Source organism: Mytilus californianus, unplaced genomic scaffold (assembly GCF_021869535.1).
Source record: "Mytilus californianus isolate M0D057914Y unplaced genomic scaffold, xbMytCali1.0.p SCAF_6, whole genome shotgun sequence".
NCBI classification, from domain to species: domain Eukaryota; kingdom Metazoa; phylum Mollusca; class Bivalvia; order Mytilida; family Mytilidae; genus Mytilus; species Mytilus californianus.
In genome coordinates this window covers 3,105,581-3,249,759 of record NW_026262712.1, presented here as the reverse complement: position 1 = coordinate 3,249,759, position 144,179 = coordinate 3,105,581, and positions in this window count along the sequence as shown.

Below are 144,179 nucleotides of genomic sequence, written 5' to 3'. Positions count from 1 at the left end.
GTCTGAAACTATCTCAGCAATGTCATTTCAAGCAAAACAGATTCCATTTCAATATTGTGCATCCATTTCTGGTACTGATAGTGGCGAAACATTATTTATTTTTCTTCTTCAAAGTTCAAGTTAACATACGAGTTCGAGTTATGATTTAGCTGTAGTCATACGATTACGACATCTTTATTTGCGAAATAATGTTGTAAATTTATCAGCTTTTGCCTAAAACGGTTATAAAGTTCTGAATGATCTTTATGAATACAGATTATACATGTATATGACACTGATGTCTGTGAATTTGCAATGGTATTACATAGGCATTTATAATAAAGTATTCAAGTATGACGTAAGTAAATTTTTTAGTTTTTATTTCCCCAAAACTATCAATTTCAAGTTTTTAATTTTTAATCAACGTTCGAGTTATGCTTGTCTTAGAATTAAATTAGAATAATGTTAGAGTTAAATGTCTTTTCAAATAAAAGTTTGAGTGCGAGATCGCGAGGATTTTTGAGTATCAGTTCGAGATAGGACGACATCTAAAATTGAGACAGTGCATTGATCCAAATATTCGTGACCTTCAATTTTAACGCTGTATATTTCAGAAGAAAAACATTAGAATAAGGATGTTGTGGGCTGATTTCTGTTCGGATTTTAACCCTTACCATGCGGTGACCGTCATATGACGGGCTTACTCAAATTACCGTAATTTGGCTCCAATGGCTCTCCATACTTTAATAGGTCAGCTGCATATTTCGAGATTGATGCATGTTCCCTCAACCTTAGGCTGTTTATTGTCATGTTTCTCGTGTTTAAGGTGCATTTATATTTATGAGCTCAAATACGAACATGGAAAATTGAAATCGGATAAAAGTGGTTTTTCTGGAGGGGTGGGCTTCCCTTCGGTGTCTGAAAAAGGCAGTTCAGAGGCCTAAAACTTTCAAAAATAGTGTAAACCCGCGGGAATATAACTACTGATCTTGTTTATTATTGAAATCCACTTAAGGAACGACTACTTCCGGTTACAAATCCAGTTGAAGCCAAAAATCGGGAAAAATCGAGAAATTCAGGATTTTTGATGCAAATGACCTTCTTTAGACTTCTGTAACAAGATCAGTTTGACTCTGACCTCAGCTTTGCTGTGATTAAAGTGTTCACTGGGATCCATTCTGAATGCAGACTACAGTAAGATACATCTATCAGCATCCCTCGGTCCCCCTGGTCAAGAAAATGGACAAAAAATCGTCAAAATTAACGCTTTTTGCACCAGATAACCAATTTTGGGGCAAATTCCCGCCCACAAATCCCCCGCCACCTCGCATCAGACATCCCGCCCCGTGATCAATATCTTAGATTTAAAGGAATCAATATGCATCAGCAGCAGTGTAAAGCGCATTTGCATGTTATTTGCATATTTTTGCAAATAAACGAAAATAAGACATTTTTTGAAAACAATTCAGCATGGTAAGAGTTAAGATTAAAAAAAAATCGTTAATGATTATCAATACTTTGTTAACATCAGAACTTATACATGTAATAAGGTGATTTCCATGACGATATAACAATAAAGTTTCGAATTTAAAGGCTAGAGGGGCTGGATGAGTTTTTTGAGAATAGATTATAAAAGCAATAAAAAAAGAAAAAAAAAAAGAAAAAAATGAGTGAAAAAAGAAGAGAATAATGGGGAGCTAACTATAAAAAGATTGCTGAGCAAAAAAATAAGGCTATTTTGCCGGCTCTAGGTAAGCGATGGACATTTTTTTAACAGATATCAGACATATAATACAATGTCTCTGTAGATATGCAATTAAAAAACTGACTATTATTTAAAAAGCAAATATAATTTAATCATTTTTGATTTTGAAGCTATGCGATTGATTTTGTTAAATTGTACAATGTTTTATAAGTGAGAGGTTTAGCTAGCTATAAAACCAGGTTTAATCCACTATTTTATACATAAGGAAATGCCAGTACCAAATCAGGAATGTGACAGTTGTTTTCCATTCGTTTGATGTGTTTGAGCTTTTGATTTGATAAGGGATTTTCCGTTTTGAATTTTCCTTGGGTAGAGTTCGATATTTTTGTTATTTTACTTTTTATCAAATTCATATGCAATGAGATTTTAAACTTTTATTGTTGTACAACAAACTGTACTTAAACAATCTGAGATTTTGTTCTTATGCTTAGCGTTACATGTAGCATTAGGCTGTGACAGATTTTAGAAATAATTTCAACTAAATGAATGGTCAATATTTTATTTTTTATTTCTTTTTACAAATTCTTATTTTCACTTTGACTCATAAACGTTTTTAAACGATTATATGTATCTCAAATATTGTTACTATTATCTTATTTTTAAAACTGTACAAAGAACCGGCAACTAATTAACTATATTACAGGCACCTGCAAAATAGCCATTGCTATAGAAATATGCTATATTGTCGGCTTTAATTAAGATATTTTAATCAGGGTTACAAAATAGCATTATTTCTATTTCGCCGGCGCCGGCAAAATAGCCACTGCCTTGCCAAAAGTAAAATCACAAAAATACCGAACTCCGAGGAAAATTCAAAACGGAAAGTCCCTAATCAAATGGCAAAATCAAAAGCTCAAACACATCAAACGAATGGATAACAACTGTCATATTCCTGACTTGGAACAGGCATTTTCTAATGTGGAAAATGGTGCATTAAACCTGGTTTTATAGCTAGTTAAACCTCTCACTTGTATGACAGTCTCATAAAATTCCATTATATTGACAATGATGTGTGAACAAAACAAACAGACATAATAGGTAAAAATGTCAAAATAGGGGTACAACAGTAAACAATGTGTTATAATCTTAATCACTATGAAACCAAACAAATATGTAACAAATAAACACAAAAAGGCATATAGACAAAGCACATAAAGAAAAATGAAAGACAAGAATAAAATTTGTTTACCATAGAACAATAACACAATGACGGGATGTATCGAAAAACATATATAGCAGGTAGCAAACCAACGACAACCATCTACTACGAACACTCAGAAAAATTCTTGATGTACCGAGCCACGTCAAATGAATAACACCAAAAATAGATTAAACAGTAAAAGAAATATTCAAAAAGACAAATAAAAGAACCATATAACACGTTATAAAGATGATAATCAACGTCAGTACCCAGAATCTATACTTCAAGACCATCGTGTATTATATGTGAAGTTGATACGGAATATTTATCAACAAGGTCTTGGTACCTTCCGATGAACTTTTTTAGAAAAAGGACGAGACGTTCTTTGACATACCCCTGGTTCATCAACTTTCTGCTCAGACACTGGTGACGTTTCACAAAGTCTGAGTAGCAGCTGCAAGCTCTTGAATACCGGAAAAAATAATCAATAGAGAAAATTGGCCAAAAAATACAAAATTGAAGACCCCTTTTTAGGCCATAAGTATTCAAAAAACTTTTCAAATACTAATATAATTAAAGCCAAACTCGCGGATTGGATGGTATACCTCATTCCACTTGTCTGTCCGTTGGTCCGTCTGTTTGTGCTTCCGTCTGTTCGTCCGAAATTATTGTTGCATATTATTTCGCTTCTATATCATGGGAAAACTTGATTTATTTAAAAGTTGTAATTAGCTTTGAACTAGCTTTCAATAACTGTGAATACTCTCAGATCGGAATTGTGTGTATTGTCTTTTTTTTTGCAGTCTTCACGAAATCTCTTTTATATGATTCGGATGCTCTAGAATCTTTTCTTTGCTTCATTATTTCTTCCATTTTGCCTGCAAACGGCCACGGAAAACATTTTATTCAGTCCAAAAATGAGACAGCATGCAAATCATCATTTGTTTTTTTAGCTCACCTGGCCCGAAGGGCCGATCGAGCTTTTCTAATCACTTGGCGTCCGTCGTCCGTCGTCGTCGTCGTCGTTGTCGTTAACTTTTTACAGTTTGAACTTCTTCTAGAGGACCACTGAATGAAATAAAACCAAACATGGCATGAATCCTTGGTATAACATAGGACCCTATGGACAAAACATACAAATGTCTTCTTTTAAAGAACCACTGAATGGAATGAAACCAAACATGGCATGAATGTTCATTATGAGATGCTGACTAAGTGTTGTTACTGGAAGCCAATCCATCTTCTAAGATGGCCGCCATCGGGGGACTTAGTTTAACATAGGACCCTATGGGAAATACAAACAAATGTCTTCCTTTAGAGAACCACTGAATAGAATGAAATAAAACATGGCATGGATGTTCCTTATGAGGTGTTGACCAAGTGTTGTAACTTTGTAGTCGATCACTCATCCGAGATGGACGCCAGCGGGGACTTAGTTTAACATAGGACCCTATGGGAAATACATACATATGTTTTCCTGAAAGAACCACTGAATGGAATGAAACCAAACATGGCATGAATGTTCCAAATGAGATGCTGGCCAAGTGTTGTTACTTTGTAGCCAATCAATCATCCAAGATGGCTGCCAGCGTAGAACATAGTTTAACATAGGACCCTTAGTGAACAATACATACAAATGCCTTCTTTTAGAGAACCACTTAATGAAATGAAACCAAACATGGCATGAATGTTCCTTATGAGGTGCTGACCAAGTGTTGTTACTTTGTATCCAATCAATCATCAAGATGGCTGCCAGCGGGGAACTTAGTTTAACAAAGGACCCTATGTGAAATACATACAAAAGTCTTGTTTTGAAGAACCACTTAATGGAATGAAACCAAACATGATATGACTGTTACTTATGAGGTGCTGACCAAGTGTTGTTACATGTACTTTTAAGCCGATCCATTATCCAAGATTGCCACCAGAGGTGGACTAAGTTAACATAGGACCCTATAGGAAATACATACAAATGTCTTTTTTTAGAGAATCACTAAATGGAATGAAATAAAACATGGCATGACTGTTCCTTATGAGGTGCTGACCAAGTGTTGTAACTTTGTAGGCGATCCATCATCCAAGATTGCCGCCAGCGGTTGACTTCGTTTAACAAAGGACGACATGGACAATACATACAAATGTCTTCTTCTAGAGAACCACTGAATGGAATGAAACCAAACATTGCATGAATATTCCTCATGAGGTGCTAATCAAGTGTTGTTACTTTGTAGCTGATCCATCATCCAAGATGGTCGCCAGCGGGGGACTTGGTTTAACATAGGACCCTATGGACAAAACATACAAATGTCTTCTTTTAGAGAACCACTGAATGGAATGAAACCAAACTAGGCATGAATGTTCCTTATGAGGTGCTGACAAGTGTTGTTACTTTGTAGTAAATCCATCAACCAAGATGGCTGCCAACGGGGGACTTAGTTTAACAAAGGCTCCTATGGGAAATATACACAAATGTCTTCCTCTAGAAAACGGCTTAATTGATTGAAACCAAACATGGTATGAATGTTTCTTTTGAGGTGCTGACCACGTGTTGGTACTTTGTAGCTGATTTGTCATCCAAGATGGCTGCCAGCAGGGGGAGTAAGTTTAACATAGGACCCTATGGGAAATACATACAAATGCTTCTTCTAGAGGAGCAATGAATGGAATGAGCAAAATTGTCAATCGACATCTTGTTTGAGCTTTTGTCATTATAAAGTTATTTTCTACAATTTCAATGAATTTATTGGTAATTTCTATAAATTTTAAAAAGTCTTCTGCTTTTGATTAAATTATGGGGTCAATCTTAAACCAAATTTGGGCTCGATCATTATTAGGGTATCTGTTATGATTTTAATCTATTTTTACATGATTTCCAAAACCAAAGTAGAATCAGGTGAGCGACACAGGCTCTTGAGAGCCTTTAATTTTATTGTTTCATTCTATCTTATAAATACATTGACCTTTGACGACGGCGTTCAGTTGACCAATAAAAATTTGGATTCCGTTTCTTACGTCGTGATATCGTGTGAGATGTCATGTGCTTAAGTAAAAGAAATGTGTACGTTTAGAAAGTTATGCACACAAAATATATTTAAAAAGACTGAGAAATAATTTTTGGTGAATGGTACAAGGTATATATATGCTTCTAATTGTATTTCCCCAAAAAGTTAAGACCGTGCAAGTCTTTGGACTTGCATTTTCAAATATGCAGATCACAAGTTAACAACAGGGAACATCAAAATAAATAACAACAAGCTAAAAAAAAAAAAACATAAATATGTCCAGTCCTGTTAATTTGTTATATCATAGAAGTATTATATTAACTTTCATCTTCTTTCCATGCTTATATGTTGGAGTAAAATGGAAAAGGAGTTGAACAGCTTGATAATTAAAATAAGATTGTGGGCATACTGAAATGTATTTCTATACATATGCATTATATAACTATTTTAATGTAAATGGAAAGGAGCATTTTCAACCTCTGTTTTATGCATGTTTAACATTTAAAACAAAAATATATAAAGGAAACAACTTACATGGCTTATTGATATCTTAGTCATTTTTTTATGGAAAGCTTCAGGAAAAGCAATTAATTTTCTGAATTTATATACCAAATAAAACCCATATGCCCTAGCTAATTTTGGCCTAAAAAACTTTCCATTTTATATTTTAGGGTATACTAAATACATCAAAGGAGTAATGTGACTAATATATATACTTCTTTACTTTTGAACCTTTTCACTTTCAAACCATATAAATAAGTATTATAAGTGACATATAATGTGATATTTCATAATGAAACAGATAAAACAAAAACAAAAATATAAAATGCAAAAAGAAAGTCTTTCATTTCAATATGAAACTTTGAGACAACCCAGAATATACCAGATTCTAATATTTTCCAAAATTGGTCAACAAATAATCTGTTTTAACCTAACATATATGCATCAAACTGAAGGTATGTGAAATGCCAGTCAAACCTATTATTTACCTTTATACTAATCAAATCATATCTTATATAAATATAAATGAAAGGCGATGTTGGGTAAACATCAGTTAGACAAGCAACCCAACAGCACACAAAGCCCATAAAATATTCTGTTGTCACCCAGAGAGAGATCATTAAGACATGATGCAACTCGTATGCATTATATAGATGTTTACTGGGTGTAATTCAATGCAGAACAATTTGTTCTATTTTCCTTACCAAATGCAATGAAGAAAAAAAAAATTGGTACTTGACAATTGGCTGTCATTATTTTATCACTCCAATCTGACCAGTCTGACAATTTTAATTTTGTGCAGAACCGAAGATGATAGTATCTTAATTATTTGCAGAAATGACAAAAAAGAATATTCCCAGACTCAGTATTATCTGGGACCTGGTATATATTATATATAAGGTCTCAGGAGTCGGACAGAATTGGTATTTAAGGAAATCATAAACATACTGAATAAGTGTATTATTGAATCCTAATAATGTCCTAAAATACATTTCAAAGACAGTAAATGTCCGGTATTTCTTTGTCTCCGTCTGATGGATGTTTGAGGGGTTGTTTTTTTTTTGGAGGGGGATTGAAAGAAAGAGGTAAACTCTGTTTTTTTAAAGCGAGCATAATGAAAAATCTAACTGTTGTTTAAGAAATTTTAATTCAAAATGTTTGAAGTGAGTTCATATAATAAATTCTGAAAGTATCTCGTGTGAAATTATGAAAAATGTAACTATAAATAAATGACCACATTTCGATAAGAATGTGAAAGTTGACATTTTATATTTTAGACTTTTAGAAAAATCCTAAAATAGTTTCTTTGATATTTTATTCCTGACAAATCAGGTGCTTTTTGACACTGATATATGAATAAGATCTGCTTTTTACGCTATTTGAGTATTCATTGTTGTGTTTAGAAACGTCACCTATTTATATAAATAACTCGGGAAAGGCGATTTGAATTCGAGTCAAGGTCAACAATGGCTGCAGATGATGTTGGATGCTAACAAAATATTATGATCATCGTGAGACGTGGAACTAACTGGCTTACACTTTTCCTGTACACGACGATTGCAATAATTAAAATATCATTTGTCTGTTCTATTTGTTGATGGTATTTTAACGGAAAATACGAGAATATGAATCTTTATACAGAGGTCTCCGATAAAAAGCAGTGGCCAGTGCTAAAAAAACTCTGTTTTTGACGAATTGACTTAATTTTTCAATAGTTTTCCGCAAATGAAATGTATATTTTTCATTAAACATCGTATAAAATACGAGTGAACATTTGTTGTAATATGTTCTTCTCGATTTATAATCAATGATCGTTCGCCAGCTACAGAAAAAGTATCAACACGTCGGTTTACGAAATGAAAACGAAAAAGAAGCACTTTCATTGAAATCAATTCGGAGGATTACGGTCGCGTGCAATTCTAATATTGTCATAGAAACGCACAATTCAGTTCAGTCCGGTAAAGAAAGTGTTAAGAATGACCCAAATATTAAAATTGATGGCCAAACTATTTTTTGTAAAGTACATTTTTTTTTTGAATAAACCATGAGGATATAATACAGATCAACATTTTTATCACCATGGTCTTGTTGCCATGGAAACAAGGCTGTCCTCGGATTATATGGGCATGTTTGTGTATTTCAGCAAGTGACCTATTATTGAAAGAAATTTAGACAAATTAGTACATTTACTCCCACTGCAGTTGTTGTGTTTAGGCCGAAAAAAAATCATCAAATACACATATTGATAAAATTTTGAACAAATACTTGATTTTATACCATTTTGAACATCTTATTTACTCCAAAAGCAGGAATTCCCAAATATATCATATGAAAAATGAACTAAAGGTTGTTTTTCTTATTGAATTTACCCAAAAATATTTTTGGGGCAATAACCCTGAAGGTCATCTACATAGAGATTTTATTGATACTTTTATATTTAATGGTTGTATTACTCATGTTAGTCAGAGCTTTACCAAAATATTATTCAATATTCAAAATTCAAAGAAAATGTATCAGTTTTAATCATTTGAAAACAATTTTAAACACAATAGCATAGCTCATCTCCTTTAATAATATATGTCTATAGGAATAAAGTACAGACTAAAACCCTTGGACTGATTGTAGTTAGTTATGTCCCTTTTTGGACTCTTCGGTAATAAGAGAGTATAGATGGCAGACAACTAAAATATAGTTTAACCGTTATGAGTGTAGAATGCTCTTTCTTTAGGAAATTTACATCAATCAATTGTGATTTAGAACTACCCTTAAACTCGAACAGTTTTAATCAGCAGACTAAAACACAACTTTTTGCGGAGCTAGGGCTTACACAGTGTGACTCCAATCCTCATGATAAAACTAACATTTGTCAAAACCATTTAAATTTAATTCATCAAATACCAGCACACAGGAGTAGAAAACAGTAGTGTGACGTTTCAAAATTAATAAATGCACACAAGAAACAAAGAAGGAGCAAAAGAACGGCTATTTCTGCAGACAGAAAAATTGGGGTAGACCATGTTCCCATCATTTACAGAAATACAGGATATGTTTTGCCGGTTGGAACAGGTAGGTAAAAATATGTAAAACTGATAAAAAAATGATAAAGTTTCATGAAATTTGTATGCTATTTACTGAAAAAAGTTAAGAAATAAATGTCAATGAGACCTGAATCCAAAACCAAGACATGCAGGAGGGTATGGATGGGGGTCCTTCATGTCTGTATTTTTTTTATTTTTTAGGCCATTTTTGTCTATTCTTTATACTATTTGCCCATTATTCTCTTTTCTTTATATTCTAGCACTTCATTATTCTCTATTCTTTATTTTTATGGTTCATTTTTCTCTAATTCTTTATATTTTTTGCCCATTATTATCTATTCTCTAAACCCCCATCCACACCCTCATGCAGAATTCACAATATGGACATTGGGCAAGTATACTTGCTCTGTTCAACAAGCTCTTGTTAAGTCATTACATAGAATTATAACAAGGATGACAAATAATCTGACACAAATGCTACATTATCAGGCTAAAACTAATGAAAAGACATGGAATCTTTTCTCTATATTGTCAAATCATCCATTTGATATTGGGGGAGGGGTCAGATGCACAAAAAATATTTTCAATCAATTCGAGGAAAAATATACCTTTATATTGCTGTATCAATATTAATTTTCATCTTTTATGCACAACATTTTGTAAATAGATATTTATTATCAAGCTGCCATTGACAATATTATTTTATTGATGACTGATTGCTTCCCCCTTAATATAAAATGATAGTCCCCTAATTTGGGACATGTACATACATCGGACAGGAATATTTTGCTTTTTTAATACTCAACCTTCTTCAATTTATCAGTATCAGAAGCAAAAAAAAAAAAAAAAAAAGGGGACAAGCATTTCATTCAATTAAACCGTAAATATTCCATGTTTATATATATATATTTTTTGGAATATATGGCTCAAAGGTTCACTAAATTTATTCTGTCTACGTAGCGTTAATCTTCCTACTCCAAAATCTTGTGCTGAAAATTCCCACCTTTAAAATGTAAGTCAAAAATATATATATGTTTACCTTTTTACATGGTGTTGGATTGCTGTCTTTTTAACATGTACCCTACATTTTCTATTATTCATACCTACATTGCCATTTGCTCTTAATTTATACCCATGAAATCCATTTTTGAGCTAAGGCCAAATAAAAGTATATGTGTGGTTCCAGTTACATCATGAAAAAAATAGGGTCAGTAGGTCACATTCCACAAAATGGGATCGTTCTAAAATTATTTTTCAGAAATGGAAAAAAAAATTGTAGGGTCGGGGGGTTTAAACTAGGGTCGGTCGGGTAACAGGAACCACACATAAACGTTTATTTGGCCTAATATAAAAATAAGAAAATGATTGCCAATGGTGACAGGGTTATAAAAATATATGATATACTATTTCGCCTAATTTTTTATGATTTGCCATGTTTGCTGTCGAGTTCAAATGTCAAGCTCAAAAAGCATTGACTATTTCACTCAGTGCTAAACATACCCAAAATAGTCTAAATGATGTTCATGATTTGAATGTAAAGCAATATAGGTCACTATATGGACTTCAAAAATGAGCAAAACCCATGCCATATAACGGTAGTCAACTATAACTACTAATTGTGAAACAATTCAATCGAGAAAAACCAACGTCCTACACATATACAAAATGTGGCAAGGTTATAGAAATATATGATATAGAATTTCGCGTAGAGTTTTTGATTTGCCATGTTTGCTGTCGAGTTCAAAGGAGTAGGTCCGGTAAGGGCCGATTTTGGCCTCAAAATTTCAGGTTCATCTGATGAAAGATTTTGGACACTTTTTAAACACTTAAGTGTCTACTTCAGTCGATTCAATTAGTTTATGTGAAAGATTTGAACTGATTTAGTCATTAAAGACGCTCAAATTCAAGCTTAAATATGAAAAATCTATCAAATAATATGCCATAATATGTCACTTTTCAAATGGTTTTTGTCAAAAATGAAAGTGGCCGCATCCGTGTTCATTCTCAACCTTTATATATGGTATGTATTATCATCAATTACAACTTACATTTAAATCTTAAGAATGAACACAAATGCGGCCACTTCCATTTCAGACGGAAACCGTCTACAAATTAACAAAAATGCTAAAATTTCGAAGATTTCAGTAATTTAGCATGACTTAATGATGCTAGTACCCGATACATGTGCATTGTATTGTAAAAAACAGCCCATAGTTATGTAACAGAAGTATTATTCTTTCCAATAAATAGCTAAAAATTTACATTTTTACAATTTTGTAAAACTGCTATATTTTGGGGCCAAAAAGGGGTCTTACTGGGCCTACTCCTTTCAAGCTCAAAAAGCATTGACTATTTCACTCAGTGCTACATGTAAGCATACCTATTTCCCAATTCAACACAAAAAAAATGATACTAAAATAGTAATCAGTACAAAATATTGTAAACTCTTGCAGACTTATACGTACAGTTTTAATGGATATTTCTGAACAACACTGTAAATAAATTTTATGAAATTGACACTGAAGTATCTAGATTTCCTTTCAATTTTCCTGTAATAAGATGTTCGTTCAAGCCTTGTTCATGGTCTGCTTGTATAGTTTTCCATTTCTACTTTTTTACTTAAACTGAGTCAACATGTAAAATTTTTTTGTATTAATTGTGAAAGAAAAAAACAATGAAATAAGTAACAATATAAAAAAAAGAAAACAAAGACTACAGCTGGGAATAAATAAAAAAGAACTAAAATATTTTACCTTTAACGTTTTCTTCCTAGACCTACAAAACTCGAATAGATGGCATCATCGATCATCATTTGTAATTTGTGTGAGTGCTTGAAAGTTCATGTGTAACTTGTAGTTGGTTATTTAACAAAATAACCAACTATTCCAATTGATTATGTTCTTATAACTATAGCTTAGGTAATCTTATTTAAAATATGACATTTAGTATCCTAAATCTAACTGTGTCTTCAATTTGACACTTTTATGTACTATATATTCAATGTATTTTCAACTTGTTTCTTTGTGGTTAAAGCGCTGACAATATAAGGGAACATATAATTTAGTAAACTCATATGCCATATATATTCTAGTAGGTTATCAAAAAATGAAAATGTATAGTTAATTTAAAACATTTAATTTGTAAAAATTTTTTTTTCAGTGTACTGAACCAGCTGATGAATTTGACCCAGATAATGAAAGGAAAAGTGGAGGATTGTCATCAAAAGTAAGTAGAAAACAAAATGTACACTTCAATCAGGACATTTACTGCAGTTTTATATTTCAAAATGATCATCATGATAACACTACTAGTCCTATAAAGTCTACAGGAGACAATCATATTAATGAATACAGAAGATGTTAGGACTATACATTAACGAGACAGCGAGACTGAGGTCAACATGTGGTTAAAAAGAATGGACCACAATGCATTTTTTAAGATAAGGTTATAAACCAAAAAGGGAATACATGCACAAATAAGGAATTGCTTTAATATACATTACTTTATGCGTGAATTTTGAAGAAAACTGTATTTTAAGCTTTGCAGATATATTTTTTTATTGTCAGGAAGCGACATATATCAGAGCTAGTCAATTAGTACTTGACAGTCAGATAAAAGTTTATTGTCTACATATACAAAAACTTAGTTCAATTAAGGCACTACTTTTTTGTATATTTATGAAATACATCAACACTTTCAATTTATGTCAGACCATTTGAAATGATGAATACTGAATTCTATTGATTTATCTATTATGCTCACTGAATGATCATTTCAGTAGCATATAGGTATGGCTTTGTTAATCCAAAACAAATGCTTTCCTAATGAAGTCTTGGGATTCTCTTGCTTAAATTAAACTTGTAATTGAAGATAAAGGGAAGAAAAAAAAGCCTAGTAATGTTGGGGTCAATAGGTTGAATTTCAAGCTTGCTGTTGCTTAAGATAGAATCGAATGAGTTTCCCTTTTTAATTAGCTGGGGTGTCTAAATGTTTAACGAAAGTTTTCTTAAATTTCTGTAGAAGACTTCTGATTCAGTGAACTTTCAAAATTCAACTTTAAAACTGGGGGTCATGGACCTTGTTTTTTCGTTAAAATACACTGAAATTAGCATTGGGTTATATAGGAGAAACTTAATTTTTCCTTCTTTAGGAAACATTAAACGACATAATTGGTTAAAATTCAATGAGAGAATTGTTTTTCTTCTATCTTCTGAAATGTCAAATAAAAGTAATTGTTACAGGCTTTATTTTTTTTGAAACACAAATTTTCCTATCAAATTCAATATAATAATCTGCTCTTGATTTAAAAAGGATATTTAAAAAAAAATTCACTAGTTTTGAGATCTTCATACATTGTCATATGCTAGGATATATACAAATGTATATATGGTGTTATATAAAAATCTAAAGATGTGGTATAAATGCCAATGAGACAAGATTCACCAGAGACCAAATGCCGTAGAAGCTATCAGCTACAGGTCACCGTACGGTCTTCAACAATGAGCAAAACCTATACCACATAGTCAGCTATAAAATACCATGAGAGCCATTTCATTGTGATTGAAGATGCCGAAAATGAAGAAAAAATGGTAAAAACTAAATTTTTTAGTTAAATCGAAAATTACGAAACATTTTTTTTCATGGCTTGTTTTCAACAAAATTTCGATATAGGTATAAATTGCTTTTAACAATTGATTCTCAATTCAAATATTTGGTAAAAAGTTAGATTTTTTGAAAGAAATCATAAAATCATAAATTTTGAGAAACAAGTTTTTGTGTTTGGATTTTAATTTTAATACATGAACATTTCTTCTCCAGACTGAAACATTGTTATCAGATGAAGAGACTTCTGAAGCCAACACAAAACAATCTCAAGGTAGTTTCTTCAATCCAGAGGATTTTCCGCAGGAAACAGACAGTCAAAATGACAATGAAGAAAATAATAATCCCCTGAAATCTTTAAATGCTTTCCTTGCTAGTGGGAATATTAGTCCTGTTCAGAGAATGTGTGTTTCATTTTCAAATGCTGGTGACCGCACAAGACGACATAACATCGCCAAAAGCAAAATCATGTTTATCTGTAAATTGTTCTGAATATAATTTGCCAAGAAGAAGAAAATGAGCTTTATAAAAACCTAGTTTCAACAGAAACAGTGGTTGATGAGGATCTTGAAGAAGCAATTATTAAACAAGCATATGAAAATTCTGACACTTGGACATTAAAAAGACGAATATTATCAGTCATTGCCAAAAAGAAATCGTACAATTTCGTTAAAAAAATCTCATTCGAAGTGTATCCTATTACAGATACAAAATAGCAAAACGACATGGTCTCAAATATGGAGTGGGTTGATCAGTACCTTTTGACTCAAAGTATAGGCAAACAGTTGAGCCCGCAAAAATTGAAAGCTTCGTTGACTGTATTACCTCCTCTGAAGTTATAAAGAACATGCCATTTGGAGAGAAGAAGATAAAACTCACCAGGAAAAATTATACCAACTCCAAATGTGATACATTGTATAGCCCCAGCAGCTATCATGAGGCAGTTTGATCAGTGTTGTGAAGAAAATGACATTGAAAAATTAGGTAGTTGTTTTTCAATAATGTGCATTTAAGGAATTGCTTTTGTTCCTGGCATTAAAATTGTAATTTTCTATACAACTTATAAGATGGTATAAAATTATTCTAAAACATAGATAATGTAAGAATACAAATTTCGTGTCATTCTGTACAATATGTTTTAGTTGATTTAATGTCAAATGTTTAATGTCCGTTTTCCTTCATCAATATAAGGTAGATCTTGTGTCTTTTTCTGAGCATTCCTTCTTGGCATGTTGCAAAAATACTTTTTTGGTTTAATAATATTTTACCACGTATAATTTAATAAACAACGGAAACATCTAAAACTTGAAATTTAGAGATTATCCAATCAAAATTAGGTGTTGGAAAGTGAATTTAGTTTTTTTTTTAAATATCCTTTTTAAATCAAGAGCAGATTATTATATTGAATTTGATAGGAAAATTTGTGTATAAAATTATTCTAAAACATAGATAATGTAAGAATACAAATTTCGTGTCATTCTGTACAATATGTTTTAGTTGCTTTAATGTCAAAAAGCATAAATTACAATTTCAACATGATCCAACACCTAACTGCAAATATACATACACATTTACCAAAGTCAATGATGAGTTTAATGTAGGTCACAATGACTTCTTTGTATCTGCATGCTGACCTTTTTCTCATAAATGATATTCAAACAAGTTTAGATGACTCTATTGCTTATAGGTATGTAGGTTTGCATTTATTTTAAGAATTATGACTCAATCCGTCCTGAAAAAAGGACCCAAAGGACAGTGTTTTTACTAGTTTTTGATAAATATGTATGTACTTTTTATTAGATTTATATACTGTTTTTTTTTCCTTCACAGTACATTTAATTTGACTTATTCATAAATATATAATGTTTTACAGGTCACAGTACTGTGTACAGAATAATGCAAGTCTGTTCAGCTTCAGGTCAGAAATCCATGGAAGGTTTAGACTTTTTGTGGTAATGGGTGGTAGAACTTTTGAGGACTAACTTTGGGTTTTGAATTAGCTATGTAATGAAGAAATGGACCAAATGATCACAGATCTTTTTGAATTCAAGCAGTACTTGAAGCACGATTTTAAGGTAAACACATTCTTAACCTCTTGTCTCTTTTGATATTCATGACAAGACAATACAGCATTATCATTAACCCACTCTCTAGACATTTTTTTATGCACCCTAGGCAACAAGGGTATTCAGTTTTACACTTTTCCATCTGTATGTCCCTAAATTGGTTTCCATTCCCTAACTTTAGTTTGCCTCAACCAATTATTATGGAACTTATGCATAATGCTTATTATCACCACACACAGATCAAGTTTAAATTTGGGTGGTGCAACTTTCACCGCTCTTGAATTATGTGCCTTGAGAAATGGAAAAAATTGCTTTATTTGCCGTTTTAGCACTCTAACTTTAATTTGCATTAACCAAATGTAATGAAACAAATACACAATGCTAATGACCACAAACACAGACAAAGTTTACATTTTAGTGGTGGTGGCTTTCACCTTTCTTGAGTTATGTCTCTTTAAAAATGGAAGAATTTGCCATTGATTAAAAAAGCAGGGGCATTTGTATCTCGTGTACACATTCTCCTTTTATTGAAAGTATGCCTTGAAAAATTGTTAAGGATATTTGCAGTTCATAATTTAGATTTTTGGTTCAATATGATTATCTTCTGGAATTATCTTTAACAATGAATTAATTCTCCGTTTCAGCCGTAGATTTGATGAAATTTCTCTAAAAAAAAGAAAGACAACTTTCTTCTGATGAAAAAAAATCCTCCCTCCCTCATCCATATTTAAAAAAAATGCCTGAGAACCTAGGCACTTTTTTTGTATGGCATAAATTATCAACCATCTAATTGACAGTAGATGTTCTCAATCAAAAGTTTAAAAACTAACCTCTGCTATTTTTGAATGCTAGAAATTAATTTAAAATCATTTTTATAAGGATTTTCAACTAAAATTAGAATTCGAAAGGTTAATTATCATCCAAGTATGCATGAACAATTTGGTATTATGTCGATGTTAAGCAATCAAAACTCAATAAATCAATCAGAATAGATGACCTCAAAATTTATATATCACACACTCCATTTAATCTTAAACCAAACCAGTTTGAAAAAACTGTTAAAAATGTAATCATCTGACATGAAGGAAATTTTATAAAGCCTGAAATATGAAAGTTTTCTTTTGTCATCAGATTATATGAAAACACTATTTTTTGCAATCAATCATTTTCAAAAATTAAGGATTAAAAACAGCAGATTTAAAATTGCCAAATGTTTTATTTTCTTTAGATACACCTTGAAGAGAAGTCTGATACAAAAGAACATTGCATGACCTTCTCCCTGAATGACAAAGATCCTCATTTTAAAAATGAATGCTGTGATCATCAACATTTAAGTGGTTGTCCTGAGTGATTGCAGCTGTCAGGTCTGCTGGAGGAAATAATGAAAAGGGTTCAATTACTGAAAATATTGAAGATCTGTATGATGAAATATTGTTCAAAGCTTCCAATGCAATTGACAATATTGTGGAATGGAAAAAACACTTTGTCTGATAAAAAAATCAGCTACATGCAAAAAATCACATCATTTTTTCGCTTGATAGATTTAAAGCAATTGTCATGTTAGATTGAGCAATGAAATTCCTGCCGCGAAAATTCAGAGAGGGACAAACACTGGTTTGGTAAATGTGGGGTCAATTGGCACATATGGTATCATATTGATAAATGGTGAAAGTGGTCTACAAACATATGTTCATCTGTTCCCAAGTCCAGTTACTCAGGATGCCTTACCACAGCATCAATTTCATGTGATATTGTTTCTGATTTATCATTTGTCAAGCAAGAAGTAGAAGACATGAGCTTTTGGTGATACACTGCTAGGTGTTATAAGAGCTCACTCACACCGGCAATGATCTATGCCAATCTTGGACCTATATTATCGTCCTATAATTTCTCAGAAGCCCGGGATGTAAAAGGGGCCTGTGACAGGAAAGCATCTCATATCAAGGCTAAAATTAAAAGATATAGAAATAAGGGACATAATGTGTTGGATGCAAATGACACGAAAAAGGTAATGTATTTTGCTTTATCAGTTGTGTATTAAAAGAAGATTGTACAGTAGGGTAAAATGCCAGTTAGACAGCAACTCAACAATACAAAAACTAAAATGTGGAAGTACAACATTAATGCTGAGTTTTAAGCATCATCATAAAGAAAAAATAGTCTTTTGGAACAATGTGCAAACTCAATCCTTAAATCATCATTACACATAATGTATAGTCAAAACTGCTATAAAGGTCACCTCACTTAAGGGAAAATCTGTCTGGTAGGCCACCTGATTCTCTGCCTGCTGTAGTAATATCTAGGCATTTTGAACCTCATTTAAAAGGACACCTCAATTATAAGGTTATTTTTTTTTCCAGAGGGTGAACTTTATTTAGAGGTTTGATTCAATGACTGTACCAAAAATCACCTATAAACCTGCAGACATTACTTTGTGTGAGTCTTGTTTTGTTTTATATCGACTTTTTATTTAAAAAAGAAAGGGATATTTTAGATCCAGATGAAATGATCTATCTCCCTATACTTCTATGATGCAAGATTTCTACCTTCTGCAAGTTTTTGTCAAAACAAGACTGTTCTATCTCCACACTTCGCATAGCTTATTCCTTTAGTTTGACACCAGAAGTTCAGAGAAAATATTGCTAAAGTGTTGTATCTCCACTATTTTTCACATAATTTCTTAAAAAACCAAACACAAACTCTATACACTAATTTACCAAATGACAGACATGGATAACACTTCATTTAGTGACTGGGGTATTAATTAAAACCATATAGAGGTCAACATAAGAGAAAGTCGAGTTATATATAGAAGCTGTCTAGTTTCATAAATTTAACATCTAATATTGCAAACATTCAACCACTCTAGCCAATGTAAGTAAAAAACGAATTTATATTTCAAGCAATAGATTCAAGAACGAACAAGAACATGCAGAATTACAAATGTAAAATTGTTGAAATTGATGGAAATATCCTGAAACCATCTGTCAAGCAAATTCCTTCTATTTCAACATTTAGTGATTTTACTTATTCTCAACATGGATTGACAGTTTGGAAAGCATACTGGATTGGAAAAGGTAACTAATATTGATAAAAATTATGTTCTCAGTCTGTTGATTCTACCATCAACAAAAACAAGTCACAAGGATTTAAACAACTAAAGATTACTTTACAGCCTTCGACAATGTGCAAAATGGAAACCATATAGTAGGTATAAAAGGACTGAGGATTACAACATGTGAAACAATTCAAAACAGAGAAGAACTTTATATTAAATAAACAATTGTGACTGACAGCAACATTAACAACAACAACAAACAACCGATTACAGGCTCCTAGCTTCACGTATATATATATATATAATGTGTATGAGTTTGATATGTTTGTAAGTGCTCAATCCTTAGGCAAAACAAAATAAGAATTAGTAAAGATCTTCCTCCTTAAGAAAAATAGAGTAGATAGGTAGGAATTCATTTTAATTTTGTTCAACATTTTTACCTCGAGTTTATGGGAAAACCTGCGATTCTGTCATGATTCACAACCTTAGGTGACAATAAAAAGTTAAGTGTAGGCATTTTGGAGCATAAAAAGGAAAATAGTTGTTAAGGTAAGGAAACACCTTTAAATTGATATCTTTTAAAGTCTAAATTGAAAACAACGTTCAAACCTATGGTTGCGTTGGATAAAAACCGCAATTTTTATACGTGTGCATGCAAAACAAATTTCTTGTTAGAGGGGTCTAAAAACAGCACAAAAAACATTTACAAAAGACCAATGTGAAAAAGTATATTTTAACAAAACGCATTTGACTAACAGGTCGAACAACAAATGTTTTTAAGGTGGTACCCAACACCTTGACTAATATTAATTTGGCTCGTTTAATTTTCATAAAATTTTGACAAAATGTTTACTTTGACCCTTTGACAAAAATATAAAAATTTCAAAAAAATTTGAAGCAACCACTTTATCAGAAATATTTCATTGGTTATATATCAGTTTGACAAACACTAATTTTGATCATTGAGAAGCTTAATATTTCCTTAACAATACAACGTGATTAAAACGTTTAGCTGATTTTTACAGAGTTATCTCCCTGTAGTGTTAAGTACCACCTTAAGCCCTGCTGACTGCCATTGGCGATTGCCAAATAAACGGATCACCGATGTAATAAATGGATCTTAATTATAAATTTAATACTAAACAGAAAACAATAAACTTGCGGAAAAGATGGTATACCCCAAACAAAAGGTGCAAAGGTTTTTGTACACCATATCCGGATTTTGACAACTAATGTCTCTTCAGTGATGTTAGGAATCGAAACGGTATTTGGAAAGCCATACAATTTACCTCAATTTAGGATAGACTCTTGAATTTTGAGGAGTCAAAATAGGATGAACGGATCATATAAACCCCAAGGCAAATACAATACAAGCCCAAACGAAAAAATATAAACAAGTCTAAATTGAAAACAACGTTCAAACCAATGATTGCGTTGGATAAAAACCGCAATTTTTATACCTGTGCATGAAAAACAAATTTCTTGTTAGAGGTGTCTAAAAACAGCACAAACAACATTTTCCAAAAGACCAAAAAAGTGAAAAAGTATATTTTAACAAAACGCATTTGACTAACAGGTCGAACAACAAATGTTCATAAGGTGGTACCCAACACCTTGACTAATATTAATTTGGCTCGTTTAATTTTCATAAAATTTTGACAAAATGTTTACTTTGACCCTTTGACAAAAATATAAAAATTTCAAAAAAATTTGAGGCAACCACTTTATCAGAAAAATTTCATTGGTTATATAGCAGTTTGACAAACACTAATTTTGATCATTGAGAAGCTTAATATTTCCTTAACAATAAAACGTGATTAAAACGTTTAGCTGATTTTTACAGAGTAATCTCCCTGTAGTGTTAGGTACCACCTTAAGCCCTGCTGACTGCCATTGGCGATTGCCAAATAAACGGATCACCGATGTTATAAATGGATCTTAATTATAAATTTAATACTAAACAGAAAACAATAAACTTGCAGAAAAGATGGTATACTGCAAACAAAAGGTGCAAAGGATTTTGTACACCATATCCGGATTTCAACAATTAATGTCTCTTCAGTGATGTTAGGAATCGAAACGGTATTTGGAAAGCCATACAATTTATCTCAATTTAGGATAGACTCTTGAATTTTGAGAAGTCAAAATAGGATGAACGGATCATATAAACCCGAAGGCAAATACAATACAAGCCCAAACGAAAAAATATAAACAAGTGTAAATTGAAAACAACGATCAAACCTATGATTGCGTTGGATAAAAACCGCCATTTTTATACGTTTGCATGCAATACAAATTTCTTGTTAGATAGGTCTAAAAACAGCAGAAACAACATTTTCCAAAAGACCAAAAAAGTGAAAAAGTATATTTTAACAAAACGCATTTGACTAACAGGTCGAACAACAAATTTTCATAAGGTGGTACCCAACACCTTGACTAATATTAATTTGATCGTTTAATTTTCATAAAATTTTGACAAAATGTTTACTTTGACCCTTTGACAAAAATATAAAAATTTCAAAAAAATTTGAGGCAACCACTTTATCAGAAAAATTTCATTGGTTATATAGCAGTTTGACAAACACTAATTTTGATCATTGAGAAGCTTAATATTTCCTTTACAATACAACGTGATTAAAACATTTAGGTGATTTTTACAGAGTAATCTCCCTGTAGTGTTAGGTACCACCTTAAGCCCTGCTGACTGCCATTGGCGATTGCCAAATAAACGGATCACCGATGTAATAAATGGATCTTAATTATAAATTTAATACTAAACAGAAAACAATAAACTTGCGGAAAAAATGGTATACCACAAACAAAAGGTGCAAAGGATTTTGTAAACCATATCCGGATTTCAACAATTAATGTCTCTTCAGTGATGTTAGGAATCGAAACGGTGTTTGGAAAGCCATACAATTTACCTCAATTTAGGATAGACTCTTGAATTTTGAGGAGTCAAAATAGGATGAACGGATCATATAAACCCGAGGACAAATACAATACAAGCCCAAACGAAAAAATATATACAAGTCTAAATTGAAAACAACGTTCAAACCTATGATTGCGTTGGATAAAAACCGCAATTTTTATACGTGTGCATGCAAAACAAATTTCTTGTTAGAGGGGTCTAAAAACAGCACAAACAACATTTTCCAAAGACCAAAAATGTGAAAAAGTATATTTTAACAAAACGCATTTGACTAACAGATCGAACAACAAATGATTTTAAGGTGGTACCCAACACCTTGACTAATATTAATTTGGCTCGTTTAATTTTCATAAAATTTTGACAAAATGTTTACTTTGACCCTTTGACAAAAATATAAAAATTTCAAAAAAATTTGAAGCAACCACTTTATCAGAAAAATTTCATTGGTTATATATCAGTTTGACAAACACTAATTTTGATCATTGAGAAGCTTAATATTTCCTTAACAATACAACGTGATTAAAACGTTTAGCTGATTTTTAGAGTTATCTCCCTGTGGTGTTAAGTACCACCTTAAGCCCTGCTGACTGCCATTGGCGATTGCCAAATAAACGGATCACCGATGTAATAAATGGATCTTAATTATAAATTTAATACTAAACAGAAAACAATAAACTTGCGGAAAAGATGGTATACCCCAAACAAAAGGTGCAAAGGTTTATGTACACCATATCCGGATTTTGACAATTAATGTCTCTTCAGTGATGTTAGGAATCGAAACGGTATTTGGAAAGCCATACAATTTACCTCAATTTAGGATAGACTCTTGAATTTTGAGGAGTCAAAATAGGATGAACGGATCATATAAACCCCAAGGCAAATACAATACAAGCCCAAACGAAAAAATATAAACAAGTCTAAATTGAAAACAACGTTCAAACCAATGATTGCGTTGGATAAAAACCGCAATTTTTATACCTGTGCATGCAAAACAAATTTCTTGTTAGAGGAGTCTAAAAACAGCAAAAACAACATTTTCCAAAAGACCAAAAAAGTGAAAAAGTATATTTTAACAAAACGCATTTGACTAACAGGTCGAACAACAAATGTTCATAAGGTGGTACCCAACACCTTGACTAATATTAATTTGGCTCGTTTAATTTTCATAAAATTTAAACAAAATGTTTACTTTGACCCTTTGACAAAAATATAAAAATTTCAAAAAAATTTGAAGCAACCACTTTATCAGAAAAATTTCATTGGTTATATAGCAGTTTGACAAACACTAATTTTGATCATTGAGAAGCTTAATATTTCCTTAACAATAAAACGTGATTAAAACGTTTAGCTGATTTTTACAGAGTAATCTCCCTGTAGTGTTAGGAACCACCTTAAGCCCTGCTGACTGCCATTGGCGATTGCCAAATAAACGGATCACCGATGTAATAAATGGATCTTAATTATAAATTTAATACTAAACAGAAAACAATAAACTTGCAGAAAAGATGGTATACTGCAAACAAAAGGTGCAAAGGTTTTTGTACACCATATCCGGATTTCAACAATTAATGTCTCTTCAGTGATGTTAGGAATCGAAACGGTATTTGGAAAGCCATACAATTTATCTCAATTTAGGATAGACTCTTGAATTTTGAGAAGTCAAAATAGGATGAACGGATCATATAAACCCGAAGGCAAATACAATACAAGCCCAAACGAAAAAATATAAACAAGTGTAAATTGAAAACAACGTTCAAACCTATGATTGCGTTGGATAAAAACCGCAATTTTTATACGTGTGCATGCAAAACAAATTTCTTGTTAGAAGGGTCTAAAAACAGCACAAACAACATTTTCCAAAAGACCAAAAAAGTGAAAAAGTATATTTTAACAAAACGCATTTGACTAACAGGTCGAACAACAAATTTTCATTAGGTGGTACCCAACACCTTGACTAATATTAATTTGGCTCGTTTAATTTTCATAAAATTTTGACAAAATGTTTACTTTGACCCTTTGATAAAATTATAAAAATTTCAAAAAAATTTGAACCAACCACTTTATCAGAAAAATTTCATTGGTTATATAGCAGTTTGACAAACACTAATTTTGATCTTGAGAAGCTTAATATTTCCTTTACAATACAACGTGATTAAAACATTTAGGTGATTTTTACAGAGTAATCTCCCTGTAGTGTTAGGTACCACCTTAAGCCCTGCTGACTGCCATTGGCGATTGCCAAATAAACGGATCACCGATGTAATACATGGATCTTAATTATAAATTTAATACTAAACAGAAAACAATAAACTTGCGGAAAAAATGGTATACCACAAACAAAAGGTGCAAAGGATTTTGTAAACCATATCCGGATTTCAACAATTAATGTCTCTTCAGTGATGTTAGGAATCGAAACGGTGTTTGGAAAGCCATACAATTTACCTCAATTTAGGATAGACTCTTGAATTTTTTGGAGTCAAAATAGGATGAACGGATCATATAAACCCGAAGACAAATACAATACAAGCCCAAACGAAAAAATATATACAAGTCTAAATTGAAAACAACGTTCAAACCTATGATTGCGTTGGATAAAAACCGCAATTTTTATACATGTGCATGCATGCAAAACAAGTTTCTTGTTAGAGGGGTCTAAAAACAGCACAAACAACATTTCCCAAAAGACCAAAAATGTGAAAAAGTATATTTTAACAAAACGCATTTGACTAAAAGGTCGAACAACAAATGTTCAATAAGGTGGTATCCAACGCCTTGACTAATATTAATTTGGCTCGTTTAATTTTCATAAAATTTTGACAAAATGTTTACTTTGACCCTTTGACAAAAATATAAAAATTTCAAAAAAATTTGAACCAACCACTTTATCAGAAATATTTCATTGGTAATAAAGCAGTTTGACAAACACTAATTTTGATCATTGAGAAGCTTAATATTTCCTTAACAATACATCGTGATTAAAACGTTTAGCTGATTTTTACAGAGTAATCTCCCTGTAGTGTTAGGTACCACCTTAAGCCCTGCTGACTGCCATTGGCGATTGCCAAATAAACGGATCACCGATGTAATAAATGGATCTTGATTATAAATTTAATACTAAACAGAAAACAATAATCTTGCGTAAAAGATGGTATACCGCAAACAAAAGGTGCAAAGGTTTTTGTAAACCATATCCGGATTTCAACAATTAATGTCTCTTCAGTGATGTTAGGAATCGAAACGATATTTGGAAAGCCATACAATTTACCTCAATTTAGGATAGACTCTTGAATTTTGAGAAGTCAAAATAGGATAAACGGATCATATAAACCCGAAGGCAATTACAATACAAGCCCAAACGAAAAAATATATACAAGTCTAAATTGAAAACAACGTTCAAACCTATGATTGCGTTGGATAAAAACCGCAATTTTTATACGTGTGCATGCAAAACAAATTTCTTGTAAGAGGGGTCTAAAAACAGCACAAACAACATTTTCCAAAAGACCAAAAATGTGAAAAAGTATATTTTAACAAAACGCATTTGACTAACTGGTCGAACAACAAATGTTCATAAGGTGGTACCCAACACCTTGACTAATATTAATTTGGCTCGTTTAATTAAGTCTCCCAAACGAAGTTTGGGAAGACTTATTGTTTTTGCTCAGTTCTTATTATTATTATTATTATTATTCTTCCTCTTCCTCTTCCGCCGCTTTTAAATTTGAACTTGTCCGCACCCGTTCTCCAAAACCGCTTGTCAGATTAACTTAGGGTTTCACAATATGTTAGACTAACATGTCTAGTGGTGCAATCAGGGTTTTGTTTGTGCAATGGGGTTTATAAAGGGGTACTTTGAGGGGCAAAAAGAAAAGAGGGTTTTACTATAGAACCCTATGGGATTTTATTTTTTTAAATTTTCAAATGATTATAAATTGCAAACCGTTTGTGATAGACACAATCTTTTTAATTGAAAATGTTCTAAATGATAAAACCCATTTAATGAAATACAGGGTTAGTCCCCAGGGGTCATCCCCACCCCCTGCCATTTAAGAAAGTTCTAATACCTTGTAAGTGGTCAAGATCCCCACCCCTAAACCAAATATATTCTGGGTTGTCATGCTAAGATGGTTTGAATGATATACAGGGTTAGTCCCCAGGGGTCATCCCGACCCCCTGCCATTTGAGAAAGTTCTAATATCTTGTAAATGGTCGAGATCCCCACTCCTAAACCATATATATTCTGGTTTGTCATGCTAAGATGGTTTGAATGATATACAGGGTTAGTCCCCAGGGGTCATCCCGACCCCCTGCCATTTGAGAAAGTTCTAATATCTTGTAAATGGTCGAGATCCCCACCCCTAAACCATGTATATTCTGGTTTGTCATGCTAAGATGGTTTGAATGATATACAGGGTTAGTCCCCAGGGGTCATCCCGCCCCCCTGTCATTTGAGAAAGTTCTAATATCTTGTAAATGGTCGAGATCCCCACCCCTAAACCATATATATTCTGGTTTGTCATGATAAAGCAGATCAAATGAAATACAGGGTTAGTCCTCATGGGTCACCCCCACCCCCTGCCATTTAAGAAAGTTCTTATTTAAGTGGTTAAGATCCCCACCCCTAAACCATATATATTCTGGTTTGTCATGCTATGATGGTTTGAATGATATATAGGGTTAGTCCCCAGGGGTCATCCCGACCCCCTGCCATTTGAGAAAGTTCTAATATCTTTTAAATGGTTGAGATCCTTACCCCTAAACCATATATATTCTGGTTTGTCATGATAAAGCACATCAAATGAAATACAGGGTTAGTCCCCAGGGGTCACCCCCACCCCCTGCCATTTAAGAAAGTTCTAATATCTTGTAAGTGGTCAAGATCCTCACCCCTAAACCATATATATTCTGGTTTGTCATGCGAAGATGGTTTGAATGATATACAGGGTTAGTCCCCAGGGATCACCCCCAGCCCCTTCTATTTAAGAAAGTTCTAATATCTTGTAAGTGGTCAAGATCCCCACCCCTAAACCATATATATTCTGGTTTGTCATACCAAGATGGTTTGAATGATATACAGGGTTAGTCCCCAGGGGTCACCCCACCCCCTGCTATTTAAGAAAGTTCTAATATCTTGTAAGTGGTCAAGATCCCCACCCCTAAACCATATATATTCTGGTTTGTCATACCAAGATGGTTTGAATGATATACAGGGTTAGTCCCCAGGGGTCATCCCGACCTCCTGCCATTTGAGAAAGTTGTAATATCTTGTAAATGGTCGAGATCCCCACCCCTAAACCATATATATTCCTGTACATCATGTCTCGAACATTTGAATGACGTATACGGTCAGTCCCCACTGGGTTCCCCCCACCCCCAATGTTCTAATATCTTGTAAATGGTCGAGATCCCCACCCCTAAACCATATATATATTCTGGTTTGTCATGCCAAGATGATATGAATGATATACAGGGTTAGTCCCCAGGCATCACTAATGCATTAACTTTACTGGACCAAACCAATTTTCACTGGACTTTGTCCAATGTCAGGCGACACTGGGAATTACGAATTATGGGAGCTTCGTTTGGGAGACTTCGTAACAGCATCCTGTTACAATCATTTCTTGTTTTCATAAAATTTTGACAAAATGTTTACTTTGACCCTTTGACAAAAATATAAAAATTTCAAAAAAATTTGAACCAACCACTTTATCAGAAAAACTTCATTGGTTATATAGCAGTTTGACAAATACTAATTTTGATCATTGAGAAGCTTAATATTTCCTTAACAATACAACGTGATTAAAACGTTTAGCTGATTTTTACAGAGTAATCTCCCTGTAGTGTTAGGTACCACCTTAAGCCCTGCTGACTGCCATTGGCGATTGCCAAATAAACGGATCACCGATGTAATAAATGGATCTTAATTATAAATTTAATACTAAACAGAAAACAATAAACTTGCGGAAAAGATGGTATACCGCAAACAAAAGGTGCAAAGGTTTTTGTACACCATATCCGGATTTCAACAATTAATGTCTCTTCAGTGATGTTAGGAATCGAAACGGTATTTGGAAAGCCATACAATTTACCTCAAATTAGGATAGACTCTTGAATTTTGAGGAGTCAAAATAGGATGAACGGATCATATAAACCCGAAGGCAAATACAATACAAGCCCAAACGAAAAAATATAAACAAGTCTAAATTGAAAACAACGTTCAAACCTATGATTGCGTTGGATAAAAACCGGAATTTTTATACGTGTGCATGCAAAAAAAAATTCTTGTTAGAAGGGTCTAAAAACATCTGAAACAACATTTTCCAAAAGACCAAAAATGTGAAAAAGTATATCTTAACAAAACACATTTGACTAACAGGTCGAACAACAAATGTTCATAAGGTGGTACCCAACACCTTGACTAATATTAATTTGGCTCGTTTAATTTTCATAAAATTTTGACAAAATGTTTACTTTGACCCTTTAATAAAATTATAAAAATTTCAAAAAAATTTGAACCAACTACTTTATCAGAAAAATTTCTTAAGTTATATAGCAGTTTGACAAACACTAATTTTGATCTTGAGAAGCTTAATATTTCCTTTACAATACAACGTGATTAAAACGTTTAGCTTATTTTTACAGAGTAATCTCCCTGTAGTGTTAGGTACCACCTTAAGCCCTGCTGACTGCCATTGGCGATTGCCAAATAAACGGATCACCGATGTAATAAATGGATCTTAATTATAAATTTAATACTAAACAGAAAACAATAAACTTGCGGAAAAGATGGTATACCGCAAACAAAAGGTGCAAAGGTTTTTGTACACCATATCCGGATTTCAACAAGTTATGTCTCTTCAGTGATGTTAAGAATCGAAACGGTATTTGGAAAGCCATACAATTTACCTCAAATTAGGATAGACTCTTGAATTTTGAGGAGTCAAAATAGGATGAACGGATCATATAAACCCGAAGGCAAATACAATACAAGCCCAAAGGAAAAAATATAAACAAGTCTAAATTGAAAACAACGTTCAAACCTATGATTGCGTCTGATAAAAACCGCAATTTTTATACGTGTGCATGAAAAACAAATTTCTTGTTAGAGGAGTCTAAAAACAGCACAAACAACATTTTCCCAAAGACCAAAAATGACAAAAAGTATATTTTAACAAAACGTATTTGACTAACAAATGTAACAGGTCGAACAACAAATGTTCATAAGGTGGTACCCAACACCTTGACTAATATTAATTTGGCTCGTTTAATTTTCATAAAATTTTGACAAAATGTTTACTTTGACCCTTTGACAAAAATATAAAAATTTGAAACAAATTTGAACCAACCACTTTATCAGAAAAAATTCGTTGTCTATATAGCAGTTTAACAAACACTAATTTTGATCATTGAGAAGCTTAATATTTCTTTAACAATACAACGTGATTAAAACGTTTAGCTGATTTTTACAAAATAATCTCCCTGTAGTGTTAGGTACCACCTTAAGCCCTGCTAACTGCCATTGGCGATTGCCAAATAAACGGATCACTGATGTAATAAATGGACCTTAATTAGAAATTTAATACTAAACAGAAAACAATAAACTTGCGGAAAAGACGGTATACCGCAAACAAAAGGTGCAAAGGTTTTTGTACACCATATCCGGATTTCAACAATTAATGTCTCTTCAGTGATGTTAGGAATCGAAACATTATTTGGAAAGCCATACAATTTACCTCAATTTAGGATAGACCCTTGAATTTTGACGAGTCAAAATAGGATGAACGGATCATATAAACCCGAAGGCAAATATAATACAAGCCCAAACGAAAAAAATGTAAACAAGTCTAAATTGAAAACAACGTTCAAACCTATGACTCCGATGGATAAAAAGTGCAATTTTTATACGTGTGCATGTAAAACAAGTTTCTTGTTAGAGGGGTCTAAAAACAGCACAAACAACATTTTCCAAAAGACCAAAAATGTGAAAAAGTATATTTTAACAAAACACATTTGACTAACAGGTCGAACAACAAATGTTCTCAAACCCTGCTGACTGCCATTTGCGATTGCCAAATAAACGGATCACCGATGTAATAAATGGATCTTAATTATAAATTTAATACTAAACAGAAAACAATAAACTTGCGGAAAAGATGGTATACCGCAAACAAAAGGTGCAAAGTTTTTTGTACACCATATCCGGATTTCGACAATTAATGTCTCTTCAGTGATGTTAGGAACCGAAACGGTATTTGGAAAGCCATACAATTTACCTTAATTTAGGATAGACTCTTGAATTTTGAGGAGTCAAAATAGGATGAACGGATCATATAAACCCCAAGGCAAATACAATACAAGCCCAAACGAAAAAATATAAACAAGTCTAAATTGTAAACAACGTTTAAACCTATTATTGCGTTGGATAAAAACCGCAATTATATATAGATATATATATGTTTGTAAATGAACAAGAATATTTCATTGTTTGTTTTTTTGCAGGCTAGCTGATAAAATGAAGTCAAATCCATGGCTGTACAAAGAAAATGTCAGTGTATTTGAAAGTTACTGATTTCTCTAAAAACTTCACTTTTACTGATGTTAAAGTCAGTTATACCAAAGCCAGACAGAGCTTATGAATGTTGTGTTGCTCTGTTGATGGGTGTGTCAAAAGTTTTATCAAGCATAAAAATATGGAAAACCATCTTTTAATTGGAAACTTTAAATTCAAGTTGAAAAATGAGCCTACTCTTGACATGACAAAAAATACTTAACAAAAGTCAAAATTAATGTCGAGAAAACCTATTCTTTGTCATCTGATGCTGTTGCATCTAAAGAAAATATTTCCGAGGGTTGGTCTTTAAAGACCAGAAAACTACCAACTTTATTTAGCAAGGAACAAAAACTGTATTTAGATGAAAAATTCAACATAGGAGAAACAACCGGAAAAAAGAAGATCCTATTTCTGTAGCACAAGAAATGAGAACAACGAAAGTTAAGAACAAAAGAAGATTCAAAATGAGTATGTTGAGCAAATAGCTAGTTACTTTTCAAGATTTTCGAGGAAGCAAGTCGAGGATAACATGCCTGCCGCGATAGAAGAACATTTGTCTAGTGTCCCGTATGAAAAACATGACACGTACTCCAGTCGGACAGTAGCCGTACTGTAGCCGTACTGAGAACTGTACTTATAATATTCATTTGGACTTTTCTTTGAATTGCTTACAATAGATACCCCGGCTGGACTTTCAGCGAAATTAGCCGTAAACCGGCTCGAAATATTTAAATTAGCAGGAGTCCGGTTCATAAAGTCCAGCTGGACTTTAATAAAAGTATGTCTGAAAAAAAATCCAGCCGGCATTTCTTGCAAAAATATGGACTCCATAAAGTTCAGCTGGACTTTACAAAGTCCGGCTGAACTTTAAAAAGTCCAGCTGAACTCTATAAAGTTCAGCTGGACTTCAAAAAGTCCGGCTTGACTTTTAAAGATGATCTCAGCATGGGTGAATCCAGCTATTTTCAAAAGGGGGGAGGGGGGGAGGGGCCCAACCATATGTCCCAATTCAAATGCGTTGATCGTCAAAATAATGGGGGTTCCAACCCCCGGAACCCTCCCCCTGGATCCGCCACTGCTCAGCTTTTCTTCAGATGGTTGATTCTTCTGATTTAATTTGCATCATGCATCCCTTGCTATAATCTGAAAATACAAAAAAAAAAAACCAGATGACATTATGCATATATACTGGTTATTTCTTTTTCTTTTTTGTACTGTCTTACTGGCAAAACCAAGAAATGGGGAATTGAGAAGCTAAATGATAACTTCTAAAAATTTGTGGTTATTAAATAGCCTAAATAATTTTTTAAGTGGCTAAAAATAAAATAAAGTTGGCTTTGAAAATTAGAAATCAAAAAACTTTCAAAACAACTCAAATAATAACCATTCCTTAATACAGAGGGAATAAATAATATAACAATACATTTTTTTACACAACAATTCAAAACAGGAAGTGACAGTGACATAACAGACAAGATGAAAATTATTTGCATGAATATAAAAATTTGATGTAGGTTTTTTATTCTTTTCACTCTTCAAAAATAAGAACTAATTAAGCTATTTATAATATTGTAATTATTTTATTAATTTGTTAAATAAAAAGAGCATATCAGATAATATCACCAAAATGGTGGAATTCAATCTATTGTACTTACCAGAATTATGCAATCCAAAACACATGCAAACAGCAATCTTCCTAAATTATCATTGATGCCAGTCAGAAGGATCCATCTTCTCTATTTAATGTGAAAAGAACTACTTCCAAACATTTGCTTTACATCCAATGATATAACATTCTCATTTTGTTCAAGAAAGAAGACACATCTTCCTGTTTATTCCAAATTCAAATGTTGTTGTATTGCAATACATGAGGTTGTTTAACATGTTAAGGAGTTGTTTTAAATGTTCCTCTTACGACTAATTGCATGTGCTTAATTTTGAATATGTGATATATTAAAAAAAGAAAATCAATTATTAATTTGTTTAATTATGAATTTTTTAATAAAAGTGATAGTAATTGCAGAAATATATATTTCGAAATGTGTTCTCCCACATATGACCTCAATCTCTGTGGAGATAGTACTTCCTGTGACCTGTCCAGATTGAGGTTAATTGAAAACAGATGGCACATTTCTACAAGACTAACTGCTATTAAATCACTGTTATATGGCTCAAGTTTCTAATTGATGTTAAAGAATGAATGATGATTATTAATTTTATGCATTCATCTAATAAAATATAAATATACTAGAAAATGTATAAATTTGACCTGTAACAGATGTTGCTAGTGGTTTTTTTTTTTATGAAAAAAGTAGAAATAATTAAATAATTGTTGTATATTAAACAATTTTTTATTAACTTGGGTATAATTCAATCAAAAGTCACCAAAATTAAATTTTAACTTTCCATCAACAGTCTATGTTAAATATTTCATAATGGAATTGAAAATCTAGGGAAAGTATCACATCTTATATTTTGAACTAAAAGTATATTGCAAACAAATGTTTTATCATTATTATTACTTGCAAACTTTCATTTTTAACTGTTTTACATTTTGAAAGAATTGTTCCTTTCAAAGATCAGAATCTATTATGGCAAACTTTTTATTTCTGTAAGGGTAGATTTGGCTGATGAAAATTTTCTAAGTCTAAATTCCTGCTCATAAATGAATGTAAAATTTTCTAAGACAAAAATCCTGCTGATCATTCTCCAGAAAGGAATAAATTTCCTCAAAAGTCCAGCCGTGTTTATTTACTTGTAAGCATTACAAAAAGTGCGGTTGGACTTTTAAGAAAATACCGGCTGGCAAATATCTCAAGTATAAGAAAAAGTACGTGTACGGCTCATGTCAGACTGGACTTTTCAAAGTCAGACTGGAATACGTCTCAAGTCCAACTGGAGTCCAGTTGAACTCCTGTTGAAATTTTCATACGGGATTAGAGAAGAGATTTTGACAAAACTTAATGATTAGTTTTTTAAATTTAAATCTGTTCTACCATTTATAGGGATCACCATGGATATACAGAATAACTACATTGTCTCGAAATATAAAATTTGTTTGTACAAGGCTTGGAAACAGGTAGATTGAATGGCTTTGTCTAGTATTTCTATCCTGTTTTGAGACTAAAACAAATAAATTTAGTTTTTCGAGAGAATGTATGGTTATTTTTTTTTTATACTGTAAGTCCTAAAACATACAATCTTTTGGGTAAAAACCATCAATTTTGAATTTGAGGTGGACAATGAAAATATACACGTATTCATTATCAGCATCATAAATAAAACACTTATAAAATTTACTGTCTTTATGTACTATTGATTACAGTTAAAGCAACATTTTAAAAGTTTTAATTTAAGTCAGATTTCTGTTGTTAAGGAGTTATTTTTAATGAATTTTTTTCAAATTTTAATTCAAAGATGGGGAAATACCATCCTTTTAATGATTTGTTGTGATCCCTGAACATGCAGTATCCAAAAATTTAAGCCATTTTATGTTTAACTCATCTGCTCTAGAGGCCCATGTTGTCACCATGTAGGCTAAGTTCATCATGTTCATAATAATGAATGAAATATTAAAATAAAAGAGCTTATTATATTATTTTGTGAATTTAGAAAAAATACCTTCCAAAACACTAGTTTCTTATTGATTCTGTGGCATGCATTGTACTTGACACAAATACAGCATAATTAAAAATATGTTTGTTTGCCCTGAAGAAACTTTTCTTGTTAGATAAGTAGAAAATTTATTTAACTTCATTTTGTTTAATTTTTAATGTCTTATCTGTAATATGCTTACATGATTTTCAGCTTGATGTTTAGCAAAAAAACACCAAACATCTTGTTTTGTGATTGTAAAAGCTGTCCATAGACATATATTCAGTATCTATAGAATACAAAATAAATTAAATCTGAAAATTTGAATATAAATGTTCAAAAAGGACATTTTTTGGCTAGAAGGGAAACAAACAAAATTTTGATTTCTGTCTGATACCATGTAATTCTCCATTAAACCATTTTCTAACTCACAATTTCATCTTCTCAGAACCCAAAATGCATCTTAGGGAAATAATATAGAAGGTTCTTTTTGTTGAATACTCATTTTCACCAGTAAGATGAAAGCATGACTGCTATAAGTCTTTTTAATTATTTGTGAATTTTCAATTGTAAATTTTTTAACAAAAAAAGACTAAATGTTTCCCAACTGTATGATAATGATATTTGGAAAATTGTACAAATAATGTTCATTTTCTGCTAATTATGTATCAAATAGCAAAATTGATGAAATATTGGTCATCATGTATCTGCAGTAAATACTCCATCCACCAATAAAAAGTGACTTCTAGAAAAAAGACAATAGTGCTGAAAGTATCGTTAAACATCAGATATCAATGAATTTGCAGTAAATAAAATTGATGAATTTGAATTCCTTTTCCAGTTGAGTCATTTCTGGTGGTAAAATTATGAAGAGTAACTATACTGATTTATCATAGTATGGCTGTGTGAACCCTTTGCTATTTATCTCATCAAGTGGTGATCACTAAAAATTGCACAGTTCTAGTGTGCTGATCTTTAATGAAGTACATAGGTGATCCGTCACATTCAGGGGTAATAGAAATTTATATTTCAATCATGTCTTTCAGCTGTTTGCTATTCGATTAGAGGAGTATAGGTAGTAATTTACTGATATGATACTCTTTTACCATACAAAGGTGGCTTCATAAATCATTATTGACTCTACTCTACTCTACTCTACTCTAATTTACTTTCTCTAATCTACTCTACTCTACTCTACTCTACTTACTCGACTCGACTCGACTCGACTCGACTCGACTCGTCGACTCGACTCGACTCGACTCGACTCGACTCGACTCGACTCGACTCGACTCGACTCGACTCGACTCGACTCGACTCGACTCGACTCGACTCGACTCGACTCTGTTCTGTTCTGTTCTGTTTTCTTCTCTTCTCTTCTCTTCTCTTCTCTTCTCTTCTCTTCTCTTCTCTTCTCTTCTCTTTTCAATTTTCAATTTCAAAAAGAAAATCAACTACATGCAAAAGTCTGATACAAAAGTATTTATGTTTCTTTTTAAAATGAATTGTGTGCAATATTACACCCCCTAACCCCCGCCCCCTGTTCCTCTTTGCTATATTGGCATAGATCCAGGGTGGGCTACCTCAAGTTATCATTGGAAGTTAAAGGAATTTTCCCTTGCAAAGACCAAATTTAATTTACTGCTTGACTGAATACGATTTAGACAAAAATTTGTGTCAGGGTTTGAATTTGGACGAAAAAATCTTCTGAAATCAGTTATTTTGAATGTTATTGACATCAATATTTCAAGGCATATAGCATGTATTTCCTCTTTGTATACCAATATGACAACTTGTCTGTCTCTAACAGATTTGGGGCATTGTTTTCCACCAAAATTATACCCCTTAAGCGCAGCAATATGTCTCTACAGGACTTTCCTCCCATAGATTTTGTATTTTTTAACATTTTTCTAAGTCACGTGACTTTTGGAGAGATACCACGTGACTTAAAAAAAAGACAAATTATCTTCAAATTTAATTTTCTGAAACATTCGGTCAATTATCTTTCATATGAGTCCAATTAATATGGCCAGTGCATAGCCTTTTGTGCGAATGCAATTGAACTTTGATAGTGTCTTTTCGATAAGTAAAAAATGCCTGAAAGGGAAAGGGTTAATGAAAAATATACATTTTGTTTGCATAAAACTATGGAAAAATTAAGTCAATTCGTCCAAAACGGAGTTTTTTAGCACTGCTTCTTAGCGGGGATATCTTTATGGATTCATATTGGCGTATATTCCGTTAAAATACCATCATCAAATTAAACAGACGCATGTCATTTTAATCATTGCATACGTCGTGTATAGGAAAAGTATATACCGGTTAGTTCAACGTCTCACGATGATCATAATATTTTGTCAGCGTACAACATCATCTGCAGCCATTGTTGACCTTGACTAGATTTCAAATCGGCTCTCCCGAGTTATTTATGTAAATAGTCTACGTTGCTAAACACAACTATAAATAGTGTAAAAAGCAGGTCTTATTCATATTTCAGTGTCAAAGAGCACCCGATGTGTTAGAATATAAAAGAAACTGGCTCTGGATTTTCTAAATGTCTAAAATGTAAATGTCAACTTACACATTATTATCATTGAAATGGTGGTCATTTATTTATAGTTACATTTTTCACAATTCCACACTAGATACTTTCAGGACTCATTATCTGAACTCACTCCAAACATTTTGACTTTTCCATTTAGAATCAAAACAGTCAAATTTTCATTATGCATCTTTGAAAAAAATACCTCCCCCCCCCCCCCCCCCCCCCCCCCCCTGGCCCAAATTCAATAATCCACTTATTCATTATGTTGATGATTTCCTAAAATACCAATTCTATCCGACACGTCGGACCTAATATATATCTTGTCCCAGATGACACTGAGTTTAGAAAATTAATTTTTTGTCAATTCTGTAAATAATTTAGACACTTACATCTTTGATTCTGCACAAAATTAACATTGTCAGACTGGTCAGATTTGAGTGATAAAAGTATGACAGCCAATTGTCAAGTACAAATATTTTTTTTCATTGCATTTGGTACGGGAAACAGAACACATTATTCTGCATTTAATTACAGGTTGCACTTCTGTTAATATAGACAATGCAATTTCCCATAGTAACTCCTTTTACAGCTAAAACTGTACCACTTTTACTATGAAGTTTCGTATAAAATTATATCCTAGAATGGAAAGTTCATATGCATTTTTTTTTTCAAAGGTCAAAATATAGGGCTGTGCGGCATCTTTTCGACATTTATATGCCCCGAACTTCTTAGAGTTTAACCTTGTACTAAAATTCTGTACTACCCCCTCCTTTCACTTTGGGTCTTCCTCGGATTTCAATTTCACCACTAAGCATGTCTATTTATTCTGGTAAGATATGAAACATAGAGATCATATCTGGGAACCAGTAGGTAAACAAAACAAAATATCTATGAATATTAAATATCTCTCCAAAAAAGGCGTGGTTTGCGAAACAGCTGTATTTACAAAGTGCAACCTATACTAACATTTATTCAAAAATAAAAATCTTGAAAAACAATTTTTCTGACGACAATAGTTTTTTATCAGAATCATAGACTAAAAGAAATCACTGCATATGCTTTTCTTTTACAGTACATGTTATACTCTCACCCCTGTTTCAATTTTTAAAGAATTTGAAAACAAGACTTTATTCAATGTCAGCTTACCCTATGTGCATGTTTTCTGCCATAAAATGCCTAGAACTTGTATGAAACTATTCTGATAACAAATTGAAAGCATTTCAGAATACTGTAAATGTACAGTTTAGTAGTAAATCATTACAACATTCAAGATTATATAAAGTATCAAATCCTGCCTCTGTCTCCAGTCCACATCTTACTGTATGCCTATCTATCAATAAAATTTCACAATTTCTGCCTCAAATGGTCAGTGTAGAAATCTTGTCCCAATAATATTATCTCTTAGTATATATCTAACATAATTTGGCCAATACATGACTAGAAGTGTTTAAACAAAGCCATATTTGCCAAAATTGTATGCATGAAACTACCAGTCTGATATATGAATTCACTAAAAGTTTTATAGAACTGACTGCTAGAACCTGTTTTTGTATAAATTCAAAGCACAGTTATTGTATTTCTATACAAAAGACCTTTAACATGATAAAATCATATCCTTTACAGGCTAAATTATCTGTTTTATGACCCAGGGGTTAGGGATTTTCTCTGTTTTTTGCCCCTGGGGACTCAAATTTGCAAAATAATTCTGCTGTTTCTGTGAATATGGAATAATCAGTACATCTTTAGGACAGAACACACTATTGTTAGTTTTATTGAGTTTTTTTTGTATCTCTATCTTATATTTTTTATGCCGCAGTCACAAGAAAGCACATTCAGGTGTTACAGCTTACTTTTGGGTTTTCGACAGGACAAAAACACCCCAACAACAATATTCATCAAGGATCTTTGAGTTTCAATGACTTTGAAGAGTAACCATAAGCACTGCTTAACAATTTAAATTACAAATGTGCATATATTATTAATTTACTTTGCATACAGGGCTTTAGGTTAACTGTGCACATTGTAAACTGTGAATTTATGCTGAGTCATCATAGTAAAGGCCCTGGATTTTCTCAATCTTCATGAAATATTTATAAAACTTTATATTTGAGTTAATTTCATTAAGACTCTGAAGATAAACGAGATTTCTGAAATTCTACATGTTGTCTTTTTTCACCCAATATAAGTTGCACTTCTGTAAAGACTGACAATGAATGTAATTTTCCATAGGAACTCCTTTTACGGCTAAAACTGTACCACTTTTTTTCGAAGGTCAAAATATAGTGCTGTGCATCATATTTTCAACATTTATATGCCCCGAACTTCTTACAGTTTAAACTTATACTAAAATTATGTACTACCCCTCCCTTCATTTTGGGTTTTCCTCAAAATTCAATTTCACCGCTAATCATGTCTATTTTTACTGGTAAGATTCCAAAGTTATGTCTCTACGATATGAAACATAGAGATCATATCTGGGAACCAGTAGGTAAATAAAACAAAATATCTATGAATATTATATATCTCCCCAAAAGAGGCGTGGTTTGCGAAACAGCTGTAAAAGTGCAACCTACATCCAGAAAACACCAATGTAATTCATACGAGGTGCATCGCGTCTTAGTCATCTCTCTCTAGGTGACAACTGAATATTTTATGGGCTTTTTGTGCTTGTCTAACTGATGTATACCCAACATCTCTTTCATTCATATTTTCATAAGATAAAATTTAATTAGTATAAAGGTAAAAAAAATTAAGTATGATTGGCATTTCACATACCTTTCAGTTTGTTGCACATATGTTAAAACAGATTATTTGTTAACCAGTGTGGAAAATATATGAATCTGGTATATTCTGGGTTGTCTCATAGTTTCATATTGAAATAAAAGTCTTTCTTTTTACATTTTATATTATTATTTTTCTTTTATCTGTTTCATTATGAAATATCACATTATATCACTTATAATACTAATTAATATAGTTTGAAAGTTAAAAGGCTCAATAGTACAGAAGTATATATTAGTATAGGATTCGTAAAACCTGGCCAATATTATCTTAAATGCGAAGTGCATAAACTTTCTATTAATTATAATATCTATCTTGATTTTTTAATCTACCCTAGTACTATCCTGAACATATTTCACAAATAATGAAAACCTCTTTTTCACCCGTAGTGATAAAAGGGTTGCGTTTTGTTTTCTTTGTCATATTTATTGACCAATTTATTATTTTGTATACTATATCATGTTGCTCTTGTTGCACGTAATGTGTGCCTGAGTGTATTAATAATAAAACACAGTAACATTGCTCCTTTGATGTATTTAGTATACCCTAAAATGTTAAAAATGTTTTTAGGCAAAGATTAGCTAGGGCATATTGGTTTTCCTGAAGCTTTCCATAAAAAAACGACTAAGATATAAATAAGTCTAAATTGAAAACAACGTTCAAACCTATGTTTTCGTTGGATAAAAACCGCAACTTTTATACGTGTGCATGCAAATCAAATTTCTTTGTAGAGGGGTCTAAATACAACATAAACAACATTTTGAAAAGACAAAAAGAGTGAAAAGTATATTTTAACAAAACGCATTTGACTAGCAGGTCGAACAACGGATGTTCTTAAACCCTGCTGACTGTCATGACGATTGCTAAATACACGGATCACCAGATGTAATAAAATGGATCTTAAAATTATTAATTTAATACCAAACAAAAAACAATAAACATGCGGAAAAGATTGTATACCGCAAACATGAGGTGCACAAACTTGTACACCATATCCGGATTTCGATAATTAATGTCTCTTCAGTGATGTTAGGAATCGAAACGGTATTTGGAAGGCCATATAATTTACCTCAATTTAGGATTGACTCTTGAATTTTGAAGAGTCGAAATAGGATGAACGGATTATATATATATATATATATATATAATATAAGATATGATAATATATTTTTGTCCCCGTCGCAACGCGTTACCAGGGACATAGAAATACCGTGCGTCCGTCCGTCCGTCCAGTCTTGTTAGCGCTCTCACATGTACAATTTTTGCCAGATTTTTATAAATCTTATATCATAGGTTTATATAAGCAATGTCTCGGACAAATTCGAAAATCAGTGTCGATCAATAATGTTTTAAAGTGTTATGCCCCTTGAAAACATTAATTATGTGGAAAATTGCATCGTTAGAGCTCTTATTTGTGCAATTCATGCCAGATTTTTATGAAACTTATATTGTAGGTTTATATTAGCAATGTCTCGGACGAGTTCGAAATTAGTGCCGATCATTTGTTTTTAAAAGAGTTCTGTCCCTTACTTATATGAATTATTGGGAATATTGCAATGTTAGTGCTCTCATGTGTACAATTCTTGTCAGATTTTTATGAGACTTATATCATAGGTTTAAAACAGAAATGTCTAGGACAAGTTTGAAAATCAGTGCCGATCATTTATTCTTAAGAGTTATGCCCTTAGAAATATTAATTTTATGAAAATTTTTATTGTAAGCACTCTTACAAGTACAATTTTTGCCAGATTTTTATTAAATTCATATCAAAGGTTATACCAGCAATGTCATGGACAATTTCGAAAATAATTGCTGATCAAATAATTTTAATGAGTTATGCCCCTTGGAAATATTAAATATATCAGAAATTGCTCTTAAGTCTTCAACTCTCTAAGATAATTTTAGAAAGTTTTAAAAAACAAAAACAAAATTTATATTTTTAGTTATTGACCGTGAACAGATAAATTATGTGCAACGGGGGGACATTGGAACTTTGTTCTTTTTATTAGCAATCAATCATGGTGCCCAAAATTTGAGTTATACAATCAAATAAATTACAAATTAAAGCAAAGTAAATTATTAGAATGATTAGAGTGATTAAAGTACATTTAAACAAAAACATGCATACACATTTAAACCAAAGTAACATATAAACAATGTCATTGTCAAACATTAAGTTTGATATCAAAAATTTTGGTTGGAAACATGTGATGTTGTTTTGGGACTAGCTTCGTCAATTGTTCAAAGTAAAATGACAATGATAAAGGTAAGTGTACAGCACCTGAGATCACCCCCAGTTTTTGGTGGGGTTCTTGTTGCTTAGTCTTTAGTTTTCTATGTTGTGTCATCTGTACTATTATTTGTCTGTTTGTCTTTTTATTTTTGGCCATGGCGTCGTCAGTTTGTTTTCGATCTATGAGTTTGACTGTCCCTCTGGTATCTTTCGTCCCTCTTTTAATACATAGAAGTGAACAACTTTCTTTTAAACATCGAACCATTGAACATGTTGAACTATATTCTTAATAATAATAACAATAATATTAAAAAAAAAAATCAAGCATATAAGAGAATTCAGTAACAAAACTAAAGCTGGTTAAAAGTTTAAGAAATCTAACGTAACAATATCGCAATGTAACCATAGACACAACAGTTTTGTTACGGTCATAATTAATCGGTTCCTAATCCAACCTATCATTCCGGTACCCAACGTAAGCTAGCAATATACAGTTAGGAAAAAAAAATAGAAATTATACCATCATAAATTTTACCACCCCCTTTACCTTGCTTTCTTACAAATTAAGCTTACTGTTTATGTCATATATGTGCACATGTATGTAATCAGTATCTTCCATAGAGTTGATATCTAGTAGTTGAAATGGTAAAATATAATTTCTTTTTGTTGTATCCATGGCAACAACCTTCATGTATTTGCCAAAATTTGGCCAAAAGTGGAATTTCAATCCCTTGGGGTGATAACTTTCTTGAAACTGTTTTACATATATCTATCAACAGATCAAATAAAAATCATGTCTTTCGTCTCATGTTTTTGTAAAATTGCGTCAAAAAGTTCCTTGAAAAAAAAAATGGTTTGTAAACATTACAAAAATTTCTGGACGTATGGCCAGTCTGGCTATGAAAATAGGACAATCAAACAGAAAATAGCACATAAATCATCTAAAAAATAATCTTGGTGTCTCTATGAACACCATGAAGGCTAAATTAGTCATCAGCTGTCTAAACATGAATTTTATTGCACAATAACTTTCATATTTGAAAAGTCCACCAGGGCCAAAATGTGAAACTATACAGTCCTAACTGCGTATTGCTACCTTACAATAACTTTGTTGTTATTGTTAAGTTTCAGCGTAATTGTAGCCAGTGCCATGATTTTATGCAACCAACATCCAAAAATGTCCTTTAACCAAAAATGTGTCAATGGTTATATTGAATCACTAGACACAACAATTTTCTGGATAAGGGGTTGTGACCAAAGTTATCCATGCTCAAAACTGTTAGATGAATTATGAAAAGTATGACCAAAACTGACATTACAACATAAATATTTTCTATAAATAAGTTAGAGATCATAGCTTCATAATTCAGAATGTGATTTACCAAAAAAAAAAAATAAGTTATTCTGTATCAATTAACTTTGATCACAACTATTTCTTCCTAAAACCGTAGTATTTTGGCAAATTAAAAAAAATCAAAATATGCGGGCTATTTTTTATCCTTCGTGAAACTTCTCCTTTGCATGCATTTTACGGCGAAGATGTCTGTTGGCACTTTTTTAAAATTCGTATGAAATGAAAAGCCAATAAATGTTAAAACTCAATGCAAATTGCATTTTTATTGTTTTTTGTAGGTCAGGAGTTTGGAAGTCGATGTATATATGGTGACCCTCATTTGCCTTGTGCCTCTCCTTTTGTTTGTAACTATGATAATTGTATGTGTCGAAATCAGACATCCTATTATTTTGATGTAAAAGACCAACGTTGTAAACCAAAAGGTAAGTAGATAATATTCCCCCCTCCAACCCCTCCCCCGATTTATTTCAGAAGCACCCTAACATTTTTTTCATTCTGGCTTTTCTCTTTCAGTTTGATAGAAGTTTTCACAAAATAATAAAAAGGTAAAAAAAATAAAAAAGATAAAAAAAAACCAAAAACTTGACTTTCGCTAGCCAAAGACTACGATCCGAATCATTAATCTAAACCCTTTGCTGTTTAGGAAGTATACCACTAATTCATGGCCCCATTGCTTTCAATTTCAAGCAGGCACAACCCTTTTGTCTTAATTTCAAATAAAGTGGCAAGCATTGCATGTCCTTATAGAGTCTTGTACTGAAAAAATCAACAGACCTTTAATTGCATATAAGAGAGAACAGGTTGCCGGAACTTCGGATGTACCAAAACAGGTACCTCAGATCTGTAAAATATGGCTGCGTCCAGCATGTCCAGTGTTCTCAAATTTTTGAGTAAAGACTTATCAATCAACAAACCTCGGGTGACTTCGCTTCTTTCCATGTTAGATGGAAGTACGGAATCAGCCGAGTTGTGACAAATGAAGACTTATGGCACAATATGTATGTCGCAATACACCAGTTTCACATAAGCGACTTATCAACCCTGACCTTGAAATCATTGCGCGTTTATGTTTAAATCCCGCGATAAATAACGTTTCAAACGTGACAGGGTGCTATCTGATTTACCACCATTACAAACACAATTCAATTTTTTATATTCTTTTCATGGTTAGAAAATACATTAAAAAACACAATTTCAAACTCAATCCCAATTTTATATTCTACTTTTAGAAATTTACCTGTGATAAAATAAACGTCACGAAAAATACGTCTCTTTTTGTGGAGTTGATACATTCGTGTGACGCACAGTTTAGAATTATATTGTGGTGTCCTGGTGTACTGTCGTAAATTCATGGGAGGTGTCCATTGTTATTCTGTGGTTTACATATTGTAATGTACTATTATATTATTTATTTATCTATTTCTCTGTCCTGAGTGTTCTTTCGTTTTTTGCACTGTATTCCTGTCACGTAATGTTGTCATTATAGCGGTATTTTTAACATTGCCATGTAAGCGGGAGGTTTTGCTAGCCATAAAACCAGATTCAACCCACCATTTTTTTCTTAAAATGTCCTGTACCTCATCAGGTATATGGCAGTTGTTATCAAATAGTCCGTTTCTATGTATGTTGGCCTTTGTTTTTGTAGCAGTTCAGTGTTTCTGTTGTTCCGTTGTTTTCCTCTTATAGTTGATGTGTTTCCCTCGGTTTTGGTTTGTGACCCGGATTTGTTTTTCGCTTAATCGATTTATGACTATTGAACAGCGGTATACTACTGTTGCATTTATTTACACTAATATTTGGCAACACAATAATAAACCAATTGAACCAAAAATACACATCACTCTCTTGTGATGTGTGCCGGAGGCAGGTAGACAGAGGATACCACTACACTATATTTTTGTCACGGCAAACGTAGCTATTTGAGAAGTTGTCACTGACATCATAGATATAATAGAATTTAATTAAATGAAATTTAAATTCGTTTATTGAATTAACATATACGTGTACTGAGACTCGACAAATCAAGTCGTCCTTTACTCTTATTTTTATGCTAATTTGAGCATGGGAGAGTTGAGCCGTAAAACTCCGTACATTTTAACAGCCACTTTTACCTTGAAACCAAACGGAGAGGACGTTGAAAAATTTAGAGAAATATTACATAAAGATAAGTATAGTTTGGAATTAGTTTATTTAAGAACACATATTTTTTAATTCAATTTGGATTAAAAGATTTCATTTTTGTTTTTGATAAACAATTAAATTAACTTCACTTCGTCTAATTAAATATGCGGCCAGGTGGTAATTTTTAAATGAATAATTTATACACGAATTGCCTAAATATGTTTAATTACACATTTTTTTTTATTGTTGATGCAGAATGTTAAAGTACACCTGCTTATGCGTAAAGACAGGTAGGTGTGTGTTTACAGGCTCATTTATTAATAAATAGCATATTTACATATGTCACATTTCCGATGTACGGGTGATAATTATATTTAGATAAGAGACAATTTGAGGAACTCGAACGTTAGTATCGATAGATTTTCAAATAATTTAATTGATAGATAGGAATAAATACGAATCGAATACTGAATTCGTTGTATTGAAACTGTTTAAAAAAAAATAAAATAAAATTAAGAGACGGAATTATGATTGCGTAATGTTAGTAAGTACTTGAATTGTTAACCTATTTTGTTCATACAAATGCCTAGAATTGGTCGACGAAAAAGAAGAAAAGGGCGCGCACGAGTGCCCGTAGTTGAGGCGCAGCCACAAGAGAGACAACGCGGAAGGAGAAACCATGATGTCGCTGCACCGGCAAATCTAGATCCGGGAATTCAAGAATTTGGGGCAGTTGTGGGTGAGATACAAGCACCTGTTCCTCTACAAATCCAGGCTTCTATGCCAATTCAAAGACAACCTGCCATTCAAGGACCCATAGCACCAGCACTGAACGTACAAGCGCCAATTGCGCAAGTTGAGATACCAGCTCCTGTGCCTATGCCTAATCAAAATGGTGAGATAAATAATGATCCTATGCTTATACCTAATGAGTCAGAATGTGATGTTTAAGTATCTCAAAACTTGAAAGAAAAAATATGGTATAGAGAATTTATTGATTTGTCATTACTTCTTTATCAAAATTTTTATCAGTCAAATTGACAGACTTCAAAATGTTTTAGGTTTAATATGATAACACAGTCGGTTTTCTTGTAATCACATCAAACAAAAATAGCGAAGTTAAATCTATTCAAAATATTGAGTCATGGACTGATGCATTTATTAATTATATGAAGACATTTATTCAACGTTTTCCAAATTTAGCTAGTGAATTGACTACTTATATGTCAATTGTTAGAGGTACACATGTGTGTTTTGAGAAGATTTATCGTTATGACCAGCAATTTAGGTTAAGAATGGCAAACAATCATACAAGATCTTGGTCTTACTTTAGTGGCATTTTATGGTACACTGTCATAACTAATAGGGAACCGGAATGTAATACAATTCAACAGACAAAGTGTACTTTACTCCGATCAATGTTACAGAATTAAATAAACTCCTTTTCAACTATCCAAAATGAACACGATGCAATGATCTTATATAAGGGATTTTCTGAAGGTTTTAGGTTAAATTATTTTGGACCACGATATAGGATTGAATAAAAAAAATTACGATCGGTCATCCAAAATCCTGAGGTCGCGTGGGAAAAAGTCATGAGTGAAGTAAAAAATGGGCGCATAGCTGGTCCATTTTTGACCAGACCTATATCTAATTTAAGGTGTTCACCTATGGGTGTAATTCCTAAGAAAAATGGTGGATTTAGATTGATTACGCACTTATCTTTTCCGCCAAATTCTAGTGTAAACAACTATATTGATGAAAAGTTCAATATCGTAAAGTATTCGTCTTTTGGCAATGCTATTGATATGATTAAAAGATTGGGTTCAAATGTTGAAATTGGTAAAAAAGTAAAAAAGACATTAAGTCCTCCTCCAGATTACTAAAAATCTATCCAAGGGATTTTGATCTATTAGGGTTTAAACTTAATCAATTTTATTTCATAGATAAATCATTGCCTATGGGATATTCAGAATCAAGTTGTTTTTTTGAGAAATTTTCAACTTTTATTCAGTGGGCTGTCATTAATGAGTCTAATTCAGATAATCTTGATCATTTTTTTAATGATTTTTTATTTCCCGGTAAAAGCAATACTCAGGATTGTAAAAATCTGATGAATAGTTTCGATACAGTGTGTTGTCGTCTTGGAGTCCCAATTGCTCATGACAAAACAGAAGACCCAACAACAAACATAGTTTTTTAGGCTTGCTTATAGATACAGAAAAAATGTTAATACAAATTCCGGACGACAAAGAATTGGAGTTAAAGTAAAAAATTAAATGGATATTGGGTAGGAAAAAGATAACTTTAAGGGACCTGCAATCTTTGTGTGGGTCATTAACTTTTTGTGGAAAAGCTCTACCTGCAGGCATAGCATTTAGCAGACGAATTTATTTGGCAAGTAGTCACGCAAAGAAACTACATCATTATGTCAGAATCACAGAAGGCAAGTATCAGGACTTATTGCCATTGGTATTGGAATTATTTTTAGACAAATTTAACGGTATAAGTTACATGCTTGACACTGATTGGACTTCAAATTCAGTTTTACAACTATTTACTGAAAGCGCTGGTTGTTCAATAAAAGGGTGTTGCTGTTATTTCCAAGGTAAATGGGCTTTTCTTAAATGGCCTGTAGAATGGTCTTGTACTGATGTTCTCAGGGACATATCAAATATAGAAATGCTACCTATTGCACTATATGTTTACTTATAGGGTTATTTATTTCATAAAAAGAAAATTTTTATCTAATTCGGATAATTATGCCGTGGTTGAAAATTTAAATAAGAAGACATCAAAATCTTTGCGAATAATGAATCTTGTTAGACATATAGTATACCGGTCGTTATTAGGCAATTTTCACATAAAAGCACAGTTCATTCCTGGTTATACGAATATAATTGCAGATTGTATTTCTCGGAGGAATTTTGGAACATTTTAGACCAGAAGTAGCAAAATTATTGGACGCATCGAACTCATGGAAAACTAATAACAATGACTTCATTTGTTTCATTTAGATTAGCAGAAGGTTTAGGAAATACATGGCCGCCCAGTATTTCGCATTTATCAAATTATGTTGCTATTTATCAAAATTAGGGTATGACCCTGCAACGGTTAAGGTATACAAGGTTTGAGCTATTATTTACGAATAAACGAGCTCACAGATTTGACTTCGTCGTCTATTATACAAAAGATGTTGAAAGGAATGGACAAATTATACGGTGAAGTAGATAGTAGCAAACCTATAACTATAGAAATATTAATGCGACTAATAAACTCGTTGCAATTTGTATGTTCTTCAGTATATGAATGTACGTTATTCAGATCAATGTTTTCTTTAGCATTCTTTGCATTTTTGAGAATCGGTGAAATTACAATTAATAGAAATACGCAGCATGTCATTTACAATGTTAATGTCAATGTTTCACAACATTCACAATCTGCATATATCACAATTCCTTTTTCAAAAACAGATCAAAAAGGTTTATCTACAACATTAACAGTTGAAAGTTTTAATCAAGCAGATATTTGCCCAGTGAGATTATTATTAAACTTTATTTCAATCAGACACAAAAACAATGGACCACTTTTTTGTCATTTTAACAAAACCGGTGTAACACGTAATCAATTTTCTAAAGTACTGTGTAAGACCATGAAATTTATTGATTGTAATCAAAATGAGTACAACACGCATTCATTTCGAATAGGTGCAGCTACACATTTTGCTCTGAACGGTCATACTGATGAAGAAAGTATGACTTTAGGTCGATGGAAATCTACAACCTTTAAACGTTATATAAGAATTGAGCTAACAAAATGAATTATATTATCAGCTTGTCTTAGTAATGAAATATGGATTATTCGTTCTTCAAAAATATGCAGTGCTCGTGATCACTCGGAGAACAGACTTTCAGGTAGTAATTTAGGTCTCTTAAAAAGTAACAATTGTTTTTTGCTCTGGGCAGGCAAATCTGGTATGAAATGGGACGATGTTGTTGGTACCGTTCATAGCGTAATTAATTTGTACAACAAAATTCCACAAGCGTTTATATTGCATTGAGCTGGGAATTATATTGGAAATGTACCATGTGGTGCTCTACTTTATAACTTAAAATTTGCAAAAGCAATTTTGTCTGGTATGCTCCCAAAATGCTCACTTATATGGTCAAGCATTCTTCCACGGCGTTCATGGCGTTATTCAAATGCTGACCATGCCATGGAAGTTACAAGAAAAAAGAATAAACAGGGGAGTGAGGTCTTAACGCGCGTCTGGCGTATATACAAAATTTAATCCTGGTATATATGATGAGTTTATTTACAACCACTGGGTCGATGCCACTACTGGTGGAGTTTTAATTCCCCAAGGGTATCACCAGCCCAGTAGTCAGCACTTCTGTGCTGACATGAATTATCATTGATATGGTCGTATTTATAAATTAACTGTTTACAAAACTTTTTAATTTTTGAAATACTAAGGCTTTTCTACATTAGGATAAGATTACCTTAGCTGTATTTGGCAAAACTTTTATGAATTTGGGGTCCTCAATGCTCTTCAACTTCGTACTTTATTTGGCCTTTACTTTTTTTTGGATTCGAGTGTCATTGATGAGTCTTTTGTAGACGAAACGCGCGTCTGGCGTATATACAAAATTTATTCCTGGGATATGTGATGAGTTTATTTATATACTTAAATATGGAGGATACGTGATTAAATATCAAGATTTTGACGACCGTCATCCAGTGCTATATTCTGACGACGGAGTACATCTATCATTTATTGGAAATGATGTTTTCTTGAATCAAATACAATCTGCATTAGAAACATTCATAACATTGCTCATGGATTTGAATATAATTGAATTGTCATGGGTTAATTTTGTGGCGGATTATCATTCTTTACTGATAGTCCGAATAATAATTTTGGCGAAATTTACTTCATTTTATGCAGACTATATGTGCCTGTCCCAAGTTGGGAGCCGGTAGTTTAGTCTGACACTAAAATTTAGTGGTTGTTGTTTTATGTCTGTCATATTTATTTTTGTAAATTGTTTTGTTATAAATCAGGCAGTTAGTTTTATAGTTGGGATTGTTTCAAATTTTTCTTCTTCGGGTCTTTTATAGCTGACTATTATGACTATAGGGTATGGGTTTTCTAATTATTGAAGGCCGTCACTGACCTATAAATACTTTGATTGAACTGTGATCGATATTTTTTTCATTTAACATACCACATCTTCTTATTTTTATAATAGTCATCATTCAAGGCCAATAACTTTTATAGAAGTGGCCTTACAATTTAGGCTTTGTTGAATTCTGCTAAATTAATCTTGTTTCGTCTATCATTTCTACTGTTTATAATTTCTCTTTATCTTCTATAGTTCTTGCCCTACACATGAAAAGGAAAGGATAAAAATCAGTATTTAATGATCATGACATCTTGCATCAATAATAATTTTGCTGTTTAATGTATATTAATGTGTTTTTAATAAAGAGCTGCGCCATGAGTGCATGATATGCCTGTTGCCCTTTTAGCTTGTCTTTATGCTTTAAATGAATGTTAACGACCAACTAGAAATACTGTGAGCACTGCTCAAATAGAACCCCCCCCCCCCCCCCCCCCCCCCCCCCATTTTTTCCCAGAAAAAAAGACATGCACATACAGCACAGTGGTGTCCATTGACACAAAAGATGAATAATTTGGCTCGATTTAGGCTATCTCAAGTGTATTTAGGTTGTGGCCTTGATTTTTGAACAAATAAAATTTTAGAACCGTCCAAAGTGTGAAAATAAATAGTTTTCAACGACTTTTCAACAAATGAAGTTCCATAACTCTGCAATTTATAAAAAAAAAATATATAAAAAAATGAAAAGGGAGTTTACGCCAATAGCAATAAATAGATAACAATTCTCCAAAGTTTCATGAGAATTGGTGAAGGCATTTTTGAGTTATTGTCTAAAGTCCCAATACTAAAAAAACTAAAATCATAAATTTTTAAAAATTGAAAGGGAAATTATGTTGATATATATAAACCATACAATTCACCAAAGTTTCATGAAAAATGCTCAAACCATTTTTGAGTTATAGTTAGAAAACTGGAAAATCCCCCCTTTATAAAAATCGAAAGGGAGCTCACGTCAATAGATAAAAACAATTCACCAAAGTTTTATAAAAATTTTATGATTAATGTATTTTAATCACATTGATAAAATTCAAAGACTATTGAAGACACTATTTGATTTGCTTGAAATCAAAATATGGAATTAAGTGCCTGCTAAAATTCAGGGGCAAAACTGACTAACTTCTAGACTATCAGACACTAGACTATAGAAAAGGAATTTAGTTTTTGCTTTTCTTTTTCAGCTTTTTTTTTGTTAGCTATGTCATTAATATCCACTGAACTAAGCCAATTTAAATTTTCCATAATTTTTTTTCCATTCTCTCTTATTAATTAACATTACAAAGATAAGACAAGGAGAATCTGACAATGCCAAGGCAAAAAAAAAAGATGCAGAAAAGAAAAACAAAACACTAGATTAAAAAACTTAAAACTAAGCAACACCAACACCATAAAAGACTGGGGATGAATGCATGTGCTCACTGAGAGTAAGCAGATCCTGCTCCACTATATTTATGCTTTAAAACTTAAACATCAGAGATCAACTAAACCTTACCTTTTTTTTAATACTTGATTTAGATCTTGTCATATATAGCATAGACACCACCTATTTTTGAGGACCATATGTCTATTGTGAGCGTATGTGTTTGTACATGGGAGATTGATTTGACTTTAAAATCAAAGAGGTATTGCCATATCCAAGTATTCATTGCAATATACAATGCATTAGGGCCATTTCAAAAGGTATGTTAATTAACATGAGTAATTTTAGATTCACAGCTCCATGTGTACATTTTGAGAATCTTACAAAACTGTAAATTCAGCCATTATTGTTACTTTTTTTATGTGAATACTGCGACTGGGAGTTGTATCGCATTCTTGTATATCTGTATGCAGATTTTCCTGAAATTACAATTATATAAATTATCTCGCATCTTTGTCCGTTTTTCTAATCTTTTAATAATAAATGCATGCAATAATTTCTGAAATTTACAGTATTCAGGCTTTTAAATTCTATAAACAGTTGCCCAAATTATTAATGTCAGGCTGTTAAATTTCTTGTTGATTTGTTTTACATTTGTCATTTCGAGGCCTTTTATAGCTTTCTAGATGGTATGGATTTTGCTCATTATTGATGGACGTACTGTTATCTATATCGAATTTGTATACATCATTTGGTCTTATTGTGGGGATAAGCCTACTGCAGAAGGCCAAAAATGGAAGTTTGCTAGAATTTCAGTGTATCCCAAACTTTGTCTGACCGACAAATGTCAGACAAAAAGTCATTTGGTCAGACAGAAATTTTCAGATTTTTTTAGTTGAAAATATAGACGAAAAGGTCAAATTTCTTTTTCGATCAGACAAACTCTAAAACAGTTTGGCACCGACTGGAATTTGACGAATTATTAATATTTATCCAAAACTTTAAATAAAAGATTTTCATAACCATGATAACCAAAACCAAAAGTATGTTGGATTTAAAGATGTAAATTGTTTGTTACATGCTATTTCATTTTGATTAGTGAAGTCCTGGTGACCTGAGGCAATTTATAAACATGACCTTTAGACCTAAAGGGGTTACCTACTGGAGTTTTAAGACTGTTCATCTTTCCGACTTTCGGATCATTTGTTGATTTTTCATGAACATGTCTATGTGCCATTCTAATTTAAAATGTGCATTAAAAAAACTTTACAATAGAAAAGTGCGGGGTATTTACTCATTTGGGGAACTATTCCAATTTGGTGGGTTTTCTCCACCATCGTTGCCAACGACGTTGGCACATTAACAAAAGATCATGTCTGACACACTCTGTGGTTGATTACAGTAACATGTTAGTGTGTGTGCATACCAGAATTTTAATTTTCTATGCCTTCTTTTTATATAATTTTCCACTTTTTGGGTACTCAATACTTACGTCGAGTGCTGTTGTTGTTACAATATTCTACTGTACAGTTTAATTTTTACAAGTGCGATCGAGGAATGCAGGGGAAGGAAACTTAGCATATATGTTTACTTTAAAGACCAAAATACGCCGTGTGGAGGAGATTTATATACCGACAACAATACATACACTTTTAAATATAACTAATAGAACATAAATATTTAACTATGCAGTCAGTATTCCGATATGTAGATATGTCTCTGTGACTCATTTCATAAAAAATCGTACGAGTGAAAATACTCGCAAGTCGTGATCATTTCAGTATTTTTTTTATAAATCGAAAGATAGTTTGTCAAATGAGCCCCTGGTTCATAGACCCTGCGCAGCGTTAAATACCAGTTAAAAGTGGACTTGAGCTTCCAAGAGCTTATTTTATCGTAAAAATGTCTGTGACTGTGAAGAAATTATTTATCACAAAAAAAAAATTTCCAGCTCCGATTAATTTACCATCACTCTGACTAAAGAAAGTAAGTAAGTCACAGTTTCTTATATCAGGTATTTTGAATTCTGGTTGATAGTTGTCTCATTACCAATCATACTACATATTTTGAATTCTGGTTGATAGTTGTCTCATTACCAATCATACTACATATTTTGAATTCTGGTTGATAGTTGTCTCATTACCAATCATACTACATATTTTGAATTCTGGTTGATAGTTGTCTCATTACCAATCATACTACATATTTTGAATTCTGGTTGATAGTTGTCTCATTACCAATCATACTACATATTTTGAATTCTGGTTGATAGTTGTCTCATTACCAATCATACTACATATTTTGAATTCTGGTTGATAGTTGTCTCATTACCAATCATACTACATTTCCTTATTTTTTTATAAGAAAGCTTTATTCAGATTCGTTATATTGATGAATGTGTGAACATGCAGCATGCTTGTAAATAAATGTTAAAATACAGCACAAAAGATGCAGAATATATCAAAATCAAAATCGAAGAAAAACTGACAACGCCATGTCAAAAACTAATAAAAACGTCCAAATGACAAATAGTCTATAAAACACAACTATAGCATACAAAAATATATAATTTGGTAAGATTTGCATGCAATTAGGCCTATAGCTCTATTTTCTTGTAGATCTCATAACGCAATTTGAGTAAACATGGGTGTCTTGTATTATATGATAAGAACTTGTTTCAACATTTGCTTTTTAATTAGTTTGTCTATTTTCATGCAAACCCAGTTTCTTGAATACAAAATGACCGATACTCCAACCTTACGATTAAAAGTCAGATTATGTGTGTGTATGTTTATTAGAAAATTCAACATTCAACGAGACACGTTCTAATCAGGTAGAATCCAATATACCAATTTATTATTTGCAAATTCAGTTCTACAACCATTTTATCTGTCCATGACTTACCTGCTGTATACTGCTAACTTTTATTGTATATTGCCAAACCCCAACATCGTGAATATGCCATGCATGTGCGGGGTGTTGGCTATGTTTGGTACGCGATACAGGGTGGCGGCTTCGAAGCGGAGACTAAAAGACCCAGGTAAATGAAAGTGAAGAGTTTTGTTGCTGAGAATTTTAAGTACTAGATTCATATTTGAGAATTTGAATATAGCATCTCGTTTCCTTTAGATAACTTGTGGGCTATTGCTGACTATAATGATTACCCCATTATAAGTATTCGGAAAACATGAAGATAATGAGCAATTAATGGACATGAAAGCACTTCACAAAGTATAAGTCTTGGTAAACGTACAGCAAGTCACTGGACAAAAGTTCAAATAAATATTAGTTTACAATTGTTTGAAGATATGAGAGAAAAATCTAATTAAATTCTTTTTTATTTGATAAATTTATTTTATAGTAAAGGCTTCGCCTTCATATATTTTTTTATCAATTATTTATAAAAAAAAGGTGATATTTTTGACACCATGGAGCCATGTGAATTTTTTATCGTTACTTTTTGCTGTACGTTTTTTTTTGGTTAATTCCAGCAAACACAAAGTTGGTGATAAAATCAATTTGTTTGTCTTTCGTAAGAAAACACGCGTCACAATGTAATTTTATAGGGAAAAAAAGAAAATGGAAGAAGTTCAATATTGATCCTTCAAGAGACAAGTGAATGTGTGAGATATTCATTCCTTATTGTAAAATATCGATTGTTGGTTGCTTAACGTTCAGTGAAAAATATTTTATGTATGTTCAGGACGAGAATAAATTAACAAAATAAACAATAAATACGACAGGTAGGTCTTGTAATTGAAGCCGTCCGGGATAAAGTCGGAAAAATTTCGACTGCCACTGAGTGACAGAAATTTGGCCTTGCAACAGGCCATCTACGGACCCCTCAAAGAATTGCAAGGGTTCTTTATGTGCAGAGAGGGTGACACTCTCGCTGCACGAGGCATCGGATTCAACGTTCCAATTTTGACCAGACGTGGCTGAGTATACTTGATATATCCCGCACAGCCAAATGAACGTCCCAATTCTGCAAGGGTTTTACTGCCGGTCGGAAGAAGACCTATATCGACCATATTTCTATTCCCAAGTCACCCATGCATGGGGGCTCCTATTGTTATTTTTTTTTTTTTTGTTACTATTTTTTTTTTATTTAATACCCGATTGTAAAATATAATGTTTCATGGCATACATGACGTTACTCTAGTTCTCTAACGAATTCACTTCTTGTTCCATTGAATATAAAGAAAACAATAAAAAAATATATTTTTTTCTTGAACTACTCTATATAAAGCAATTTATTTAACAAAATTTATTCTTAAGAAGTCAACTATGATCAAATGATTGTTAAGAAAATCAAAGTGGCTTGGTACATAAATGGCTTCGTGGCTTAAAAAACAATTTCCTAAACTGAAAAAATTAATATACATGTTATAAATAGAAAACTTTCTCTTATGTATAAACAATTATAAACAAATTATTCTTGACTTTTTGTCCACTTACCAAAAAGGTATGGCCAATTTAGGGTACGTCTAAACACTGCTCATGACCTCCTGAGGCTCATGCCCTCCTGTCGGCAAAAAGCTCTACAAAGCTTCTGTTTGTAATGTTCATGAAACCCCGACTTAAAATAAAATTTTCTATTCTATTCTATTCTATTGAGTGCACTCAGGACATAAAAAGTGCACTCAGGACTCTGTATAGTCATCGTATATGCACACAGAATGAATGTAACTATGTATTCGTTGCATGCTGTTTATTTTAGTGGTACATTTTGGTAGATTTTGAAAACGAACTTAAATACATATTGCTTATTTTTATAAAATAATGAGGGCACGTGTCACTGATTACACAACTACTCAGCCGTGAATTATCAAATTAACTAAATTGATTGGATTATCCTTAATTATTGCTTATAAATATCATGTTATCATCATAACAGAAGTGTTTTGAATAAATTTAAATTGAATTATACATGTACGCTATATTTAAGTTGTTTCGGAATTATTTCGTGTTATTAAATTTACTGTATGCGTAGTGCACTTTTACGATTATGGAGAAAATTAATACAATTTCTCCTAATGATAGAGGCCTGTTATCTATTTCAAGAGATATTTCTTGTACCACACTGCACAGAGTGTGATACAAAAATGTGATACATGTACGAAATCTGTGTTAATTTTAATTGTCTATAAAAATACCCAAATAGGATAAATGACAGAAACTGAGAGGAAAACCGAGATAAATTTGTTTTACAGAATTTATTTTCACATTGAAATTCCTCAAAGGTTTGTTATACTGGACAAGAACAATAAAATAAGATCTTGCTTCATGAAAATTAAGCTGAAATGTTGGTGACAAATTCCTTCTACAGATTTTCCTTTTCAAACTAGTTAGAGGAATTTATCACTGGACAAGAAAGAGTTAATTTTCAATTGGGGAATAAATCTTACTAAATGAAATTTGAAATTAGATCATACGTTTTTTTCACAAATAGACTATTGCAATAAACATAAAAGCTTTTAAAAAAAATTATTTCAGAATTTCAATCCTCCAAGAAATGTATTATTCGACAAGAATGAGTTTTAATGGCGAAATATTTCTTAAAATAGAATTTACATATGTAAGCTGTCTATAAATAATGTTAAACTCTATCATGTACGGAAAAAAAACGGATTATAGACTATGCAAAAAGTAGTCTATGTGACAAAAATAGTGTTTCTTTTTGTAGATTTAAAACTTTGAACACAATATTTCCTATTGAAATTGGTAGATGGCAAAATATTCAGAGAAAACATCGTATTTGTCCTTTATGTAATTCCGCTGATATTGACGACGAGTATCATTATGTTTTAGAATGTTCTGCAATAGATGAAAGTAGACAAACGCTGTTAAAACGGGGTTTTGATCCCAAAGAACGCCACATTTTGCTATGAATTAGATCTATATTTTTTTTATCATTTTCAAATGAAATAAATTGAATGAAAATTTTCCCGACTATGTGAAGATTTCTTATATTCTTCAATTATTACAAATAACACGAAAAGTATATTTAAAGTTTTTGCAAAAAAAAATATATCTTTATTATTTTCCCAATGTTAAAACTTTTTTGTTTGTTTGCCAAACTTACTTGTATGTGTTTATTACAATCACCAATCAATCATAATTATTAAATATTTAACGACGTAATCAACATGATAATTGGTATTGAATATGATCATCGGTCATGCATGACATATCCCAAATAACGGCGCGTGTCGATAAAAACTTAAATAACTTCTTAAATATTGAATTGGTTTGATCAAAACAAAAATCATAAGATCAAAAATTAAATTATCTATCAAATGCATACCCTCAACTCTCACTTACACATCTATTACATGTCCTGAGTGCACTTTTTAAGTCCGGAGTGCACTCAGGAAGTCCTGAGCGGTTTTTAGACGTACCGGTCGATTTCACCTTTATTTGTTTCGCTCACATGTTCAAATGTAGAAAATTGATGAATTTAACAATTTATTAATATCAAGGATTTATATAATCCTACTATACAAATCCTTGTTAATATACACTCACATATTTGCTTCTGTAGAAAAGAAAGTTCTTCTTTCTGCATTTTCAATTTGGTTCATGTTCAGCAATACATGATACAAATGGTACATATCCAATGTTAAGGCATATATATTTGAAGCTGTTCCAAATTTTGTACATTATAGGTACATGTATCAGATCGCATTTTTTTTCAATCGTCTTATATAAATAGTTAAAGTTATCTCAGGTCTAGTTATCAAGTATGAAATAAATCCACTGGAGAGTACCCCTTTAAAACAGAAATCTGCGTTTACTCAATGCGTTATTACAGAAGTTTTTTTTATAGTGTTTTTTTTATGATTTTATTTGTATTATCTTTTTGTGAAAATTTTGAGTGGTTAAATATGAAATTGACACAGATACTACATTTAACAGAAGAAAATCTGTGTAATGTCATCAATGGCAATATATATTAAGTATTACACTTGGACAGGATGTTCCCCAGTAAATTAAGGTATTCCAAGTAAGTTATACACATCCCAGGGTACACGCTACTGTCATATATGGAAAATTACTGCTTTACCTGTAATCAGGCATGCAACTAATCAGTTGACTGACCATGCCACTACAATTTAAAAAAGTTTGTCGTTAGATTAAATGAAAGTATTTTATTTTAAATAAAAATTCTAGAACTAAAAAGGATTTACTTTATCATAATTATGAAATAAAATAATCTAACTTGAAAACAAATCGAAATATTTCCCAAAGATTAACATGATTAAGAGAAATTATTATATATTCCGGGAATAATAGAAAACTGTTTTATAAAGGGCACAGGCACTCGTCAGAAAGAAAATTCCTATATACCTTAATATAACACGTGATATATTAAGGTATATAGGATTTTTTTTTCTGAGACGGGTGCCTGTGATAAAGGGTCCCATCAATGATTTGTATACTATAGAAATCCTTGGTCTCATGAAATGGATCTCACACAGACATGCATAATTAAGATCTCAACATTTATTGATTCTTTGATTTCTTGAGAAAAAAAAAATCAGGAGGGAAGTTTAGCTTTGATTGAAAAATACAACATTGAAATTTGGAAAAAGTTTATGGTTGATCTTAAAAGATATTTGAATCGATCAAGATGGAAACAAATTCTTTGTCCCAAATGAAAAAAAAAATCAACGTCCCCCCCCTTTTTTTAGCCACACACACGCACAAGATGAATAGTGGGGCTCAAGTAGGGGCACAAGGTCACATTTTAAAACTGCCTCAAGTCACCCAGTCTCGTAAAGCAAATTTTTTGTCGTTCATCGTGAAGTGGCCATTTTAATTCCTGTTCGTCCATGCACACTCTCCCTTTTAAAGGAATTGTATATTTATGTCACCCGATCGACAATCTCGGGTGACATATTGCTTTTCCTCTGTTTCTTTTTCCCTATTATTATTATTATGTCACCCTGACGGAGGTCGGGTGACATATTGTTATTGTTCCATTCTTTTTTTTTAAATTTATTATGGCACCCTTAACGGAGTTAGGGTAACATATTGTTATTGTTCGTTTCTTTTTTCTTATTATGGCACCCTCAACGGAGTTGGGGTGACATATTGTTATTCTACGTTTCTTTTTTTCTTATATTTATTATTTTTCTTCCACGTTTTTTGTCCAGCTGATATCTTGGAACTTTATGAACCAATGGTCATGGAACTATACCATAATGTTACCCAGCATGTGCAGATGTGCAAACAGGGTATGGCATATTCAAGATGGCGGCCGTTGTCATGGAAACTGACAAAATGTGAAAAAAAATCTTTCATTTTAAGACCCAAGTGGCTGAAACTTTAAGGAAGTGTTACCTGATATGCCCACATGTGCATGCAATAGTAAGAAGTTCCAAAATGGCTGCCATTGTCATGAAAACAGGGCGAAAGTTTAATATTGAACCTATGGTAAAACACGTTAAAGCTGCATTTCTTACAAGAATATTGGATCAAATCTAATAAAACTTTATGTTTATGTAAGATGGCATGTCCAAAAGTTGCACCTGTCTTTGGAATTTTGGAAATGGTAACCGTTACCATAAAAACAGCAAAAATTTCAAAATTTTTAAAATGCTCCAAAATTTATGAATTTAAATAGCTATGTTAATAGACATCTGTAGATGCGCTCTTTGACTTTGGAATTTTCAAAATGGCTGCTGCCGTCCTGGCAAAAGGGGAAGGGATGCCCGTTATTGCTAGCAATTACAAATCTAGTTTTTATTATGACACCCTCAACGGAGTTGGGATGACGTATTGTTATTCTACGTTTCTTTTTTTATGGCACCCTCAACGGAGTTGGGGTGACGTATTGTTATTCTACGTTCCTTTTTATGGCACCCTCAACGGAGTTGGGGTGACGTATTGTTATTCTACTTTTCTTTTTTTTTTTTTCTTATTATGTCACCCGATCGACAATGTCGGGTGACATATTGCTTTTCCTCTGTTTCTTTGTTATTATTATTATTCTTCCAATGATTTTTGTCCGGCAGTTTTTTTGGAGCCAAAGGAACCAATCTTTATGATAGTTCACTATAATGAGGAACACAAAATTTCGGGTTGCAGTAGGTCTTAAGAACATAAAAAATGGCTGCCGTTACCATGGAAACGGAACAAATGTGAAAAAATCCAGTTTTTGGTTTTGTTGAACTATTTGGATATGCTTAAACTTAGAATCATTATATTTTGATACAATGTAGGTGCCAACTATATACTGGTGTTGGATGATTTTGGCAATCATTGGAACTACTATGTTGCCATGGAAACTACATCAAAAATTTCAAAAAAATCAAAATGCTCCAAACTTTATGAAACTTCACAGTAATGATGAGCAACATTGGAAGATGTGGCATTTGGAGTTAGAATTTCCAAAATGGCTGCTGTTACCATGGAAACAATGCAAAAAGGTCAAAATGCTCCAAAAAAATCAGGGTTTGTTGAATAATTTTGGTATGCTTTAACTTAAAATCATCAAATTTTTATACAATATAGTTGTCCATTATATACAGGTTTTGAATGATTTTGACAATCATTGGAACTATTATGTTACCATGGATACAGGAGCAAAAATTTCAGAATGCTTCAAACTTAATGAAACTTCACAATAATGTTGACTGTCATGTGTGGAAGTGGCAATTGGCGTTTGAATTTCCAAAATGGCTGCAATTATCATGGAAACAAGGCAAAAAAGGAAAAATTATGCGTTTAATTTGTAAATCCGCTAAATGTTCTAAAAAATTACAGAAAGATGTATAGCCATCAGTATATATGTGCATTCACTGTTTGAAATTTTAAAACTGGCTGCAATCTAGTGGCAATGGGGGAAGGGTGACATCCGCTATTGCTTGCAATGGCAAATCTAGTTTTTATTATTCTTCTTCCACACATTTTGTCCGTCGTGTTTCTCGGAATTTAATGGACCAATGTTGATGGAACTTTACTATAATGAGGACCCCCATGTAAAATTGTGCACCTTGGTATGGAATGGTCCAAGATGGCCGCCGTTTCCATGGAAACATCAAAAAATGCGAAGTGTCCCAAATGGAAAGAAACACCACAGGAATGGTAACTGGCATGTGCTGATTTGCAGTTTGACTTCGGAATTTTCAAAATGGCTGCCGTTACCATCGAAACAGCTAAAACATCAAAAATTCTAACTCTTCCGTTATAAGACCCAACTGGATGAAACTTAATGAAAATGTTACCCAGTATGCCAAGTTGCCAAGACAATATTTGGATACTCCAAAATGGCCGCCGTTGTCATGGAAACTGGGGGCAAGTTTAACATTGACCCTATGGGAAAATGCATAAAATCAGCATTTCCTTAAAGAGTATTTCACCGAAGTCAATGAAACTGTATTGATATATAACATGACATGTGGCAATGAGATGTCTGCTTTTAGAATTTTGGAATTATCCACTGTAACCATGGTTGCAGCAAAAATGTCCAAAATTTCAAAAAAAATCAAAATGCTGCAAACTGGATGAAAACTTACAGAAATGGTAACTGTAATAGGCAGAGTTGCATTTCGGAGTTTTGGGGACTTTATGTTTTTGTCCCGTTTCTTATTATTTAGTCGCCAAAACGGAGTTTTGGGGACTTTATGTTTTTGTCCCGTTTCTTATTAGTAAGTCACCAAAACGGAGTTTTGGGGACTTTATGTTTTTGTCCCGTTTCTTATTATTATGTCACCCGATCGACAATGTCGGGTGACATATTGCTTTTCCTCTGTTTCTTTTTCCCTATTATTATTATTATTATTTTTCTTCCACCTAATTTTGACTGCCCGCTTTCTCAGAGCCAAAGCTACCAATCCGAATGATGGTTCACTATAACAAGGAACCCTGACTTTCCAGTTGCAGTGCAACTTTGGAACTAAAAGATGGCTGTCATCACCATGGAAACTGAAAAATGGTGAAAAAATATAATTTTGGAGTTCGGTGAATTATTTGAGAATGCTTAAGCTTAAAATCTTTAGATTTTAATACAATGTAGGTGCCCACTATATACTGGTTTGGGATGATTTTGGCAATCATTGGAACTGCTATGTTGCCATGGATACTACACCAAAAATTTCAAAAATATCGAAATGCTCCAAATTTAAGAAAACTTTACAGTAACAATGAAACATTGGTAGATAAAGAATTTGGCGTTGGAATATCGAAAATGTCTGCCGTAAACCATGAAAACAATGCAAAACAGTCAAAATGCTCAAAAAACCTTAAAGTGGCATTTACTTTCTTAATATGGTAGGTCAAATCCATTGAGATTTTGATGGTATGTTCCCTCCAATGTACCAATGTGGTATCTGCCAATAAATTTTTGGAATGGTCTCTGTAACCATAGGAACCATCTAAAATGTCAAAAATTTCAAAAATTTCAAAATGTACCAAAATTGATGAAACTTAATATGATTGTTGACTGGCAAGTCTGGATGAGACTTTTGACTTTGGAATTTCCAAAATGGCCACCGTTGCCATGGAAACTGCGAAAATGTGAAAAATTTCAAAATGCTCCAAACTTACTTAAACTTTACAGAAATGTAACTGGCATACATATATCTGGCTTTCGACTTTGGAATTTTCAAAATGACTGCCGTAACCGTGGCAATGGGGGTGGGTGACATCCGCTATTGCTTGCAATAGCAATTCTAGTAATGTCACCCGATCGACAATGTCGGGTGACATATTGCTTTTCCTCTGTTTCTTTTTCCCTATCATTATTATTATTATTATTATTATTATTTTTCTTCCACCTAATTTTGACCGCCAGTTTTTGTCAGAGCCAGAGGTACCAATCTAAATGGTGGTGCACTATAACAAGGAACCCTGACTTTCGAGTTGCAGTGCAACTTTGGAACTAAAAAATGGCTGCCGTTACCATGGAAACCGAAAAAAGATGAAAAAATAAAATTATAGAGTTTGGTGGATTATTTGGATATGCATAAACTTAGAATCATGAAATTGTAATACAATGTAGGTGCCCACTATATACGGGTTTTGGATGATTTTGGCAATCACTGGAACTACTATGTTGCCATGGAAACTACACCAATAATTTAAAAAATATCAAAATGCTCAAAATTTAATGAAACTTCACAGTAATAATGAGCAACATTGGTAGATGTGGAATTTGGCGATGGAATTTCAAAAATGTCTGCCGTTACCATGGAAACAATGCAAAACAGGTCAAAATGATTCAAAAACCTAAAAGTGGCATTTACTTTCTTAAAATGGTATGTCAAATTCATTGAAATTTTAATGGTATGTTCCCTCCCATGTACCAATGTAGCACAGGTCTGTCATTAAATTTTGGGAATGGTCTCTGTTACCATGGAAACCAGCAAAAATGTCAAAAATTTCCAAAAATTACAAAATGCTCCAAACTTAATGAAACTTAATATGCTTCTTAACTGGCAAGTCTTGATGAAACTTTTGACTTTGGAATTTCCAAAATGGCCACCGTTGCCATAGAAACTGCAAAAATGTCAAAAATTTTTAAATGATTAAAAATGCTCTAAATGTTCTAAAAATTTACAGATCCATGTATAGCCATGCATATATAAGCATCCCGGTTTAGAATTTTGAAATGGCTGCCACTTAGTGGCAATGGGGGGAAGGGTGACATCCGCTATTGCTTACAATGGCAAATCTAGTTATTATTATTATTATTATTCTTAACCCTAATTTGTCCGACCATTTTCTTGCAAGCCTTAAGTGATGGAAACTTTATATTTGGTATGATGTTGGGGTAGAATCCCTAGGGGTGCATTCACTATTTTTTTATTTCAAATGGGGGTCAACTTGGCACTATTTGGGGGCCGGAACATGGGTGGGGTCATTTTTCGACTGTTGATTCGCTACTGGTAGAACCTTTAAGTTTTGTGTAATACAAGAGACCGGTGTCCATTCCAAATTTTTTATTTCAGCCCGGGGTCATCTTGCCATTATTTTAGGGGGTCAATTTTCATGGAACATTCTAGAACAATGGTCATGTCATTAGTCATGTGATAGTGTTGAATTATTCCTATGTACTTTTTATGTTATATAATGATAGACTATTACAGGTAGCACCATATGCAGCTGTAATTCGACTTTGGAATTTTTAAAATGGCCGCCGTTACCATGGAAACTGCAAAAATGTGAATTTTTTTTAAAACGCTTCAAATTTAATGAAATTTTACAGAGATGTTTACGAGTGTATGTAGATTTGGAATTTGACTTTGGAATTTCCAAAATGGCCGCCGTTGCCATGGAAACATCAAAAATGCGAAAAATCTAGTTTTTGTCCAATCTTTATGAAACTTGACAGTAATGTGACCTGTCATGTGTAGATGTGCCATCCGACTTCGGAATTTTCAAAATGGCTGCCGTTACCATGGAAACTGCAAAAATGTCAAAAAATTCAAAATGCTTCAAACTTAATGAAACTTTACACAAATGTTGACTGTCTTATGTAGATGTGGCATTTGACTTTGTAATTTCCAAAATGGCCACCGTAAACATGGAAACACGAATGCCTAAATTTGAAAATTGGTCCAATTTTTATGAAACTTGTATGTAGTTTGACCTGTCATGTGTAGATGTGCTATCCGACTTTGAAATTTCAAAATGGCTGCCGTTACAATGGAAACAGCAGAACAATGGTTGGGGACCGTTTTGGCGACTTTTGTGTTAGCATCCTAACACAGGATTACTTGTTATTATTATTATTCTTCCAATGATTTTTGTCCGGCAGTTTTTTTGGAGCCAATGGAACCAATATTAATGATAGTTCACTATAATGAGGAACACAAAATTTCAGGTTGCAGTAGGTCTTAGGAACATAAAAATGGCTGCCGTTACCATGGAAACGGAACAAATGTGAAAAAGTCCAGTTTTTGGTTTTGGTGAACTGTTTGGATATGCTTAAACTTAGAATCATTATATTTTAATACAATGTAGATGCCCACTATATACTGGTGTTGGATGATTTTTGCAATCATTGGAACTACTATATTGCCATGGAAACTACACCAAAAATTTCAAAAATATCAAAATGCTCCAAACTTAATGAAACTTCACAGTAACGATGAGCAACATTGGAAGATGTGGCATTTGGAGTTAGAATTTCCAAAATGGCTGCTGTTACCATGGAAACAATGCAAAAAGGTCAAAATGCTCCAAAAACTTCAGGGTTTGGTGAATAATTTTGGTATGCTTTAACTTAAAATCATCAATTTTTTATACAATATAGTTGTCCATTATATACAGGTTTTGAATGATTTTGACAATCATTGGAACTACTATGTTACCATGGATACAGGAGCAAAAATTTCAAAAATTTCAGAATGCTTCAAACTTAATGAAACTTCACAATAATGTTGACTGTCATGTGTGAAAGCGGCGATTGGCGTTGGAATTTCCAAAATGGCTGCCGTTACCATGGTAACAAGGCAAAAAAGGAAAAATTATGCGTAAAATTTATAAATCCGCTAATTGTTCTAAAAAATTTACAGAAAGATGTATAGCCATCAGTATATATGTGCATTCACTGTTTAAAATTTTTAAACTGGCTGCAATCTAGTGGCAATGGGGGAAGGGTGACATCCGCTATTGCTTGCAATGGCAAATCTAGTTATTATTATTATTATTATTAACCCTAATTTGTCCGACCATTTTCTTCCAAACCTTCAATGATGAAAACTTTATATTTAGTATGATGATTGGGTAGTATCCCTAGGGGTGCTTTCACTATTTTTTATTTCAAATGGGGGTCAACTTGGCACTATTTGGGGGCCGGAACATGGGTGGGGTCATTTTTCGACTATTGATTCGCTACTGGTAGAACCTTTAAGTTTTGTGTAATACAAGAGACCGATGTCCAGGTGTCCATTCCACATTTTTTATTTCAGCCCGGGGTCATCTTGGCATTATTTTAGGGGGTCAATTTTCATGGAACATTCTAGAACAATAGTCATGTGATTAGTCATGTGATAGTGTTGAATTATTCCTATGTACTTTTTATGTTATATAATGATAGATGATTATAGGTAGCACCATATGTAGCTGTAATTCGACTTTGGAATTTTTAAAATGGCCGCCGTTACCATGGAAACTGTAAAAATGTGAAATTTTTAAAATGCTTCAAATTTAATGAAATTTTACAGAGATGTTAACGAGTGTATGTAGATTTGGAATTTGACTTTGGAATTTCCAAAATGGCCGCCGTTGCCATGGAAACAACAAAAATGAGAAAAATCTAGATTTGGTCCAATCTTTATGAAACTTGACAGTAATGTGACCTGTCATGTGAAGATGTGCATCCGACTTTGGAATTTTCACAATGGCTGCCGTTACCATGGAAACTATAAGAATGTCAAAAAATTCAAAATGCTTCAAACTTAATGAAACTTTACACAAATGTTGACTGTCTTATGTAGATGTGGCATTTGACTTTGTAATTTCCAAAATGGCCACCGTAAACATGGAAACACGAATACCTAAATTTGAAAATTGGTCCAATTTTTATGAAACTTGTAAGTAATTTGACCTGTCATGTGTAGATGTGCTATCCGACTTTGAAATTTCAAAATGGCTGCCGTTACCATAGAAACAGCAGAACAATGGTTGGGGGCCGTTTTGGCGACTTTTGTGTTAGCATCCTAACACAGGATTACTTGTTATTATTATTATTATTATTATTCTTAACCCTAATTTGTCCGACCATTTTCTTCCAAGCCTTAAATGATAAAAACTTGATATTTGGTATGATGTTGGGGTAGTATCCCTAGGGGTGCATTCGCTATTTTGTATTTCAAATGGGGGTTATATTGGCACTATTTGGGGGCCGGAACATGGGTGGGGTAATTTTTCAACTATGGATTCGCTACTGGTAGAACCTTTAAGTTTTGTGTAATACAAGAGACCGATGTCTAGGTGTCCATTCCACATTTTTTATTTCAGCCAGGGGTCATCTTGGCATTATTTTAGGGGGTGAATTTTCATGGAACATTCTAGAACAATAGTCATGTGATAGTCATGTGATAGTGTTGAATTATTCATATGTACTTTATATATTATATAATGATAGATTATTACAGGTAGCACCATATGTAGCTGTAATTCGACATTGGAATTTTTTAAAATGGCCGCCGTTACCATGGAAACTGCAAAAATGTGAAATTTTTTTAAAATGCTTCAAATTTGATGAAATTTTACAGAGATGTTAACGAGTATATGTAGATTTGGAATTTGACTTTGGAATTTCCAAAATAGCCGCCGTTGCCATGGAAACAACAAAAATGCTAAAAATCTAGATTTGAAGCAATCTTTATGAAACTTGACAATAATGTGACCTGTCATGTGTAGATGTGCCATCCGACTTTGGAATTTTCAAAATGGATGCCGTTGCCATGGAAACTGCAAAAATGTCAAAAAATTCAAAATGCTTCAAACTTAATGAAACTTTACACAAATGTTGACTGTCTTATCTAGATGTGGCATTTGACTTTGGAATTTCCAAAATGGTCGCCGTAACCATGGAAACATGAATGCCTAAATTTGAAAATTGGTCCAATTTTTATGTAACTTGTAAGTAATGTGACCTGTCATGTGTAGATGTGCTATCCGACATTGAAATTTCAAAATGGCTACCGTTACAATGGAAACAGCAGAACAGTGGTTGGGGACCGTTTTGGCGACTTTTGTGTTAGCATCCTAACACAGGATTACTGTTATTATTATTATTATTATTATTATTCTTAACCCTAATTTGTCCGACCATTATTTTGCAAGCCTTAAATGATGGAAACTTTATATTTGGTATGATGATGGGGTAGTATTCCTAGGGGTGCATTCACTATTTTTTATTTCAAATGGGGGTCAATTTGGCACTATTTGGGGGCCAGAACATGGGTGGGGTCTTTTTTCGACTATTGATTCGCTACTGGTAGAACCTTTAAGTTTGTGTAATACAAGAGACCGATGTCCAGGTTTCCATTCCACATTTTTTTATTTCAGCCCGGGGTCGTCTTGGCATTATTTTAGGGGGTCAATTTTCATGGAACATTCTAGGACAATAGTCATGCGATTAGTCATGTGATAGTGTTGAATTATTCCTATGTACTTTTTATGTTATATAATGATAGATTATTACAGGTAGCACCATATATAGCTGTAATTCGACTTTGAATTTCCAAAATGGTCGCCGTTGCCATGGAAACAACAAAAATGCGAAAAATCTAGATTTGGTCCAATTTTTATGAAACATGACAGTAATGTGACCTGTCATGTGTAGATGTGCCATCCGACTTTGGAATTTTCAAAATGGCTGCTGTTACCATGGAAAGTGCAAAAATGTCAAAAAATTCAAAATGCTTCAAACTTAATGAAACTTTACACAAATGTTGACTGTCTTATGTAGATTTGGCATTTGACTTTGGAATTTCCAAAATGGCCACCGTAACCATGGAAATACGAATGCCTAAATTTGAAAATTGGTCCAATTTTTATGAAACTTGAAGTTATGTGACCTGTCATGTGTAGATGTGCTATCCGACTTTGAAATTTCAAAATGGCTGCCGTTACCATGGAAACAGGGCGAAAGTTTAACATTGACCCTATGGGAAAATACGTTAAAGCTGCATTTCTTACAAGAATATTGGATCAAATCTAATAAAACTTTAATGAAATTTTACAGAGATGTTGACGAGTGTATGTAGATTTGGAATTTGACTTTGGAATTTCCAAAACGACCGCCGTTGCCATGGAATCAACAAAAATGCAAAAATCTAGATTTGGTCCAATCTTTATGAAACTTGACAGTGATTTGACCTGTCATGTGTAGATGTGCCATCCGACTTTGGAATTTTCAAAAAATGGCTGCCGTTACCATGGAAACTGCAAAAACGTAAAAAAATTCAAAATGTTTCAAACTCTATGAAACTTTACACAAATGTTGACTGTCTTATGTAGATGTGGCATTTGAATTTGGAATTCCAAAATAGCCACCGTAACCATGGCAACACGAATGGCTAAATTTGAAATTTGGTCCAATTTTTATAAAACTTGTAAGTAATGTGACCTGTCACGTGTAGATGTGATATCCGACTTTGAAATTTCAGAATGACTGCCGTTACCATGGAAACAGCAGAACAATGGTTGGGGGCCGTTTTGGCGACTTTTGTGTTAGCATCCTAACACAGGATTACTTGTTTTTATTATTCTTCCACTTTTTTTGTCCAGCTGATATTTTGGAATTGTATGAACCAATGGTCATGGAATTATACCATGATGTTACCCAGCATGTGCAGATTTGCAAAGAGGGTATGGCATATTCAAGATGGCGGCCGTTGTCATGGAAACTGACAAAATGTAAAAAAAATTCAAAATTCTAAATCTTTCATTATAAGACCCAAGTGGATGAAACTTTATGGAAGTGTTACCTGATATGCCCAGATGTGCGTTCAATATTAAGAAGTTCCAAAATGGCTGCCATTGTCATGGAAACAGGGCGAAAGTTTAACATTGACCCTATGGGAAAATACGTTAAAGCTGCATTTCTTACAAGAATATTGGATCAAATCTAATAAAACTTTATGGGTATGTAACATGGCATGTCCGAAAGTGGCACATGTCTTTGGAATTTTGGAAATGGTTACTGTTACCATAGAAACAGCAAAAAAATTTAATTTGAAAATGCTCCAAAATTTATGAATTTTAACCACTATGTTATTCGACATCTGTAGATGCGCTCTTTGACTTTTGAATTTTCAAAATGGCTGCCGCTCGCCTGGCAATAGGGGAAGGGTGCCATCCGTTATTGCTAGCAATTACAAATCTAGTTATTTTTCTTCCACACATTTTGTCCGCGCGAGTTCTTGGAATCCAATGGACCAATGTTGATTGAACTCTACTATAATGAGGACCCCATGGCTGCAGTTACCATGGAAACAGCTAAAATATCAAAAGTTCTAACACTTTCGTTATAAGACCCAACTGGATGAAACTTAGTGAAAATGTTACCCAGTATGCCAAGATGTCAAGACGATATTTGGATAGTCAAAAAATGGCCGCCGTTGTCAAAGAAACTGGGGGCAAGTGTTACATTGACCATATGGGAAAATGCATAAAATCAGCATTTTTTAATAGAGTATTTCACCAAAGTCAATGAAACTGTATTGATATATAACATGACATGTGGCAATGAGATGTCTGCTTTTAGAATTTTGGAATTATCCACTGTAACCATGAAAACAGCAAAAATGTCCAAAATTATAAAAAAAAAAAACAAAATGCTGCAAACTGAATGAAACTTTACAGAAATGGTAACTGGAATGGGCAGAGTTGCATTTCGAAGTTGGAATTTTCAAAATGGCCGCCGTAACCATGGAATCAGCGAAAATGTCCAACATTTCAAAATGCTCCAAACTTAATTAAACTTAACAAAAATGATAATTTGCATGTGTAGATGCACTCTTTGACTTTGGAATTTTCTAAATGACTGCCGCTCGCCTGGCAATGGGGAAAGGGTGCCATCCGTTATTGCTAGCAATTACAAATCTGGTTTATTTTTATTTTTCTTCCACACTTTTTTGTCCGCGCTAGTTCTTGGAATTGAAAGGACCAATGTTGATGAAACTATGCTATGATTTAAAGCACTATGTGAAGTTGTGCATCTGACTATGGAACTGTCCAAGATGGCCGCCGTTTCCATGGAAACGGCAAAAATGTAAAAAAAAATCCAAAATCCAAATCTTTCATTATCAGACTCAATTGGATAAAACTTTATGAAAATGTTAACTGGTATGCCTAGATAAAAATTTTGTATTTAGAAATTCCAAAATGGCCGCCATTGTCATGAAAACAGGGCGAAATTTTAACATTGGCCCTATGGGAAAAAACATTAAAGCTGCTTTTTCTTAAAGAATATAATATTAAACCCATAGAAACTTTATGGGTAGGTAACATATAATGAATAAAAGTGGAATCTGTCTTTGGAATTTTGAAAATCGCTACCGTTACCATGGAAACTACAAAAAATTCAAAATGCACCAAACTTAATGAAACTTTACAGTAATGTTAACTGGCATGTGCAGAGTTGAAATCTGATTTTGGCATTTTCAAAATGGCCGCCGTTACCATGGAAACGGCCAAAATGCAAAAATTTTCAAAATACTCAAAACTGACTAAAAATTTACTGTTACCAGTATTGATAACTGACATGTATTGATGCTACGTTCGACTTTGAAATGTTCAAAATGGCTGCCGTAATCCTGGCAATGGGGGACGAGGGTGCCATACGTTATTGCTAGCAATTACAAATCTAGTTATTTTTCTTCCACACTTATTGTCCGCGCTAGTTCTCAAGATTGAACGGACCAATGTTGATGGAACTCAACTATAATGAGGACCCCCATGTGAAGTTGTGCACCTTGCTATGGAATGGCAAAAGATGGCCGCCGTTTCCATGGAAACAGCAGAAATGCGGAAAAAATCAAAGAAACTTCATAGAAATGGCAACTGGCATGTGCTGATTTGCAGTTTGACTTCGGAATTTTCAGAATGGCCGCCGTTACCATATAAACCGCAAAAATGTCCAAAATTTCAAAATGCTCCAAACTTCATGAAACTTTACAAAAATGTTAATTTGCATGTGTAGATGCACTCTTCGACTATGGAATTTTAAAAATGGCTGCCGTTACCCTGGCAATGGTGAAGGGTATCATCCGTTATTGCTAGCAATTACAAATCTAGTTATGGCACCCTCAACGGAGTTGGGGTGACATATTGTCATTCCATGTTCCTTTTTTTTTCATTTTATTTTTCTTCCACACTTTTTTGTCCGCGCTAGTTCTCGGAATTGAATGGACCAATGTTGATGAAACTATGCTATAATGTAAAGCAGCATGTGAACTTGTGCATCTGACTATGGAATTGTCCAAGATGGCCACCGTTTCCATGGAAACGGCAAAAATGTAAAAAAAATCCAAAATCCAAATCTTTCATTATAAGACTCAGCTGGATGAAACTTTATGAAAATGTTAACTGGTATGCCTAGATAAAAATTTTGTATTTTGAAATTCCAAAATGGCCGCCATTGTCAAGGAAACAGGGCGAAAGTTTAACATTGGCCCTGTGGGAAAACATACAAAAGCTGCATTTTCTTAAAGAATATAAAATTAAACCCATAGAAACTTTATGGGTATGTAACATGTAATTGGTCAAAGTGGAATCTGTCTTTGGAATTTCAAAAATGGCTACCGTTACCATGGAAACTACAAAAATTTCAAAATGCACCAAACTTTATGAAACTTTACAGAAATGTTAACTGGCATGTGCAGAGTTGATGTATGATTTTGGAATTTTCAAAATGGACGCCGTTACCATGGAAACATTCAAAATGTCAAAAATTCTCAAAATGCTTCAAACTATACGAAAATTTACAGTAAGGATAACTGCCATGTGTAGATATGATCTTCTACTTTGGAATTATCAAAATGGCTGCCGTTATCCTGGCAATGGTGAAACGAAGGTGCCATCCGTTATTGCTAGCAATTACAAATCTAGTTATGGCACCCTCAACGGAGTTGGGGTGACATATTGTTATTCTACGTTTCTTTTTTTCTTAATTTTATTATTTTTCTTGCACTTTTTTTGTCCAGCTTATATCTTGGAACTCTATGAACCAAAGTTAATAGAACTATACCATAATGTTAACCAGCATGTGCAGATTTGCAATCGGGGTATGGCATCAACAAGATGGCTGCCATTGCCATGGAAACTGCTAAAATGTGAAAAAAATTGCAAATTCTAAATCTTTCACTTTAAGACATAACTGGATGAAACTTTATGGAAATGTTAGTAGGCATGCCTAGATGTGCAGACAGTATTTAGAAATTCCAAAATGGCCACCATTGTCATGGAAACAGGGCGAAAGTTTAACATTGACCCTATGGGAAAATACATTAAAGCTGCTTTTTCTTGAAGAATATAACATCAATCCCAATGAAACTTTATAGATATGTAACATGGCATGAACCAATGTGGCATCTGCCTTTGAAATTTGGAAATGGTCACCGTAACCATGGAAACATAAAAATTTTCAAATTCTTCAAACTTCCTGAAACTTTACAAAAATGTTAATTAGCATGTGAACATGCGCTGTTCGACTTTGGAATTTTCAAAATGGCTGCCGTTGCCCTGTCAATGGGGGAAGGGTGCCATCCGTTATTGCTAGCAATTACAAATATAGTTATGTCACTCTGACGGAGCTCGGGTGACATATTGTTATTGTACGATTCTTTTTTTTCTTATTATGTCACCCTGACGGAGGTCGGGTGACATATTGTTATTGTACGATTCTTCTTTTTATTATGGCACCCTCAACGGAGTTGGGGTGACATACTGTTATTCTACGTTTCTTTTTTTTTTCTTATTATGGCACCCTCAACGGAGTTGGGGTGACATACTGTTATTCTACGTTTCTTTTTTTTCTTATTTTTCTTCCACACATTTTGTCCGCGCGAGTTCTTGGAATCCAATGGACCAATGTTGATGGAACTCTACTATAATGAGGACCCCCATGTAAAGTTGTGCACCTTGCTATGGAATGGTAAAAAATGGCCGCCGTTTCCATGGAGACAGCAAAAATGCCAAAAAAATCAAAGTGTTCCAAACTGGAAGAAACTCCACAGGAATGTTGACTGGCATGTGCTGATTTGCAGTTTGACTTCGGAATTTTCAAAATGGCTGCCGTTACCATGGAAACAGCTAAAATATCAAAAATTCTAACTCTTTCGTTATAAGACCCAACTGCATGAAACTTCATGAAAATGTTACCCAGTATGCTAAGATGTCTAGACAATATTTGGATAGTCCAAAATGGCCGCCGTTGTCATGAAAACAAGGGGCAAGTTTTACATTGACCCTATGGGAAAATACATAAAATCAGCATTTTCTTAAAGAGTATTTCACCAAAGTCAATGAAACTGTATTGATATGTAACATGACATGTGGCAATGAGATGTCTGCTTTTAGAATTTTGGAATTATCCACTGTAACCATGGAAAATGCAAAAATGTCCAAAATTTCAAAAAAAAAAATCAAAATGCAGCAAACTGGATGAAACTTTACAGAAATGGTAACTGACATAGGCAGAGTTGCATTTTGCAGCTGGAATTTTCCAAATGGCCGCCGTAACCATGGAAACGGCCAAAATGTCAAAAGTTTTAAAATGCTCCAAACTTAATGAAACTTTATAAAAATGATAATTTGCATGTGTAGATGCACTCTTTGACTTTGGAATTTGCTAAGTGACTGCCGCTCACCTGGCAATGGGGGAAGGGTGCCATCCGCTATTGCTTGCAATGGCAAATCTAGTTATTTTTCTTGCACAAATTTTGTTCGCACGAGTTCTTGGAATCCAATGGACAAATGTTGATGGAACTCTACTATAATGAGGACCCCCATGTAAAGTTGTGCACCTTGCTATGGAATGGTAAAAAATGGCCGCCGTTTCCATGGAAACAGCAAAAATGCCAAAAAAATCAAAGTGTTCCAAACTGGAAGAAACTCCACAGGAATGTTAACTGGCATGTGCTGATTTGCAGTTTGACTTTGGAATTTTCAAAATGGCTGCCGTTACCATGGAAACAGCTAAAATATAAAAAATTCTAACTCTTTGGTTATAAGACCCAACTGGATGAAACTTCATGAAAATGTTACCCAGTATGCTAAGATGTCTAGACAATATTTGGATAGTCCAAAATGGCCGCCGTTGTCATGGAAACATGGGGCAAGTTTTACATTGACCCTATGGGAAAAGACATAAAATCAGCATTTTCTTAAAGAGTATTTCATCAAAGTCAATGAAACTGTATTGATATATAACATGACATGTGGCAATGAGATGTCTGCTTTTAGAATTTTGGAATTATCCACTGTAACCATGGAAACAGCAAAAATGTCCAAAATTTCAAAAAAAATCAAAATGCTGCAAACTGGATGAAACTTTACAGAAATGGTAACTGACATAGGCAGAGTTGCATTTTGCAGCTGGAATTTTCAAAATGGCCGCCGTAACCATGGAAACGGCCAAAATGTCAAAAGTTTAAAAATGCTCCAAACTTAATGAAACTTTATAAAAATGATAATTTGCATGTGTAGATGCACTCTTTGACTTTGGAATTCGCTAAGTGACTGCCGCTCACCTGGTAATGGGGGAAGGGTGCCATCCGCTATTGCTTGCAATGGCAAATCTAGTTATTTTTCTTGCACAAATTTTGTCCGCACGAGTTCTTGGAATCCAATGGACCAATGTTGATGGAACTCTACAAAATGAGGACCCCCATGTAAAGTTGTGCACCTTGCTATGGAATGGTAAAAAATGGCCGCCGTTTCCATGGAAACAGCAAAAATGCCAAAACAATCAAAGTGTTCCAAACTGGAAGAAGCTCCACAGGAATGGTAACTGGCATGTGCTGATTTGCAGTTTGACTTCGGAATTTTCAAAATGGCTGCCTTTACCATGGAAACATCTAAAATATCAAAAATTCTAACTCTTTCGTTATAAGACCCAACTGAATGAAACTTAATGAAAATGTTACCCAGTATGCCAAGATGCCAAGACGATATTTTGATATTCCAAAATGGCCGCCGTTGTCATGGAAACTGGGGGCCAGTTTAACATTGACCCTATGGGAAAATGCATAAAATCAGCATTTTCTTAAAGAGTATTTCACCAAAGTCAATGAAACTGTATTGATATATAACATGACATGTGGCAATGAGATGTCTGCTTTTAGAATTTTGGAATTATCCACTGTAACCATGGAAACAGCAAAAATGTCCAAAATTTCAAAAAAAATCAAAATGCTGCAAACTGGATGACACTTTACAGAAATGGTAACTCGCTTTGGCAGAGTTGCATTTTGAAGTTGGAATTTTCAAAATTGCCGCCGTAACCATGGAAACAGCAAAAATGTCCAAAATTTCAAATTGCTCCAAACTTAATGAAACTTTACAAAAATGATAATTTGCATGTGTAGATGCACTCTAAGACTTTGGAATTTTCTAAATGGCTGCCGCTCGCCTGGCAATGGGGGAAGGGTGCCATCTGCTATTGTTTGCAATGCCAAATCTAGTTATTTTTATTATTATTCCAAACATTTTGTCCATACTATTTCTCGGAATCGTATGGACCAATGATAATGGAACTATACAATAATGTTAACCACCATTGCCAGAAGTGTAGTGAGAATTGGCACTTCCAAGATGGCCACTGTTACCATGTTAACAGTAAAAGAGTGAAAAAATGAGATTTTAGTTTTTAGTGGATAATTTGAGTATGCCTGAACATTGGATCATCAAATTTTTACACATTTTAGCTGTCCTCTATATACATGTTTTGGACGATTTTGGGAATCCTCAGATCTACAATGTTGCCATGGAAACTGATCAAAAATATCAAAATTTTTAAAATTCTTTAAAAATGTATGTTACTTTACAGAACAGTTGACTGGCAAATCTAAATGTGGCATTTCACTTTTAAATTTCCAAAATGGCTGCCGTTACCATCGAAACAAGGCAAAAAAATCAAAATGCTCAAGACTTCATAAAACTTTACAAAAATGTTAAACACCATACATAAATGTAGCTTTTGACTTTTGAATTTTCAAAATGGCCGTCGTTGCCATGGAAACAGCACAATTGTTGAAAATTGAAAAACGTACATTACGCTATGAAAACCGACAGAAAGATCTGTTGTAATGCATATATCTGCATTCACTGATGGAAAATTTCGAAATGCCTGTCGTTTAGTGGCAATTGGGGAACCAGGGTGACATCTGCTATTGCTTGCAATGGCAATTCTAGTTATGGCACCCTCAACGGAGTTGGGGTGACATACTGTTATTCTACGTTTCTTTTTTTTCTTATTATTTTTCTTGCACACATTTGTCCGCGCGAGTTCTTGGAATCCAATGGACCAATGTTGGTGGAACTCTACTATAATAAGAACCCCCATGTAAAGTTGTGCACCTTGCTATGGAATGGTAAAAAATGGCCGCCGTTTCCATGGAAACAGCAAAAATGCCAAAAAATCAAAGTGTTCTAATCTGGAAGAAACTCCACAGGAATGGTAACTGGCTATGCTAATTTGCAGTTTGACTTCGGAATTTTCAATATGGCTGCCGTTACCATGGAAACAGCTAAAATATCAAAAATTCTAACTCTTCCGTTATAAGACCCAACTGGATGAAACTAATTGAAAATGTTACCCAGTATGCCAAGATGCCAAGACAATATTTGGATACTCCAAAATGGCCGCCGTTGTCATGGAAACTGGGGACAAGTTTTACATTGACACTATGGGAAAATGCATAAAATCAGCATTTTCTTAAAGAGTATTTTACCAAAGTCAATGAAACTGTATTGATATATAACATGACATGTGGCAATGAGATGTCTGTTTTTAGAATTTTGGAATTATCTACTGTAACCATGGAAACAGCAAAAATGTCCAAAATTTCAAAAAAAATCAAAATGCTGCAAACTGGATGAAACTTTACAGAAATGGTAACTGGCATGGGCAGAGTTGCATTTTAAAGTTGGAATTTTCAAAATGGCCGCCGTAACCATGGAAACAGCAAAAATGTCCAAAATTTCAAAATGTTCCAAATTTAAGGAAACTTTACAAAAATGATAATTTGCATGTGTAGATGCACTCTTTGACTTTGAAATTTTCTAAATGGCTGCCGCTCGCCTGGCAATGGGGAAAGGACGCCATCTGTTATTGCAAGCAATTACAAATCTAGTTATGTCGCCAAAACGGAGTTTTGGGGACTTTATGTTTTTGTCCCGTTTCTTATTATTATTATTATGGCACCCTCAACGGAGTTGGGGTGACATACTGTTATTCTACGTTTCTTTTTTTTCTTATTATTTTTCTCGCACAAATTTTGTCCGCGCGAGTTCTTGCAATCCAACGGACCAATGTTGATGGAACTCTACTATAATGAGGACCCCCATGTAAAGTTGTGCACCTTGCTATGAAATGGTAAAAAATGGCTGCCGTTTCCATGGAAACGGCAAAAATGCCAAAAAAATCAAAGTGTTCCAAACTGAAAGAAACTCCACTAGAATGTTAACTGGCATGTGCTGATATGCAGTTTGACTTTGGAATTTTCAATTTGGCTGCCGTTACCATGGTTACAGCTAAAATATCAAAAATTCTAACTCTTCCGTTATAAGACCCAACTGGATGGAACTTAATGAAAATGTTACCCAGTATGCCAAGATGCCAAGACAATATTTGGATACTCCAAAATGGCCGCTGTTGTCATGGAAACTGGGGGCAAGTTTAACATTGACCCTATGGGAAAATGCATAAAATCAGCATGTTCTTAAAGAGTATTTCACCAAAGTCAATGAAACTGTATTGATATATAACATGACATGTGGCAATGAGATGTCTGCTTTTAGAATTTTGAAATTATCCACTGTAACCATGGCAGCAGCATAAATGTTAAAAATTACAAAAAAAATCAAAATGCTGCAAACTGGATGAAACTTTACAGAAAAGGTAACTGGCTTAAGCAGAGTTGCATTTTGAAGTTGGATTTTTCAAAATGGCCGCCGTAACCATTGAAACAGCAAAAATGTCCAAAATTTCAAAATGCTCCAAACTTAATGAAACTTTACAAAAAGGATAATTTGCATGTGTAAATGCACTCTTTGACTGTGGAATTTTCTAAATGGCTGCCACTCACCTGGCAACGGGGCAAGGGTGCCATCCGCTATTGCTTGCAATTGCAAATCTAGTTATTATTATTATTATTATTATTATTCTTAACCCTAATTTGTCCGATCATTTTCATGCAAGCCTTAAACGATGAAAACTTTATATTTGGTATGATGTTGGGGTAGTATCCCTAGGGGTACATTCACTATTTTTTATTTCAAATGGGGGTCAACTTGGCACTATTTGGGGGCCGGAACATGGGTAGGGTCATTTTTCGAATATGGATTCGCTACTGGTAGAACCTGTAAGTTTTGTGTAATACAAGAGGCCGATGTCCAGGTGTCCATTCCACATTTTTTTTTTTCAGCCCGGGGTCATCTTGGCATTATTTTAGGGGGTCAATTTTCATGGAACATTCTAGAACAATAGTCATGTGATTAGTCATGTGATAGTGTTGAATTATTTCTATGTACTTTTTATGTTATATAATGATAGATTATTACAGGTAGCACCATATGTAGCTGTAATTCGACTTTGGAATTTTTAAAATGGTCGCCGTTACCATGGAAACTGCAAAAATGTGAATTTTTTTTAAAATGCTTCAAATTTAATGAAATTTTACAGAGATGTTAACTAGTGTATGTTAATTTGGAATTTGACTTTGGAACTTCCAAAATGGCCGCCGTTGCCGTGGAAACAACAAAAAAGCGAAAAATCAAGATTTGGTCCAATCTTTATGAAACTTGACAGTAATGTGACCTGTCATGTGTAGATGTGCCATCCGACTTTGGAATTTTCAAAATGGCTGCCGTTACCATGGAAACTGCAAAAATGTCAAAAAATTCAAAATGCTTCAAACTTAATGAAACTTTACACAAATGTTGACTGTCTTATGTAGATGTGGCATTTGACTTTTGAATTTCCAAAATGGCCACCGTAACCATGGAAACACGAATGCCTAAATTTGAAAATTGGTCAAATTTTTATGAAACTTGTAAGTAATGTGACCTGTCACGTGTAAATGGGATATCAGACTTTGAAATTTCAAAATGGCTGCCGTTATCATGGAAACAGCAGAACAATGGTTGGGGCCGTTTTGGCGACTTTTGTGTTAGCATCCTAACACAGGATTACTTGTTATTATTATTTTTCTTCCACTTACTTTTGTCCGGGAGTTTTCCGTGAGCCAATGGAACTAATCTCAATGATTGTTCACTATAACAAGGAACACTAACTTTAAAGTTGCAGTGCAACTTTGGAACTAAAAAATGGCTGCCGTTACCATGGAAACAGCAAAAATGTGAAAAAAAAATCAAAATTGTAAATCCATTAACTCTTTTATTATAACAACTGGATGAAACTTTATGGGATTTATGATTGGCATCCCTAGATGTCTTGACCATATTTAGAAATTCTAAATGGCCGCCATTACCATGGAAACTGGGGAAACATTTACCATAACACCCTATGAGAAATTCTTAAAGAAGCATATACTCACTTATAATGGTAGGTCAAATTCCGTAATTCTTTCGTGGTATGTTCCTTGTCATGTGCCAATGTAGCATCTGTCTTTAAAATTTTGGAATCGGTCTCTGTTACCATGGAAACAGCAGCAATACAAAAATGTCCAAAAATTGCAAAATGCTCCAAACTTGATAAAACTTTACAGAAATGTTAACTGGGATGTGCAGAGTTGTTATTTGACTTCAGAATTTTTTTAAATGGCTGCCGTTTCAATGGAAACAGCAAATGTCAAAAATTTCAAAATGCTCCAAATATTCTGAAAATTTACAGAAAGACGTATAGCCATGCATATATGCGACTTTGGAACTAAAAGATGGCTGTCGTTACCATGGAAACCGAAAAAAAGATCAAAAAATAAAATTTTAGGGTTTAAGGAATTTTTTGGGTATGCTTAAACTTAAATTTTAATTTTAATACAATGTAGTTGTCCACTATAAACAGGTTTTGGATGATTTTAACAATGATCGGAACTACTATGTTTCCATGGAAACTACAGCAAAAATTTCAAAAATTTCAAATTGCTTCAAACTTGATGAACCTTCACAGTAATGATGAGCAACATTTGTAGATGTGGTATTTGACGTTGGAATTTAAAAAACGGCTGCCGTTACCATGGAAACAATGCAAAAAGGTCAAAATGCTCTAGAACAATTCTAAAAACCTTTAAGTAGCATTTCCTCTCTTAATATGGTAGGTCAAACCCAGTGAAACTTAACTGGTATGTTCCCTCTCATGTACCAATAGGGTACCTGTCAATAAAATTTTGGAATTGGTCACTGTTACCATGGAAACAGCAAAAATGTCTAAAATTTCAAAATGCTCCAAAGTTACCGAGACTTATTTTGTATGTTAACTGGCAAGTGTAGATGACACTTTTGACTTTGGAAATTCCAAAATGGCCGCCGTTGCCATGGAAACAGCATATATGTGTAAAATTTCTAAATGCTCCAAATGTTCTGAAAATTTACAGAAAGATGTATAGTCAAGCATATATGTGAACTGTTGATTGTTTGAAATTTTTGAAATGGCTGCCGCTTAGTGGCAAAAAGGGGGGAGGGGGTGTAGGGTGTAGGGTGACATCAAGAATTTCAAAATGCTTCAAACTTAAAAACTTAAGCAACATTCCAGCAGCGGCTGCATACGGAGTATATATCTCCCAATTGATACGATATTCCCGGGCTTGTGTTTCCTATCATGATTTCCTTGATAGAGGATTGCTGCTCACAAGGAAGCTATTAAGCCAAGAGTTCCAAATGGTGAAGTTAAAGTCATCCCTTCGTAAATTTTACGGGCGCCATCACGAGTTGGTTGACCGTTATGGAATAACCGTTTCACATATGATATCGGATATGTTCCTTATGTCGTAACTACAATACCCTTCCCTTTTCACGAATGTGACTTACCGAATTAGACTATTTACCGAATTTGTAATAACATAAGCAACACGACGGGTGCCACATGTGGAGCAGGATCTGCTTACCCTTCCGGAGCACCTGAGATCACCCCCAGTTTTTGGTGGGGTAAGTGTTGCTTAGTCTTAAGTTTTCTATGGTGTGTCATCTGTACTATCATTTGTCTGTTTGTCTTTTTAATTTTGGCCATGGCGTTGTCATTTTGTTTTCGATCTATGAGTTTGACTGTCCCTCTGGTATCTTTCGTTCCTCTTTTATATGATTGTTAACTGGCAGGTATAGATGAAATTTTTGACTTTGGAATTTTCAAAATGGCCACCGTTGCCATGGAAACTGCAAAATCGTCAAAAGATTGAAAATGATCCAAAATGCTTTAAATGTTCTGAAAATATACAGAAAGATGTATAGCAATGCATATATATACATTCACTGTTTAAATTTTTTAAAATGGCTGCCGCTTAGTGGCAATGGGGAAGGGTGACATCCGCTATTACTTGCAATAGCAATTCTAGTTATAATTTCTTGTCGTTTTACGACCCTCTTTGTGATCAACTTAAAACACATCGTTGTGCTAAATGTACCGGGACCGAGACCGGGACTTGCTATACATGTAATATAAAGTCATAGTACTCAGGTTCACAGTCATATATTTGCCTGTCTTGTAATTATGTTACTCTGCCCAGCAACGGGCATCGTGATAAGCAAATAAAATATCGTGTAGCAGTAAAATTCACAATTGTATATTGATTGTTTACATATACATGTATATGTGAAGCAAAATTTTGTCCTATGAAATATAGTCCCCTCAAGACAATATTTGATTATTATTTCATGACTTTGTATTATGAAATTTTGTCCCTTTCTGTGAAATAATGTCCAGAGAAGGAAAAATTTCCATATGCAATTTTGTACATATACAGACAATATTTCATAGATGAATAATATATTATAGTATAAAATTTTGTGTTGTTAAAGGGAGGTTATTCAAGGTTATATATTGTGTAAATTGAGACAATATTTCATAGATGGGTTGTCATGAAATTCTGTATGATGAAAGGGAGGTTATAAACAGTTAATATTTTAGATAATGATATCATTAAACATATATGGTGTTTAATTTGATTGATATTCATAACAAACAAACCTGCATAATTAATTTATACAGCATTTTACATGTTTTATGGGTATACATATACTTTTCATGAAAAATAGTGAGAATTTTTCAGAAACGCTCTTTATGAATTTCATGGCAGAGGATTTCTCAGTGAAGACATAATTAGATTAAGAAATTTTTCATGGCAAGTATTTTACAGTGAAATATTGTCATGGACAGAATTTCACAGTAAAATATTGTCATGGACAGTATTTCATAGTGAAATATTGTCTAGAAAGAGGAGACAAAACTTCATGGACAAGGACAATTGTCCTGGACAGTATTTCATAATGAAAAAGTGTCCGCGGACAATATTTTATATGAAATTTAGTCCGACGGACAATTTTTCATGGGGGACAACATTTTAAGTTACATATATAGCTAATAAACCGTAAATAACTGCAAGATAATGAATAATGTGCAAGTTTGATAATTGTCTCACCTCTGCTAATTGATGTACCTGCAATTCACCTTTAGATTCATTTGTGAGACCACCAACACTATTTATATAGATCTCAAAGATAGAGATCTCCGTTACTCAGAACTTCATATCTGATCCGATCAATTTATTGATTCCATTCCCCAATTACTAGTGATCCATTTGCAGTGAACGGTGACAATCTAAAGGTGGCACGGTAGTATTTCCTGGCCCATAGGGATAATAATAGCCTTTTTAGAATTTTCACCACTTTCTAACACTGTCCAAAATTCTACATACACAATTAACTGAAGTACTTTCATTATAATATTCAGAAATGAATTTGAATATGTATCATGACCGTTTACCTTTTTGCTATCTTTAAAACCTAAGGGCACTAGTGCTTTTATGTCTTTTATTATGCAGTGAATACAAAATTTAAAAAAAATTTAAAAAAATCATTTTCACCTGTATGTAAAATTACAAATGTATTTCATATTTTTCTACACCTGATTCATCCCTCAGTTTGGAAAAGTATGTTCAGTTGATGCTGTATTTTTTGTCCAATCACACTATTCAGATACATTGACTTTATAAGTAGGGTACACAAAAGAGCAACATAAATTCCGAAATGCAAATATTACCGTGCAACCTTAACAAAGACATCACAAACTTGAAACCAGTCATGACACCTATGATGCACAGACTTCTTACTAGGAAACATATTACAATAAAGAATACTAGTCTGCACTTATTTCTTAACAAAAAAAAAAAAAAAAAAAAAAGATTATACCCCTACCCCAGCTAGCAGGTTTTCACTTTTTATTCATCTTACCATTTTTACTAAAGGAGTGAACAAAACCCAAATATATGATGTTTCAAATCAACACAGAAGTAAAACATGGTGATTCAGGAGGAATTATTGGGTTGTCAACTCTCTTTCTAGTTAATCTGACTGAAAGAAACAGTTTAAGAACCAAATCATGAAAACTGATAGTAAAGTCCATTTCACATTTTACAGCATGCCTCACAAGTTAGGACCTCTTAACCACTTACTGGTTCCAAAAAAGCTCATACTGGTGTCATGTTACCACAGAACTACAAATTAAACCTGAAGAAAACTAGTATAGTTGTACTTGGGTGGAAAAAAATAAGAAATTAATCACTTTATTTATTTCGGTGAGAATTATAGGATGTACAGGCAACTAAAATATGTCGCGTCTCAAATTCCAGTTGTTGCACATGTGTCAGACACTGCAAAAAGTTAAAGCGAGCATTTATAATTAAAAATGTATTGCAAGTTACATAAAAATTATGAAGTTCTACTTTCTAGGTAAATATTTACATTATTAACCACAGATCAGGCAAAATTTGCTGAATCTGCAATTTTCATTCCCAGGGGTGGAATTTAAGGGCTGTTTTTCTTCTAGTTGCCCTTAATCAACTTTTTATTGATAAACTTACAAATTGAATACTAGGTAAAAAAATGCCTTTATTGATTTAGTGTAAACATATATATCCTAGTAAAGGTGGCACGGTAGTATTTCCTGGCCCATAGGGATAATGATAGCCTTTTTAGAATTTTCACCACTTTCTAACACTGCCCAAAATTCTACATACACAGTTAACTGAAGTAATTTCATTATAATATTCAGAAATGAATTTGAATATGTATCATGACCGTTTACTTTTTTTACTATCTTTAAAAACCTAAGGCCACTATGCTTTTATGTCTTTTATCATGCAGTGAATACAAAATTTTAAAAAATTCTCAAAAATTCATTTTCACCTGTATGTAAAATTATTTCATATTTTTCTACACCTGATTCATCCCTCAGTTGATACTGTATTTTTTGTCCAATCAAACTATTCAGATACATTGACCTAAGTAGGGTAAACAAAAGAGCAACCTAAATTCCGGAATGCAAATAATACCGTGCCACCGAAAAGGTATACTGTTGATTTTGCATGATAACATATATGTCGACTCACTACTCCGGACTCACAAGCACTTGTTTCTATCCATGGGAAGGTTGATACTCGACCTTTTCCATAGACAGAAACAAGTGCCTGTGTCCGGACTACTTGCAAACAGACAACAATTTAGTTCACTGATTGAGATTGGGCTGAAGGATTTTTTATGGATTGGCCATTTTTTTCAAGAATTATTTTCATTTTTGTACATCCTTTTATCCTATCTTATGCAAGGTTATTCATTTTCGGCTCTTACCAGGCCAGGTTATTCCTTTTAAAAATCCCCCCTTTTTTCCAAATGGTTGCCCACTTACACCTACATGACATAAAAACATATTCATATGAAGATATGGTATCATTGTGTGACAACTCTTCACCAGAGACCAAAGACATAGAAGTTAACAACTACATAATACATATAGGTCATCATACAGCCTTCAACAATGAGTTAAAAACCCATACTGCATAGTAAACTATAAAAGGCTCCACAAAAGTTAAAGGACATCTGACATTAGGGCAGAAATGCTCCGAATGTTGAAATTTACATACTGTCCATTTGCATCAAACTGTCAGCTGACTAATAGGAATTGTTGCCCCTAAATGAAGATTTTTACCAATTTTATTTCATCATATTTGTCTTTTTATCTTGAAAACTATTATATAAATAGAAACTGTTAAATCTTAATAGGAGTTCCCTTCAATGATGAATTTTACCCATTATTTGCATATTTTGCAAAAACTTAGAAACTTTAAATCTTGGGTCTACTCCTTATAGGAGTTATTGCCCTTCAATTATGTTTTTTTGTTTTGCCTGCGACAAACGTTGCAGAATGTGAGACGTAAATGTTTCATAACAAGTGAAAATTGGATATCGCTTGATATCAACTCAAGTTCTGTATTTTCAATATCATGAATATACCAATAAGCAAGCCTTTGGCGAGTTTATTATTACTATTTAAATTAAATAACGAAAGTTGACATCAAGCGATATCCAATTCTCAAAAGTTGTTCAATCTATTTCTCTGATGGTCAACACTTTTAATGTGTTAAAAAATAAAAATTCTGCGAATCCTTAATCTAGTCTTTTGCACATAACCATGATAACAGTATGGCGTCATATTTCCTTTTCCTGCGTCAAAATTTAACATCAGACATTTTAAAACTTTTTGTACGCTTCAGAATTTAATAACATTTGACAAAAAAGAAGATTTCCAGGTGAAAATTGTGAGTGTTTTATATATTATTGGAGAAATCACAAGTCTGTTGCCATGGACGAAATGTACATCGTCTTAACCTTTGAAAGTTTATATCAATGACCTAACGAATAGCCAATGGGAATGTCGTAATATCGTCTCATGATGCTAGATAAGACAATTAAATTAATGCCGTTTTCATATCACTTTTTCGTATCACACTCCATGCAGTAATAATTTTTTTTGATTTTTCTAAGGTAGAAAAATAAGAAAAAGTAATATTCTGATATGTATTTGCATTCAATTTGTTTTAGATTTAATCTTTTTACCAAAAAACCCATAACTTAAGGAGTATATTGTGAAAGGTGACAAACAATATTATTTGGTAAATGCAACGTCTACATGTCTATCAGGTAGGGTTCACCTGACCTCAGCTTCATTTCATGGATCAGTGATCACGGATAAAGTTACGTGTTCAAGTCCTTATCTCAGATACTATAAGCAATAGGTCAAAATATGGGGTGTATGAAATCATTGTTAGGTGTACATGTCTGTCTGGCAGGTTTCATATGACCTTGACCTCATTTTCATGGTTCATTGGTCTTGGTTTGTCATTTTATCAGATATTATAAGCAATAGGTCAACTATATTTGATGCATGGAATCAAAAATTAAATTTTAAGTAAAGCAGGCGAGATATTTCAGCATGTGAACGCTTTTTGGTCCAGGGACACAGTTATCGTCCTTTGGTTTTCATTTTCTACAAATAGAGTCCCTAGTGTGGACAGTATAACTTCCAAATTTATTTCTTAATATTTTTTATGCATAAAATATAGTAAGTAGGGGGATGAAATTACATTTGAAAAAAATTGGGGCATGACTCAGACTTCTTGTATCATGTCACCTTAGCCTAGAAATTACTAAAAAGAAACAAATATTTATTTCCATTAGCTTCTGTATGCATTTTTATATGTAGATATGAGTTACAGCCTAAATTGACCCTAAATAATTTTCAGTCTTACATGGCCTAGGACCTTGTTTTACTCATGTGGTACATGCTATTTGTAACTTTTCTTTCCATTCAAAATCCAAAAGTAAGTAAGTAAGTAAGTAAATAGTTTATTACAGTGTCACAATCCAATATTATACATAATATTATACATCAGATAAAAGCAGCATAAACAAATGTTAAATTCCTGCCTTAAAAGACACATTAGACACTCTTGCCTCATGCCCATTAAATGCATAAATAATTTAAAAATCATTTTTCAAAATTAAAAATTATTAAAAGTACAAAACAATTACTTTTAAGATCAACATTTTTCCACTAAAAAGTAAAAGTGATTTAAAAGTAACATGCTAATAAATAATTAAATAATTAAAAATTTAAACTCTTTAGAAGTTATAAATTTTTCTTTCTCATTAAATATATATATATAGAAGTATTATTTATAGCAAAATACTTCACAAATTGAAATTTGGTGGAAAAAAATACAATTTTGTATAAGCCTACTCCCCCCCCCTTTTCAATTGAAAATCTCTATTTACAGGCACAGGTTCATATATATTTGACTTTTGAAGAATTGTGATAAATCTGAGACAGCAAATGAGTGTTCAGCTGCTTTAAACACATGCAAAATTATATATTAAGGCATTTAAAAAGCATTTTTTTAAATATATAAATTATGTATTAAAGCCCAAATCTTGATAGTTGAAATTATTCGATTTAATCTTAAAAAAATAAAATCCTAATGTTTAAACATTTAAGAATGACTATATAGTCTTAATGTATATGCTATTGCCATGAAACTAAGTAAACTGTCTTATAATTCTCTTATCTTAGTTCATACCAAGTTTGATTAAAATTGGTAAAGTCTTTGTACTCTATTAGGTCCTGGAACACACTTACCGTCCTTTGATTTTTGTTGTCCTGAAATGGAGTCCCTAGTGGTTAACAGTGTATAACTTGCAGATTATTTTCATACTCCTTCCTAATTTATTTCTTTATATCTTATTGATAAAATAGTAAGTAAGGGGATGAAATTACAGCGGCCAATTTTGTAGGTTAAGTAGTGATTTGGCATAGTTTGAAAAGGAAAAACAAATAGTATGTTTGAAGTTGTCAAACTGAATTATAGACCCCCTAAACATAAAATTATCGATATTTTAAGTTATAGCTAATAGACTTTTCTATAATTTTGATATGATCTGCCCGAAAAATAGTACACTACACTGTAAAATTCTTTTTCAAATTTGCCTTTTTGGTCTAAAAGAAATGCTGTGTTCTCAGGCCTGTTACTTGTTTCTTTGGCAATGAGCAAGACTAGGTCTACAAATGAGTCAACATTGCCAAAATTGTCAGTTGTCTACTCAGTAGTAATAATATATAATAGATAATTTTTACCCTTTTTATGTTTAGGACAAGAACTATAGAAGATAAAGAAAACTATAAACAGTAGAAATGATCGGCAAAACAAGATTTACAGAAGACAACAAGGCCTAAATTGTAAGGCCACTTATAAAAGTTATTGCCCTTGAATGATGATTATTTTAAAAATAAGAAGATGTGGTATGGTAAATGAGAAAACTATCCACCAGATTTCAATGAAGTGGATGTAAGCAATTATAAGCCAATGACAGCTTCAATAATGAGAAAACCCATCCCTTATAAGTCAGCCAATATAGGCCCCAACATGAAAAAAATAAAACAATCCAAACTATGAAACTAACTGCCTAATTTATATAACAAAACAATTTACAAATAACAAATATAACAGACATGAACCAACAACAACTACTGAACTTCAGGCTCCTGACTTGGGACAGGCACATTACGAATATGGCAGGGTTAATATAATAACAATAAGAAGATGTGGCATGATTGCCAATGAGACAACTATCCACCAGAGACCAAATGACATAGAAACAACAACTACGGTTCTCCGTACGGCCTTTGATAATGAGCAAATCCCACACCATATAGTTAGCTATAAAAGGCCACGACATGACAAATGTAAAACAATTCAAAAGAAAAAGCTAACAGCCTGATTTATGTACAAAACAATAAACAAAAAATAAATATGATATACAGCAACAAAGGACAACTACTGAATTACAGGCACATACAAAATGTGGTAGGGTTTAACATGCTTGCTGGTGCCAATTTCCTTCCAAACCCTCCCTCTAAATTGGGATGTTGTATAATAGTACAACATAAGAACAAACTACATTGTATAAAAATCAGTCGAAAAGGCTGCAAAGCAGAACTACAAGCTTACAAAAACAGACCGGACGTGGCAGGAAATTTATACATGCCTATAACAGAAAAGACACAAAGTACAGATCTGTTATTACTCACAGTTACTGACAGCTAGTTCAAAGCCAATAACAATTAATAAAAAAAAATCATGTCTTTGAGCCCTCAACATTACCCTAACCTGGTCCAGAGGTTCTACCACAACACAACATAAGAACGAACGGTAAAAACTTGTAAGTGGCTTGACTAGAAATATCACTGCAAGGCACAAAAACAACTAATATTAAACCGTGGAACCAAAGCACTGAGAGTACTCGCAAGTAAGAATATCAATGAAAGTTTCTCAAAATGTTCATAAACATGATAAAATAAAGTTTTGTATTGCTTTTTTTCTTCTTTTATGACATTTTTTTTATTTTGTGTATTTATAGGTCAGACATCTTGGTTTTCATGATCGTCAACAGGTCAATACTGAAGAGGAAACTTAAAGTTGATATTTTTCTACATTGTGTGCTAATTACATTAATGTGAAATGGAATGTGTGGTTTCCTACAAAAAGAAATAGGAAATTTCAACAAAATGGCTGTAAACAAAATGGAGTACTATCATAGATGCACAAGAACACAATTGTGTAAATGCAACAACATAAATATTCATTGAAAGAAGGAAGAAATGTAGAAAAAAATTGTATTTTGTTGTCGAAATGAACACCTGCTTTATCCACCCATTTACATTCTCCCTCATATCAAATATACAGAGGAAGATCTATGAAGAACAAATTGCAAAAATGTTTTCTCTAAGAATTGAAGAAAAATGTCTAGTGGATGGAATAAGTTATGCACTGAACTCTTATATAATGGATTGAATAAGTGTACACAGCAGCTGAAACAGAAGAAAATTTAAATTAACATGAAAAGTGTTTATTTTATTTAATCTGCAAATATGAACACAATATTAAGAACAACAAAAATGGTATGATATTCAAATTGGTTGCTTATTAATGTATTGCAATGAAACAATAACAAAGAAAACAAAAAAACAAAGAGCTTTGCTAAAAAAATATTTTTTGAATCAAAATTAAAGTCATATAAAGTATGTACAATACCTAGACCTAAACAGTCAGACTGACACTGTATGGTTTTTGTATGTCATGTTACTCATCAGTCAAAAATTTATTAAAATTTTGAATATCTTTAATTTGTATCATTTATTCAGTCTAGCAAAAATTATATTCAAACTGTTTGTATTGTTAAGAAATTTCCATAGAGGAAAAATAAGGGAACACATTTCCTGAGTGGAAATTTGATGTTCAGAAATTTCCATAGAGGAAATTTGGAGATCAATATTTTCCTAAGAGGAAATTTGCTGTCTTGAATTTTCCTTCAAGGAAAAATGTTTGTCAAAAATTTCCTTAAAGGAAATGGTAGTTGACAAAATTTCCTCACAGGAAAAAGAATTTCCTCAAAGGAAATGGTAGTTGACAAAATGTCCTCACAGGAAAAAGAATTTCCTCAAAGGAAAATGTGATGCAGCAAATTTCCTCACAGGAAATAAAATTTCCTCGAAGGAAAAATTTATGCAGCAAATTTCCTAAGGGAAATCTTTTTCCTTTGAAGAAAAATCTTTTTATATCAGGGAAATTTGAAAACAATTTTTCTTCTAAGGAAATTTGTTAAAAAAAAAAAGGGGCATAACATTTTCAACAGTGGTGCTAGAGCCAAATTTTTTGAGGACAAATATAAGGGAACCAATACCAACCAAGTTATCAACTTCATTTTGACCTTATTAAGGTGACAACTTTTGCAACTCCGCGGAATTGCAAACTTGTCCCGAAGACTGTTAAATACTAAAAAAAAAATAAAAATAAAATTTTTTTGAATCTGCTATTCGAGTCCCTGTTGGGGCTAACGGTTGATAAGCAGTGACGATGCAGACATGGAAAAACAATCACCTGATTAAGTGTTTGCGTTTACATTTGTCGGATTATTAGAAAAAAAATGGATTCATTCTTGTTGTTTAACACCGTATTGGAAATTGTACTATGACCTATAGATGGTTGATTCACAAAGTATTAGAAATCGTACTCTGACCTATGGATGTCTTGTTGATTCACACCGTATTGGAAATCGTACTATGACCTATGGATGTCTTGTTGATTCACACCGTTTTGGAAATCGTACTATGACCTATGAATGTCTTATTGATTCACACCGTATTGGAAATCGTACTATGACCTATGGATGTCTTGTTGATTCACACCGTATTGGAAATCGTACTATGACCTATGGAGGTCTTGTTGATTCAGACTGTATTGGAAATCGTACTATGACCTATGGAGGTCTTGTTGAGTTACACCGTATTGGAAATCGTACTATGACCTATGGATGTCTTGTTGAGTTACACCGTATTGGAAATCGTACTATGACCTATGTAGGTCTTGTTGATTCACACCGTATTGGAAATCGTACTATGACCTATGGAGGTCTTGTTGATTCAGACTGTATTGGAAATCGTACTATGACCTATGGATGTCTTGTTGAGTTACACCGTATTGGAAATCGTACTTTGACCTATGGATGTCTTGTTGAGTTACAACGTATTGGAAATGGTACTATGACCTATGAATGTCTTGTTGAGTTACACCGTATTGGAAATCGTACTATGACCTATGGATGTCTTGTTGAGTTACACCATATTGGAAATCGTACTATGACCTATGGATGTCTTGTTGATTCACAACGTATTGGAAATCGTACTATGACCTATGGAGGTCTTGTTGATTCAGACTGTATTGGAAATCGTGCTATGACCTATGGATGTCTTGTTGAGTTACACCGTACTGGAAATCGTACTATGACCTATGGATGTCTTGTTGAGTTACACCGTATTGGAAATGGTACTATGACCTATGAATGTCTTGTTGAATTACACCGTATTGGAAATCGTACTATGACCTATGGATGTCTTGTTGAGTTACACCATATTGGAAATCGTACTATGACCTATGGATGTCTTGTTGATTCACAACGTATTGGAAATCGTACTATGACCTATGGAGGTCTTGTTGATTCAGACTGTATTGGAAATCGTGCTATGACCTATGGAGGTCTTGTTGAGTTACACCGTATTGGAAATCGTACTATGACCTATGGATGTCTTGTTGAGTTACACCGTATTGGAAATCGTACTATGACCTATGTAGGTCTTGTTGATTCACACCGTATTGGAAATCGTACTATGACCTATGGAGGTCTTGTTGATTCCCACCGTATTGGAAATCGTACTCTGATCTATGGATGTCTTGTTGATTCACACCGTATTGGAAATCGTACTATGACCTATGGGTGTCTTGTTGAGTTACACCGTATTGGAAATCGTACTATGACCTATGGATGTCTTGTTGAGTTACACCGTATTGGAAATGGTACTATGACCTATGAATGTCTTGTTGAGTTACACCGTATTGGAAATCGTACTATGACCAATGGATGTCTTGTTGAGTTACACCATATTGGAAATCGTACTATGACCTATGGATGTCTTGTTGATTCACAACGTATTGGAAATCGTACTATGACCTATGGAGGTCTTGTTGATTCAGACTGAATTGGAAATCGTGCTATGACCTATGGATGTCTTGTTGAGTTACACCGTATTGGAAATCGTACTATGACCTATGGATGTCTTGTTGATTCACACCGTATTGGAAATCGTACTATGACCTATGGATGTCTTGTTGATTCACACCGTATTGGATATCGTACTATGACCTATGGATATCTTGTTGAGTTACACCGTATTGGAAATCGTACTATGACCTATGGATGTCTTGTTGATTCACAACGTATTGGAAATCGTACTATGACCTATGGAGGTCTTGTTGATTCAGACCGTTTTGGAAATCGTACTATGACCTATGGAGGTCTTGTTGAGTTACACCGTATTGGAAATCGTACTATGATCTATGGATGTCTTGTTGAGTTACACCGTATTGGAAATCGTACTATGACCTATGGATGTCTTGTTGAGTTACACCGTATTGGAAATTGTACTATGACCTATGGATGTCTTGTTGAGTTACACCGTATTGGAAATCGTACTATGACCTATGAATGTCTTGTTGAGTTACATCGTATTGGAAATCGTACTATGACCTATGGATGTCTTGTTGAGTTACACCGTATTGGAAATCGTACTATGACCTATGGATGTCTTGTTGATTCACAACGTATTGGAAATCGTACTATGACCTATGGAGGTCTTGTTGATTCAGACTGTATTGGAAATCGTGATATGACCTATGGATGTCTTGTTGATTCACACCGTATTGGAAATCGTACTCTGACCTATGGATGTCTTGTTGATTCACACCGTATTGGAAATCGTACTATGACCTATGGATGTCTTGTTGATTCACGCCGTATTGGATATCGTACTATGACCTATGGATGTCTTGTTGAGTTACACCGTATTGGAAATCGTACTATGACCTGTGGATGTCTTGTTGATTCACAACGTATTGGAAATCGTACTATGACATATGGAGGTCTTGTTGATTCACACCGTATTGGAAATCGTACTATGACCTATGGATGTCTTGTTGAGTTACACCGTATTGGAAATCGTACTATAACCTATGGATGTCTTGTTGATTCACAACGTATTGGAAATCGTACTATGACCTATGGAGGTCTTTTTGATTCAGACCGTTTTGGAAATCGTACTATGACCTATGGAGGTCTTGTTGAGTTACACCGTATTGGAAATCGTACTATGACCTATGGATGTCTTGTTGAGATACACCGTATTGGAAATCGTACTATGACCTATGGATGTCTTGTTGAGTTACACCGTATTGGAAATCGTACTATGACCTATGGATGTCTTGTTGAGTTACACCGTATTGGAAATCGTACTATGACCTATGGATGTCTTGTTGAGTTACACCGTATTGGAAATCGTACTATGACCTATGAATGTCTTGTTGAGTTACACCGTATTGGAAATCGTACTATGACCTATGGATGTCTTGTTGATTCACAACGTATTGGAAATCGTACTATGACCTATGGAGGTCTTGTTGATTCAGATCGATTGGAAATCGTGATATGACCTATGGATGTCTTGTTGATTCACACCGTATTGGAAATCGTACTCTGACCTATGGATGTCTTGTTGATTCACACCGTATTGGAAATCGTACTATGACCTATGGATGTCTTGTTGATTCACACCGTATTGGATATCGTACCATGACCTATGGATGTCTTGTTGAGTTACACCGTATTGGAAATCGTACTATGACCTGTGGATGTCTTGTTGATTCACAACGTATTGGAAATCGTACTATGACCTATAGATGTCTTGTTGATTCACACCGTATTGGAAATCGTACTATGACCTATGGATGTCTTGTTGAGTTACATCGTATTGGAAATCGTACTATGACCTATGGAGGTCTTGTTGATTCAGACTGTATTGGAAATCGTACTCTGACCTATGGATGTCTTGTTGAGTTACACAGTATTGGAAATCGTACTATGACCTATGGATGTCTTGTTGATTCACACCGTATTGGAAATCGTGCTATGACCTATATGAATGTGCGTTTTCCGTGTTCAATGTACATTTCGATTTTTGTGCCCTCCATGATTTTTATAATTATATATACCCTTTTCATTTACACTATCAAGTTTATATCAAATTTTCTCATTTTTTAAAGGTGAACAGTCACGTGATTTAATCGGGAGGAGGTAGTATTATATTTTATCCTGATTCTTAATTATACCCCACGCAACGAGTTGTGGAGGGTATGATGTTTTTGATCCGTCCGTCCGTCCGTCTGTCCGTCTGTCCGTCCGTCAGTCCGTCAGTCCTATTTCTTGTCATCGCATCTCCTCTCAAACCACACAACAGAATTTCATGAAACCTTTTCAGATAATAAGGACATACTATGTAGATGTGCATATCGACAGGAAATTACGATTCAATTTTTTTTCCAGGAGTTACGCCCCTTTAAACTTATTTGCCCAATATACTACTGCAACCTTTTGTCATCGCAACTCCTTTCAAACCACACAACAGAATTTCATGAAACTGTGTAGATAATAAGGACATACTATGTATATTTGCATATTTACAGGAAATTATGATTCAATTTCTTTTTCTGATACAATTTTTTTTCTTACACTTATTTTATTTCTCCAATGACAATGTGGGGACGTGGGGTATGTGGGCGCGCTCGCTAAGGTTCTTTATTTAAAAACCAGACTAAAGGATGAAAAAAATTAACAATTTTCGGAATATTCCATATAAAATTGTAAAAAATATTCTACTTTTCTGTGGTAAAAATGTCATGAACCAAGAGAAAAACAAACATAGCACCATCCGTTAACATGTTGAATATGATAAGTTACTTCCCAAGTGACTTGTATTTTTCATTAACCGTATTATAAAAATTCATTTCTTTCTTGCTTCATGCATTTACAGCAACATTTTTAAATGTAACTTGCCAGTGATTACTAACTTTTATATCTAGAGTAATGAGTATCATTTCACCTTATAATTGAGCCGTTGGGCGTGGTTATACCTGATTATAAAAGAAAAGAATGTCCAACTTTAATTTGATCGGTCAAATGGGATAAAATTTCAAGCAAATATTTGCAATCTTGACACCCCTCGGTGTGTTTTACGGCAAGAAAAACTTAAAACATGCATTATCTATAACTTAATTGTCGAGAGTGGAGAAATGTCGTATAACACGAGATGCGGAGATGGAATCTGATTCCATTATATTGTTTTTAAGTAATTAAAATGTAACTGTTGAGAATTTAGAAGATATCGTTTTGCACGAGATTCGGTGGTAATAACTGTTTCTCTAATATTTTGTAGACGACATGTAGACAAACTTCATCTTTCTTTTCAATGATCTGCAAAGAGATGTGTTCTTCACGTCATCAGGTATGGTCGCCTTTTTTCATGACTTCACAAAAGGAGATTCAGAGGAATGCAAGAAAATTTAAGCAGTATATTTTACCCTTCCTGCGCACCTGAGATCACCCCCAGTTTTTGTTGGGTTTCGTATTGCTAAGTCTTTAGTTTTCCATGTTGTGTTTTGTGTACTGTTGTTTGTCTGTTTTTCTTTTAACTTTTTTAGTCATGGCGTGGTCAGTTTATTTTCGACTTATTTGTTTGAATGTCCCTTTGGAATCTTTCGCCTCTATTTAACTTCATAATTGAATTTTGACCAACAAAGAACTGAGATCAAACTAACCACACGTAACAAAAGGGAAGAGGGAAGAGGGAATTTAATATAATATTCGATCCAAATTTAAATAAAAAAAATATGATGATGCTCGTTATTAGTTATTTAAACCCAAAAGAAAATTTATACGAATGCATTATTTATATGTATTTTTTCATGTGTTTGTTCAGGGTTGGTTTTGTTGGCCATTGTCCCATATTGACATAAAGGGATTTTCAATAAATTAAGTAATGTTGAATTTCAGATTTTGTTGACATTGCAAAAGGAAAGCCCACATCAATGTCTGCTATAAAATATGTCAAGAATGCAGATTCTTGGAGAGCTAATGATGGAAATTACGGGGCAAGTAATACACAATGTGCATACCCACATATAAATGTGTCTCCTAGGTGGTGGAAGGTTAATCTACTAGCTTTTTACGAGATTCATCGGGTAATCATGTATAGTAACCATTTAGGTAAGTACAGAACATGTATTTACTTTATTAGAGACATTATAATTTACTTAAGGGAGTAGACCTGGGTCTATCAATGTAAGTAAAGACGATTAATTTACTTTATTAGAGACATCTATAAGTTATAATTTACTTAAGGGAGTAGACCTGGGTTAAAGGAGACACCTCTTTATTAGAGACAACTATAAGTTATACTTTACTTTAGGGAGTAGACTACGGTTAAAGGAGACACCTCTTTATTAGAGACAACTATAACTTATACTTTACTTTAGGGAGTAGACTATGGTTAAAGGAGACACCTCTTTATTAGAGACATTTATAATGGGTCTATCAATGTAAGTAAAGAAGATGTATTAACTTCCATATTTGCCACTGGACGTTAAGCAACCAACAATCCCAAGGCCAAATTTCTGTCCCTATCCAATATACCCTCATTTTCCAGTGGAGGTCGACATTTTCCCGACCTTATCCCGGACGACCTCAATTACAACACCTACCTATTGTATTTACTGTTAATGTGTCCTCGTCCTGAACATGCATGAAATATTTGCCACTGGACGTTAAGCAAACCAACAATCAATCAATCTTTAGTAAAGATATCCATAAATTATACTTTACTTAAAGGGTAGACCTGGGTTTATCAATGTAAGTGAAGAAGATGTATTAACCTTATTAAAGACATCTATAAGTTATACTTTACTTAAGGGAGTAGACTTGGGTTAAAGGAGGCCACTCTTTATTAGAGACATCTATAATGGGTCTATCAGTGTAAGTAAAGAAGATGTATTAACTTCCATATTTGCCACTGGACGTTAAGCAACCAACAATCAATCAATCTTTAATAGAGACATCCATAAGTTTTACTTTACTTAAGGGAATAGACCTGGGTCAATCAATGTATTGACCTATATTGGTTTACTTTTATAAATTTTGACTTAGATGGAGAGTTGTTTCATTGGCACTCATACCACATCTTCTTATAACTAGATAAAGAAGATGTATTAACTTTATTAGAGACATCTATATGTTAGACTTTATTTAAGGGAGTAGACCTGAGTTAAAGGAGACAACTCTTTATTAGAGACATCTATATGTTAGACTTTATTTAAGGGAGTAGACCTGAGTTAAAGGAGACAACTCTTTATTAGAGACATCTATATGTTAGACTTTATCTAAGGGAGTAGACCTGAGTTAAAGGAGACAACTCTTTATTAGAGACATCTATATGTTAGACTTTATTTAAGGGAGTAGACCTGAGTTAAAGGAGACAACTCTTTATTAGAGACATCTATATGTTAGACTTTATTTAAGGGAGTAGACCTGAGTTAAAGGAGACACCTCTTTATTAGAGACATCTATATGTTAGACTTTATTTAAGGGAGTAGACCTGAGTTAAAGGAGACAACTCTTTATTAGAGACATCTATATGTTAGACTTTATTTAAGGGAGTAGACCTGAGTTAAAGGAGACAACTCTTTATTAGAGACATCTATAAAAGAGGGGCAAAAGAAACCAAAGTGACATTCATACTCATAAATCGGAAATAAACTGACAACACCACGGTTAAAAAAGAAACCAAAGTGACATTCAAACTCATAAATCGGAAATAAACTGACAACACCACGGTTAAAAAAGAAAAAGACAAACAGACAAACAATAGTACACTAAACACATCATAGAAAACTAAAGACTAAGCAACACGAACCCCACCAAAAACTGAGGGTGATCTCAGGTGCTCCGGAAAGGTAAGCAGATCCTGCTCGACATGTGGCACCCGTCGTGTTGCTCATGTTAGTACAAACCCAGTAAATAGTCTTGATTCGGTAGGTCACATTCGTGAAAAGGGAACGGGATTGTAGTTACGACATTTGGAACATATCTGCTATTATCTGTGAAACGGATATTCCTGAACGGTCAACCAACTCGTGATCGGGTCCGTAAAATTCTTATTTATTTTCCTCCTAACAAATCAGGTGTTTTCTTTACGCTGGAATATGAACAAGACCTGCTTTTTACGCTATTTATTGTTGTGTTTAGAAACGTAATCTGTTTATATAAACAACTCGGGAGAACGATTCCAAATCGAATCAAAGTCAACAATGGCTGCAGATGGATGTTGAACACTGACAAAACATTCTGATCATCGTGAGATGTGGAACGTACTGAAATATACTTTTCCTTTACACGACGTTTGGAATAATTAAAATCAATTGTGTCTGTTTTGTTTGATGATGGTATTTTTACGGAAATACGCGAATATGAATCTTTAAAAAAGAGACTTCTCCGCTAAAAAGATCCGTTTTTGACGAATTGACTTAATTCTTCCATAGATTTATACTTTACGTAAGGGAGTATACCTGAATTAAGTGAGATAACTCTTTAGAGACATCCATACGTTATACTTGTCTTTAGGAGGGAGACATGAATTAAGTGAGATAACTCTTTAGGAGGGAGTATACCTGAATGAAGGGAGATAACTCTTTAGAGACATTCATACGTTATACTTTTCTTCAGGAGGGAGACATCAATTAAGTGAGATATCTCTTTAGTAGTTTAGAAGGGAGTACACCTGAATTAAGGGAAACAACTCTTTAGAGACATCAATACGTTAAACTTTACACAAGGAGGGAGAAATGAATTAAGAGAGATAACTCTTTATAGACATCAATACGTTATACTTGACTTATGGGAGTATACCTGAATTAAGGGAGACAACTCTTCAGATACATCCATACGTTATACTTTACTTAAGGGAGTATACCTAAATTAAGGGAGACAACTCTTTAGAGACACCCATACGTTATACTTTACCTGAGTGAGTATACCTGAATTAAGGGAGATAACTCCTTTACGACATCCATACTTTATACTTTTCTTAAGGAGGGAGACACGAAATAAGTGAGTTAACTATTTAGAAGGGAGTATACCTGAATTAAGGTAGACAACTCTCTAAAGACATCCATACGTTATACTTTACCTGAGTGAGTATACATGAATTCAGGGAGACAACTCTTTAGAGACATCCACCCGTTATACTTTACCTGAGTGAGTATACCAAAATTAAGGGAGACAACTCTTGAGAGACATTCATACGTTATACTTTACCTGAGTGAGTATACCTGATTAAAGGGAGACAACTCTTTTGAGACACCCATACGTTATACTTTACCTGAGTGAGTATACATGAATTAAGGGAGACAACTCTTTAGAGACATCCATACGTTATACTTTACCTGAGTGAGTATACCTGAATTCAGGGAGACAACTCTTTAGAGACACCCATACGTTATACTTTACCTGAGTGAGTATACATGAATTAAGGGAGACAACTCTTTAGAGACATCCATACGTTATACTTTACCTAAGTGAGTATAACAAAATTAAGGGAGACAACTCTTGAGAGACATTCATACGTTATACTTTACCTGAGTGAGTATACCTGAATTAAGGGAGACAACTCTTTAGAGACACCCATACATTATACTTTACCTGAGTGAGTATACATGAATTAAGGGAGACAACTCTTTAGAGACATCCATACGTTATACTTTACCTGAGTGGGTATACCAAAATTAAGGGAGACAACTCTTGAGAGACATTCATACGTTATACTTTACCTAAGTGAGTATACCTAAATTAAGGGAGACAACTCTTGAGAGACATTCATACGTTATACTTTACCTGAGTGGGTATACCAAAATTAAGGGAGACAACTCTTGAGAGACATCCATACGTTATACTTTACCTAAGTGAGTATACCAAAATTAAGGGAGACAACTCTTGAGAGACATTCATACGTTATACTTTACCTGAGTGAGTATACCTGAATTAAGGGAGACAACTCTTTAGAGACACCCATACGTTATACTTTACCTGAGTGAGTATACATGAATTAAGGGAGACAACTCTTTAGAGACATCCATACGTTATACTTTACCTAAGTGAGTATACCAAAATTAAGGGAGACAACTCTTGAGAGACATTCATACGTTATACTTTACCTGAGTGAGTATACCAAAAGTGGAATTACTAAAAAAAATACTAAGTTACATTGAAATGAATTATCAAGAAAATAAAATAACTGAAAGCTCTAAGCGTCTCTCAAATGAATTAATGTTCATGAAAAACTAAATTGAATCTCGTTATTTACACATTTACTGTCTTTGTATTATTCACTTAGTCCATTTCCTTATCTTCTCCATGGCAACCATCTTAGCTTTGCGACATGTTTAAATTTCACAGTCTGTATTGTCCTCATCACTATTCAAACTAACTTCAAGTGGGTAAAGTTTTGTGATCGGACGTGATGTTAGTCCATTTTTTGGTTCGTATGACGGCAGATCTTGCTTGTCTGTCTCCTCCTACATTGAGTTTTTTCAACAACGGCTAGAGTCCATTTGATCCTCGGCGAATCTTCATAGATTTGTACCACGTCTCCAATGCTGATCAGTTGTTCATTGTTCTCTGTATTACGATGATATTCTCGTAGAAATGTTAAGTACTCATGTTTCCATTTACACCACACAACTTTGAATAATCTGTGATTTCATTTTAAACAGTTTATTTATAGATTTATGTGTCATATCATTTAGTGGATGTTCTAATTCCTGATTCGCAGGGTAAGGTAGTGATGTAATCCTACGTCCACAAAGCAAGTGCGACGGAGTGAGCGGTTCATCTAACGAGTATGTTAATACGTATGTTAAAGGTCTGTCGTTGAGTATAGTTTCAACTTCCGTAACGATGGTATTGAGCGATTCAACGTTAATCAGAGAACGTCCTGACACTTTCTTGATACAGACCTTTGTAAGTCCTATCAACCTCTTCCAAAAGCCACCATACCATGGCGCTCTCTTTGGTATAAATTTCCATGTAGTGCCGAAGTTGTTGAGTTTTTCTATAATGGATTGTGAATGTGTTAGTTTCTCAATCTGCTTGGCGGCTGCGATGTATGTTGTAGCGTTGTGAGAAATAATAGTTGTTGGCAATGATTTTCTACTGGCGAATCTTCGAAATGCTAATCAGAATGTCTCTTCAGATAAATTCGTCACTACTTCCAAATGTACAGTACGGGTGTTTGCGCAAATAAATAGACAAATATATACTTTACTGGTGTGTCATCTGTGGTTTTTACATTCAAGGCACCATTAAAATATAATCCGGTTACTGTAAACGGTGGTGCTTCTGTAAGTCGGTCCTTTGATAAAGGTGGCGGATCTGGAGCCGAATACGGTCGACTAGCAACTTTATTGCAGATCACGCATTTATGCATAATGCTCTTAATAACTTGTCGTATCGATGGTATCTAATAGGTTTGGCGGAGTAATGTTACGGTACTCGATAATCCTGAATACAAATGAGTCACATGTGCGTCCAATATTATAAGTTGCGTCAATTTTTCCTTTGCGGGTATCAATAGCGGGAATTTTGTATCTTCTTCAAACGGTGCAGCGAATCAATTTGTCATTACCTATGTACAATTTGAGCTGTTTGACAAGGTTGTATTTTTCCCCCTTCCCTGTTTGAAGTTCTGAATAGTGTTTTTTCTGAGTGTAATGTATCCACGTTATAGATGCGTTTTGTATTTCGATTGTGTTTAACGTACCTGTTTGTATAGATCGTATTCTACAGTTTGTAATAAATCTTCTCACGTAAGCGGTAATTCGTAGAAGTTTCTTGAATGAGTTGAATTTATTCACATCGATGACATTTCCGATCCCTTGTGTTGTAAAGGCGCTCTCTGTAGCTTGTATAGTATCAACGATGTCTTCTTGTTGTGCAATAGTGGATAATATTTGTGCTTCAACTCTGTTCCATTCTGACCAAGTATCTTCTACTGTGAGCCAATCCGGGCTATGTATCCACAGTTTGTTGTTTTGAATCTTATCTGCTGGCATCCATCTTGACAGTACATCAGCAGGATTTGACTCACTTGGACAGTTTCTCCAAGTTAACTCTTCTGTTAGTTCTGTAATTTCTTTTACGCGGTTTGAAATGAATGGTTTAAAACATTTTTTTGAACTTAATCAGTTTAAAACTATCTGGCTATCACTCCATAGAACTGTACGGGTTATTTGCATGTTGTCCCTGATGTGTGATAATAGTCTGCTTCCAATAACGACAGCCATCAGATCCAGTCTAGGTATTGTCAGTTGTTTAAGAGGTGCTACTCCTTTCTTTGCTATTATGGGGGAACTCTTTCCGTTAGCGACAATGTATGCACATGCGCCGTAGGCTTTCATACTGGAGTCCGTAAATATATGTATAACGTTGTCCTTGTTTGAGTTCGAACTTTGATCAAAGTAATGTCGGGGTACAACGGTCTTTGTGGCTTCCTGGATATCCTTTCTGATATTCATCCATTCTGTGATCGTTGAGTCAGGTAGTAATTCGTCCCAGTTAAAGTTTTTCTCCCATATGTTTTGCATTAACATTTTACTGCGGACGGTTATAGGGCTAAGTATTCCTAGCGGGTCATAAATTCTTGATGATTGTTTTAGTACTTTGAGTTTTGTTATTAGTTCTAATGTATCTAGATTAGGCGTAACGAATACTAATGTGTCACTGGCTGTATCCCAACGTAATACCAAGATTATTAATTAGTTGATCTTTGTCCATAACGTTTTTGGATCTTGCTGATACTTGTAATAGTTGACTGTTCGAGGCCCATGAGCGCAAGTTAAATCTTTCATCTGCAAATAAACTACGAACGAGTTTAAAGTATTCCAACAGCTCTTCTTAGATTAAAAGCTTGATACAATGTTATCTACATACAAATCTTTGGTAAGTTTTTCTGTGAATTCGAAAGGATGGTTATTCAAGTGCTTCGATAATACGGCGATCAATAGAAATGGCGAACTTGTTATGGAATAACCGTTTCACAGATGATATCGGATATGTTCCTTATGTCGCAACTACAATACCCTTCCTTTTTCACGAATGTGACCTACCGAATCAGACTCTTTACCGGATTTGTTATAACATAAGCAACACGACGGGTGCCACATGTGGAGCAGGATAGGCTTACCCTTCCGGAGCACCTGAGATCACTCCAGTTTTTGGTGGGGTTCGTGTTGCTTAGTCTTTAGTTTTCTATGTTGTGTCATCTGTACTATTATTTGTCTGTTTGGCTTTTTATTTTTTCCCATGGCGTTGTCAGTTTGTTTTCGATCTATGAGTTTGACTGTCCCTCTGGTATCTTTCGTCCCTCTTTTGTAGCACCGAATAATATTGACTTGAATCTGTATGTTATCAAATCGCTGTTTTGGTCTGTTGGTTTACTCAACCAGAAAAACCTAATTACGTCCCGGTCCTAAATGTCCAGTCCAACATTTAGAAACACCTTTTCGATGTCTGTAGATACTGCGTACTTATTTGTGCGGAATCTGAGAAAGATTGCGGTGACTTCATTTAATTTTGGCAGTACATTTAGTTAGCAGTCATTCAAGCTAGCACTATCTGGTGTCTGTTCGCAACTACAATCATATACGATCCTGATTGGCGTTATCACTGAATCCTTCTTCACTAGGTGATGTGGTATGTAATGAAGTTTGATATCTGGTTTGGTTTTTTTATTACCAACTCTCTCAATGAACCCTCGCTTTTCCTGATCGTCAATTATTTATGTCCAGTGGTAAACATCTCATGCATATTCCGGAAGAGAACACAATCAATTAATATAATAGGTAGGTCCTACGATAGTCAAATGATCAAACATGAATTAAAAGGTAATAATTTGATATATTTCAACAAAATAAATGAATGGAACAAAACGAGTCAGACGTTATTTCTATCTCTATCTATGATAAATGACTATAAATAAATGATAGTTGACCGTCTGACCTTTTTTTCTATAAGGAAAAATTTACCTATATTATGAGCTGTTTAATTTTCTCATGCATTCTTAAACTGAATGTTGAATTGGCAAAGCATATATAGCTATACATTTTCAATAATATTGTATTATTGGATGATGAGTGTGTATATAAAGATCATTTCTGAGGTGAAGTTAGACGATTTCAAAAAGGTCCGGCGATATGGGTAGGCTGGGTTGAAGTCGGACAATTTGAAATATCACTGCAACTCAGGATCAATTGGAAATGGACAGAAATTTCAACAGGTCACCTAGGGACTCCTGAAAGAATTGTCGCAAGGGTTCTTTAACATACAAAGGGCCTGGCACTTTCTTAACATCATCTATAGGCATTGAATTATTGAAATCCGAGAATAACAATTTTTTTTATGGATTTTTATGTTGGCAGACTGTTTATTTTTTACACAGGGTAACTTTAAAAAGAATTATATACATGTACCTATAAATTAATTTTCACTGAAATCCCAGCACAAAAAGATATTTCTCAAAATTAGTACAAAAACTTTAGATTTTACTTTGAAACAGGACTCAATTTTGAAAACATATTTTACATGATATATAGCATTTTTACTAAATCCTATCGCAAATAGAAATTCCTCAAAAGTTTTGATTTTTGCCAGGAACAAATTTATTATTCCATAAAAAACAATATAATAGTATGCATAAATTTGGATAAACCTCTCAATTCGACTAAATCCTACAGTTTATTACATTGGAACTGATAATCTACAAAAAATGTGCACAAACGGCAGGTTTTGTTCAGGAAATGTCAACAAATGCCATGATAGACCATTTCAAGTAAACTGCAACTGCAAGTTGAAAATGCTAAATTGTAGAAAAGTATTAATTTGACAGAGTATCAGTTCCAAGCATTGCTTAGCCACGTTTAAATAACGTTGTTCAGTTCTACTGCTTGAATCTCTGATCAATGCTAACGTGTTTCATTCTTTCACTGTACGTACTAACATCAGAAAGTGTGATAAACTTGTTGACTACACAAGACACAGAGTGTTTTTATTACTGACTAAGATGACGTTAACTTCCGACATATCATTCTGCTACATCCAAAGCATATGTTGTTACCTATAAAACAATTGAAACATTGAATCTTACATTCCATAGTAGTATTTTTTTCCGAAAGAAACCAAATTTTCGCATGACCTTACTTGATACATAATTGAGTGTACAAGCTTAAAGCATTTGTCATGTCTATGCTGTATTATAAATATCATAAATGTTCTATATGATTTTTATTCAAATCAAACAAACAAATGCTAACAATCAAATTACATGTCATCAGAAAACTTGAAACTTATAACAAACAAAAACTCAATTAGTCACAAACTCTGAAAAGAGAAATTAAGTGTCCCTATCTATTACCCAACTCTTCATAAGTTTCCAATTTCTCTCACGTTATTTCCGATCCTACCCTTTTTCCTATAAGTTTCTATATTGTTAAAATTGTCCTGCATACGCATGAGATATTTGCATGATGTTAAGCAACAAATATCTATCGTTTAAGGTGGTACCCAACACCTTGACTAATATTAATTTGGCTCGTTTAATTTTCATAAAATTTTGACAAAATGTTTACTTTGACCCTTTGACAAAAATATAAAAATTTCAAAAAATTTGAACCAACCACTTTATCAGAAAAATTTCATTGGTTATATAGCAGTTTGACAAACACTAATTTTGATCATTGAGAAGCTTAATATTTCCTTTACAATACAACGTTAAAAAAACGTTTAGCTGATTTTTACAGAGTTATCTCCCTGTAGTGTTAGGTACCACCTTAAAAGAACAAAATATGAACATTTGGAAGGATGCCAATATACAAATGTATTTCTATTTAAATACAAATAACTGAAACATCAGAAGAGTACATCCTTAATCTCCTGGTCTGAAATTTCAACAGTGAGCAACACACCTATAATCAGTGTATTGTTTCCCATTTAGTTATGTCGAGACATTTTTTATAGATTACTTAATCGTACGTATTTTGTTCATTGTTGAGTGCAGAATGGTGACCTATAGTTACATATACCCAGTTCATAGGGACACCGGTGAATACTTGTCTCATTTGCAATCATATTACATCTCCTTATTTTATGGCTATGCAACATGTTCATGTTCTATGTACATGTACTTAATATATGAAATAAATATCAGTAAATTATCTTTTTTTCGAAGATAAACAACCTCTTATAATGTAAAGCTCTCTCAAAAAAATTTTTTTTTACCTCTTGTGCTGACCCTCTTGTCTTTTTCATTGGTATGACATCATCTTTTGGATCATATAATTGGTCTGGTGCTATTGTATCAGTTATAAATTGCAACTAAAAGTATAAAAGACAATTTCCTAATTCAAATATGGAATTTATGCCTTTTTGAGACATCCCAAGCAATAAACAGAAATTGTTTATTTACAGTTTCCTGATCAACCTTATCAAAATTGGCACTTCCTGCAATATATGAATATGTTATTGGTTTAAACATTTTATTTTACTCTTTCCTCATGTTTTAAAAGTAAACATGTGGTAAAAATGTGTCTTTAAAGGATATTTTAGAAACAGAATTGCATACCTATCTAAGCAGTTCATACATTATATGGCCCAAGAAACAGCCAATCAACTTTGATTTAAAAATGGCCCTACTAAAATATATCATATTTAACATATTTTATGCATAAAATCTATTTACAAACAATTAACATGGGGCTACAATTAGTTGTAAATTAATTAATATAACCAGAGCAAGTTAAAACATTTTGACAGTATACATACATATCTTGGAAAGTGTCCTTTTACAGTAAATTTACACGTACAAATGTACATGTATAAAGATTCCTGGGTCATGGTCCAGTGATTTTGAATAAATCAGCAATTTTAAATGTTAAAATAGTCTGCTCAAGTCAGTTTGATAAGAACTACTTGTGATCATGGTGATAGATCAACGGTATTTTCTAAAAAGTTGCTATACTATCAGTACATATCAGTTTGATGACTATTTCAAGGCACTGCCCCCTAGGACATGGTCCAGTGACTTTGAAATTATTAGTAATTTTCAATGTTAAGTTTTCTGCTTAAGTTAGTTTGATAGGGTCTACTTGTGATAGACCAATGATATTTAAAAGAAGTCACATTACAACATGTATCAGTAGATATCAGTTTGACGACTATTTCAACGCTCTCCCCCTAGGTCATGGTCCAGTGACTTTGAATTAATTAGCAATTTTTAATGTTAAGTTTTTCTGATTAATATGAAAATAAGGAGATGTGGTATGATTGCTAATGAGACAACTATCCACTAAAGTTAAAATGTAGTGGATGTAAGCAATTATAGGCAACCATATGGGCTTCAACAATCAGAAAAACCCATTACCGTACAGTCGGCTAGACAACGATATTTTCTATAAAGTTATATTACTGTCTGTACATCTCAGTTTGTCGACCATTTTCAGGCACTGCCCACTAGATCATGGTTCAGCGACTGAATTAATAAGCAATGTCCATCAGATTGTCTTTCTTTTTTTTATTTTATGCCGACAGTCGAGACATATCTCTGTGTCAACAGTTCATAAGAAATATATAACCAAAAACACCACAAGTGATTCTGTATGTCCATGCAGTGTACTTGTTCGATATTTACATGCATATATATATAAATATATTACCTTTAAAACCGTGTCAAGAACCGCCAATTAGGCGACGACCTTTTGATATTCCGGGGTTGGGGGTTAGGTAGTAAGGTGTATTTTTTTTCCGAATTGATTATTTATTTTCATCGGTTGCAACGTATGCTTGTTTTCATTTGCGGAAGGAGGGAGTGGGTTTTAGGTTGATTTTTTTTTCTTTCCGAACTGATCAGTTATTTTTATCTGTTGCATGCTACGCATGCCTATTTTTTCTTTGCCGTGAAAAAATTAATTGTCACTTTCGTACATAAATGTATCCTCAACTATCCTGCACCAAAATTTATTGTCATCCTGTCTTGTGCAATGTCATTTATTTTCAGTTCTTACCAGGCAAAGTTATTCGTTTTCAAAATCCTCCTACCCCCCTCACTTCGGCACCTGGTTAAATCGGTACCCATGATAGTCAATTCGGCACAAAGTCAAATCGGGACCTGGTTAATTCGGCACCCAAAATAGCATTATGTTTTGCAAGTAGACTTCGTGATTCCGTTTTTTTGAAAAAAAACAATTTGAATATTATTGTCAGTCGATGTGTCAACGTATGGATATTTTTTGCGAATAACAGAAGTTCTAATGGAAACTTGTTATAAACAATACCAAAATATCTATTCCTATTGGAACTTATATTATAAGGAACCTCTACTGTATTTCATGACAACTACACGTTGCTAGTAAATTACACGGGCTAAACAATTGGTGCCAACATTATTCATTTTATACACGTAGATACATGTATAAACAAGAAATTCAGAAAAAAACTAATTTAAATTACAATGTTGAAATTTGTTTTTATCCTAATCTGTGGATTAGACAACAACTTGGATAAGCAATTATAGGCAACCATATGGCCTTCAACAATCAGAAAAACCCATTACCGTACAGTCGGCTAGACAACGATATTTTCTTTAAAGTTACATTACTGTCTGTACATCTCAGTTTGTCGACCATTTTCAGGCCCTGTCTACTAGATCATGGTTCAGCGACTGAAGAAATAAGCAATGTCCATCAGAATGTCTTTTTTTCAATTTTATGCCGATAGGCGAGACATATCTCTGTGTCAGCAGTTCATAAGAAATATATAACCGAAAACAACACAAGTGATTTTGTATGTCCATGCAGTGTACTTGTTCGATATTTGCATGTATATATATATATATATATGACCTTTAAAACCGTGTCAAGAACCGCCAATTAGTGGACGACCATTTGATATTCCGGGGTTGGGTGTTAGGTAGTAAGGTGTATTTTTTTTCAGAAATGATCATTTATTTTCATCCGTTGCAACGTATGCTTGTTTTCATTTGCGGAAGGAGGGGCGAATAACAGAAGTTCTAATGAAAACTTGTTATAAACAATGCCAAAATATCTGTTCCTATTGGAACTTATAGGACAACTACACGTTGCTAGTAAATTACACGGGCTACACAATTTGTGCCAACATTATTCATTTTATACACGTATATACATGTATAAACAGGAAATGCAGAAAAAAACTAATTTAAATTATAATGATGAAATGTGTTTTTATCCTATTCTGTGGATTAAACAACAACTTGGATAATGGCTTCTTTGTTTAATCTTATATTTTTTAGTTATAATTTAAAAGATCAAAACTTCCTGAAAATTGTTAAAACAACAACAGATTATTGTTGTTTGTAATTGATGTAAGTTCATAAGTTTTTAAAGTGACAACCAATCAAAAGATCATAGTTGTATTGAGAAAACTTCAATTACAGAAAGCCAACTGATTATTTGTTATTGTGTATTATAACTGCTTAATTACAAGTGCTGATTTTTACATGTAAGTCGAAAATAAAAACGAAAAACTATTCTCCCCATACCTCAAATAAAAAGGAAAGAAAACGTAAAACTAATATTAGGTGCCTGTTGAATAACCAAATGCCGGAATGACTTCAAATGGGTGCCGATTTGACTAGATACCGATTTGACTTTTTCTATAGGTGCCAAATTGACCAGGTGCCGATTTGACTTGTACCCCCTTTCAACTAAAAAAAATCAAATGGTTATCCCCCTTAGAAAAAATATTGTTAATTTGTAATCTTCAACATATTGAAGTTAAGAAGTATTATGAAGATATAGATGTTGTTATTTTTTGTGGGGATGAAAAGAAATGATGTAAATAATAAATTTGAGCTAAACTATAAACCTGGGCCAATGGAAAGTAAAATGCTTCTTGTCGTGAAGACATATTGGACCTGTTGCTCCTTCGAACGGTTGTTTTACGTTCTAAGATTAATTGTTGTGAACTGCTGAACTGGATGGTATTAACGCTTTATCGTTCGCTGTCTATTGTATTCACGATTGTTTAGTTCAAGTAAATAGTTTTCACAAATTACAATATTATCAATATCATGACAAGAAACAAATTCACACAACACTTGACAACAGGCGATCCAAATCTGAGATCAACATTATCATCTTATCCCAATGAATTTCTTTTACACTCAGAACTATTTTGCTACAAGGAGTTTTAATTTTAACACGAAATTTAGTAAAAAGTTTTGGTAGCAGATAGCTTTCTGCCATATTATTTTCACTGAACACTTTTGTACCTCTGCACTGAAGAGTTTAAGATAGACCAAAGGGAGATAATTCGTTTAGTAAGGAATATTGCACAATGATAATTTTTTAGAAATTAATTTCACACATTTCTAGGTAGATTCCCTATATTTTTTTTTTGATTTTTGATAAAAACAAGACTGAAATTAATTGTTATTGTGTTTCTTTTTAATAGATGTAGCCGCATAAGTTCACAACACTAAACCAAATATTGTATTTTTTTCAAAAATCTCAACGTTCTTCCCTGTTACAATGGTAACCAACCAATATATTTATCGGTTGGCATTATTTTTTTGACTAGGCTAATAAGATCTACATCTCAGCCCATTTTCAGATAGATCAGTGACTATGTGTGCCAAAAAAGTTTAAGTGGTTACAGAGAATGGGTATTAAATCGCCAAAACGTTCTTCTTCTTCTTCTTCTTCTTCTTCTTCTTCTTCTTCTTCTTCTTCTTCTTCTTCTTCTTCTTCTTCTTCTTCTTATTATTATTATTTTCTTCTTCTTCTTCTTCTTCTTCTTCTTCTTCTTCTTCTTCTTCTTCTTCTTCTTCTTCTTCTTCTTATTATTATTATTATTATTTTTCTTCCACTTTTTTTGTCCAGCTTATATCTCGGAATTGTATGAACCAATTGTAACGGAACTATACCATAATGTTAACATTATAGTTCTAGTAAGCATGGTAAGACCGAACACACACATTTCGAATTTACCTTCGTTAAGATATATATTAGAAAATAATGCAGACTAGTGGTATTAACCAAACCCACCGTAAAAATTCTAAATATAGTTAAATAAGATACAACAGTAATTATCAGTAGTCAGTCAAAGAGTCCATTATTTTGATGATATCATTTTCAGTGTAAGTGTTGTTGGGATCAGTGAGAATCTTCACAGCGTTAGATTTTTCATGACCTAAAATATTGAAATAGAAAAAAAAACAATTCTGATCAGAATTATTAGCTTGATGATGATAGTAAATACGTGGTAACTAAACGGATTTATGTATTTATTCTGTTTAAACACCAAAAAATAATAAGTAAAAATGTAGCAGTTCCAAACGTTCATCCTAAAATTATAATTTTTTTTGTGTATTTTTTATTTGCTACTGGACGTAGAGCAAACAACAATCACCCAATCAATCTATTATGTTTAATATCTACCTTGTTTGTGAAACTGGTGCATTTTGATTTCATGTATAACATTTGTCCACATTCTCATCCTCATGTCAATGCTAAGTTTGATCTAAATTTATATTAGTCATCACCTAAACTTATTTTTGTCTTCAAATTAGTTCACGACATTATTGAACTTTTTAACATAAAATATGTCTTTAACCAGAATTTCAGGTTTTTTCATTTGTAAAATCACGATGTAAAATGGATGTTGGATGTGTAATGATTGATATTTTAGTCTTAGATGCATGATTTTTTTATTAGTTGTCATTGACTTTAATCTAGCTGTCAGTAACTGCGAGTACTCTCTGATCTGTACTTAATGTCTTTTTGTTGTCGGGATGAATAAGTACCTTTCACGTCCACACGATCTGATGAGTTAAGATCTTTTCAACTGATTTTTATAGTTTGTTCTTATGTGGTGATGTTACACCACTGTCCCAGGTTAGGGAAGGATTGGTGCGCCTTCGAACTAGTTTAACCCCGCCACATTCTGTGTGTGCCTGTCCCAAATCAGGAGCCTGTAATTCAGTGGTTGTCGTTTGTTGCTGTATATATTATTTGTTTTTTTGTTAATTATTTGGTACATAAATCAGGCTGTTAGTTTTCTCGTTTGAGTTGTTTTACATTTGTCATTTCCGGGCCTTTTATAGCTATGCTAGACTATGCGGTATGGGTTTTACTCACTGTTGACAGCTCTTGTAGAGAGTTGTCTCATTGGCAATCATACAACATCTTCTTATTTTTATATTATATTGAGAATCAACTTTGCAGATAGTAGTATTCAACGATATCTTTCAAACTTTAATAAGCTTTTGTACTTTTTTCTTACAGTGATGGCTCAGTTGATATGTTGCTATAGGTTGAACCTGATCTCTAAGCTGTTCAAATCAGCTTGTACCTTTATGATGTTAAGCACCCTTCGAGATATTCTTTACAGCCATGACAACAAGCCGTAAATAAACTCATCATAGATATCAGGAATGAAATTTTGTATTTGCACCAGACGCGCGTTTTGTTTACAAAAGACTCATCAGTGACGCTCGAAAAAAAAGCCATTCTGATTGAAGGCTAAGTTGATTGTCCTCTGCAAATGTATTAGCAGCTATATTTCTGTCATGAGGATGGATTTTTACGAAAGCATCTTTATTTTCAAATTTCTCATTCATCTTTAGCTTTCAAATTCTTTCCTGTATCCGTGCAACATTAATTTGTGACTTTGTACCACTGATCTTTTTCTTCTAATGCTACAACTGTGGTGTACAGGGAATTTTTCCTCCAACCGTATCATACATCTGTTAAGATATTGATTCCAATTAGAAAATCACATGAACATTGTGACATAGGAAATTTAAGGGAAAGCGCACGAATTCGAAAATCGTCTATATGACCAAAAGACCACAAAAGAATAGCCTAATCCATCTGAGGTCAACTTTGCCTGAGGGAGTTGGAAATTTAGTTTTTAACAATTTCAAAATCTATAACGGAAAAGTATGTTATAAATCATGTCTGTACCGAAACAGTGACTACTGAGCTGAAAGAAAAGCAGTCCAGATCCTGTCATTCGCCAGAAACTAATGATTTGGAATGTGTGACGACGACCACCAAAAATAAGAATGTGATTTTGCATTCGTACACATCAGCTTGAAGGATGATTAATGTCCTTTCATTGTTCTTTCATCACTTTCAGCTTTCCATTAACGATACGTATATGTGTTTAAAATACCTCTCAATAGGAAGTTTTTGAAGTAACAAAAAGTCCTTGGCCAGCCTGGTGTCCCTTTTCATTATTATTAGATGGGAAGGAATTTCTTTAGAACGGTAATTTTCAAGATTTTTATTTAAAAATAAAACTAAATCACTCATAAATCTTTTGAAATACGAATATCGTACTCACAGTATGAAATCAACCGATCAAATGAATAGAATTTGTTTTCGAGTACAAAGGAGTTTGTTCACTAATTTAATATTAATAAACTCATCATATATACCCGAATTAAACTTTTGTACGCCGGACGCATGTTTCGTCTTCAAAGGATGACTCAGTTTTGACCGTTCAAATCTGATTTTGTTTAAGTGCGATAATGTTATTAAGATTTGATGAAAGCATGTGTTGAAATGCTGAATACTTTCAGTTAAAAAAGATTTTCACCGAGTCTTTAGTAATGTGTTTGTGACGTCATAAATGTAGGTGAATTTCGTTAAAACCAGTTTATTGAATAATTTGGCAAAATTTACGACATATTTCTGGTAGATAAACAGTGCCCAACGCCTCGGCCACAAATACTTGTGATGAAATGTTCTTTATATGCCATATTCTTTACTTTTCAACCAAAATTTCAATGGGCGAGGGGTGGCGTTACAAATGAAATCATGAAAATAGGTCGAAAAAGACAGTCTTTGCGCGCAACCACATGCCCACCAGCCCAGGCTTGTAAAATTTCAGTAAGGCCTATAAAAATCATCTCCACAGGCCAATACAATATAATCTAATTAAAAGGTTCTTGAAATTCAGCTGCGGGCCTTTAGATTCAAAAGTCTATTGTGAAGACTGAAAGGGGACACATTTCAAGAAACATGGATTAACATGGAGTATATTCCTAGTTATTATTATAACATTATTAGGCCTTTCACATGTCCTGTGGAAAATCATTTTGATTTTATTCTGATTTTTTTTTTCTGCCGCCACTTTTTGATGTTGAGAATATTTTTTGGTTTCCCAAGATATCGAGAAGATTTTTTGCACATGATATCGATCAATAAAAATACTTTCACAGTTGACCCTTTGTAACCGTACACTTCACTACAAAAGTCATGAAGTCTGAAAAGACCAATTTTTGTCTGAATTTGCATGAATTTTTACTCGACATTCTTTCTTTGTCTGAATTATTTTTAAAAATTCTTAACACATTATGAATTTGTTTAATAAGGTTCTTAATTTTTCTTGACAAGTGTCTTGACAGTATTAAAATTGTCTAGAAAGGAGTAGGTCACGTAAGGACCAATTTTGGCTTCAAAATTCATGTTCATCTGATGAAAGATTTAGGACACTTTTTAAATACGTAAGAGTCTACTTCAGTCGACTCAATTAGTTTATGTGAAAGATTTGAACTGATTTTGTCATTAAAGACGCTCAAATTTAAGCTTAAATATGAAAAATCTATCAAATATGCTATAATATGTCACTTTTCAGATGGTTTTTGTCAAATATGAAAGTGGTCGCATCCGTGTTTATTCTCAACCTTTGTATATGTTATGTATTATCATCAAATACAACTTACATTTGAATATTAAGAATGAACACAAATGCGGCCACTTCCATTTCAGACGTAAACCGCCTAAAGATTAAACAAAATGCTTTAATTTCGAAGATTTCAGTAATTTAGCACGACTCAATGATGCTAGTACCCGATACATGTACATTGTATTGGCAAAAACAGCCCATATTTATGTAACAGAAGTATTCTTCTTTCCAATAAATAGCTAAATATTTACATTTTAACAATTTTGTAAAACTGCTATATTTTGGGGCCAAAAAGGGGTCTAACTGGGCCTACTCCTTTCTCAACACTTTCTGTATCATCTGATAAGAGTCTTGATTAGTCTCAACCAATTCTTGACCTGTCTTTAATTTGTCTCGATCAGTCTTGACATATGCTTGACATTCTTAATAATGTCTGAATATGTCTTGACATATTCTTGACATTCTTAATAATGTTTGAATATGTCTTGACACATTCTTGACAGTCTTAAAGCTGTCTGGATATATCTCGACACATTCTTGACGGTCTTAAAGATGTCTTGACACTATCTCAACAGTAAATTTCGCTTGAATTGTGTATAGACACATTCTGCACTGTTTAAACACTTTCTTTTGCTGTTATATACTCATTTTTATTATCGCTAAACTAAACTTAAAAGAATCAAGGATTTGTATAGTAAGATACCCTTTGGGTGCACCTATGTGGAAAACCCCGAATGACCTCCCATGTAGTCGTAAACGTTTAATTAAATTGTTTTCACTTGGAATATATGTCGAAGTTAGTGACAAACAGCATTTGAGATTTTTGCCGGTCAAAAAACTGCCTGTCAAATTTGCTTTACTAAAATGGGTGACTTGAGGCAGTTTTAAAATGTGTCCATGTGTCTCTTTTGAACCCCACCATTCATCTTGTGCGTGTGTGTGGCTAAACAAAGGGGGAGGGGGACTTTCGTTTGGGACAAAGAATGTGTTCCCATCTTGATTCAAAAGCTTATTTATTTTTTTTTTAGAAACAACCAAAAACATTTTTTATTCAAAATTGAGTGTTGAATTTAATAATTTTTTATCAAAACTAAATATTTGTTATACTTCCCTCCTGATTTTTTTCTCAAGAAATCATAAAACAAAAAAAAATGTTTAGATCTTAATAATGCGTGTCTGTTTGAGATCCATTTCATAAGACCTATGATTTCTAGAGAAATCATTGATGGGACCCTTTATAAAACAGTTTTCTATTATTCCTGGAAAAATAGTTTTCTTTTAATCTTTGGGAAATTATTCAATTTGTTTTTATGTTAAATTATTTCACTGCAAAATATTTGATGAAGAAAATCTATTTTAATTCAAAATTTTTAATTAAAATGATGATTTTCATTTTCATCTATCAACAAACTTTTAAATATTGTAGTGGCATGGTCATTCAACTGATAAGTTGCATGGTTGATTACAGGTAAAGCAGTAATTTACCATATGACAGTCGCGAGTACCCTGGGGTGTGTATAACTTATTTGGAATACCTCAATTGTATGGGGAACATCCTGTCCACGGGTAATACTTAATATATATTCTTGCAACAAATGATATTACACAAATTTTCTTCTGTTAAATCAAGGATTTGTATAGTAAGAATTAGGATACAATAATACTTTGCTCTTTATAAAAACCACATTTTGGTACAATAATTGTTTATTTACCCTATTAACATTGATTATTATACATGTAGAATGAAATATGTCTACAGTATGATTGGTTTTTAATCATTTAGCAATTATTTATAAGATTTAGGAATCAATATTTGTAATTATTTACAAACCCACATTTGAATTGGTTTTTATCAACATACTCACATTTGTATTGTAATACTTTAAATTTCATAGCCATATTTGTATTTATAAAAATATTTATATTTAATTTATATATTTTCAATTATTTTACATGCCCAACTTTTGTTTATTTTGTAACAAGTGTAACTGAAACAACAGTATATTATATAAAGAGAAAAACAGATAAAGTCATATCATGTATATTGGTCATGATTTGTAAAACTCAGGATTGTCAAGTAAATTTAAGACACAATTCAAAATGTTCAGAATATGTCAAGCCATACTGAGAAAAAATAAGAATGTCGAGAATCTGTCGAGAAATTTCAAGACAGTATTCAAATGTCAAGAATTTGTCAAGAAACTTTAAGACCATATTCAGAATGTCGAGAATTTGTCGAGTAAATTTCATACAAATTTAATATAAATGAGAATTTGTCAAGAAAAATTAAGACACAAGTCATACATTTGGAGAATGTCGAGTAATTGTTAATGCAAATCAAGACAAAAATTGGACTTTTGTAGTGCTTTCTCCTGTGAAATTCATCCCTCTATACAATTTTTCTTGTTCTGTCTACTCCTTTGCAACCGTAAAAGAAATCGACAAATTTAATTTTCAAAATTGCTCATTATCTCCTCAGGATGCTCTGTTAAATTTTGAAACAAGCATTACGGAGACTCCATATGAGAGTTATTTATGTATTTGACATAGTGATATAAATATAACTCGTGAACTGTAAAGTTATACAGACCTAGAGTATTTTGATTTTTTGTCTTTGGTCCACCAAAAGAAATTTTAAGGTCATGGTCAAAGTTAAAGGTCATGATTTAAATTTTAATTTTGATTTTTTTTTGCTTTTCCTCACAAACTGTAGTAAATAATGACAAGAATTTTTACCAAATTGTTCGTTGTGACATGTTCTAGCTTTAAAACTTTGGTCGAAAGAGTGCCGTGCCTTTTGATAGGAGTTATCTTCCCTGGAAAGTTTAAAATAAGTAGTATGGAAATATTAATCAATAACCATATATAGTACAGATAAAGGCAACAGTAGTATACTGCTGTTCGAAAGTCATAAATCGATTAAGAGAAAACAAATCGGAGACATAGACCTAGGGTATATTGATTTGAAACCCTTCATTTATGGCCCTGAAGTTGAGGTCAATGTCAAATGAGAATTTGACTTTCTAGATTTTTATCTTTCCTATAACTTCATACTGGTTCTTGATAAATCCATATGATGATTTGCATTCGGTTTGGAAAAATATAACCTTGAAAAATGTCAACCGAAAGTGATTTTAAGTTAACTGGAAATTGCAATTCTTGCGATTCTCTCACGGAAAAGTACATAGAAACCATATATTTGTTTAATTTGCATGGATAAACCTATCATTTGAGACCGGACTTGACCTTCTGAAAACAGGAAGTAGCAAATTATCTCTCTTATTTTTGGCAAAGGTATATCGAAACCATATAGTTTATGGAATCAGTGTGAATAAAGCTATTTCATTAGACCAGAAAGGAAATGTTCTTAACCGGAAGTAGCAAATTATCTACCTTATTTCAGACAAAAAACATGGAAATCATACATTTTTGAAATCAGTACAAGAAACCTATGATTTAACCCCAGTAGTAACCCGAATAATTCAGTCGTTATATTCCACTGATCTACGATGGCTACATTAACGCCTGAAGGCCTTGTTTATAAAAAATCGTCAAAAAATCATTCGGAATTAGCTCGGGATTTACCTATTTCGATAACATTGAGCTATTAGCTGATTGGCTCTCTCTCACAGAGAGCACCAATCAAAATCCTGGATTCGTGACGCGTTTTTTATTGTATAAAGAATTCAGGCCCTCGCGAGTGGGAGAGTCGATCACGGGGAGGGACTGAATTATTCGGGTTACCCCAGTAGTAACTTAGAATAAACCGGAAGTAACTTCTTATCAATGATTTAAAAATTCAATGGTGATAAGACCTTCAATAGTTATCTGAACAATTGGCTTTTAATTCTTATATGAGTCGCATATCTACAAATAATTGAATGTGATTTGTCCTTATTTAGGCTTGTGAGATAACCGACCAGGTTTACACATCAATAACCTCAAGGGAAAATGTGTTTAAATCTATAATATATCCCTACGCCAAAGGACATGAATATTTTATTCCAATGTTTATACCCTTTTTACTTCCTGAAAATAAAAAAAATCATTTCCATGATTTTTTTCCTCTCCGCATGGTTTTTCTAAATAAACATGACGTACAGGCGACACATCAATAACGAATGATTCATCGATGTATATGTTTTTTTCTTTTTTTCTTTTTTTGATAATAGAGTTGAAGCGTTAAATAAACCGTGCGTAACGTCGCACAAGATAATTATATATAACCCGATGTTTTAGATGGATTTGACATGATTCTCAGAGGGGAATGTTTAAGTTTTGTTCAATATCATGTAGGATAGCTCACCCAATAAAATATTGATGAAGCTATCAATATAAACATACAGTGGAATAATACAAAAAAAGTTTGACTATGATTCTAATTCTGAGTGAAATAGTGAAATGTATTTGAAGACAGAGGATATGACAAGGGTCCTAAGAAGCCACGATATGACTGGCACAAGAGAGAAATTGTGTGAAAGTGTGTTATGGTACTTGTTCGTCATTGGTTTCACATTGGGTTTCTGCACATCGGACACATATGGGAACACTTTCTGTATTCTGCAGCAGTATGAAAATAAGAAGATGTTGTATGATTGCCTATGACAATAATCCACTGGAGACCTAATAACGTGGATGTAAAAAGAATTTATTGTGCATACCGTATATATAAATAAGGAGATGAAGTATTGCCAATGAGACAACTATCCGCCAAAGTTTAAAAAAAAATGGATGTTAGCAATTATAGGCAACCATACGGCCTTTAACAATGAGAAAAATCCATACCGTATAGTCGGCTTATAAAAAGCCACGACATGACAAATATAAAACAATTCAATTGAGAAAATTTACGGCCTAATTTATAACAAAACAATAAACGAAAAACAAATATGATAAACATGAACTAACGACAACCACTGAACTACAGGCTCTTGACCTGAGACAGGTACATAAAGAATGTTGCGTGGTTAAACATGTTTGTGAGCGCTCAACCCTTCCCTAACCTCGGACAGTGGTGTAGCAGCACAACATAAGAACAAACTATAAAAATCAGTTGCAAAAGGCTTAACTCAGCAGATCAATACAAAGCAGAAAAAACATCAAATATAAACATATACCGGACGTGGCAGGGTATTTATCCATCCCTCATCCTAAACAACAAAAAGGACACTAAGTACAGATCTGGGAGTACTCGCAGTTACTGTCAGCTAGTTCAAAGCCAATAACAACTAATAAAAAAAATCATATATCAAAGACTAAAATATCAATCAGTACACATCAAACATCCAATGGATTTAGTGTAAAGACGTCATTAACTGTCAGAGAAAAAAATACGACCTTGTGCAATGCCAAAATAAAAGATCGACAGATTGTAGTACCGTTATAGTGCATATGTGTATAACAAAAAGTAAAATAACAAAAATACCGACCACCAACGGAAATTCAAAAGTCCTTTATACAATTGCAAAATTAAAAGTTCAAACCCATCTAACGAATGGAAAACAACTGTCATATTCCTGACTTGGTACATGCATTTAACAAAATATCTGTTTCAACAAAGAAACACAAAATGGCATATAGACAAAGTACATAAGCAAAAATGAAAGACAAGATTCAAAATTGATCATAGCACAATAAAACACTGGCGGGATGTATATGTACCGATCCACGTCATGCGTATATTCAAAAAATGACAAGGACAAAATAGTTTAAATCTTTAACACGTAATTAATATGATTAACAACGTCAGTACCTAAAATCTATACTTGAAGACCATCAAGTAATATTTAAGAAGTTGATACGGAATATTTATCAACAAGGTCTTGGTATCTTCCAAGTCAGGAATATTACAGTTGTTGTCCATTCGTTTGATGTGTTTTATCATTTGATTTTGCCATTTGATTAGGGCCTTTCCGTTTTGAATTTTCCTCGGAGTTCAGTATTTTTGTGATTTTACTTTCTTTTTTTTTTTGGTATCTCCCGATGAACTTTTTCAGAAAAAGGACGAGACGTTCTTTGACATAACCTTAGCTCATCAGCTTTCTGCTCAGACACTGGTGACGTTTTATAAAGGCTGAGTATAAGCTGCAAGCTATTGAATACCAAAAACTATTAGTATGATTTTAATTTATGGATAACTAAATCAATATTTATATAAATACAAACAGTATTCAAAGATCTAATTACAGTGTTGAATTGGTAACCTGTTATAATTTTATTTAAAGGATTGAAAAGTTTACCCGGATCGTATATAAATTTCAGGGCTCGGTTAACAACATCATCGTGCAATTTAGGATGTCCTTTACCGTCTGAAGTAAGTTTTTTACAGGTACAGCCAAACTTGCAAACCAAATCTTTGTTTCTATGAAAGAATTTAGTAAAGGTTTTAAGTAAGTTGTGGTAACGAAATCCCTGACTTAATTATTTTCAAGTAATACATAGATCATGTAGATTACGCTCATTGAAATCCGAAACGTCACTACAGACACGGTCATAACGAACGAGTTGGGATATATAAACACCGTAAGATGATGCTAGAGGAACATCATCGTCCAAAAAAGGAAAATTAACAATAGGGAAAGAAAAATCATCCCTTTTGTCGTAAATTTTGTGTAGAGTTTCTGGTGTAAAACTGAAATATCTAAATCTTAGAAAGGAATTTATTGCTTTTAATATTTGATTTATTTAAAGTAAGTTGCTGTAGGTAAATTTCGGCAGTATATTTAGAGAATTCTTGATTATCTAACGAAAAAATAACATCAAGTTAACTGTAAGTGTTGTTGAATTTATCAATTAAATGGAATTACTGAGTTTGGCCATAAACTTTGATTCATAACAGTACAGGAACAAGTCTGCTTTTAAAGGGACACAATTGTTGCCCAAAGGAATACCTACAATATGTCGATGAAAATTTATTTATGTTGTGTTTTGTGTACTGTTGTTTATCTGTTGGTCTTTTTCTTTTTTAGCCATGGCACTGTCAGTTTATTTTCAACTTATGAGTTTGAATGCCTTTTTGGTATCTTTCACCTCTTTTTTTCAGAGATTTTTTTTGTTTGAATTAGTGTTTTTTACAAAGTTTGATTTCACCCTTCCTAAAACAACATATTTGTTTCAATGTGGCCATTCTTTAAAGATGCTTGTTGATCATGGTTCATTTATTGAAATGAATAATGGGAGTTCTGGAATAAATGTATGCAACGTTTTACTAAAATGTTTGTAATTTATATGAGTTTGAATTTATACGGGAATATCTTTCCCATGGGTTGGAATGGACTTGTAGTTGACACTGTGGTCCGGACTTTTTATTAGCTTCTTAACAAGGTAACAGTCAGCAGGGAGAAATGTCACCCTAACAGAACACATTATTTTGACCCCAAAAAGTCATTGATATTATTCCGTAATGCCGCGTGATTAGTGGAAAAAAGAATCAAATACAAATTTCCTAGTCTTTGGTTCGCAACAGCCGCGAAGCGAACCCATGGTCATAATCGTGTGGGAGCGTGCTTAAGCTCCTGATGATGTAATACGTGAAAATCTGGCTTACCGACCTGATTTTTAGAAAAGCTTTTGTTTTTAAGACTGCATTTCAATTTACCCGAGGGGATCACTTATGTGGCAGCAATCAATTATTGCTTAGTCATTGTATATTTTAAATGCAGTTCAAAATGTTTGGTGTTCTATTGACTTGAAGTTGTCTTTTTAGTTTTGGCCATGTTGTAATATGTCCTTCTTTGATGTGTTGTTTCTAATTAGCAACTTTCTTTTACAGGTCCGCTTAGACTAGTCAAAGTCGAAGTCCTTTCCGGATCAAAAGTATTATTGTGTAACACTACTCACGAGCACGAACACGTTTACCGTATATTAACTTGTGCTAGCAATGCAGTAGGAAACGAAGTGAGGATTAGCACAAACTATAGTTTTTTGCTATGTGAAGTAGATATTGATGGGACATTAGTCAATCCATGTAAGACAGATTTTATTTTGCCACATCTTTTTTTCTGTTTCGAAGGAATCAGAAAGAGGAGACAATTAAATGAATCCTTGAAAACCTACTATTTCTTAAAGTAGCGAGTCACTATAATAGATGTACCAAATACATTTTTATCAAATAATTCACTCTTCTATTCAGACATTTTAAAAAAGACAAATTCGATGAAATCATTAGACGGATTGTTAATTTTTCCCTCATCTAGTGAGCTATTCTTATCACCTGGCGTCCGTACTTCGTCGTCCGTCAACCGTTAACTTTTCAAAAATCTTCTCTGAAACTCCTTTGTGAATAAAATCTCAAAATAAGTCCGATGATCCCGCCTGCAAACTAACATGGCAACGGAGACTAAAAATGGAACTCCGAGACAAAATGGAATTATTATCTTTTATTTTGAACGTTAAAGTTACAGAAAATCTGACAGGGGGAAATATTAAGAATGTCGAGATCTACATATTGTCTATTTCGACCAGAATTGTCAAACAACTCTTTATAATTATGAGTTATTGTCCTTTAATGACGATTTTTATCATTATTTGTAGTTTTTGCCTTTTGTCTTAAAAACAATTATAAAAAGAGAAAAACTTATGTAGCAGAAATTATCAACAAAAAAGGATTTACAGATAGAACAATATGGTAGAAATTGTCAATATATTTCTTATTTGAGCTAAATATTGCCCCTAAAGAACGATTTGTACTAAATTTAATGTGTTTGCCTATTATCTTGAAATCGTATAAAATATGATAGGTAGAGAGAATCTTTAACAACAAAAATTATCAGCAATCTATCAATCTATAAATGAGCCGAAATGGTCTGTCGACTCTGAACAGGAGTTTTCCCTTAATTGATGATTTTACTCATTTTAAAGTTTTTGGCAAACTATAATAGATTGATATAAACAGTAAACATAAAATAATGTTCTGAAAACACAAATTTACAAATAGTTAAAACTACTCAGAAATTTTAGTCGATTCCTATAGGAAATATTGTCCTTATATGACGATTTTTACCCGTTTTTGGCGTTTTGATAAAAAATGTGGAAGATAGAGAGAAACTCTAAAAAAAAATATCAAGATTTTGATATAGATCAACATGCCAAAATCACAGTGTACTGCCTTTTTTGTTTTTGTTTTGATCAAAAGAAAGAAACTGTAAAGAAAAAAAAAATTCAGTTATGAATTATTTAATAGTCTATAATGTTGGAAAGTGGCAGTTGTTAAAGATGCGAATTGTTATTGATCAAGGTAAGCGACACAGGCCTCTTAGAGCCTCTAATTATATGTATGTTTGAAATGCAAAGAAAACGACATTTCCGAGATAATGGCCGTTTTAACGTGAAGGTTAAGAAATTTGTTTCAGGTGACTGACATTTTTCTAGGCATCTGCCTGGCTTTGCGGTCATATAACTTTCGAGCACGATAATTGTACTCAGACTCAGAAATCAACCAATCAAAACACTGGATTTGTTGTTTCGAGCACAGATTTTGTACTCCGAGTAAAGTTTTATGACCGAGAGCCCTGGTCTTTCCCATGGGTAATTCATAGGTGATCAGAAAACGGGTTGTTTTTATCAAATTTCCACTTGAAATAATCGACCAATTTTCTACAGTCGACTCTCGTTATTTCTAACTCGGTTGAGTCGAAGTTTTCTCGTGGTCCCGAACTTTGTTTTATATAAATATATGGATTTCGACTCCTGATGAGTCGAAATTGGATGAGTCGAAAATTCGGTTGACTCGAACTAAATTTACGGTCCCAAGGTTAACAAAAGCATTCAAAGTTCATTATTTATCTCGAACTAATACACTGCATGACCTTGGAGATTTAAATGGATTGAAGAGTTAATCTGACAATACACGTGTAATTAAATTTCCGGTCACTGACCATTTTATCGATTTATGACATTCCTTTTCAACGAGTGTTTACAGCCCTTGGATGGTGTAAACTCCAAAAAAAAAAAAACGTTTATGATGTAATGGTGTATGGCATATGGTGCAATGGTAGAAAGTGTATGGTGCTATGGTGTATGGTGTAAGGAGAATGGTGTAATGGTGTAACGTGCGATCGGGAATGGTGTGAAAGAATGGTGTACTACACTTAAAACTTTGCAAAATATTGATAAGAACTGATTTTTAATTTTATATATTAATTTACAATATCGTGATCAAAATTCGTTTTTTTAAATAAATAAATTATTTTGTAGTCGCACGCTTTCTTTGAAATCAAATTGCATTATGGTGTTATGTGTAAGGTGTATGGTGCAAAGGTGTAACGTGTATGGTGTAAAGGCACAGGGTATATGGTGTAATGGTGTATGGTGAATGGTGTAATGGTGTATGATGTTAGTGGGAAGTTTACACCATCGAAGGACTGTACCTAAGATTATCTTTGATCACCGTGATACATTGTAATAGTTCATGAAGAATTATTTAAAATGTTTTAAAAGCAATTAACCGTATTCATACACTAATGAGCTTGGTTGTGTATAAAGTAGGAATTAAAACATCCGTTGGTGATCAACTCAAAAATACTCAATCGGTGTCTTTTTGTATTTTCTCTTGCAGAAAAAGATTGAAATGAAAGAAAATGAAAAGAAATCTAAATATTCGAATATCTCTTGTATACGAGAATGAATATTTTTGTAAACTTTAAATAACGTTAAGATCGATAAGAAAGTACTCAAAATAAGTCCGATGATCCAACGATATGAGACCAGAATATCGATCCCCTATCCGTATTCATCCGGATTTATTTTAGCCTTACCAAGCTTAGGAAGGGTTGTGTTCCTTGGTCTGTCAAAAATAAATTGTGTTTTTGACTTATGTAACAGTATTTCGTTTTTACTGATGTTACAGTTTTTCTTTTTAACTGATGTAACAGTTATTCTTTTGACTGATATTACAGTTTTTCTTTTTGACTGATGTAACAGTTTTTCTTTTTGATTGTTGTAACAGTTTTTCTTTTTGCCTGATGTACAGTAGTATTTCATTTTGCCTGATGTAACATTTTGTTTGACTGATGTTACAGTATTTCTTTTTGACTGATGTAACAGTTTTTCTTTTTGACTGATGTTACACTTTTTCTTTTTGACTGATGTAACAGTAGTATTTCATTTTGACTGATGTAACATTTTGTTTGACTGATGTTACAGTATTTCTTTTTGACTAATGTTACAGTTTTTTTTTTACTGATGTTACAGTTTTTCTTTTTGGCTGATGTTAGAGTATTTCTTTTTGATTGTTGTAACAGTTTTTCTCTTTGCCTGATGTACAGTAGTATTTCATTTTGACTTTTGTAACATTTTGTTTGACTGATGTTACAGTATTTCTGTTTGACTAATGTTACAGTTTTTTTTGACTGATGTTACAGTTTTTCTTTTTGACTGATGTTACAGTTTTTCTTTTTGACTGATGTTACAGTATTCCTTTTTACTGATGTTACAGTTTTTCATTTTGACTGCCATAACAGATTTATTCATGTTACTGATGCTACAGGTTTTTTCTATTTGATTGATGTTACAGTTTTTCTTTTTGACTGATGTTCCCATTTTTCTTTTTGGTTGATGTTACAGTTTTCTTTTTGTCTGATGTAACAATATTTATGTATGACTGATGTAACAGTATTTGACTGATGTAACAGTTTTTCCTTCAAATAACACTGATATCAGTAATTTCGTTAATATGTATATTATTCTTTTTTATAAAAAATTATTCCGAGCAAAGTTGTCCACTTAAACACTCATACAATAATCGAAGTTTACAATTTTGTACGCCTTACTCGTGTTTAATTTATATACCACCGTTCTTGATTCAAAACACCTTGAAGGCAAAATTCAAAACAATAATGAAGAGTATTAGAAATAAAAAAAAATACGAAATCAATATTTTCATGTCAACGCAAACTTTCGGACTACATGGTTGACTTCAACAGCAGTTGTACCGACCGAGGGGTTGGAAGCACTTATCAAAAGTACCAGTCTTATAATATGGTACGCTCGACGCGCCGTTCTTCTACATAAGACTCACCCGTGGTGCTCGACTAAAAACAGTTTGAAAGCCAAACTCAACTACGATACTGCAGTGCATTTGCCAACAAAAATTTCCGTAATGTCCCATATACGGATAAGGCTCTATATATATATATATATGTTTTTATCCAACGATCATAGGTTTGAACGTTGTTTTCAATTTAGACTTGTTTATATTTTTTCGTTTGGGCTTGTATTATATTTGCCTTCGGGTTTATATGATCCGTTCATCCTATTTTGACTCCTCAAAATTCAAGAGTCTATCCTAAATTGAGGTAAATTGTATGGCTTTCCAAATACCGTTTCGATTCCTAACATCACTGAAGAGACATTAATTGTCGAAATCCGGATATGGTGTACAAAAACCTTTGCACCTTTTGTTTGCGGTATAACATCTTTTCCGCCAGTTTATTGTTTTCTGTTTAGTGTTAAATTTATATTTAAGATCCATTTATTACATCGGTGATCCATTTATTTGGCAATCGCCAATGGCAGTCAGCAGGGTTTAAGAACATTTGTTGTTCGACCTGTTAGTCAAATGCGTTTTGTTAAAATATACTTTTCACTTTTTGGTCTTTTGGAAAATGTTGTTTGTGCTGTATTTAGACCTCTCTAACAAGAAATTTGTTTTGCATGCACACGTATAAAAATTGCGGTTTTTATCCAACGCAATCATAGGTTTGAACGTTGTTTTCAATTTAGACTTGTTTATATTTTTTCGTTTGGGCTTGTATTATATTTGCCTTCGGGTTTATATGATCCGTTCATCCTATTTTGACTCCTCAAAATTCAAGAGTCTATCCTAAATTGAGGTAAATTTTATGGCTTTCCAAATACCGTTTCGATTCCTAACATCACTGAAGAGACATTAATTGTCGAAATCCGGATATGGTGTACAAAAACCTTTGCACCTTTTGTTTGCGGTATAACATCTTTTCCGCCAGTTTATTGTTTTCTGTTTAGTGTTAAATTTATATTTAAGATCCATTTATTACATCGGTGATCCATTTATTTGGCAATCGCCAATGGCAGTCAGCAGGGTTTAAGAACATTTGTTGTTCGACCTGTTAGTCAAATGCGTTTTGTTAAAATATACTTTTTCACTTTTTGGTCTTTTGGAAAATGTTGTTTGTGCTATATTTAGACCCCTCTAACAAGAAATTTGTTTTGCATGCACACGTATAAAAATTGCGGTTTTTATCCAACGCAATCATAGGTTTGAACGTTGTTTTCAATTTAGACTTGTATATATATATATATATATATATATATATATATATATACGAGAAAAAAAATTTTAGTAATTCGATTAATTCTAACAAAATATATACAGTTAATTACTAGACAAGGAACGCATCTAATATATTTCATATTGTCACTAAAGAGCTTTTTTTTTTTGGCTGGTCATACTCGCAGTGACGAAACATCCACAATCATTGATAATGACCCAGCTGTTGTAAACATTTTTCAAATATACGATGTTTATAAATGTAACACATGAGAGACGACAAAACTGGATACTGGACAAAAAAAAAAAAAAAAAAAACATTGATGAAATCCAAGAATCGAGAAAAAAAAACACACAAATTCAAACCAGGACACTGATTAAGATCTATGCATGAGGGATATTACTTAATTCTAAGTATAACACTGCAAACATTAAATAGATATAAGAAGATGTGGTATGAGTGCCAATGAGACAACTCTCCATCCAAGTCAAAATTTATAAAAGTAAACCATTATAGGTCAAAGTACGGTCTTCATCAAGGAGCCTTGACTCACACCGAACAGTAAGCTACAAAGGGCCCCAAAAAGCTGCTTGTAGTTAAATATTGATGATTTTGTTACATACTATTTTGATTCAAAGAGGAGATATCTATGATTTTTAAGCTATGTAATACTAAGGTATATCGCCAATATTGTAGACTAGAGGCGAATAAACACTGAATATATTCTATATAGTTGCTGGGTTTTTTTTTTGAGGTATGAATTTAATTAATATGTTTTTTTTTAAATTTTGCTCATCGTAATGTTGCTGTCGATTAATGGTTACCCCATATGTACCTTTTTCAAATTGATAATTATTTCGTCATATATTTAAATAAAAAAATTCTCTCTTTATCTCTCTATATGTATATTAGATAAGATCGTAATTAAGAAACAAATAGTCCTCTTTCACAGATAAAATCTCATCAAAGATACCAGGCATATCACCTCAATGAAAAAAGCGCATTTCGTCTTCATAAGACTCCTCAGTGACACTCTAATCAAGGCAAAATCAAATACAAAGTTGAAGAGCCATAAAAACCAAAATAATCGAAAAGTTGTGCCAAATAGGACTAAGGCAATCTATGCCCGGAGAAAAAAAAGCTTATTTCGAAGGTATTTTCACGGAAGAAAAAGCTTATTTCGTAGGTTACATATCCTGAATTTTAATTTGATATCTCGGTAATTCAGCCTACCCGAGCCTACTTTTAATAATGATGATAGGTGAAGGAACATTAAACTAAAAAAACCATGTCATGTTTATTTCAACCCTTTTCATAAAATTACATTCTAAGCAAATCAGAATCAAGGAAAACAGTCAATATTTTAACATTCTACTTAATGCGAAATACTTTAGTATCAAAAATATCAAAATCGAGACCAAAAATCCGTGAAGTCAAAGTTGACTATTCATTTGTAATGTTAATTATTAGAATAGAAAATACATTGAGTAATAATATTCATAAAGCTATATCTACTATCAATCTTCATATATTAGTTATAAGTTTAATTTTCACACTTTAAAAATTCCACTAAATTTTAGGAAATGGTTAAAAAATGATATAAATGAAAGCAGAGCATGTATACAAATCTTTCACAGAAAGAGAATTTGTTAATTTAGTAATTAGTTTAAAACACGAATATGGTGCTTGAAAAAAACTGATTTAAAAAGATTTATGACAAGTACACACTAACATTTCATGTGATGTGTCTGACACACTGAAGGGGAGACTTATAATATTATGAGCTAAATTTGTAAATGCAGGAAAAAATCTTGCTATTGTCAGCCATATTGGGGCTGCTCTCATCTGCCTCCAACCCATCTCCAAATTAAAAAAAAAAAATGGCAGAGAGCGTTTTGATTCGAGCGCAACTCGGCCTTTAATCAAGTGCCTGGCGAAGCAGCATCAAGTACTACAATTTAATTCTGATGGGTTTCCATTTCTGCCATATCAAATGTTTTCATTATTTTTTCATCCGTATTACCTGAATGGTCATGTTTAAATGACATAAAATGATAAAAAAAAAACAGCCACCAAGTACTTTGGTTTGAAAATACTGATATATTTTTTTAATGAAATTGGACCAGATAAAAGTAATGAAATAATTTGAAATAAACGAATATCTCTTATGCCTAGATCTGGTTCATTGTCCGTGTTTGGTTATATTTTTGGTAATTCTCAATTATATATATTAGCTCCTCAAAATTTGTTTTAGGTTTAATATTAAGTTATCTTTCATCTCAAGCATCACATAATAGACATTATTTAAATATAGTCTCGTTTAATGAAAAAAGAAAAAATAACAAAAATACCGATCTCCAAGGAAAATTAAAAACAGAAAGTTCCTTATCAAAAGCTCAAACACATCAAATGAATGGAAACAACTGTCATATTCCTGACTTGGTATGTACAGGTATTTCTTTATGTAGAAAATGGTAATGATAAAGACCCCAGTCAGGGAAATAAACTCTTTTAATTAATAGAATTGAATTCATGACCACATCTAATATTTTGTTGATCTTGTATTGCTGATAATTTTTATTTCTATAGTATTTCTCTAACTCCTTAAGTATCTGCCCAAAACACAAAAAAAGGGTAAAACAATTGTCATTTAAGAGTTATCACTCCAATTAAGTGTTTATTAAGGACTCTAATTTTAAAGTCCTGAGAGCTTTCGCTTTAGCCTTCATTTTAGTGTTGTTAGTTGATTAACCAATGTTTGAGCAAAACATTTCATCGAATATGTTTGTTGATAGATAAAGCAAGCTGTTTGACGGACATTAAACCTGAACAGTGTATCAGCCCGCTGAATTGTTTGTCAGATTGTATTTGTGATTGCGAATCGCCAGCAACCCAGTTTTACGCAAGAAAAAGTAACACTTGCATTGAAAGTAGGTATTTTAGTAAATTAGTTGAGATGTTGAGGGCCAAATGGCAGTTTATCGACCGGGTGGTCAATAAACTGTCATTTGGTCTGGAGTGGCATGCACTATATGTTATGTTATTCTGAATATAACATTGTTCAAACAGTTCCGCAAAGTTGATCAGACGCATTCATATGTTTCGGTATTATATTTACAGTACAATGAAAAACCACAAAAAAAAGTTTTAACGGCAACTGTTGTATGTTGAAACATAAGAAGAAATAAGAGAAATTCTAACATAATTAAATAATTTTTGATTTTATAATATCTTTCTTGTCAATATTACTAAAATTAAATTTTGAATACTGTGTTTATGTTATAAAACTCATGACGTTTGATATTACAACTAAAGGCCTGGAGTCGATTTCACAAAAATACTTACGACTAAGATTGATCGTAAATCATGAACAATTCAGTAAACCTATGATCAATCTTAGTCGTATTTTTTTTGTGAAATCGACTCCTGCTGTCTGGGTCTACATACAATATATGAACTTGAAGATGGTCAAAAGAAAAATAGGAAAAACAGGCGTACCTATACATGAGGCACCCTACAACACGTTTTCAAACATTGTTAGGGATGGGGAAAAGTGTAAACACGATGGATTGTTTATATATGTTTGAAATACTCCTTTATTACATGAACCCAGGTACAGCTCTGCTTAGAAAATAATCAATAAAATCCAACCGATGATAAAAAAAGATTTGTGACTGTCTTTGTTTTTAAACACGTTGTTTATGGATTAACGGATACTAAAAATCAATAGTTTCCGATGTAAATAAACTATTAGATGCCAGGATTAAAAATGTGTACGCCAGAGGTGCGTTTCGTCTACAAAAAAAATCATCAATGACGCTCGAATAAAAAGATGAAAAAGGCCAAAACAAGTACGAAGTTGAAGAGCATTTAGGAATCAAATTGAATTTCATTCATTTCATGAACAGTCGTTACTGATAAAGCATATTATGTTATCAAAAATATCTATTTTTTTTTTGTATTTATCATAAACAATTCATTTTATTTTTTATTTTTGGTGTTTTACGCTTTGTAGACGTATATACATGTATGTACAATTATGTATAGTATTATATTTTATGGAAATTTAATTGTACCATCTTTAGGAACAAAAGCGAAGCTCGTCGAGCTTTTCTCCTATTTTGTAGCGAGAATAAAAACATTTTGACAATGTTCTTATATTGCTTTTATTCTACAAAAAAAGTAAAATCACAAAAATACTGAACTCCGAGGGAAATTCAAAACGGAAAGTCCCTAATCAAATGGCAAAATCAAACGATAAAATACATCAAACGAAAAAATACATCAAACGAATGGACAACAACTGTCATATTCCTGACTTGGTACAGGCATTTTCAAATGTAGAAAATGGCGGATTGAACCTGGTTTTATAGCGCTTAACCTCTCACTTGTATGACAGTTGCATCAAATTCCGTTATGTCTACAACGATGCGTGAACAAAAAGACGTAATAGGTAACATTGTCAAAATATGGGTACAGCAATCATCACTGTCACAATCTCAAAACAAACAAACATTTAACATTGACGCTTTGACGAAGAAGCAGGAAAATGTATCAGTATATTATGCAATTCAAATAGATATTTATTTGAAGAGAGGTATTTGTTCCAAATATGTCTGATTGAAAGACAAATTATATTCATTTTATTGTGTACTGAATCTTTTGTTAAAATGAGTATCCGGAAAACACAAACCCTGAAAATGTAAAGATGAAAGAAAAGCGTGTGTATTCAAAACTAAAAGCTTTTTTTATCTTACATTAATTTTGATTTTCGATACATTTATTTTGATTTTCGTGGTTTGTGAAGTGATCAGTTGACAATTGAGGTGTTTATACATTCAAATACTTGATTTAAAATTTACAAAATAAATTAGATCTGTCTTCTTTACAGTAAGAATATATAAAAAAGAATGATTGTCCATAATCAATATGAGTTACAGATAACAATGTTGCATATATCAATTATTAGGAAAAACATACAAGGAGAACTGCCCATTAATACCCGAAGAAGATTCGACATGTTACAATAATATGGTTTGTGTTTCTGGTATTTGTGATTGTGAGATTCCCGCCATGCAGTATTACGATCCCTATGATAAAAGTTGTAAAGCAAGTACGTATTCATCCTATATAATTGTAATCTCAATTTGAATAAAAAAAACTAAGGAAACATTATATGATATATAATTTATCTTTTTAACTAATGTCTGTTTTGACTGTATCTCAAAATAGCTACTCCAGAAACATTTGTCGAAGAAAGAAAAACTCATTAAATAAAAAAGACTTTCGACTTATCACTGGGGTTCGAATCAAATACTCAAGATTCATTAGACATTCAAATGTGCATTATTCATTGTAATAACTTATGCTACGCAGTTTTGCACCACCGCAAATCAAACAAACTCCTTGAACAGGAATGATCTCATGTGTTCGTGAAGGATCATAGTTTTAGTGTAATTTGTGAAACATGTGAAACCACCTTGTAACTTTTATTAAAATCAGAAACAGGTACTATAGTAATAGATTCAACCAAGATTTTGAGAGGGAAGATTGAAATAATCTTTTCACATGGCTGGTCATTCGTTGTGTTTCTCACTTACAAGATCAGACGCAACAGTAGTTTATCGGTAGTAAAATATCGTAAAATCATTGCAAAAAAGATAAAAAATAAAACTGCAAATCCTTAAGAAACAATCAACGCGAGATCGGGTTTGTTGCCAGAGTTTTTGTACCTTTGTATGCTTGCATCGTCTGCCAATGGCATTACTTATTTGTTATCAATGTATTTCAAAGGAGATACATGACGTGTGTCACATGAGTAATATTATTTACTGACACATCCGGAGCACCTGGGATCATCATTTTTTAGTTTTTCTATTTTTTGTTTTGTGACTGTTGTTCATCTTTTCGTCGTTTTTTTTTTTTTTTTTGACATGTCAGCTTGATTTCGACAAATAAGTTTGACTGTCCTATTGGTTATCTCCGCCTTTCTTTTTTAGGCTAGATATTTTCAATTTGGAGTATACTTAATCTTCATGTTCAAATTTTGATCTGCTCTTTTTCTTCGTTCATGATTTTGATCCATGAAACCATGTAGCAAAATCTTTCATCAAAAGGGTAGATGCTTTATACAACACACAAGGCTATAGATACAAGATTAATTTGAAACAATTAGTTTTTGTATTGAAATTTAAATTGAGTATCACACCAGAGTTTTTACTGACAAACCTCATGTTTAGATGTGTTTCAACTGACGAGGGACAATTTGAAGTGTTCTTACATGAACAAAACGACAGATGCAACACGTGGAGCAGGATCTGCTTATCCTCCCGGAGCACATGGGATTACCCCTGGTTCTTGGTTGGGATCAACTTGCTCAGTCTTTGGTTTTCTATGTTGTGTTTTTTGCACTTTTGTTTGTCTTTTTCATTTGTCGCTATGCATGCTATGGCGTTGTCAGTGTATTTTCAACTTGTGAGTTTGAATGTTCCTTTGGTATCGTTCGCCTCTCTTTTTAATCAAAAGGTTCAAGAAAGTTCATGAAATTTGTAAATGACTCTTGGTCCAATTACATATCATGACATTTTGACCATTTCTTGATTTTTCTGGTAGGTGAAGATGCCTTAATGTCAGGACATGCTTTTAAATTGTCAACTCATCTGCTCTAAATCTTCTGAAGTTCTAGGTTTCCCCTCAGTTTTCTCATGTAGTTTTTGTCACGCCTTGACAGGGTAAAAAAAAACGAGCATAGAAATGCTGCTTCCAGCAGCGGCGGCGGCGGCGTCATTAACAATTTAATAGTTTGTGATTAGGCCAGTTTATAGGGAACCAGTAGTGGTAGGTCAGTGATATTTTAAATTCAGTTGTATATATGCATTGGCACATCTCATTTCCATAGAGATTAGTTGGCCCTGCCCACTCAGTCATGGTCTATCTTTTGCTTAGTTTACACGAATTTTCTTCATCACTTGGAACTCTTGGTTTAAAAGCTTCCTTAGAATGTTGCTACATAGAAATGGAAAGTTCACAATTGGAAAGCTGAAATCATCTCTTTTGTCGTAAAGTTTTGTTTTGTTTTCAACCTACCATCATTGTCAATTTCTAGATGTAAGTCAATATATGAGGCAGACTTAACTGTATCTGCTGTATCCTTTATCTCAAGTTCGATTGGATAGATGGGTTTAACCTAGTCACCAAATTTCTAATTATTTATTGAAAGAATATAGCGGAGAGTAAAGTTAAAGGATACTGCCTTTTCTTAAGAAGTTCCTGTATAAAGTTAGCCTGATATGAATAAAGGTTAAAGTCGGCAAGAAAAGGAGAACAGTTAGTTCCCATGGGAATGCAGATTGCTTGTTGAAAAACACGTCTTCCAAACGTAACAAATATGTTGCCAATCAAGAAATCAAGAATCTTGATACTGTCAGTTTCAGAGAATTTTTCGTTTGAATCAGATTTTTTTTTTACAAATTACGATTTATCCCTCCCTTAGACAAGAAACTTGTATCTACGTAAAAGAGGGACGAAAGATACCAGAGGGACAGTCAAACTCATAGATAGAAAACAAACTGACAACGCCATGGCCAAAAAAAAGACAAACAGACAAATAATAGTACAGATGACACAACATAGAAAACTAAAGACGTAAGACATTCTTTTTAATGAAGCAAAGCATGACCAACTCTTTCAATTTGTCTTTTAGTTTGGAATGGGGAATACTTGTGTAAAGTGTAGAAAAGTCAAATGACTTTGTTTTAATATTATTGCAAGATGAAAAAGTCTTAGATTGTATGTAGTCTCAAAGATCTTTGGAATTTCACATCTGATTCACGCAACCTCTAGAATAATAAGTAATTTCACAATAACTTTGAAGCCCGGCTTTGATTGCTGGACACTATGTAGTTTAGGTATCCAATACAATGAAGGAAGAACCAGTTCTTTATCTTTGGTTGAAACTCCAATATATCTATGATTACCCAGGATTTCCTCCTTCGTATGTGTCGTGGGGGTATATAAAATTGAGAATGGAAATGGGGAATGTGTTGAGTTTGGAAGTGAATTGTTTATACCTAATTCATTTATCAAGTCAGGAATATGACAGTTGTTTTCCATTCGTTAGATATATTTGAGGTTTTAATTTTGTTATTTGATAAGGGACTTTCCGTTTTGAATTTTCCTTAGTTTGTTTCTTTTTTCTTTTTTTTTTTGTTAATTTACTTTTTAACCCATTGCCTGGCATAATCCTCGACTGAATCCATCAGTATTGTGTGGTTGTGTTTCCAATTAATGGATTTAAGCTCACGATATTTAAGGCCTTTGGATAACACATTTCGCAGAGAAGTGTTATTTGCAATGTTTAGGTCACCAGTAATAACGTGGCCAGCCGGATTATATATGAATGGGTGCAATCAGGATGTTTGGACTTGAAGTCATCAATATTGAGATCCTGCAACACGTGTTTGTAATAGAACATTTTAGTTGCAATTGGTTTGGTATAGGTATAAGAAATGATAGGTACAGACTGATCTTTGAAATAGGAAGGTATTTTCTAAATGATTTGTGATGAAGGATATAGCACAAGTTATCATTTAGTCTTCAACGACATAGCGCCCATTAAATACTTGACCTTATGAAAATAATGAATATTATTATAAATATTTTTGTTTTACAGTTTGAAAATATTTTTAATTCATAAAAACATGTATATAAAAAGCTTGTGTGACAGTTATTACAAATGCTTTCATTTCTTTAATCGAAGACAATCTGAAAATAATACAAAAAAACTTTATAAGGACATTGTAATGACTTAATGTGGTGTCTTTGATTAATTTAAAATCATCAAATAGTTTTCTTCTGATTTCATAGACAAGTATTAAGTATGATTTATATGACTCGGATCTATTCATTTTAACAAAACACTCTGAATAATTGTATCTTAAGGGGGGTACCCAACACTTTGACTAAAATAGATTTGGCTTTAACTTGTGGACATAAAATATAAAATTTCCAAGAAATTTGAACCACTCAATTTACACGAATGTGACTTACCGAATTAGACTATTTACCGGATTTGTAATAACATAAGCAACACGACGGGTGCCACATGTGGAGCAGGATCTCCTTACTCTTCCGGAACACATGAGATCAACCCCAGTTTTGGTGGGGCTCGTGTTACTTAGTCTTTGGTTTTCTATGTTGTGTCATCTGTACTATTATTTGTCTGTTTGTCTTTTTATTTTTAGCCATGGCGTTGTCAGTTTGTTTTCGATCTATGAGTTTGACTGTCCCTCTGGTATCTTTCGTCCTCTTTTTAAGGATTAATTTCATTGGATACAGAGCAGTTTGAAAAACACTATTTTTTCTTTCTGATAGTATGTCATTAAAACGTTCAACTGTTTTTTATAGAGTAAACTTTCTTAGGTGTTCTGTACCGCTTTAAGCAATTTGTAAACAATTATAGGGGAAATATTAGATATAACTTAGCTGATTATATAATGTACTTAGTCTTATTAAAACTTTTGTCTAAAAAGTACCACCACGTTATTGTTCAAAGCTTAAATGTATTACATATTATAACAATTTTGCATAATTTTTTATGTTTATTGTTAGAAAGAACATACAAAGAGAACTGTCCAACAATGCCTGAAGATTCGCCATGTTTGAATGATATGATTTGTGCTGCTGGTATCTGTGGGTGTTCGATTCCCGACATACAGTATTACGATCCCTATAATAAAAGTTGTAAAGCAAGTACGTATTCGTGGTATATAATTGTAATCTAGATTATATCCACAAAAAAAATAGGCAACATTATGTGGTGATATATAATTGATCATTTTAGTTTAATTCTGTAACTTGTTAAATAAAGCAGGTTTATTGGTACAGCAGACGCGAGTTTCGTCTACATAAGACTCATCAATGGGATTAAAATCAAATATTAAAGATTCGTTACTTCAAATTTGCATTACACATTGTAATAACTTATCTTTCTCAGTTGTTGGACAGAGGACTTTAAAATTCATCAGATGAACTGGAAACCCCTGGGCAAAAACGAAAAATTGTGGAAAGACTAACTTCATTCTACAAAACACAACTTAAAGACTAAAGACTTAGCAATACAAATCATTCAAAAAAAAAAAACGAAATAAGATCAGATGCTCCGGAAAGGTCAGCAGTTCCTCTTTCACATGTAGCACCCGTCCCGATTCTATTGTAAGTAATGACTCGGTGATGCCACATTCGAAGAATTGAGGACAGGATTCAGGTTAAGACAGTTGGAACATATTCGTGGTCATCTGTGACATATATGTGACATAACAGTTAGCAAATTTGAAGGCGCCCGTAATATTTCGAAGGATGAGTTCTATTTAACCACTTGGAACGCTTGGTTTACTAGCTTCTTTGTTAGCAGCAACCCTTCATCAAGGAAAAAAAGATAGGACATGCATGTTCTGGAATATTGTATCAACTGGATATTCATATATGCAGGCGCTGATGGAATGTTGCTACATAGAAATGGAAAGTTCACAATAGGGAAGCAAAATTAATCTCCTTTGGCATTCTGTTTTGTTCTTTACTAATCCATCGTCAATTTCTATATATAAATCAGGTATGAGACCAACTTCACTAGATATGTTGTAGCATTTATTTCAAGTTCAATGGAATAGATAAGGTCAACTTAAACCCCAAACTTTGAATTATATATTGAGAACTTCATTCATATAGCGAAACGTGAAGTTAAAAGATAATGCTAGCTTCTTTTCATTTTTCTTGAAAATCTTCAATATGAAGTCTTATCACCTAGTAAAGAAATACGGAGTTAAAAGATTTTCATTTGGTAAAGAAATAAGGAGGTTAAGAATTATCAGTTTGTTAAAAAATAAGAAAGTATGGTGTTACCATAAAGTAAAAATATAAAGAGGTAAAGTATAACCACTTAGTAAAGAAACAAGAAGGTCAAGTATTATCACCTAGTTAAGAAATAAGGAGGTTTAGTTATATCACCTTGTAATAAAATAAGGAGGTACAGTTTTATCACCTAGTAAAGAAATGAATAGGTAAAGTATTATCACAAAGTAAAGAAATAAAGAGGTCAAGTATTATAGCAAAAAAAAAATAAAAAAATAAGGAGGTATAGTATTACCACAAAGTAAAAAAATAAGGAGGTCAAGTATTACCACAAAGTAAAGAAATAAGGAGGTCAAGTATTACCACTTAGTAAAGAAATAGGAAGTCAAGTATTATCACCTAGTAAAAAAAAATAAATGGGAAAAGTATGATCACAAAGTGAAGAAATAAGGAGTTAAAGTATTATCACACAGTAAATATATGAGGAGGTATAGTATTAACACAAAGAAAAGGAATAAAGAGGTCAATTATTATCGCTTACAAAAGAAATAATGTGGTTAAGTATTGTCACTTTATTAATAAATAAGGAGGTAATGTATTACCACAAAGTAGAAAATAAGGAGGTAATGTATTACCACAAAGTAGAAAATAAGGAGGTAATGTATTACCACAAAGTAGAAAACAAGGAGGTAATGTATTACCACAAAGTAGAAAATAAAGAGGTAATGTATTACCACAAAGTAGAAAATAAAGAGGTAATGTATTACCACAAAGTAGAAAATAAGGAGGTAAAGTATTACCACAAAGTAGAAAATAAAGAGGTAATGTATTACCACAAAGTAGAAAATAAAGAGGTAATGTATTACCACAAAGTAGAAAATAAGGAGGTAATGTATTACCACAAAGTAGAAAATAAGGAGGTAATGTATTACCACAAAGTAGAAAATAAGGAGGTAATGTATTACCACAAAGTAGAAAATAAGGAGGTAATGTATTACCACAAAGTAGAAAATAAGGAGGTAATGTATTACCACAAAGTAGAAAATAAAGAGGTAATGTATTACCACAAAGTAGAAAATAAAGAGGTAATGTATTACCACAAAGTAGAAAATAAGGAGGTAAAGTATTACCACAAAGTAGAAAATAAAGAGGTAATGTATTACCACAAAGTAAAAAATAAAGAGGTAATGTATTACCACAAAGTAGAAAATAAGGAGGTAATGTATTACCACAAAGTAGAAAATAAAGAGGTAATGTATTACCACAAAGTAGAAAATAAGGAGGTAAAGTATTACCACAAAGTAAAGAAATAAGGAGGTTTAGTTATATCACCTAGTAAAGAAATATGGAGGTACAGTATTACCACAAAGTAAAGAAATAAGAAGTTCAAGTATTATCACCTAGTAAAGGAATAAGGAGGTAGTGTATTATCACCTAGTAAAGGAATACGGAGGTAAAGTTCTATCACTTTGTTTAAAAAAAAGAAGGTACAGTATTATCACAAAGTAAAGAAATAAGGAGATATAGTAGCATCACAAACTAATGTCATAAGGAGGTGTTGTATTATCGCATATTAGAGAGAGAATGAGGTAAAGTCCTATCAATTGGTAAAGAACAATATTGTTAAGTATTGCAGCCGTATTATATTGTTGAAAAAAGACGCATCAAACATCTTGTGACAAAATATTTGTTTATTTGCACTATAGTTCTTAAAAGATCTGTAATATTGACAAGATTGTTGAAAACAATTACAAACAAAACTGACTTTAAAAGTCAAACAAACATACAAATATATATCAGCCAAAACTGTGTACACATACATCACTGACATATAAATTTGACTGACATAAGATTTCAAACAAACATAAATATACCCGAAAAAGAATCCAAAAAAGATATTTTGCATGACAGTTGTTACATAGAAATGAAAAAACCACAATTGGAAAGCTGAAATCATCTTTTTTGTTTTGATCCTAACCGATCTTCATTCTTAATTTCTAGATGTAAGTCAGTCAAGATATGAGTCATACTTAACTGTATTTGTTGTATCCTTTATTTCAAGTTCGATGGGATAGATGCATACAACATAGTCATCAAACTTTAACGGTCTTTTTTAACGTAAAGTTAAAGGATAATGGTAGCTTCTTTTCATTCTTCCTTAAATGCTTCTGTATGAAGTCTGCCTCATATGAAAACATTTATTCTAAAACCAGTTGTTGGCAGGATACGGGTTATGTTTTTCTCATATATTTTATGATGGTATGATACTGAATCCCTAACGGGAGGTATTGTGCTTGATTTTCATATTATGAAGACCTAATCTTTCACACAGTTTAATTGAGGTCTGGAACTGGCATGTCAATAACTGCTAGTTAATTTATGTATCATTGTCATTTTGCTTACTTTATTCTGTTTCCTATTCTGACATCGGACTCGGACTTCTTTTTAACTGAGCGTATTGTTGTGTGTTTGTTTATTCTACATTGGCTAGATGTATAGGGGAGGGTTGAGATCTCACAAAACATGTTAAACCCCGCAGCATTTTTGCGTCTGTCCCAAGTCAGGAGCCTCTGGACTTTGTTAGTCTTGTATGTTTTTTTTTAATTTCAGTTCATGTATATGTTTCGGAGTGTGACGTCCATTCTCACTGAACTAATACACATTTTTGTTTAGGGGCCAGCCGGGTGCGGGAGTTTCTCGCTGTGTAGAAGACCCATTGGTGGCCTTTGGCTGTTTTCTGCTCTTTATTCGGTTTGTTATCTCTTTGACACATTCCCCATTTCCATTCTCAATTTTTCAGAAAAAGTCGACAGGAAGAGGAGCATATTTGGTTTCAATGAGTATAACGAATATTTGTTGAAAAACACGTCCTTCAAACGTAACATGTATATTGTCCATCAAGGAAATCATGCATCTTGATAAAGTCAGTTTCTAAGAATTTGTTTTAATCAAAGTGGTCTTTTTTTTAACAAATTGCGATGTTTACCTCCCTAAAATAAGACGTTTGTATCCATGATGGCCAAAGCAGAACCTATTCGTTCATTTTGTGTTTTAGTTTGAAATGGGGAGTACTTTTGTAACGGTTAGAACAGTCTAATATTTTAATACTATGACAAAAAAAAAGAGACTTAGATTTTATGTACTCTAACAGATCTTTGAATTTTTTTTTGGTATCAACGTCTGATTCACAGCTCCCCTAGACTAGGAAATTTCAAAATAACTCGGAAGGCTGGCTTTGATATCTGATAAAATTGAAGTTGATAATATAGAATGAGGTTTCGTAGAGCAATTAGAAGACCCAGTAATATGATGTAATGTTATA